The sequence below is a fragment of the Pteronotus mesoamericanus genome, unplaced genomic scaffold, assembly GCF_021234165.1.
Source record: "Pteronotus mesoamericanus isolate MK-2021 breed Mesoamerican mustached bat unplaced genomic scaffold, CSHL_Meso_final scaffold_83, whole genome shotgun sequence".
In the NCBI taxonomy this organism is placed as follows: Eukaryota; Metazoa; Chordata; class Mammalia; order Chiroptera; family Mormoopidae; genus Pteronotus; species Pteronotus mesoamericanus.
The window spans coordinates 3,067,149-3,174,918 of record NW_026555328.1 but is presented as its reverse complement, the minus strand read 5'-3'; the positions used below and the strand labels follow the sequence as shown (position 1 = coordinate 3,174,918).

The 107,770-nt window shown below is 38.8% G+C and overlaps 2 protein-coding genes and 1 pseudogene across 2 annotated transcripts; all 3 read left to right on the top strand.

Moving 5' to 3' along the window:
- Positions 1 to 23,241: 23,241 nt before the first annotated feature.
- Positions 23,242 to 54,052, top strand: LOC129062774 (fatty acid desaturase 2-like protein FADS2B). The gene is made up of 12 exons (XM_054563816.1): positions 23,242 to 23,568; positions 32,049 to 32,159; positions 35,246 to 35,443; positions 36,752 to 36,853; positions 41,770 to 41,895; positions 44,623 to 44,683; positions 47,447 to 47,523; positions 47,719 to 47,816; positions 48,847 to 48,943; positions 50,767 to 50,846; positions 52,433 to 52,558; positions 54,001 to 54,052. Exons 1-12 carry the CDS (start codon positions 23,248 to 23,250, stop codon positions 54,050 to 54,052), a joined length of 1,449 nt encoding a protein of 482 aa, XP_054419791.1. The 5' UTR covers positions 23,242 to 23,247.
- An 11,270-nt stretch (positions 54,053 to 65,322) lies between these two features.
- Positions 65,323 to 66,264, top strand: LOC129062645 (putative olfactory receptor 5AK3). The gene has a single exon (XM_054563658.1). The coding sequence runs from the start codon at positions 65,338 to 65,340 to the stop codon at positions 66,262 to 66,264; it is 927 nt and encodes a 308-aa protein (XP_054419633.1). The 5' UTR covers positions 65,323 to 65,337.
- Positions 66,265 to 75,411: 9,147 nt separating this feature from the next.
- LOC129062647 (olfactory receptor 5AK2-like) lies at positions 75,412 to 76,370 on the top strand (annotated as a pseudogene).
- Positions 76,371 to 107,770: the final 31,400 nt, after the last annotated feature.

The following is a 107,770-nucleotide window of genomic DNA, read 5'->3' as shown; positions in this document are numbered from 1 at the left end:
TCGGTGATAACAATAAAATAACATTTACTACATACCAGACACTCACTGTTCTAAGCTCGTTTTCTGTAGGAACATATTTAACCTTCACAACACCAGGAGGTAGATACTGTCATTACTCCCATTTTATACCTGAGGAAACTGATGCACAAAGTTTTAAAAGTCGTCCAACACAGGAAAAAGTGTATCAGAGGGAAAGTGAGAGCAGAAAGAGATAGTGGTCACAAAAAAATCCATTGCAATTAAAACGTCTCACCTTTGTAATTGTTTTTGGAAATGTGATCACATGAGTATGTTGCTGGGGTCCCCCCAGGGGCTTGAAAGGGACCTAAATGAAGGGCTTCCAGACAAATTTGCCTCTAAAGGAAGGACTCTTTGGAACACATTCATTTAGAGATTCAAATGAAGGGAAAGAAGGGAATCATGCAAAGATATGAAGAAAGGGACTCTTTAGAAGAGTTAGCTTGAAGCAAGAGCAAATTTGAGATGTCTGAGTCATTGAATGAAAACTCCCACGTACAAAATGTAGTAGCTTCCCTAGCTGCTCCACTTTCTAACAACTCAGGAGCACAAAGGTGGTGAGGAGCTCAGTGTGTAACTTCTGCCTAGAAACTCCTGCATCACCATGACGAGGGAAAAGAATCTCCAAGAATATCTCATAATGTGCCATCCCCATTGGATTGCTGCCCATGACTCAGGGAGCCCCTGAGATTGGAAGTTTATACAGAAGCCAAGCAAGCAAGAATCCAGCTCCTTCCCTCCAGCCCCAGCCTCACTGCAACAGGTTTCATGTATGTTTTACACCTAAAATCCTCATAAGGATTCATTAGAATCAATGGCTTTATCTCTGAGAATTGAAAACCCAGTGAACACTTGCACTGTCATTCAATCTTGGAGGACATGTAAAATCAAAAAAAGGACATGACTAGCCCAAAGCCATGTGTAGATAGAACCATGGCAGCAAACCCAGCACCCTGGTTCCCCATTCCTGGGCTCTTCCAGCATGCCACGTCATGCGCCCTCCTGACCTCCAATAAGTTTTTGTTTCCAGATAGTTGATATTTTTTCAAGTTGTAATGTAGTTAGAAGATGATTGTCAATTATTCTTATTCTCTACCCATCTTATGTGGCAATGATAGATATCTATGGAACTTGCTCAGGGTAATGAGTTCTCTATTTGCCAAAGCAGAAGCTGGGAAAAGAAAAAGCAAATCATTTGCAGCTGTGATTCTCCTCCTGGAAGCTCGCACGGGACTACGACTTCTGGCATCTCCATAAGAAAGTTAAGGATGATGTCTGTGAAGAGGCTGGGAGATGGCAACCACTTCTTCCTCCCATTCCTACCACCCACACGTGTGTCCAGCCCTCATTACCTCTCACTTTAAACCATTGCACAAACCTTCTGATTTTCTTTCTGCCCCTAGTCTGGCCTCCACAATCATGCCCAATTCACCATCTTCTAAGTAAAGCTCCTATGAAAAGCAGACTCCCTCACACACCCTGAGGTTCTCCCAACAAAGAAAGTGGTAGAAATCCCAGGCTTGCCAAGAATGTTAAGACCCAGTCACCTAAACTTTGCAATCAAACCTTTCACAATCCAACACTACAATGGCAATTCCCATTTGATCTCTGAATCCCTGCTTATATTCCTGTGGGAACCCAGAAACTTTCAGTGTTCTCATGTCCCCCTGGGCTCTATTTTTCAGCAAATGTGAATTTTTGCACATCTTATGATCTCTGCCTACGTGTTCTCCCCGGCACTGCCATTGCATAGCTTCTTTATGTCTCATAGTCTAATTTCCTCTCACCTCCTTTATGAAGCCCCCTCGATCATGTCAAGCAAACAAGAATTCTTCCAACTTTAACTGTGCAGTGCACACTGGGTCATTTGTACCACTTTTGTGGCAGTTTTTGGATGCTGCTCTGTGTTATCATTCCCTATGGAAGTATTTTGTTCACATTATAGTGAGCTCTCTGAGAGCACAACTAACCTATTGAGCTTTATTTCTCCTCGAGAGCCTCACTTATGCCTGGGGCAAGGCGAGTGTCAGTCCTATACTTGGTGAAAGCACAGGAGTGAGCAGTCCTCTGTACAAACTCCTCTGGATTAGTATCAAGGCATGAGAACTGCTCAGAAATTGATGAGAGATCCCTGTGTGAAGTAACCAAAGGCTCTGTCCAACAGCCGGGGAAAGTTGGAGGGTCATTAAGATGCAGCTTGACAATAAATAGACATTCTATAAAATCCGTCACATCGGAGTGGCACTAAAGCCATGTCCAAATGCCAGTCTGGCCACTTCCCACCCAAAGTGAATTGGAGCCGGCTCCTATTTATTCTGAATCTCACCAGTGAAATGAGGCTAAGAGTTAGGTGTTAAGTGTGAAGACTGCTTGAGGAATTGCAATTCACGTTTTGGAACCAAGTAGTTATGCAGGAAAAAGCAAAAACAGCAACTACAAGAATCAGAAAATTAAACACAGAGCTGAGTGTTTGTTACTGAGCATCAACCTCCAGAGGCATGAAACTGCCACTTGCAGTAACGAACACCTCCAGAAAACAGAGGTTTAGGTCTTTATCTAGTCACCTGAAGAGTTCGTTAGCCCTTCAGAAAGCATATTTCCCCTCTATGAGAATTCATTATGCAGGCTTGCAATGACCATCACATATAAAGAGGATGCCAATGACATGAGTGTAAATAACACATCCAAGAAAGAAAAAAGTGAGTGCACCTGGAATAAAAGACCTACGGACACTTCTAAGTAGGGTGGAAGGGGGTAATCGGAATGACACCAAAATAAGTCAGAACACTATCACTGCTAATATAAGAAGGGAATTGGGGATTTAAGTGAAATGTGCACCCATCTACCATGTCACCTCCATCACAGAGAATAAATTACAGGGTAGAATGTGAACATCTCTTAGTTATAAACCACTGACCCCGTCCATTCACTCTGTAATCAAGTAATGACCAAAAGCTAGTGATCAGTTTGAGAAATATAGGAGTCAAAAGGAATAATCCCTGTCCTCAAACAATTCATAGTCTAGTGGAAAAAAGAAACAACAACAATGACAATGCAAACCAGGTATGACGAGAGCTAGAACCACACATGCCTGAGGGAGAGCGAGAACACAGAGGAAGAGTTTGGCCTATAACAAGGTTGATCATGAAAAAGTAAACGTGCTCCTTATACTGAGTTTTGAAGAAAGAACTCGAGTCCCCCGCCAAGGCAGGATAGGGACTCATGCAAAGGCACAGTGTCCTCATTGTGACTCTACAGGTAGTCAGTGAAAGAAGCAAAGAAAATGCAAAAGAGTAGAAGATGGTAAACCTCAGGTGCCTGGATATTGCACACTCTCCCTTTCTTGTGTACTTGCTAAGAATGCCTAATGTGATGTTTGACACACATGTTCTCAGGAGATGAGTGGTGTTTATTAAACCTTATCTTATCTGTAGACTTAATTTCCATATGTGACAGAGCAGAATCCCAAATATACTTTCTCTATGGTGTTCAGTCACCATGGGACTGAACAACTCTCAGAAATGGCTTCTTTTTATCTTCAAGCTGCACATTATCTAATGTAGTGTTCCTTAACTTGACATCCTCAACCACTCTATGAAAAGTGTTGTTTCATTCAAATTGTAAAAGTAATGCATGCATCAGGGTGAGAAGCCCACTACCAAGTTATGCCATGCCTTTTCATAATCAAGCTTTGTATTTGTGGTTTTGAACATCTTGATACCACATGATCAGCCACAGTGATGACTTTTTTAATTTCTAATTCAATACTCTTTGGGACTCCCAGGTCCTCAATTTGAGAACAACTTGCTCTGGTGCGATCCCTTAGTGAGAGATAAAGATATAGAAGCCCGGAAAGGAGAAATGGATTTGTAGTGCCTTCAGGCAATCAGTAATGGGGGCTGGAACCACAGATGTTTAAATCAATGCTTACCCTGACACAGTTCAGCCCCCAACCTGCTGAAGCGGCACCCATGACTCCGATGACTTTCAGGATCTCTAAGGACACACAAAAGCTCATAATTCACAGTGGTGCTAATTACTTTCATTGTCAGAGTTTCAGCTTCCTATTTAGCTTGGATGAGGTCTGCGCCTCCTCTTTCTCAGAACCCAGCAGAAACAGTCAGGATAAATGACTCTAGCTTAACATAATGAATATAGCTTTTTAAATAAACCATATTCTCTGATGCTCTTCTACTACACAATTTGTGACTTTACACATATGAGAGGGATTTTTCTTATATTCTAATAAGATGATACCATGAAACATCTGATTCTAAAAAGTATTGCTTTAAAAAACATTTTTTTTCAATGATAGTTTATTCAATGGTATTTTATACTAGTTTCAAGTGTAAGTACTCCCTTTTTATTCATTTAAAGGAGGTAGTAATTGCTATCCTGCTAGGAAATATTAATAGCAGAACAATCAATCAATTTGTGCTGTGCTTTATTTACATTTGATACTTAAGTATCATTTATTACTTATTAAGTAATACTACTTATTACTGAATGAATGATAAATTGATGTTACTTAAAACACCCATCCAATGCAGTAAATACTCTAACCTGGAGCTGGGAGGTGAGTGAACCACAGGGTGTGGGGATTCATGGAACACTAAGAACCTGGCTCTTCAACAGAATCACCTGGGCAGCTTTTAGAACACCTGGGCAGCCTCTGGAACCCACCCCAGAATAACTGGATCAGTATCCCTTGAGGCTGACACCCAGAACTCAACACATATAAGCTTTTCCCACATGAACCCTTACCATATTTCTTAAAGCAAAAGGCTTCTAAGTTGAAATGATGGGATCAGCTACAGTAGTCAATTGTAACCCTACGTGAGATGCATGAGCTTCCAGCATCAAGGTAACTGGGACCAGTTGTCTCCTTCTTCGAGGTAATTCCTCTGCTTCGGATCCTACTTATTTATTTTTTTTATTGAAAAACATAATCATTAAATGCTTACCATGTTAGACCTGGAAATATAGTAGTGAACGCAGTTTAAATAGCCATTTTCTCATGGAGCCTGTAAATCTCAGTCAGTTGAGTACTACAAGGGTTCTATCCAGGGTATTTTCTTGATTTATACACTTGGCTTTCGTTCCTTGAATATCTCCTTACGTCTCACCCTTGTTACAGATGAGCATTTTTGGCTTTCTGTGTCCCAGTGGTGGAAAGTAAACACTGTCAGCAGCTCTAAAATTGACATCTCCTCCATTCAAGTAGCAGTCAATTCCAAAAGACGGCTCACTAGCTCAATGTGGGCTGTGTAGGCGCAGAACTCCTGGACCAGCCACTGTGGACTGGGGGGCGGGGAGGAATCCCATTACAAGGACACCATTGCTCCAGAGGAACTATTTCATCAGAGAGAGGTTGGGTGCATTCCGTTAGAAAGAGAAAATGGACAGGCAATTTGATACATTTCCACCACAGTTCTCTGAGATCAATCCATGCACTTTAGTGCTTGAATGCTGTGCCATTCATTGGGTTCCTTAGCGTTTTGTTCTGCTTACTGTCTGAATTTTGGCTCTGGTCAGATAATTAGGTTACTATAGTCATTCTTTCATCATTCACTCAGAAAACAGTTGTTAGCCATTGACCTGGCTCTGTTCCTGAGGACATGAAGAGGGAAAAAGGGCAGAGTTGTTTGTCTTGGCACTTAGAGTTTAGTGAGACTGGCAAACATATAGATATATAGAGATAATTTACTATGGCAGGGTCATGTGCCAAGCCCCACACAAACAAAAGGGAGTTAGAGAAATCTTCAATGATTTCCTTAAATGGATCTTAATGGATACGAAGGAGTTTTCCAGCTTAGACCGAGTAGGGAGGCTCCCAAACAAAACATAGTATGAAAACAAAGTTAAGGTTTGTGTAGCAGAGGCAGTTCATGGGTGAGAGGTGAAGTACTAGCTGTGGCTAGAAGATTAGTCACTTCATAAGTGACCTCCCAGCCCTACCACTAATGAGCTGGGTACACTTGGGCACATTGCTAAAACTTTCTCTACTTATCTTATAGGAATGTTGTGAGAATTAACTCTTTTTTTGTATATGGAGTGTTTAGAATAGTACTGATGTATCATGAGTGCTTAATAAATGTTTCATTATTGTCATCAGCATCATTATTTCAAACAAATGTGCTACTCCTGGGTGTGTTTATATTACTTGTGGGAGAGAAGAGCCCATTTGTTTATAATCATACCACAGTGATCATGATTTGGATTTGGCCTAAATTACAAAGCAGTAAGTTGAAAGACTGCATGCATTACGTTGCTGACAAGGTCATGGTGCATCTCAGAGGATTAGCAGAATAAATTCCAGTGTAACCTCTCTTCCCACAAAACTACCTACTCCTTTTGAATAGTTAGATACTCTGACCTTGAGGTGTCAATTCTACTTTGTTTGGTTAAAGACTCTCTGGCTACACCTGTCATTCAGTCCACCATGGAGGAGACAAATCAGAACCCAACCACATTCTTCCAGAGAAATATAACAAAGCATGCGCCAGGTTTGAAAACACAGCACCACATCACATGGGCAGTGAAATTTCAACTTTAGAACTATTTTGTACGTATTTTTAGGACTCGGCTCAAAGGAGGTGTTCAATGCCCTACTCCCTTAGGTTTTGGTAGGAATTAAAGAATTCTTTCTATTTCTTCCTCTCCTTTCCCTATATCGTCAAACAAATAACTACAATGAGGAGAGTAACTTTTTGAACCCAAAATCCATCCCAGAAGCACATTCTTGGCTAATTCTATTTACATTTTCTACTGGCTTGGCCAAGGATTCTAATCTTTTCAGGCTTACCTCTTCAATACAAATAACATTCTCCCTGCTCTATCTGCCACTCAGTGTACAAGTGGTTGGAAATGCACATCTGAAAGTCATGGTCTTTGTGTGATTACAAAGGCAGATGCCTAAAGATAGATACACAGAGTGGAGTAGGAACCAACTCAAGGTTGGCTCAAAATAGGTGCTCAACGGTGCCCATTCAACTTAATACAAGTTTATTTCTTACACTCAACCACATGAAACTAGTGATATTCAACTGGTTTGACATGCAAAAAATGGCAATTATCTATGATTCAACCTAAGGCAGGTTCTGATAAGATTACACGTTGCGTTTTGTGGGAGCACAGTGAAATACTTACATGGACCAAGGAGCTGCCTTTTGAAAATACAACCTGCAATTTTTTTTTACTCTTTTTTTTTACTCTAAAGAGCAACTTAGCAGAGGAAAATCTAGAATAATAAATTCAGCCGCACAATCTCTCTGTTTCCACTGTCACTTCTCTTAACCGATCCACCATCACCTTTTACCTGGCTGACTCCAAGAGCTTCCTACCTGCTCCCTCCTCTTTTATATTCCCCTCCAGTCCCTTTCTACACACTATCCTCAGGAATGATCTTTGAGAACCCCATATCAGATTATGTTCCTCAGCTACTTAAAATGTCTTAGTGGTGACCCCCTGTACTTTAAACAATACCCAAACCCCATCGTGCTACTGATACGATCTTGCATTTGTTGCCGCTTTCACTCTTCCTAAGCCCCTGTCCCACTCTCACTCAAAGACTCCAGGACACAGGCCTTCATTTTCAGTTCCTACAACAAGTTTTTCATCCATATATTTAAATCTGGGTCTCAGGCCTCAAAGGACATTTTTTCCATTTGAAGAAAAGAAAAAGTTATAAAAATTTCAACTTCATGTCAAAACCTTAGTAACTAGGAGTTATTATCATTATTTATTTTGTACCAACAAAAAAGCAAAGAAACATGCCATTTCATTAATCTTATAGTCAATGTGCATTTTCTTTCAGATATTTTTACTTTTTTAGTTTTTACTGACCTTTGGTTTCGATTCAGTTTGATTTTTGCCAAGATTCAAAGTGACAAGGGCATATACTGAGTCCTGAGCTGGTGTTCTTTTCCTGCCCTATGTCCCCTGTTTGAACTATGCCCTCATTTGGGCTGCTCCTGACCTTTGCATAGAGATAATAGGCTGCCTAGATATCAGAGTTTTCATTGCATCTCCCTTGACCACTACAACATCATCTGAATCAGTGAGCATTTATGGAAAACAAGTACAGGTTCAGCTCCAAACTATGTGTATGTGGCAATTAAGATATCTCAGGTAAGATCCTCCCCGCCAAGAATATTTAATTGTGTTGGAGAGAGGTGGATGAACATGCAAGAAGCAATATAATAAGTGGTCCAGCAAATATTCAGCACCTACAATACACATATGCAAAGCCCCAGGAAAGCCAGCAAGGACTAAAACCTAACTGGGAGCTCAGCAACTATAGAGTAAAAGCATGAGTCTTGGTGTCAGAAGACCTATGCCTGTTTTTCATGACAACAGGAAGTGTGGATTTAATCAAATGTCTTTCTGAACCTGTTTCCTCATCTAAAAGATGTCACTAACACCCACCTCCAAAAGCCACATGCTGGCTGGGAAGATTAAATGTATGTGAAAGAGTTTTCAAAACACCAGAACACTCACTGTGATGATGCTGATGCAGATGAGAATGAAGATGACGGACTGCCTGCTATAGGGGAAGCATTGTGCTAAATATTTTAAGTATATTATTTCAATACATCTTCATCAGTGTATCTATGAATTAGACTCTGTCATGATATCCATTTTACAGGTGAGGTTGAGAGAGGTGACAAATGTTGCCCAAGATCACATCGCCTGTCTTATAGTAGAATTATAGGAAACTTGACATCTATTCGTTTCCATAGTTAATAGTCAACTACCATGTTATATGATCAATAAAACACTATAATCCTCTGGAAGTACTCTTATTAAAAGTCACTGACCCAGGGTACAGTGACTTTTGTACTGAGGTGACAAAATTATAAGTGGGTCTCTCACTTATTCCATGTATTGGACACTGAGTAAGTCCCAATCTCTCTGCATTTTACCTGGTAAGTGAGGAGCTTGAACTCTAGGCTCTCTCAGGATCATCCCCTTTAGGTCACTTGACTTTCTATGGTCTATGTTCTTGGTGACAGGCTAGGCAGAGTTCACTAGGTGATTAGTGATCCAAGTTGCCTTGGCATGTAGCCAAGATACCATAGATACTACAGATACCACAGGGAAGTGAAAGAGGAAAATCTATAGCAGGTGGAGAAGCCTTTCTGAAGAGGATGGGCCTTGAGCCATGTATTGTTTTTCTCCATAGTCACCGTATGTACAAAGATTTTATTTCTACTTACCTAATGTCATGGCATGGCCTGAAAAAAGTAATGTCATGGCATGGCCTGAAAAAATTACAGCCCCTTCAGTAGAGAAGAGGAATCCCATAAACCTCAGAAAGAGTCAGGCAGGAAGACAACATTGATGGCTGCATGCTTGCTGCATACCTCCAGGGCACACGGGCAGCATTTTGTCATCAGCTATGAGCCCAGGACTTGTTTGGAGTGGAGTCTTTTTTCTTCATTGAGGTCTGCAGGAGGCTCATTCATCCATACCATCCTTGCCATTGTGAAAATGATCACAAAGACCAGAGGTTCTCCATGGGAGTGACTTTGTCCCCAATAACAGTTGACCATACCTGGAAAGACAGCTTGAAGTTGTTAAAATAACATGATTTTGTTGGGGAGGTGGACGTGACTTTGCTACTGACATCTAGCTATAGAGTCCAGAAATGCTACTAAATACCCTACAACAGTTCAGACAGCTCTACTCCCCACCCCTCAACAATAATAAATTACCTGGCACAAAAAGTCAATCATGTTAAAGCTGAGAATCTGATATAAGGGAACAGAAATTACAACAAAGAAAAAGGCAGCTAACTCATTAAGTGCACCTTTAAATAGAAGCATCTTACTTTCCCCCCTTCAACATCAGAGAGAATAGAAAGAAAATACTTTAAGTCACTAGGCCAACTTACACATTATTTTTGGGTAGCATGGAAAAAACTCTAAACTGAGTATCAGGCTGATTTTTTAACAACTTTTATTTTAAATTAAGACTCATAAGAGTTGCAAAAATTATAGTATGAAGTTCCTGTGTACTCTTCACCTAGCTTCTCTCAATAATACACTACATAACCATAGTGCATAGTCAAAACTAGAAAATTTACCATGATAGAATATTTACAATACTATTAACTCAAGGACAAACATTATTAGGATTTTATCAGTATTTATATGTAATGTATTCTTTTTGTTTGTTTGTTTGTTTTGGTATATAGCTCTATGAAATTTTATCACAGATGTAGTCTCAAATACCATTACCATCATCAAGTTATAAACTATGTCATTGCCAAATGAAACTCCCTCATGTTACCCCTTAAGTTACACCTTCCCCACCATGCTAACTTCTGATGACCACTGATCTGTTATTCAGTGTTATAATTTTGTCACCTCAGTAAGTTAAGTAGAATCATACAGTATCTAGCTCTTTGAGAGTTTCTTTTTTTTCATTTAACATAATGCCCCTGAGAGTTATCCAAATCAGTATATACATCAACAATTTATTCTTTCTTATCAAAAGAAAGAATTCACTGTGATCCATTGGAGTTAAAGTAGTCCATTGTAGAAATGGACTACAGTCTAACCATTTACTTGTTGAAGGACATCTAGATTGTTTTCAGTTTGGGTCTATTTTAATCAAAGCTGCTATAAACTTTTGTGTTCAGGTTTTTGTGTGAACATAAGTTTTAATTTTCCAAGCCAAATATGCAGGAGTGTAATTGCTGCATCATTCATCTGATGAGTGTATATTTACCTCTACAAGAAACAACCAAACTGTGTTCCAGTGAATCTGTACCATTTTACATCCTCATCAGAAATGCCTGTGAAATCCATATATGAGAATGGTATTTTAAAATGGAAAGTGCCATGTTTTAATAATCCAAATAAGACTGTTTTAATAACTAAAGTAACTGGACAGCGTCTGTCTGCAATCATCCTCATGGAGCACAATGCCTAGCTGAAAGGAAGGTTTCAAAGAGCACTGAAGGCAGTAGTTATGAAAGAAAATAAAACAATCTTTGTGCCTCAGCAAGTAGAAAACCATCAATCAAACATTATATCACCAAGTATGATTTTCTTTGAAAGGGAAATTTCTATTCCCAGTTTTTATTTCTTTCTGATCACCATGTGGTAACTCATGGCATCATTGAGATAAACAAATCCAGCCATGTGCAAACAATGTGACTTCTTAGTAAGTCTAGTTGACCTTGTATGAAAAAATAGTACTTTTAATTAACCTGGAAATGGCAATTAGTGATATGGGTATGACCCATATTATTACCAGCTCTACTCCCCACCCCCCAACAATAATAAATTACCTGGCACAAAAGGTCAATCATGTTAAAGCTGAGAATCTGATATAAGGGAACAGAAATTACAACAAAGAAGGTAAATGACTTAACCTCTTCAATCTACTGCAAACTGTAGCAAACAACACTTCATACATCATACTGTTTATGCAATTTGATAACATATGTAAACCACTTAACACAATTCCTGAGATATAATGAATATTTAATAAATGTGCAATATTACTAGGAGAAAGTTTCATATAAGAGGGTGGAATAAAAGATGATAGAAGTTTTGATTCCTGGTGACTCAGTGGATAGATCATCCAAACAGAAAATCGATATGAAGACATTGTCCTTTAGCCATGCAGAAGCTTCTTATTTTGATGAGGTCCCACTTGTTTATTCTTTCCTTTACAAGAGCATTATGCTAAGCGAAATAAGCCAGGGGGGGAAGACAAATACCATATGATCTCACCTATAAGTGAAACCTAACCAACCATACAAAGATGCAAGGAAAATAAGACCAGCAACACTGAAAGGAAAAGAAACCAACAGAGACAAGAGGGAAGGAGGGGGAGGGCGGGGGAAAGAGAAGGGAAGGGGAAAGTCAAGGAACATATAGTAAGGACTCATGAACAAAACCAAAGGGGAAGAGTTGAGGGAGGGAGGGAGGGAGTGAGGGAGGGAGGGAAGCGGCAAGGGAAAGTGGTGGGGGGTAGGCAAAGACAAATGTATTTAAAAAAATAAATTAATTAATTAAAAAAAGACATTGTCCTTAAAAAATATATCAGATCATATGAGCTTAATATATAGAGAGAATATTCCTTCTAAAAACAACAGAATACACCTTCTTTACAAGTGCACAGGGAAAATTCTCCAGGATAGATCACATTAGGCCAGAGAACAAGTCTCAACAAATTTAAGATCAAAATCATTTTGAGCATTTTTACCAACCAGAATGGTGCAAAACTAAAAATCAATTACAAGAAGAAAACAGAAAAATAACACCTGAAGGCTAAACAATGTGCTACTGAACAACCTATGGATCAATGAAGAAATGAAAGAGGAAATCAAAAACACAACATTCTCAAATCTATGGGATACAGCAAATACAGTGCTAAGAGGGAAGTTCATAGCAATACTGGCCTTGCTCAAGAAACAAGAAAAATCTCAAATAATCTAACTTTACATATAACTTAAACTAGAAAAAGAACAAACAAAGCTCAAAGTTAGTAGAAGAAAAGAAGTAAAAAAGATCAGAGCAGAAATAGAGACTAAAAAAGAGAAAGAAAAGATCAATGAAACTAAGAGCAGATTTTTTTTAATAAAAAGATACAAAAACTGACAAACCTTCAGTCAGATCATCAAGAAAAATGATAGAGGCCCCAAATGATTAAAATCAGAAATAAAAGAGAAGTTACAACTGGTAACACAGAATACAAAAAATTATAATAGCTACTATGGAGACTTATATGCCCCAAAATTGGACAACATAGATGAAATGGACAAATTCCTAGGAATACAGCAACTCTCAAAAGTAAATCATGAAGAAAGAAAAAATCTGAATGAGTAATTACTAATTATGAGATTGACTCAGTAATCAAAAACATCCAATTAACAAAAGTGCAGGACCAGGCAACGTCACAGGTGACTCCTACAGAACACTAAAGCTTTAACACTTATCCTTCTCAAACTACTATTACAAAAATGTTAAGAGAGGAAATGATCCCAAACTCAATTTACAAGGCCCTGATAGTTAAGTCAAAGACAATACATACAAAACACATACAAAAAAATTTAAATGTCGATATCCCTGGTGAACATAGATGTAAAACATCTTTGATAGCATATTAGCAAACTGAATTAAACAATACTTTAAAAGGATCATACACCATAGCCACGGGGGATTTATTCCAGGGATGCAAGGATGGCTCAATATCCACTAAATCAACCAGCATGATATACCACATTAACAAAATGAAGGAAAACAAAAAAATCATATCATCTCAATAAATGTAGAAACATAATTGTCAAAATTTAGCATCTGTTTATGATAAAAACTCCCAAGAAAGTAGGTTTAAAGAAAATTTACCTCAACTCAATGAAAGACATATATGGCAAACCACAGCTAGGTCATACTCAAGTGTAAAAAGCTGAAAGCTTTCCCTCTGAGATCAGGAACAAGGCAAGGATGTCCGCTCTCACTGCTTTTATTCCACATAGTCTTGAAAGTCCTAACAACAGCAATTAAGCAAGAAAATTAAATGAAAGACATCCAAATTGGAAAAGAAGAAATAAAACTGTCATTATTTGCACATGACATGAATATGTGTATATACATAAAATGTATATAATATATACACTTAAAGAGTGCACCAAAAAGCAGGACTAATAAATGAATACAGTAAAGTTTCAGAATACAAAGTTAAAATACAAAAAATCTGTTGCATTTCTATACTGTAATAATGAATTACAAGAAAGAATAAAATACTTAGGAATAAATAGGAATAAATTATATAGTCATTTAAAGCTCTGCTTTCCAAGGAATATTTTACAGAGAGGGAAGGTTAAGAAAAAATATGTTAAGCCAATAAAAGCAGAATCTGAAACAGCATTGTGATTTAATTCAAGTTCTTTACTTGGGTTTCTTGAACTCTATGAAATAACTCCAAAATACCCCTATTCTCTCTTGACCCCACGTCTTCTGGATCCCACAGCTGATTCCACATTTCTTTAATTCTAAATTCCCTGAAAACTTCACCCTCTGTATAAGTGAATGCATTCTTTATTTTTCTAATTCACATTAAATCTGTTTCCAGACCCCAATTGGTGGCACCTTTATTAGTTTAAGAACCTCAGGGTTTACATGATACTGAGGGAAATGACAGAAGATTCCCCAACCTCATTTTGTGGCAATCATCCTCATTACCGTGGATCATTCTGCTACACAAAACTATTTTTAGCAGTTAACATTTACTGATTCTTCCACTTTTTCATGCATTAAGCTAAATGCATTTTCTTACTCCTCAAGACAACCCCATAAGAAAGGTGCACAATACCTCCATTTCCCATTCATTTGCTTTGCAAATTAGGGTAGTCACTTGTCTTCCCTGATTATCAGTTTTCTCTTATAAAGCAAGACAAAATTAGGTGGCTTTTCAAACTGTGACATTCAATTATTCTCTTTCTTTACTACATATAAAAATGCCATACAAGAGACAGTAATAAAGAAGATGAGAGGCTTCCATCATATAAATTGATCCTGCTTTTCTGGACTGACCGTATATAAATTGGCCTAAAGATATTCTAGCCCTTGTTCAACATACTGTGACCTCTGAACAAATGGAGACCACAAGTAATTCTCTGGAGACATATGCACATTCAAGTTCTAGAAGACTTTCCAATCACTTTGAGATTCTAATTTCCAAATAAAATTTCTTACTAACATGAATTAAGTGTCTGATTCCCAGACTAGGACAGGAAAGGTGAATCTGGGACATCTTTTTGTGCCCAGAAGTAAGAATGTACTCATAAGTCGATGGCTATGTACCAACTGAACAGGAAGTCAGCTTAAAAGGGCTTTCGTTAGTTGTGGGAGTGTGTCTATTTCAATAAATCAGAATGTTACAATATTTGTCCACACCTGACCCTATGCAACCACAGGGCATGTAGTAGGCATGTGTGAACACCTCTAAATGTGGCCTCCATGTCCTAGAGGCCAAATGACATTCCACGAGGTCCACCAAACCTGGGGATCATGGGTCAATGGTCTCATGAAACCACATGGTAAATCTACAGTATTTTCCAAAATTGAGATGACACTATACTGGATATGACTGAGCAGGAAGCAAAATTTCCATGAAGTTTTAAAACAAAACTGCTGTAGTGAGTCACTTGAAGCCACTTGAAGCATGACCACCAGGGCATGTATTTATTTTCCTGGAATATTAGAGAGTCTACAGGAGAAAAGTTTTGAGAGGCCATCTCCATCTACACCATTTTTTAGTTATCTAATCCCTGGTACAATATTTAATCTCTCTGAATCTGATTTCCCCTGCCTGAGAAATGGCACTAATAACAAGCCAATCATAACAATAAAGAAATAACATTATTATTATTATTACTACAGTAGTAATAATAGCAACAATAACCGCAAATTCGCTGACAAACCTGAAATTCAGTCTCATTCCCATACTCATTCATTCATGCACTTATTCACTTGTTTATAACAAATATTTAGTGAGGACCTAGGTCAGATTCTACAAATAGAGTGATGCACAGAACAGTCAAAAATCCTGCCCTCCTGGACCTTTAAATTTAATTCCCTACTCTGTCATCTAGATCTCCAGCCTTCCTAATCTCTTCTTTGACTAGTTGAACACAAAGTTCTGGGTATCCATGTTTCTTTTTCAGGAATATTGCTCCATTTCTCTTTTCTCACCATGAAACAAGGAAGTAGCTGAGACCACAAGAATATGTGATTTTGTTGAGTCTGTGAGAATATAAGGCCATGCTGCCCCACCTCAATCCTGCCCAAGGCAGGACCAGGGCTAGCCAATCGCCAGCTGGCATGGGACTCGCTGAGTGCTGGGAGCGTCTGTGACTAAAGCAGTCCTGCCTGAATGTCTGCGTTCAGATAATGAGACTTCTCAAAGCCAAAGCACCAGGAGATAATTGGGGTGTTTTTCAAACAAACTTTGTTGAAATTATAAAGCAGCACTTCAGAACAGTTGCCCTGGGGAAAATGGGTGTGTAGTTCATACAGTCACTCCACTCACACAGAGCCAGCCAGGGCGTGTCCCAAACAAAATGAACCCTTCTGGAAACCTGATCAGCCAGTGATAAGAACAGCTACAATCACAGGAATTTAAGTAAACAATGTCAGTGCTCAAGGAGCTCAAGGCACTTTATGTAGGTAGGTAGATAGCGACTAATCACACCAAGTTAAGAGAAAAAGCAAATCTCCTTACACCCAGTTTAACGTTCTGCGTGATTCTGTCATTATTGAGAATGGTTATGTTTTTCTCTCTGCAGCACAGTGGGAGAAGAATCAAATCTCCTTACATTCAGTCCAACGTTCTGCGTGATTCTGTTATTAATGAGAATGGTTATGTTCTTCTCTCTGCGGCACAATGGATCCAGTTGGAATAATTCCCATGGAGAACTTGACAAATCTTGCACTCCCTATAAAATCGCAATTATCATAGCAGATGTCTGCTTTAAAAACATATTTCCACCTCCATTATCTCTTTCGAGACTCACAACACAAAAATACAGGCAGTATGGATAGCATTATATCCAATTTAATAGAAAAGGAAACAGAAGTTCAGAGAGGATAAGTGACTTCAATAAAAAAGAAATCAACAGAGACAAGAGGAAAGGAGGGAGGGAGGGCAGGGAAAAGGAAGGGAAGGGGAAAGTCAAGGAACATATAGCAAGGACTCATGGACAAAACCAAAGGGGAAGAGCTGAGTGAGGGAAGGAGGGAGGGGGCAAGGGAAAGTGGTGGGGGGTAGGCGGAGACAAATGTATTTGAAAAAATAAATTAAAAAAAAGATGTTTGTAAGAATAAAAATAATTCAGGAAAATAGTGATGACTAAAAGACAATAGAGACATTGAGAAAACCACTATGCTCAGAATAATGTTAAGTGATCTATTTTTTAAAAGAAATACAGCCTTAAGCATGTGTACAACTTAAGCTCACTGAATTTAATTAAAAATCTTATGGAAAAATAAAAAAATGCTCAGCTTTTAGAGAAAGAAAAGCATAAAAGAGGCTTGATCAGTTCTGCTGATGCCAGCATCAGAACTTTCTCACTCTGTGCTATTTTCTAAATGCGTCTTTCTTTATTAGCAGAGTTTTAATCCCCAGGAACAAAAACTGGCATAGGCTGTCATGGAATTTCTCTTTAAATGCTTTTCATTGTTACCTAGAAGAGCAATGCTCTGGTTTTAAGGACATGACTATAGGATTGTGCATAACATGGACCTTTGTGATGGTTTATGACTTTGCAGAGCTAGAGAATGTTCACTTCTTGATTTAAAAGCAGACAAGGAGCCCCCAAGGGGTAGAAGATGGTTCAGAGAACCAAGACCTTGAAAAGTGTGAGGAGGAAAGTTCAACCTGCTTCTTCAGTCTGTGGTTTGTACTTTGATCCTTTTTTTCACTGCATCAGTTACTGAGTGGATATATTCTTGTCTCTTTCTCTTCCTTGTTTGACTGTCTTCCTATTTCTTTTAAGAAAACAGAGGGTATCATGCTAAGTGAAATAAACCAGTCAGAGAAAAACAAATACCATATGATTTCATTTCTGTGTAGAATCTAATGAGCAAAAACAAAATGGAAACAAGCTCATAAACACGGAGAGCAGACTGGCAGTTGCCAGAGAGGAGAGAGGTTGGGGGGCTGGGTGAAAAAATAAAGGAATTGAGTAGTACAAAGTGGTAGTTACAGAATAGCCACAGAGATGTAGATTGCAATGTAGGGAATATAGCCAATGATATGCAGATAACCACCTATGGGGCCAGGTGGGCGCTAGAAGCAGCAGGGGAATCACTCGGTAAAGTACGTGATTGTCTAACCACTTTGCTGTCTATCTGAAACTAATACAAAATAATATTGAATATAAACTAATAGAAAAAATAGTAAAAAGAAAACAGAATTATGGTAAAGATGTCATATCTGGCCATAGCAAGTATTGATCAGATATTTGCTATAGTTGAATAATATGCTGACTCAGAGATAAAAGAATAATATTAGTAGCTAGCGTTTACAGAGAGCTTAATACATGCTAGGCATTGTCTTAAGCTCTTTACATGAATCAGTGCATTTAGTCTTCACAAAAGAAAATCCATGTGGTATTCAACATAATAAGCATCATTGCTATTTTAGAAAAAACTGAAGTTAAGATACTTAACCTCACAAAGCTAGAAGCAAGAGTCCTGGATTTTGAACTCTGGAAGTCTGACTCTCTAAAAGAAACTAAATGCTTGGGGCAGGGTAAGGGGGTACACTTTGTATATTTGGTGGGGGTTTTTTTTAAGCATCTCTCCAGAGAAAAGGAAGCTTTATTCATATCTCATCTCCAGATTATTTAGTATGACAACTAGAAAATAATAAATTCATTACAAACCTTCAATAAATTATGTAAAGGGAAGAAGGTCCTTAATGTCAAGAGAAACTATTATGATATCTAACAAGCTTCAGGCTGAAAGGTGGAGGTGCTGGGATTCTGAAGACCCTGCCTTTGGTCTAAACTGTCTGGCCCAGGGATGCTGCCTTGAATCTCCTGAGAACTGAATACATATATTCAAGTCACAGTAACCCCTACTCTGTCTTCCTATGGAGAAATGAGGTTAAAACATTCACTTTGTTTTTGAAAAGCCAATAAATTCCTGGAGAACAATGCCAGCCCTCTGGAAGTTACTCAACACAGGCTTGGATTGATTTGCAAATAAATGAATGACTCACTTCCACTGGTAAATGATGCCAGCTTTTCAAAAAGCCCCATGTAGGACTGATATTCCAGAACCGTATCCTCAGGAAATCATTTTTGTAATCAGAATGCTCTTCAGCATTACCTCTGAGATGAGGCATCTCATCTCATTTACCTCATTTCCCCAAGGAAGAGTTAGAACATGATCAGGAAGATGAGTTTCTGAGAAGGGATCAGCTCTCCATGAAGCTGGGATGTGTCCTTCCAAATGTGGGGACCATCTCCACACAGCCAACACATACTCAGATTCTGATGGACTTGCATCCATTTCAAAAAGGAATGCGTATTGAGAGACAAGTGTGCTAAGGACTTTTGCTAGGAGACCTTCCAGTACCAAAACTTTCTAAGCTGTGCATAAGAAAGGGGAGACAAAGTCATGCCCAGTCACCTAATTTCTTGAGATTCTGGCCCTCAACAAACAAGAGCTTGTGTGCTCTCCATCTGTGTCAAGGCCAGTATAGGAACTAGTTCTAAGCTGTCCCCAAAACCACTGGAGGTCCCTCTGGGGAGGGCATGCTCATGCCTATTGACCACTGACACTCTAGAGCTATTTACACACAACCTACACAAAAGCCAGTTGTCACACTCCCCTATAAAATGAGGTCAGGAATGTTTCTCTCATCTTTTCATAGACTATTAAACTTAAAGCATTGTTGGAGCCCTGTCAATTTCAACTTCCCATGTTACATATGAGGAAACTGCATCCCAGCAAAGGGGCAAGGCAAGCAGTTAGTTGTGGACCAAGCTGGGGTGAGCTTCATGGTCACCTGGTCTCTTTTTACCACTATAAGAGGGATTTCCTTTCTCTACTCCATACCACTTTCTTTTTTATCTGCTCCCTCTTTTCTGTTGCATTTTTTTGCCAACTGGAATGGAGCCCAGCCACTTGGTCAGTGTCAGCCAAAAGAATATTCTGAGGAACTTTATTGCTAACCAGCAAGTAAAGGATACATGGGGGGTCATTCCCTGAGCAGTGTCTCCCTAAGGACAAAAGACCACCTGGTATTATAAGGCTGTTGCTTACATCTTAGCATGTTAGGTATGTCTAGGGTGAGCATGCGCAGTAAGTGGGCATTACTAGACATACATCACATGTATAGAAAATGGCAAGTATACCCTGCCTTGGGTGGAGATTTTCATATTATAATGAGGATAATGAAGAAAATTTACACCAAAACCATCAAAGTGGTCTCTGGTCCATTTCAGCTGGTCTCCAGAGGTTTCTAGCAGCTTTTCTTAACCTTACCTTCTGGCCTTGAAGAAAAACATCTCAGACAAGCATCTTTGGGAAACAACCAAAGAAGCTTAGCAAATATTTAGGTAATTACATAAACTTTCTTCTACGTCCTAACCCTCTGCACCAGGCTACAGTTTCATTCACATTTTTCCACTTCTACCATTTTCTCTCTCCCCCTGCCCTGTCTCTTTCTTTCTTCCATAGAACCGAGTAAAACGAGAAAATTATGGGAAGTCAGTTTCTCTTGAAAAAGAACAGAGCTCCTAGCCTTAAAAGTCCCAGATGTGTCTTCTTTGTTTTGTGGGTAGACAAAAGTTGAAATCAAGAGCTTCACCTTCCATAGTCAAATACCTCTGGTCTCTCCACCTGGGTTTTAATAATGAAGGTTGTTTTAATAACAACATTTCTTTTACTACCAATAAAACAAAGTGAGCCCAGGGACCTGAGAAAATAACTAACAGACACAGGTGACTATATACCAAAACAAAACTAGAAATATGTGCAATAACAATAGTAACAGCTGTCATATCTGTTGCACACCTCCAGGTATTACATACTATGCTAACCTCTACCCACATATAATAGAATTTAATATCCTTTGGAAATTTATGAGTGTAGTTTCTGTTCGCCCCATTTTATAGAATAAGAAAACTGAGGCACAATAAGAATCTTGTGCAATAATATTCAGCTTAGATATTTCTGGCTCCAAAATTTATGTTATTTCCAGGATTGTAAAGAGCCCCCTGGCCTCCAAAACAAAACAAGTACAAATGTTTTAAAGAAGTGAGTAGCTATCTTTATAAGTCTATTTGATATCCAAGCAGGCACAACTCCCCTGGGCAACCCCCTTACCTGCCCCCCACAAACTTCCAACTAGATTGTTGTCTTCTAACCTCACTTATACTAAAACTCCAGAGCTATCCTGAATTTACATATATAACTTTCAAATGCCAAAGGTATATATGTTGGATTTGTAAAACTCCCACACAGAAATGATCAACACTACTGAGGGTTTCTGTAAATACCATAACATTTATGTTAATTTAATGTAATTTTGAGAATTGTGTTTATTTTTTTCATTCCACAGATGACAAATTAAAAGCCCAAAGAACAAAGGTAATTTGCGTGATGTATAGCTAATAAACGGTAGAACTCAAATATGGCCCGAGACCCATCTAGCTCCAACATGCATTTTCTTTGTTGATTCATTATTTTAAAAACCAAAACCTGCTATATTATAAAAGTAACATGTATTTATTTGTAGGTAATTTGAGAAAGACCATACAGACTTAAGAAGAAAAAAATCTTTAATAACAGTGAGAATTAATGCCAATATTTTAGCATTTTCCCTTCCAAACAGAATATTATTGACTAATTTTTTACTTGTTATATTGCAAATATCAGTCCATGCCCTTAAAATGTGTATGGAAAACTTATTTTTAATATTGATATAATATTCAATATATCCATAAAAAATCAGTAGATGATTGGATCAAAAATTATGGTATATTTACACAATGGAATACTATGCAGCAGAAAGAAAAAAAGAACTACTACCCTTCATGACAGTATGGATGGAACTAGAGAGCATTATGCTAAGTGATATAAGCCAGGGAGTGAAAGACAAATACCATATGATCTCACCTATAAGCGGAACCTAACCAACAAAACAAAGGTGCAAGGAAAATAAGACCAGCAACACTGAAAGAAAAAGAAACCATCAGAGACAAGAGGGAAGAAGGGAGGGGTGGGCAAGGGAAAAGGAAGGGAAGGGGCAAGTTGAGGAACTTAAAGCAAGGACTCATGGACAAAGCCAAAGTGGGGAAGGATTGAGGGAGGGAAAGGGGGAAGGGGGGCAGGGGAAAGTGGTGGGGGGAAGGCGGAGACAAATGTATTTGGAAAAATAAATTAATTAATTTTAAAAAAGGGGAAAAAAGAAAAAATATGGAAATCATAATACAGTGATGGCAGACATAGGACCAGCTTTATCTGTTATAACAAAAAATAGAAATAAAATCAATTTTATTATTTAAAAAATCAGTGTTCTTTATTGTTGGACATTTAGGTCATTTCTAATTTTTAACATTTATAAATCATACTGGAATAAAACCCTGACGACATAAATCTTGGACATTCTGATGATCCACTTAGGACTTATTTCTAAATGTGAGAATGGGCATTTTCCTACTATTTCATGCCCCTTTTTTTAACATTAATATCCCCACCACCACTACTGTAATCTCTTTTCCTGTCTCATTTCCAAACCGCTGGGTCAAGTTATTATTACATATGTCTAGACCTCAGGTTCAGAGAACCAAGTGAAAAGAGTTGAGAACTTGGAATCAAAAAATCTGGCTTTACTTCTCACTCTGCGGCTCACCTTACCTGAGGTCTTCAGCCAATGTTTTCTCACCCGGAAAATGGGACACTAACAGTACGTCCCTTAAGATTAACATGAGGATTAAACCTGGGCTTTGAAAATCATCATGTGTCCTGGCAAACGTCAGTCGCTGTTACATTCAGGTGTGTTGACAGATTTAGCCAGCTTAAGAGAAAGACTAGTTTACTACTGAACACTTTTTTTGGTAATTATAAACCTTTTTTTAAAAAAAAGAAAAGAGAGAGAGAGAGAAAGTCTTTTTTTAAAAGTTTCAAAGCCCTAGGGAGAAATAACCGCTGTCAAAAAGAATATTTCCCAAGTCTACCAAGCATTCGTGTCATCCTGGAGATTTTGAAAGCTCCTGCTCACATGTTCAATTAACAAATCTGAATGTCTCCATTCACAGGCACGTCAGATAGGTAGGAACCCAACCCACCTTGATGCAGAGCAGGAAAGTTACCTGGCAGAGCCTAGTCCATCCTCCCTGGAGGCGGGCCATGACATTGTGCAGGACTGAGATTGGCCACAGCTCTTTATTTAGGGACTCAGTGATGAAGGATGCTGCTAAGAGTCCAGCTGCAGAGAGAGGAGAAGTGAAGAGATAAAAGTGGTCCAGCCCCCATCAGTGCAGAAAAGATTCAAGACAGACAGCAGTGAGGGGCTGGGGATGTGCTCACCATCAGGTTTGTGAAGAGAGAGATAATTTGGCTAAAAAGAAGTATCCTGTGCAGGCATCCTATTACAATGGAATAAAAGGGGGAGAAGGGTTAGTTTATGGTCCAGTCAGAGGTGAGGATTAGAAGTTTCAGGAGTCAACCCAGAAATCTCAGGGGTTCAGTGACGATGAAGATTGACGAAAAACATGCGGGCAATGGGAGCCTCGTAGGAAAGAGCCAGCTCTACCTAGGGGAGCAGCATCAGGCAAACCACAAACCAGCAGCAAATGGGAAAGCAGAAGGCTTCATAAAGCCAGTGACAGATGGGAAGGATGACATGTCCAGAAGGAGTCTCAACTTGTACAGCTGGCAGGAGATCCAGAGACACAATCAGGAGGCCGACCAGTGGCTAGTGATCAACCGCAAGGTCTACAATGTCACTGGCTGGGCGGACCGTCATCCAGGTGGGCGCCGGGTCCTCAACCACTATGCTGGGGAAGACGCCACGGTAAGGAGCAGAAAGCTCTGCCCTCCCTCTGTTGCGGCTGCTGGGTGGCTGGGACCTTGGCTCTCTTTCAAAAAGCTTGTCAAGTACGTGCTCAAGCCCATGAGTCATCTGTTAGGCATTCAAATGTTAATAGCAGTGATGAAAACCTTGGATGGCAAAGGCTTTCCAGCTTTGCAGGGCCCTTTTCTTTGCTTGCAGCTCTTTCAGAGTCGCACAGGTAAGACAACCCACTTTTACCGAAGAAGAAATTAGAATCAGAGAGCATAACTGATGGCCAAAGTCCCCCGACAGCAGAGCGCAGATTCAAAACCTTTATATTTTTTAACTTCCAGGTTTTCTCTTTTTCTTCACTGCTTCTCCTCATCACCCTTCCCCACCAAAACAACAAAGGAAAAAAATACTGTGACATTTAATGGATGTCTACAATACCTTAGACACATTCAAATGCATCACTTCACTTAAACCTCTCCATGAAGAAGGCGGATATGTCTTCATATTACAGATGAGAAAGTGTTCAAAAAGGAAAATAATACACACAGCCAGCAAGTAATAGTGTCAAATTTTGAAATCAGGTAGGATTTTGACCATAAAGCCCTTTGTAACTGAGCTCTTACAAATAAAGGTTCCATTTAATATCTAATAGGGAGGTCTCTCAAACCATTAAATCATTTAAGAAGACCTTTTTTAATATTCTAAAAGGAAGTTTGTTTTATGCCAATTATGAATGTTGTTTTCCATATTATAGAGATGAAGAAATGATAGTAAAAATGTCTAAATAACCCAAATCAAAAAATTAATATATGGAGCAGAAAATGCAACCCAGGCTTTTTTGTCTTCTTACTTTGTTGTCTTGTTGTTCCACAAGTTAGTGTACAAATTCTCCAACTGGTTTCAAAGTATAGAATTGAACACATTGTTTAAGAATCACTCTATAAATGGTGCTAATAATAAGATAATATGCAAGTGCATGGTAAATTTGAAGAGGAACAAAGATTTTATTTTTGACACTATCAGCATCTTTTTTCCCTCAATTCTGATTTTTCCCCAGTTTCTCATCTCTCTTCTCCAACCAGGTTCTTCTTATAATATCGTCTTACTGTGATTCTGCAGTGAGGGGAATACCTTTCTGAACATACCTTGCTACTTTCCTACCACTTCCATCAGACCTGATTTTTTTAAAACAAAGGTCAACCTTTTCCTGAGAAAATGAGCATGTGCTTTTAGAAATGGGTGGAAGTGTCCTGGCGTTGAGAAGATGGATGCTGGGTAAGAACACAGAGAGATGAGGGTAGAAGAAATGACGTAGAAAGCATGTGTGCAAGAATAACAGAAGAATGGGTAACTGAAAATAAAATAAAATAAATATGACAGATCCTTATCTAGCCCATTCCCTCATTGCCACAATTCAGAATGTGGACAATGCTTTTCTAACACAAGTTGTAGAATTTAGCTCAAAAGATGTGTTGGAAAAGATGTAGGTCTCAGCCACCCTGAAAATCACAGATAGACTCTAAGCTTGAGGCAGCTTGGGTGATAAATCTGTAATTTGCTGATGACTTTTTTACCTCCCACAAATCAGGAAAAGACCATTATTCTGCATCCAATTCTAACCAGTGAGGGGGAATTGATTAATAAAATAGAAATCATCAGAGCACTTGGGGAAAATATTCATGCCACCTTGGGATTCATATCCTGAGAATGAAAATCCTGAGCATGGTCAGTCAGTCATGTACCTTAGATATTAGAAAAGTAAATCCAGAAGTTTCCAGAGAAAAGATTTCCAAAGAAAGATGGCTCAAGAAGACTAGGAGGGTGCCAGGAAAATTCTGACAACTATAATCCTCCGTGCCTACTCAGAATACAGAAAGCCTAGACTTTGGGATCATTATATGAACCTGGAAAAGCTATTGGAGTGCTCTGACCCTCCGCTTTACCATCTGCAAAATAAGAATGACATTACCCTTCTAACTTGTTTATGGTGCTCATAAAGTGCTTAGGGTAATGCCAGACACTTTAATAAATTTTCATTCAGTTGTAGCTATTCCTATCCATGTCTCTGATAAAACCTCAAAGATGTGATTACTACCTCCTGTTTACTATCAGCTTAGAAATCCTGATTATATTTGGTGCCATCTGATTTAGAACAGAGGGTACAAAGTGGAGGGCACCATGCTCTCTAGGGAAGGAGGGAAGAACATAAAGTCTGATGACTTGATATCCAATACTCTACAGCTTAAGAGGTCTTTGTAAATTATGCTCTGAAAGGAAAATATGAACCCATATATGGTCTCCTTGTGAGGTCCCTGTCCAATGGCTACACCTGTCCAGAAAGGGCACTTTTTTATTATTTACACAGTGACTCATTTCCAAGCCTCCATCTTCCTCATAAAAGGTGAATAAGGATACCTAAGTAGTCTTTCCCACAGGCTCATTCATTCATTCATTCACTCATTCATTCATTCTTTTAGTCAGTCTTTCCAAAACCCTTCTTAGTGGCTCAACCTAGTGATTCAGAGTACAGGTTTTAGGACAAACCAAGTCTGGTTCGCTTTTGGATTCCATCACTTACTTGGAATGTCCTGAGGAGGTTGCTGAAGCTCTTGGAGCCTAGCTCCCTTATCTAGAAAGTGGGGATAACAATACTTTCACATTAGCATTGTTGCAAAAGTCAGTTGAGATGAAGTAAAATGTTCCCTGTGGTACATGGCACAGATTCAATACTCAAATGGCAGCTCTTGGGTTTTTTCACTTAGTTCTTCTGAGATGGGTTATAAACATCTCAAAACATTTTTACTAAGAAAAATAAGTCCATAGTACAAAATTGGCACATCAGCTTCTATTACTGCACATTTCAGCTACCTGATTGTTTTCAAACTATGATTTAAAACTAATGGCACAGTGCTGGTAAGTAGAATCCACACACATGTCTTCTCACCTGGAAATGCTCTTCTGGGAAAAGCCAAACATAACCTGTAAGTCCAAGAAGAATTAATTATATAGATCACAATTTATCCATCTGTTGGGTTATTTTGCAACCATGAAGATGAGGATTACAAAGCATATGATAACAGGAAATACATATGAATAAGTAGCCACAAGTTTTAAGACAACAGTGAGTTTCAGGCTCCACAAAAGAAATCTGTGCAATCTTGTGATGCATGCACATGTATGATGTGCCCAGAACAAAGAAAGCAGGTGCATCATCCTGTGTGCTTGTCATCCCACTCCTCCTCTCTGGACACCTCATTCTCAGAGGGACATTGAGGAGCTCAAGTTCTTTCTCATGAGAGTCAAAGGATCGATGACAGGGAAGAGATGACAAAAACTTCAAGGAAATACAGCTACATCCATTTCAACTCTTTGAGGACCGCAGTCTGGAAGAGGAAAGTGCTTCCAGTGGCTTGGGGAGAGCAGGACCAACTGAGGTGAGACCAGGGCATGGGAAAGAGGATGTGCACCAGGGAGGAGTACAGACATGACTCAGGTCATGATTAAGGGCCCAGCCAACATGGCATCCCACCCATCCTTTGTCTTAGCACAATAATGTCAGTGACTGTCATGGAATGTCAATGAGAAGAGGAGAAGCAGGAAGAAAAGATCATGAAGGGAAGAGGCAGAGGAAGAGATAAGAGAAGGAGTCAGAGAAATGGTCTTGATGCTGAGCTAGGGACTCTGAATTTAGCCCTCACTGTATGTCTTCCTCTCCTTCCACTACACATAATGACACTTCTCTAGCACAGAATCCCTGCCAACCTGCAACCGTGACAACAAAATCAAGAACGGTCTTAAGGCTGTTGGTGAAAGGAGAGTAATAATCAGTAATAATTGCATCCTCTATGGTTGTCAAAATGTCTTAAATAATCCAGTTCATGTTTAAACAGTGGGTAAAGGAGTGGAGAGAGAAGTGGCGAAGTGATAATTAGTGAAATGGGTGAAAACTACCAGCCCAGCAGTTATGTGAAGGAGGAAATTGAGAAAACTTGATCAAAAAGAAGGAAGAAGTCCAGGTAACATCTTGGAGATTTGAACAATGCATTGACAATAGGAATAAAAAAGAGGGAATGAGTGCTATGGATATCTAGAATTGATGAGTGGTTAGATAAGTACACAGCATGAAGGAGCGTAAACTTATGTATGGAATCTGTTTTAAATAAGTAGGTGGTGATATCCATTATGGGACAGGGGAACCAGAAGGATGAGTAGATTTAGTAGGAAGAGGAGCGAGAGAGAGAGAGAGAGAGAGAGAGAGAGTTTGGGCTGGATGTCAGCAGAAAGTATCATAGAACAAATCTCAATATAAGAAAGAGCTTTCAAATAATGGAAGTTCTCAAATAATAGAGTTGCAGTGAAAAAATAACCCTCTGCTTATCCCTGAGGGTGAAGAGGAACCTGTATGACTTCATGTAATGTTCTCTGCTCCAAAGTGGCTCTCTCCCAGGAAAGGGAAAAAAAACTTCATTCTCCCTGTAAGTTGGCCTATTCAAAATATGAGTTGACATGTTCCTGCCATTGCTTTGGAGCAGATGAGATCTGAGTGAGAAGTGTAAGCAGCGGAGAAATCACCCAAAAAAGATGGGAATGGGTGTTGGTGGATGGGTGTTGAATATTCTGGTGAGCTTTTCTTAGCTTCTATTATTTTGTTTTGTGACACATACATATATTTGCCATTGGTTTTTTTTCTTTTCTGAATTTTGGAAATTTTCAACCCACCTCAGATGAACTAAATATTGTGAAAATGCAGTCATTTATTGATGTCTGATTCCAAAGACTAAGCTATTAACCACTAGGCTAGATCCTCAATAGGTTTTGGAATGACTGAATAAATGAATAAAGGAATATATGAGCCCATGGGGCAGACAAGGTAGTATTATTATACACATTTAGAAAGAAAAAAAAGCTTGATAAATTAAGTAATTTGACCAATATAAAACAGCCTGCTCCCCTGCTACCTTACACTGTGCCTTAGTGTGAATGAGGAAGGCCCAGTCTCTGGGTATTGCAGCAGAAGCATTGGCAAGCAGAATATCTGCTGGATTTCAGCCTATACATTCCCTCCTCGCTGGGTGCCTTTGTGCAGAGTACAACCTGGATCTAGCACTTAAGCTGGAAAGGCAGGATTTTGTCTCAGGCCTTACTTTTCACTTCCACTAAAAGTCATACTGCTTTTACAGTAAAATGCATCTCTTTATCTCCCATTAAAAAGCAGCAAAAGAATTATCAGGATTTCCAAGGTAGTTATGAAAATCATATTTTTCCTGTGTTGATATTGTTTTGGAAACAATCAATTTTAAGCTAAGCTAAGCTATAAATTTATAAATAGGTTAAGGAGTAGAGATGATGATGGCTGAGAAGAAAATCAATAGGGTAACATGAAAATGAGAGAAGCTAAAGAAGCAGAAAGGTCAGACAATAAGATGCTGAGGGTAGGGAGGAGACAATGGTGCTTCAGACCTGTGTCCTCTGAGCTCAACATTCTGATGGAAAACCCTATATTCATTTACTCATGCACCCTCTCCCTTGTCCACTAGGCATCCATGATCACATGCCATACTCCAGGCATACTGATAGATGATATGTGTAATATAATCAACAGTGCATGGTCCCAGTCTTCAAAAAACTCAAAGACCATCCCATAGAGAAGGGGTGAAAATGCAGATTCCTTACAAGATAATTTGAAAAATTCTAGGAACAAAGTGTCATGGAATCCCAGAGGTGGTCATGAATAACTTTCTTGGATGGATTAGGGCAGGCAGTATTTCATCTGGATCTTGAAGGGTGAAGAAGAACTTTTGTATAGAGAAAATGGAGGAAAGCAATCAAGGCAAAGGCAACAGTATGTGCAAAACTTCAGCACCGTAAAGCAGCATGGAAAGTTTATTGAATGTGGAGGGATCCAGTGAATATTGTGGTGTGTGAAGGGTATGATGAAAGCCAAGCCTTGGGAGGTAGGTTGAAACCAGAGGCTAAGTGATTCACATGATTACAACCTTAGGTGGAAAGATACCACTACTATCTTCTCAGCAGATACATACTGATATTAGCACCATCCCCGAACAACCTGGTGGTGTTCCTCTCTTGAGAGACCTTTTAAAAAATTGTGCATGTTAAGGCTGGATTAGACCTTTAGAGCTTCATGACTTTAAAGTATACAACCCTGAGTTCAAATCCTGACTCTACTATTTACTGCGGCAGTCAGGACAATACATTTCTCCCCTCTGAGAAACAGAACCAATGGAACCTCACAGAAGTAAAGTGAAGATTACAAATTCGCCCATAAGTCACCTTGTACGTAGGATACACTCAGTGAATGTTGGCAGTATCCCTTCTCCCCTTCATGTTATCCCCTTTTCTTCCTTCAGCAGGAACATACTAGCCCAAGAATGTTGATAACAGAACTCATTTCTGCAAGAGGGGATTTCACAAAGAATTCACTATTCAGCCTCTTATAGGAAATTCTTCTAAATCAAATATTTTAAGATTATCTAAACTTTTTTACTGTACTGCCCACCAATACAATGAAAAGATACCCATAAAACAGGGCAATGCCGACTACTCTGGAGCACTGCGTAGGTCTTCAGTACCTGTTATCACAGTACTGACCTGTGAACTTTGCTGAGGATCAGAAGAAACAATGAGCCCAGAGGAATGTCATTGTCAGCACACTGTTCCAAGACTCTGGATGGCTGTTCAGGCTGACAAAATTGTAACAGCTTATCTTCCCTTTACCCTTGATCTTGATCAATCAGAACACTTTCCATCCTAATTTACTCCCAAACAAGCAGAACATGATTTTTCAGTATGGATGAAGTACTTTAATCACCTTCTTAATCACTGAATGACTCTCTTCCTGACTAGGGAAACTAAGTTTCAGAATCGTCAAATGTGATGATTAAAAAACACCTTTGAAATTATATAGTTTGGCATTTTCCAAGGGGGTCCAAGGAGGTGTGTGGAAGTAAAATGAACAGTAGAGCATGGGCTGATGCTAGTAGATGCAAATCTGTTTTCACATCATTGAATCTAGGTGAAGTAAGTCCGAAGGGTTGATACTGCACCTTTCCAATTAACCTCATTCATTATATAAGCACTTTCTTTTAAGTAGGCTCATACATAGTTCTTGGCTATATCTTAAGTTGCTTTACTACTTAAAGGTAGAGAATTTATCATATTCATTAAAATAATTCAGAGCTGATACAACATTGGGCATTAGGGTATAGGAATAAAATCTCTGAATTTTTGCTTTGCAGAGACGGTAGGTAGTAAGTCCTTTTCACTAGAAGTATACATATAAGAAAGATAGCTAAAATATATTGAGACTCAGATTCTAATTTATTCACTTAATCCTTATAATAACGTTATGAACTGAATAGCTATTATCATCACCTTCATCTTAGAGAAGAAAAGAAAAGGAGGACCACCAGGTCAAGAGACTTGTGTACAATTACACAGCTAGTTAAGTGGCAAAGCCAGGACTGAGATATAGGAAGGCTGCTCTGGAATCAACTTAATCATTACTATGCAACACCAGAACTCAGAGTAATGTTCATGATGTCCATGTATCCGAGTTACAACCTTGGTTGTATTTCTTCATTTTGTAATCACTCCCATCCCCAAAGCCATAATAGCAGGAAGTCCAGCATCTTCTTCTTGGAAAATCTCCCTTCTGCCAAAACTGTTTAAATCCCCAAGGGAAGAGAGTATCTTTCCTTTCCAAATAAAAGCAAGATGTAGGAATCACTGCCGCTCCTCATAAGCACTTGGAATTTCTATTTAGCATGGGACCTGAGATGGAAAAGTAAACTTGGTCAACTCTATTCTGTGCCTGGCTGTCATCAGCCCCTACAGACACTGCCTTAGTGTTTTTTCAGAAGTGAAAAATAGTCAAAAGTGTGATACTCCAGGTAACACAGCATTCAAGGTCTGTGCTCCCATACTCTCTTCTACATTTCTCTTAAGCAACCATCATCAACTTTATCCTGGCTTGTTTTGGAAATAACTTAATTCAAGGGTCTCATTCCCCTGGTCCTTGGCTAAGAACCCAGAGGCAGACTTTGATGGGAAACGTTGATCTGCACAGCCAGCCATGGTTGCTGCATGACTCAGGTAGTGTAAGCAACTTCCACACCAAGCATGACGTTGGACTTTAAAGATTTGCCGTGGTCCATAAACTTAAGGCACTATTCCTTCTGGTTCTCTGTAAAATAAATAGAGATCTCTTCAGTGCTCAGGGATAATCTGGCTGCATTGGATTTACCTAGTGAATCAAGGCACTCAGTGAGTGCATCTCCAGCTTTCATTGAGGATTTCCAGTGGTAATTTTGCTCAATCAACTTGAAGCATCAATTAGGATTTTGAAGCAAATTCTCTTATCAGAGTCTATGCTGGTTCCCAAGATGGACACAGAACGAGGTCAACAAGGGGAATAATCTGTGGATAAGAATATCTCATCTAAGCTTCTAATGATTCTCTCTGGTTTACAGGATGTCTTCAGAGCCATGCACCCTGAGCTTGACCTTGTGCAATTGTACCTTAAGCCACTGCTCATCGGAGAGCTTGCCCCAGGAGAGCCCAGCCAGGAGAGAAACAAAAATGTGAGTGAGGTCTCAGGACTCAAGAATATGTGGAGGTGAAGGGATTAAGCAAAAAAACATATATATATGACACATAGATACAGACAACAGTTTGGTGATAGAGGGAAAGGAGGGTGGGGGTAACTAGATGTGGGCAAAGTGGGGATAAATGGGGACGGAAAGAGACTTTGCTTTGGGCGATGAGCGCACAATGCAGTGTGCACATGATGATTTGTTGAGCTGTATGCTTGAAACCTGTATAGTTTTATGAATCAATTTCATCCCCAATAAATTTAATAAAAAAAGAAGTAAATGAAAACGTAAAAAAGAAAAATACGTGGAGCACGGATGCCAAGGTATATTTCAGGTCCAATTTCTCATTTTTTGTGAGACACTAGCATCATGCCTGGGTGAGACTGCAGCAGCAGGAATGAGTGGATTCCACAAATCTCCAAACAATGTTGTCTTCTGCTCAGAACTCTGAAACTTCTGTGAAACAGATGAGTGGAATTTTTGGCCCTGCACCAAACAGTAATTCTTTGTCTCTAAACGCTTATTTCATGCCAGGCAACTTAGAATTTTTTTACATAGAATTTTTTTCAGTGACTGCTTCTAATTATTTGTTGAACGTCTATGTCTATGCTCCCTGATAAACCAAGTTCCATGAGAGCAGAGATTGTCTCTACTGGGCTTGTCCCCATGTCCTCAGGACTCACCTGCACAGTAGAAACTCCAAAAAGCAAATGAATGAAAGATGTGACTGTATTCTAACTACAGCCTTTTTGACATTTGGGAAAATTAGAGCCCAGGGAGATAAATTACACTCTGAAAGTCCCACATCTGGTATGTTGAAGAACTGGGATTCCAAGTCACTTCTCTGGCCCCAATCCTTTAGGTATTTCCAAAGAAGGACATCAGTCTTTCTTTCTCGAAGACTTTGGCTACCTGAACGCTCTTCCAGAAGACGGGGTCTCTATAAGACTGAACTTTCACCATGATGATTTTACATAAAAAAGGATTTTAGCTAATATTAAGCATTTCATTTTTTTGCAATTTATTTTTTTAAACAACTTACATTAGTATATTTTTTTGGAAATAATTTGTACAAAGTGCTGATTCATCTATCACTGTTAGACAAATAAAATGAGGATTATATTTCTTCTTTAAGAAATGAGGAAGCAAACTCACAGAGGAAGAGGGAATCTGAAGGTACAGAGCTGGTTATGCGCAGACTAGAGACAAACACAGAAACTCTCTCTGTAGGTCCGTGTGCATTCCACATGGCTGTGTGTCAGAAGCATGGCTCTGTGTTCAGAAGGGTGAACTCTGAGGGTGGAGAGCTTGAACTCACAAACCAGTCCTGCCACAAGTTGTGTGGGCTTAGGCCAGTTACCAAACCTTTCTGCAGTTCAGCTTCTCCATCTGTAAAATAGTAACAACAATAGCACCAACGTCACAACGTTATTGGGAGATTATTGGAAGAGTTAAAGGCATTTGAACACTCAGACCAGTATCTGAAACACAATAAATGCTCAATAACTTCTAGATGCTATTGTTATCATGAACTCTATGGTGGTACAAGTAATTGACAAGCCTCCAGATAAGTCTATATCATGTAGGGCAGGAAGCCTTAGGTTAAAGAAGGAAAATCATGCAAAGCTTAATTGTTTCTCTTAAAAATATTCTTTAAGGAAAAGAAAATCTCACTAATGGCTACTAAAAGCTTTAAGATAATCATTCATTGTCTAAAAAAGTGTTGGTCTCTGGGGGTAACGATCTACCATAAATTTTCTTTAGTGCATCTATGTGCAGATGTATGTGTAGATACCTATGTATATAAAACTAGAGAAAATTTATGGTTACCCCCAGAGATCAACACTCTTTTAGATAATGAATAGCTATCTTATATTTACCCAGATATATATGTAGACAATTAGTGTTTGAGAACAAAACTGGGTGTCAGGAAGCATCAGTTTAAGTCTGGCATCTGCCACTGACTTGCTGAAGATTTCAGACCAGTCACCCCTCTGGACTTTGGTAACCCCGTCTCTGTACAATAAGTGGCTTGGAAAACATGACCAGGCCATGAGACTCTCTAGAGATGACCTACTAAAAGTATCTATGGCCTCCAGAATTCCAGGGTTGATGGGGGCTTGAGAGATGAGCCGATCTAGATTTTCCCAGGCAGGGGGTTCTTTAAAAGTTGCATCAGTGAATTTTTAAATAAAATGTTTGACTTCTAGAGTTATGTTCATAGCTCTTATTTTATTTCAAATTTGTCTCCTTTCTTACATGTAAACAATCCTGTTCTCTTTCTTGTACTCTGGCCACTTTCTCACGGTCCTGGTTTCAACCACTTTATAGTCATTAAGCTAAGAGAGATTTCCTCCCAGCTCTTGCACTGACTCTCCAGTATGATGTGACGAGCTGATGCTAGCTTTGCACGTACACACATATGCACATAAGCTCAGTACACGTACACAGAACCCAGACCCCTCCAACCAGCAGACACTCGAATGCCACCAGAGACCCTATCTTATTTCTGGGGATCCTCTGAGAGCAGCTTACAGGAATTAATGCATTGAGCTAATCTAAGTGGTCTATATTTACTTATGTTCATCATCTTCTATGAACCAGCCCTTTGATTTATAGAGACAACTGACACTGCAGCAATCCCTTTGTAAACTGCACCAGTATTTACGGTAACACAGATCCATACAGATAACAAAGTTCCCCAAAGTATAACCAGGAATCAATACCTGAAATAATAATGATGGTTTAGAAGGCAACTGTTAGACTCCTATATATTTTTACTGACCACAACCACCCCTCAAATAAAAATGACATATAGTTTTATAACAGTTTGAGCACAGCCTACAAATCACTACTCATCTTTCTCTTTTCTAATGAAGAAATATTGTAGTATTTTTCAAATATTTTGTTTTTTGTTTGTTGTTTTTAAGTGCTGCTATTAAATTTCTTAACACTAATAAATTTCTATTCATAACATTAAGATATTAATAAGTTAATTAAACAGATTATTAATTATGATCATTTGTGTCCCCTTTCCACTGAAAGAACTGATTTCTTCCTTGAATATTTCACAGTCCCAGTTGGTAGAAGACTTTCAGGAATTACGGAGGACATTAGAAGCTACAAACATGTTCAGTGCCAACCTGGGGTTCTTTTTCCTTCACCTCATCCAGATCTTGACTTTGGAAGCCCTGGCTTGGCTAATGCTGTGGTATTTTGGCAATGGCTGGCCAATTACAATATGTATTTCCTTTCTTCTTACAATTTCTCAGGTAAGCAGACATCCTAAGCTCAGGCAATGGCTTTAGGGGAAGGCTCAGAATTTCTTCTCTCTTTAGATGAGTGTCAGCTGCTGCCTGATACTTCTTGGCAAGGTACTCATCTGTGTCCGATACCAGCAGATTTTCAAACCTTGCTGGGCCTAAGATTTTGTCTATAAAAGGGAGATAACATTTCTTTATGGAAATATTTTGAGGAGAATTAAACAAGTTAATGTGCAAAACACTTAGCACAGTGACTGGCAAAATGTAAATAATTAATTTATGACAGTTGCTACTCTTTGCCCAATTTTGCCCACAAAAGGTCAATTACTGAAAGTTCTGTTTTCAGCCATGTAACACTCATTTTTTCTTTCATTCATCAACCAACCGACATTTATCAATGCATTAGACCATGAATTCTTCAAGAGCAGAGAATACATCTGATATGAGAATAAGAACATCTGGTTTCCTCTGCAATGACAACTAGCACCTGATGTATAGTTTTGATAAATCTTTGCTCAATAAAGTATGAATCTTTGAACACAGGCTTCTATGAGCACAACATTGCTGTGGACACAAAGGGAAATTCACCTGACCCCTGCTCTCGGGAAATGAGTCATCCAGTGACAGAGATTGTCATTCAAATATCTGAACATATGACATGACAGAATGACATTGATGCCAAGGAGAGGATCAAGCCCATGCTGTTGTCGTGGAAATAGGCAATTAATTTTGATTGGGACAATTGGGGAAGAGATTATGGAGAGTTAACATCAATGTTAATTCCAGAAATTTTTATTTTAACTATTTTCTTAAAAACCAACTTGCACTTTTGCTTGAAAAGTGACTTTGGAAACAAAAGAGGAAGCCACCATTTGTTTGATACTTAGCATAAGCCTTGCACTTTACATGTATTTACATTGCACAATAGCCTGATGAGTAAAGTGTTATTATACCTGCTTATCAGATGAAGAACTAAGGTTCAGGGCTACTGACAACTCACCGAGAGTCATACAGCTCAAAAGTGGCGAAGAACAGTTTAGAACCCAAATCTTCCTGACTCCAAAGGCCATGCTCTTCCTATTCTGCAATACTTTGACAATGGCAAAGAGAGCATGGTAGGCTGAGAGAGCCACCTAACTAAAAGGCACAGAGCTGGGAAAGAATGCCACATGTGTGGGACTTAGAAAGTGCACTTAGCTTGAGGTCAGATGAAATCTCCCACCATAATTCTATAACAGGCTCCTGAATCAACCAGTGGTCTCATTTTTCATTTTTTTCTTGCCTTCCCAGCTCCTCTAACAACTTCATCTCTTTTAGGCCCAGAGTTCATTTTTGCAGCATGACACAGGCCATCTTTCCATATTTAAGAAGTCCAAATGGAACCACCTGATGCACAGATTTGTGATGTGTCATCTCAAGGTACAGGATATCTAGGAAGTATATTGCGATTCTTGAAGGTCATTTTCTAAGGCAGTGGTTTCCAGGTTTGCTTGTGCACTCATATCAGTAAAAAATCTTTGTGCATACCCCACAGAGAAATGTAAATATACTAATAATGTAAATGATATTTATATATGCTCATATGTAATATTATATTATAATAGATATAAAAATTAGAATTTTAAATTTTTATGAGGAAAGGGTTTATTTGTATTTAAGAAGTTCTAACATTTTTTCTTACCCCAGTAAACTATTTGGCCTAATCCCTGGCACCTTGTTAAGAAACTACCTCGCAGAAGAATTGTGCCTTTAAAAATGAAGATATGACCTGTAAAATCATGAGGTCAAAAATCATGACCTGTAAAAAAATGTTCAGAAGGCTCTGAACATTTACTGTGGGGAACCTAGGGGAATTCAGGAAGACTGAAAAGTCCTGGAAGGATGGGGCTGTGAAGAAATAAAGGAAAAGGTGCAGGAGAAGATAAAAGTGAAGAGAAAGGGGAAGAGTGTAAAAGGAAGCTCAAATGAATCCATTCAAGAGCTGAGGGTTGCAAAACCCAGACTTCTAGAAAAAGCAAGTGGGTATGAAGACAGTTGGTCTTATCCCCACTAACATAAGCTCCAGAAGGATAGGCAAGAGTGTTCTATGCACCGCTGCAATGCAACACACAATAGAGTGCCCAACACATAGTAAGACTTCAATAAGCATTTGTTAAGTGAATGAATGAGCCAACCAAGGACTGCTAAGAATGGCTTCTAGTCCTGAGTCTGATAATGGTCAATGTGTGACCTTGAGGGAGTCACATTCTATCTCTGGCCTTCAAGTGTTGTCATCTGTTATAGAAGTTAAGCTGGATCTCTACTTTTCCATAACATTCTAGGATTTGGTGACTATGTACTCTGGTCCAATAGAATATAAGATGCTTCTGAGCCTTCCACTAAGCCATATCCTTGCAGTCAAGCCAGGATGTCTTAGGAAAAACTTACAAGCACTGGCTCAGAATCTAACTGGTTTTTCTTACTGAAGTGATTGTACATTGACTTAGAAGATACTGGGTTATAATCACCATCTAAATCTAATTCTACTCTGCTTTCAGTTGAGCAAACTGAGGCTTATATATATTAAAATAACAGAGAGTTGGATCAGGATTCATATTAGAAATATGTACCACAAATGGTTAAAATGAATAATGTCATCTTATATGACAGGTTTAACAAGAAAATTCATGTAAGCACACTTCTGCCCTTTATCCACCAGTGTTAGATGAAGAGTTTTTAAATGCACTCAGAAATCTTTAACAGAGAAATAAAACAAAGATGGTTTCTTATGTCAATGTGAAAGTCAGGGAATGGACCCTCTCACAATTCCCTCCCCTACTCTGAAGAAGTCAGAGGAAAAGTGAGAGTCATCTGCTCTGGAGATAATTGGCAATTGACTTGGTGCCAGTATGTGAAATATTCCAAATCAACCCCAACTTTGCTGGTACTTAAAAAAAAACACTGCTTTCCTATTGGTCCAAAGTTGTACACTGCTCTCTTGCTATAAATTTAGTCTCCAGAAATGATTTTTTAAATTTTATCTAGATAGATTTTAGAGGAAGAGGAAGGAGATGAGAGAGAGAGAGAGTGAGAGACAGAGACACACATCAATGTGAGAGAGAAGCATCAATGTGTTGCCTCCCATACACACCCCAGCCAGGGATGAACCTGCAACCTAGGGATGTGCCCTGACTGGGAATTGAACCCATGACCTTTCAGTGTGTAGGAAGATGCTCCAAACAACCGAGCCATACTGGCAAGGGCCAGAAATAATTTGAATATAATCTTGATGTCTCGTAACCAGAGTAAATAAATGAGAAATGCCTCTAAAGGCAAAACAAGAGCACTCTGCCCCTTTGCAAGAAAAACTAGTGATTCATGAGCAAAATTAATATTGGCTTCAACTATGTGCAAGAGACAGTTACCTGAGGGGAGGAAATGTGGGTGGGAGGGTGGTAACAAAGAAATTTATGCTATAAAGAGCATACATCTCCACCTTGTACGTGCATGACAGTTTTAAATTTCAAAAACTGATTTTACATTAATTTGCCCTTCCCCCACCAAGAAAAGGCATAGACATTGACAGATATTGAGATTCTTTGGAATTTTCATCCACTAGCTGTGCAAAAATATATATATATATATGTTCTAGTTTTTGAAATGTTTGCATAAGAAAAGAACCCATCTGGAAACAAACCACGAAATGTCTGCATACATTTTGAACTTCTCTGCAATGTGATCATCAAAAATGGACTCCCTGTTACCCTCCTCCTCCAGTGTGCATATTTTGTAAACTATAAGCATCTAGTGTTATTACAAGGATAAAGAAGCAGAATTGTTGAAATTAAGACCCTCCTTGAAAATCTGACCTGTATTGTTTCCATGACTACATCCTAAAATTTTTCAGAGGAAGAGTGTCAAGCATGTTATTTCCTGTAATCCTTCTAGTAACCCCATGCATTTTACAGAAAAGGAAATTGCTCCAGGCCACACTCAAGTAGCAGGGCTTTAGATTCAGGATGGTTTCTTCCCAAAGCCTGGATACTGCCAAAGAAAGGACCTAATGTGGAAATGAGGGTGACTTAGGGTGGATCCTATGTGGACTTGGTGCGAGGTAGCCTGTTTTTGCAGGTACTTGATAATCCTCACTTCCCCATGGATCACTCTCTCCTTTGTCTCCAATAATTGTGGCTTCCAGAGGAGCCACGGAGGAGCCAATTGCTTTAGATCACACCCTGACCACTGTTGTAAGATCCACAACTTTGAGCAGATGCTCTCTGACCTTCATGAATCAAAATGGGTCTCTCCTATTATCAATTTCCATAGATAGTCATTGGCTTAAGGGTATAGTCAGATAGTAGACATGGCCAAGATATTGGTTCCCAGAGGATTAATTGAAAAAGAGAACCATTGCTTATCACAATGTCCCTGTTTAGTTGTCTACTGCTCCCAATAGATTGTTTCATGAGTGTGGGAATCCCATTTTATCGTGTCTATCATTATATTCCAAATCCTGCCTAGCTCAGTATCTGACACACAGGACATACTTCAAAGTAAATAATGAATGGGTAAATAAGTGAGTGAATTCAAAAATGTGAGTGAGTGGGTGGTGTTTGATAGGAGAAATGCAGTCTGTTGGAGCCCCAGAAGGAAGAATAGAAATTGATGAGTCCATGTTGAGTTTGTGATATCATGAGACATGCAAAAGGAAATGTTGGACAGTGATATCACCTATTTAAGCATGACATTCAAGAAAGAGGGCTGGACTGGAGAGAGAGAAACCCCACAGCGAGGACACTGAGGAATGCTGGGAGTGAGAAGAGGGTGCTGCTTCTGATGGACTGAGGGCTCAGGGAAGATCACTAAGAGAAAACTGCAGTGAAGACTATGGAAAGACGATGTTAACACAGATTTTTCACACAAACCCATCTCCTGTACCATAGATGTATAGTGTGTAGACGAACATAGTGCAACAAAAATATAATGAAAGTCACATTAAAATGTCATAAGTCATTTTAAATTTTCTAATAGCCACATTTTAAAAGGTAACTTTATTATTATATATATTCAAATATCATTTTAACAAGAAATCAGTCTAAAATTATTAATCTGTTCTGGAGATAAAAATTTTATTCATTTTCTAATCCTGAATCTTCAAAATTCAGCCCACCTTAATTTGGTCATATTTCAAATGCTCCATAGCCACATGTGGCTATGGTTACTATATTGCACAATAAAGATCTAAAACACACATAGACCAGTTACTGAGAGATGTCAAATACACAATAAAAACCTACTGCTGCTAATTATTCTGTAAATGATTAACACCACAGGGGAAAGGAGAGGAAATTGACTATTTCAAAGTGCCAACATTTTGCATACAACATCTCATACCCCCCCCCAAATGCTTCATGGAGGTAAATATCATTATCCTATATATACTAGAGATGAAATTGAGCCTTAAAGAGGATGGGTAATCTGCCCAAACCACACAGCAATATTTATGAGTCTAATACATAGAAGGAAACTAGGTTGATGTACTTCCAAATTCTTTGCTCTCTTAAGCCCTTCAGACTTCAATTAAGAGAGATAAAATCACAAACAACCTAATCAGGGATGATTCGAGCATAGCAGCAGCTAAAATATTTTTTATATTGATTTTAAATACAGAAAGGGTGTAAGAGAGAGAGAGAAGGAAACATTGATTTGTTGTTCCACTTATTTATGTATACATTTATTGGTTGATTCTTGTATGTGCCCTGACCAGGGATCAAACTCGCAACCTTGATGTATCTCACACCAACTATGTGGCCAGGGCTAAAATATTTTTATTCTCATTTATTTTTATATGAGAGCATTAAAGCCTGGACATGCAATGAGCTGAGCCAAGCTCCCCTAGGAGATCACTTCAGATCCATAATTCCTTGAAATATTCATTGCAGTAGGATTCCTTGGGCCATTTTCCCCCAGAACTAATTAAAGTCTTAGAGGTAAGGTTTCCTAAAAAAAAAAAAAAAAAAAAAAAAAGGAAAAATAATCTCTGCCCTACCTACATCCAGAATTTTTTTTAAATGAGAAACAAAAAAGAAAGATGGAAAAATATTTCATTTCAACAGGTTCTTACTACCAGGAGTTTTTGAAGCCTGAATTTATGTTCCTGAATCAGATAATTATTTTTTCTTAGGCAATGAGAGCCCTTGTCCAATGAATCATTCATTGACCCAGCAGTGGGGGCAAGTTTGAGAAATTTGAATGTCTTATTTTTACTTGGGAGAGGAATGCAGAAAACTCTGATCATGAAGGATATTTCAAGAGAGAAATCTCACCACCACGAATGAACCCCCTTTTCTCCTCAGGGCCTGTCAGCAAACTGGTGGAATTATCGACACTTCCAACATCATGTAAAACCAAACATTTACCCCAAAGATCCAGATATTGATATAGGCCCACTTTTCCTCATCGGAGATTTGCAACCTGTCAAGGTACGTTTAGAAATCCTGACCACCAGAGGTTCCTAGGTGTGGTTCCGATGTGTTCCCAGAAGTGGTTCTTAGGAAGACCTCTTGCCTTGTCTTGGAAAGATCAAGCTCGAACTCCCAGCTTTCACATACATCCTGAGAACATCTCTTTTTTAAGTCCAGAATATAGATTTGAAATAACTGAATCTGGGGTTCTCAAATTAGAAGATGTGGAGCGCCTGACTCTATGTCCTTAAAAGTTATTCAGTATAACCTTTTAGCATAAGAAATACAGGGTCCGGCAGAAGTAACACCATTGAGTGTGGTTGATAGGTTACGTGAATGTCTCGTGCAAGGTGGACAGCAATTTGAACATTTCACCTAAAATGTCATATGGTGTGCTCGAATGTGATATTGTTATTTTACAGAATTACATGCTTATGATTTTGTAATAGAAGATTTTTATGTAATAAAAAATGGGCGTTATTTTTGCTGGACCCTGTACAACACATATCACTCTGCTTGAGCAACCCTGGTGACAAGCAGATCCCTGCGTAATTCTTATCGATAACTCTGAAGCAACACATGCTAATGTTAGATAGTCAAACTAGGCGACTGAGGTTGGCAATGACTCTGCAAGGACATGGAAACGTTCACTCCCAGAAGACAGGTCAGTACATTCAATAAGCACTAAGGCACAAACATCTAAATCTAGTTAGTTCAACTAATTCTAGTTCAGTTAAAAGAGATTTTGCTCCTCTTCTTAGTTCATGTTCATCTGGATTCATTTATACATGAACCACGGCCAAAGTGCTTCTTAAAACACTTACAGATTCCACCTCTAATTTGTACATCTTAAATGATAGGAAAAGAAAGGGAAAAGTCAACTTCAGAATTTTTCACTGGTTGTACAAGACGATCACCAAGTTTCCTAAGAGGAAGTCTTTTTTCAACAGAGGAGGTCTAAAGTCAGGTACTTAGGAAGAAGCTGCTACCCTCTTCTGGAAGTGTTTAGGAGGTTTATAAAAATAAGAATGTAGTTTGGTCAGTTGCTGCCTGGGTCCTGTGGTACATAAACGAAACATTGTGCAACTTTTTGAAAGTAAGTTTCCCCAGCTTTGGGAGACTCACCCTCTTCTCTGACTGAATTAGGAAACAAATTCTCTTGCCCAGATTTTGAAAAACAAAATCTTTGGCTTTAGTCGTGAATCAGTTGCTTTTCACCACGGCTCCACACCTGAACTGGACTTCTCTGATGTTTGCAAACTTCATGCTCATCACTAAAATTGTAACACTTGATTTCTCTATCCCCCAACAAAGGGAGATTTGTCTCAATGAAGTTCCTGAAGCAGCTTGAGCTTCTCCAGAAGTGCCTTCTCCAGAGCCTCACAAATGATGGAGGACCCCTCTCCAAGTTCCACAGCTGCTCTTGGGACACATTCTTAGGAATCTATAGACATAGTTTCAAAGCTACTGCACAAAAAAAATTACTTAAAATTATTTAACTCTAAAATTCAGTTATTTCACATCAAAAGTAGTTCTGATGAGTCCTGAATAATGCTCTCTCTCATTTTATTGCCAATATTTCTAACACTTTCTTCAAACATTCATTCTTTCAACAAGCATTAATTAAGTATTCTACATGCCAGGTTCTGTGTACCCAGAAGATTTAGAGTCCTCTTTTGGAGTGATACTCAAAACTAGCCTTTCCCTAGGTTTGCTAACTCCCAAGCATTTCCCACGTACTCCCTGTTCCATTTTTCCATCACTTAAATATTTGGAAGTTGGAGAGCAACTGAAATAGCTATTATTACCTTATCATCATGATGTTTCTTTTTATTTATGGTAATATGAGAAGGGAAGATCAATCCTACTCTCCAAGTAGGAGAATAAGTCTATATTTATGTAGGTAGAAAAGTGTTAAAAGATTGAGGAAAGCAAGAGTCAAGCACTGCTTATAGTGTAACAGAATGAATACACATCAAAAATATGGAGTGGGATGTGAATTAAAACTAATATATTTATTCCTCCGGTTAAACATTTATTGATTGCCTGCTAAGTTACTAGAGATATAACCATTATATCTATGCCTGTTCTCAAGGTATTTGCTGTCTTCATGCTCTGAGAAAAAATTAAATTAATGAAGGAGACCCCTAGAAAAGGAATCAAATGCCCAGTACTGAGATCATATAAATATCATTGCACTTTACAAATAGTAAATTACAGCATGAGATCCATAATCAGAACACAAATGAGGAAAGATGGGACAGATAGGAGGAGCCATGCTTACATCTATAATCACATGACCACTCAATAAATATCTGTTGAATGAATGAATGAATACAGATAAAGACTGAGTTTCAAGCAGAATTGTAAACATCATAGTGAAAGAAGAGTTAGAAAAACTCATTAGAAATGTGCCTTTTCAATCACCACTCCACTCTACATATGGACCAAAAAACCTTAAAATGGCTTCCATGGGAATAAAATTTAAAAAAAAACATTATTACAATCCCCATACTCAAACCATCCATGCAAGAATTGTCCACATTTAATTAAAGCAAAAAGATGCCACAATATTTTCTCCCATTCCAGTTCTGCTTCTTCTAGTGTCTCAAGTTCAACAGCCAATGAACTTTAGTCAGAAGGCTCTTTCCATAGAGATTTGAGGCACACACAAACACACATATCTTTGACTATAATGGCCAGAAGTGTTGTATCTTATTTAAGTTTCCTTCTCTCTCCATTCAGTATGGCAAGAGGAAAATCAAATACATTGACTATGAAAAGCAGCACCTGTACTTCTACATGGGTGAGTCTCCTGGAGCCACATTCCTTATCATTCCACTTTCTTGAAGCAAGTAGTCGTCAGGCCAGAAGGCATGACTGGAATCCTCTCACAGAGAGGATTCCCATGTTGTCTTGTAACTCAGAAAAGTAGCATGTCTTATTTCAGACTTACTGGGGTAGAAACCTGAAAAGGAAATAGAGGCAAATCTCATCCCTCTGGGTATCGGGCTGGGAAGAAGATGCTCCAAGAGGATAGATGACAAGATGCCAGTCAAGAGGTCTTGAATCTGAGACTCTAAATGTGAAAAAACTAAACACCTATGAACAAGAAAAGAATAGTGGCCTTTGGGTAGGGAGGAAAGAGAGATAGGAAAAGAATTCCAAGGTATTGACAGTGTGATGTCAGAAAAAGTGGGAGCCCAGGAATAAAAGACACCTTTAGAGCTTCTGTATGGAATAAAACTGTCTGTTTCCATGGCTTACATATAGTTGTAGGAGATATTTTAGTAAATAGAGACAGGCAGATGTTGGGTGAAGATGATAGATAGATGATAGATTAGATTAGACAGATAGATAATAGGTCTAAATGTGGGATGTGGATCCAGACATAAAGAAAAACAGGCTAACTAAACAATTCTGATACTAATAAAAACACCAGAAGCAAAATTCTTTGCTTTTAACCAAAATCAAACCCATGGCTGATTACAAAAATGTAATAAGCCATTTGGTTTATTTTGGGAAGTAAACCAAAATCAGGGAAGGCTCCAAACATTTCCTGTAGATTGGTGGTTCTCAACCAGAAGCAATGTTGCTCCCAATGGAACATTTGACAATCTCTAGAGATGTGGTTGGTTACCACCACAGAGGGAAAGAGCTGGTGCTGGATTCAGGAGGTATAAGCCTGGGGTGCCATTAAACATCCTACACTACACAAGGCAACCCCTAACAACAAAGAATTATCTGGCCCAAAATGCCAACAGCACCAAAGCTGAGAAACTCTGTTTCAGTTTATCAGATTTGCCCAAATGCTGGCTGCCAGTAGTTCCTTGTAACATACCTAACCAGATAGCCTGTGAGCCAATTTTTAGAGACATGGGGATCCATTCCACTGCTCCCCCTTCCGCTGCTGGAATTCTGCAGCTCACCCTATGATGGTCACCTGTTCCTTCTCTTGCACAAGCAACAAGAGAAATGAAGACATTGCTGTCCCATTTTGAAAGGTAGCCGATCCCCAGCCTCGCTAGGTATATGTTTACTTAAGAAAAAGCTTTCGAAGTTTCTTTTCTGAACTTTCTTCCCATCTTGCATGCAGCAATATGCCCTTAGTTTATGGAAAATGAATGAATGGTGTGGACTCACTGCCGAATCCATCCCCCTGCTAGACACACACACACACACACACACACACACACACACACACACACACACACACACACTACACAGCCCTCGGGAGCTGGTTCATTGCATCTTTTCTCTTCAAATGCCAACTTAGCAACTCAGGTACAAACAAGTCAAACTCAAACTGTCAAAGAAAAACAGAGCTGGACATTTGTTAAAGATGGTAAGACATTATTCAGGCCGTTGCAGTAAGGGGACAGACTTCAGTATAAACTGGGCTCAACTCTGCTAGAACAAAATGTAGGAGACTTTTTAAACATGGGGGCAGGCTAAAGGAAATTGCTGACAGATGTTGAGGGGAGGGGAAATCGGTCACTGTGATTGAGTCATCTGTGCCTGTTAGCTGGTGCATGTGGAAGTTGGGCTCCTACCCTCCCACAGAGTCTGGGAAACAGGGCCCTAACCTTCATGATTATATTTCAAGGGGGTAATTCCCAGGTCCTTGAGGAAGATATTTCTGAATGATAGAAGAAGCATTTCAAAAGGACAGAGAAAGAATTTACAATAGTAAGATTTCTGACATAAACATTCTAAGAAAAGTCATCCAGGGATGAGGCCCTGAGCTATTAGAAACTATGCTGGTGTTTGTTCAAGTCTCTTAGTATGTGGGACAGATGAAATCATTTGTGCTGAGAGTTTGCAGAGTTTGAGAGCTTTCAGGCCAACACAGAGCCTAGTCTAGAAGAGAACTCAGAGTACCTGACTGAAGTGTAGTCAAAGAGAGAGTCTGTCAGAACACAAAGGGTCTCCCCAAGACTCATTTGTGCTTTAGCCTCACTGATCCTCAGGGGAGAGGAGGTAAATAATTCTTTGGCCAAGAAAGGAGTACAGCTTCTTTATTTCTCCCATCCTCACCTATTATGGCAGGGTCCAATCCTAAAGATTGTGACGGATGGAAGAATTCCATAGACTTTGAGATAACTTGAAAGCTCATGGCGGAAGCTCTCCCAGGATGCCTCCATCAAGAATGACTCAAATCTTGAAAGCTTCCCTAGTCTCCATGAGGACTACTCAGTGGGAAGTCATTTGGATTGTGGGAAAAAATCTCTAGTCATAAAATAACTAGAAAATTTCTTCCCTTCCATTATCTTTGGCAAGGATAATGATGTCTAACTGGATTACAGTTTTAAAAGATTTGAGGATCAGGTGAAATACTGCAATTAGGAATTAAACAAGTGGGGAAAAAAAAGAGTAGATTGACCACCAAATTCCTGGTTCAGCCTCAGAGACTCAAAACTCCTGGTTTGGGATCTCAACCTTGCTGCCCTGCTCAGAGGCAACCTTGTAGGTGGCATATTAAGAAGAGGGGCTCCTACTGAGTTGCACTGAGGTCATATTCTACTCATTTATTCACCATCTTTTTTGTTGTTTGGGTTTTTTTTTTCAGTTGGGCTTCCCCTCCTCATGCCTGTATATTTCAACCTGCAATCCATGCAAGTGATGTACCTCCGAAGGTATTGGGGGGTGAGTAACTTCATTCACTCTCTGAAGTCAAATCAGGTAGAACACAGGAAGTGAAAATGCTTGCTCCCTTCTAGATAGAGTTTCCTCGAATAACAGAACATAAGGTTTAGCCACTACATGGAGGGACCCTAGGCCAATGGAAGGGAAATGAAATTGTGTTCTGAGCATCTAACTTTCAAGCACTTCTCTCTGCAGGATATTGCCTGGGTCAGCAGTTTTTACCTCCGCTATTTCATCACCTTTGGCCCTTTCTATGGAATCTTCGGAACCATGTTGCTCATATATTTGGTCAAGTAAGAAAGCAAGAATATCCTCTTACTCCTATAACCTAGACAGTCCTCTTACCCTCCTTAATCTAATCTATTTGTGATTTGCAGAAGATTATGACACCACGCCCCATTCTCTGTAACTGCAAGTTATAGAATGTCACTTCCAAAAAAAAAAAAGTAAAAAATAAACAAATAAGTTGCAATAGTTAAATAAGAAGAGCTCCCTAGAAAAAATTTTTTGCCCAATCTACTTTTTTCCCACTTGCTCAATTCCTAATTGCAGTATTTCACCTGATCCTCAAATCTTTTAAAATTGTAATCCAGTTACACATCGTTATCTTTGCCAAGGATAATGGAAGGGAAGAAATTTTTTAAAGTTATTTTATGACTAGAGATTTTCCCACAACCAAAATGACTTCCCACTGCATAGTCCTCAACTTCCCAATTTATTCCCCACTCACGATTTTACTTTATTATTCTAAATCCTACATGATAATAAGGATAATGCTAGTTAATATGCATTAGGCACTTTGCTGAAGGCTTAACATGCATTATCTTATTTCATGTAATCCTCCCATAATCTTGTAATATAGATAAGTATCATCTTTATTTTCTTCTAAGGAAGATGAGCTCAGAGAGATTAAATCTCTTGCCCAAGGCTATAGAGCTAGTAAGGTCCTGTGGTAGTGCAGCAACTGAACTTGAACCCAGCTCTCTCTGATGAGAAAGCCCTGGCAGTTAATCACTTTGCATATGCCCTTAAGTCACCTAGGTATCTTTTGATCCTTGCACTTATGCTACAACTTCTGCATATTAGGCAGCTGCTTCTGCACATTAGGCAGCAAGGCAGGTCACGTGACCAAATGCCTGGTGTGTCATTGCTAGGTATAAAGGGCTTCCAAAGAGGAAAATAAATGACCACTATTTTATTAAAACCTTGAACTCCCTTGCACCTCCTCCAATGCTCAGCCAGCAATTATGCAAGCCCAGTAATTGGAACTGTAACACCCCAAAGAGTCATCACTTTATCACTTCCTGTTTTATTTTGCAAAAGGTTTCTTGAAAGTCCCTGGATTACATATGTTACGCAGATGAGCCATTTAGCAATGAAAATGAGCCGAGAGGAGAACAGAGACTGGTTCAGTACGCAGGTAATAATGAAGTTCCTGGGAGAGCATCCTCTGAAACATCTGATTGCCTCTGATAATAAGAATTCATACTTATACAGTGCTTGCCAGAGACCAGGCATTGTCAACTGCTTTGCATGTAACTGCATGAGATAGGTGCTATGACTGTTCCTTCACAAATGATAAAGTTGAGGCATGTAGAAGTTGGGTAACTTGCATATAAGATCACATAGCTCATAGGCGGTGCAAGCACGTTTTAAACCCAGGCAGTTCGATTTCAGAACCTTTACTCTAAACCAAATGTCAGTAAACTACAGTCCAAGGGCCAAATCCGGCCCATCGCTTATTTCTAAAAATTAAGTTTTCTTGGAACAAAACCATGTTCAGACATTTTTATGTTATTTATGAATGCTTTTATGCTACAACAGCAGAATTAAGTAATTGTGACAGAGAATTAAAATATTGGCTGTGTGTCACTTTATAGAAAAAATTTGCTGACCCCTGTTCCCACATGACACAGCCTTTTAAGTAAATTTGGGATGCCTAGAATTACAGCATGAATTTGACACCCAGAAGGCCACTGGAATGCACCTCATTTCCTTGTCCAGGTAGAGAGGCTCAGTGAGGAAGCATGACATGCTCTCCAAGCATGATGTGAATGATTCAGCGTTATGACAGGTGCAGAACACCCCTGCCTCCTCAGCCTCCCGCCAGCTGAGCCATGATTGACTGGAGAACCCAGTCATCATTCCTCTCCCTTCTCCAAGCTCATTTCCAAATTCAGTGGACCTTCCACAGGGCAGAGGGTAATGGTTCTCCGTAGTTTTGTGGTCCCATACCCACTTTACACAATTAACAGCGACTGAGAGCCTCAAAAACCTTGTGTTTGTACAAGTCATTTGAATTAATGGATATTTACTATATTTGAAATTAAAACTGACATGTTAAAATATTGTGGATTAATTATTAATTTATTAGTAACTAAAATAAGGATAAAACCAATACATGTTAGCATCAGAGTGATGGTGCCATCCCATGTTAGTAGCTTCTGGGAAAATCCACTGTACAAACATGAGAAAATAAGAATTAAAAAAGGCAAAAAATGTCTTAGAAGTATTACCAGACTAGTGTTGACCTTGCAGATCTCCCGAAGAATGTCCTAGGGGACCCCAAGTTTCTCTGAAGAACACCTTGAGAAACACTGACTTAGAACACCCCAAAAATAACACTCAAAAAGGCAACAAACCCAAGTAGAATTATATGTTAGAAAAGCATTGAATAAAATAACATTCATAAGGGATCTTAATCTTGGCAGTCTGGAGAAGCCTGCAAACTCCTCAGGATAATACTTTGTCAATGCATAAAGCATTAGATTACAAAGTAAAATACTTACATTTAATGTACTTCTGTGCACGGACCCCTTGGTTAAAACCTTTGAATGTCTTATCCTCCATTTAGAAGCCCTTCAAGTCTACTCTATGGAAATGGCGTTCTAACCCCTACAGTCTCTGCCAAAATCCTATATTCTCACTTCTGTCTGCCAAGGTCTTCATTTGTGACACCTTAGTCTTCTGTAGCCAAAGACTGATGGTGACTTAGCCCCCTCAAGTCCTATACTCTTTTTCATATCTACTGCCTTATATATACTTAGAAAATGTCTTATTGCTGTTTTAAATTGTAAGTTATTTACCTAGGACCATCTATCTTCTTTATTCCTCATAATTTCTTACACAAAATAAGCACTTGACAAGCACTTGTTGAATGATTGACTGAAAAAAAAATAATAAAATTTTTTTCTATTTGACACTTGAGCTTATTTATATCTAACATAAGCTTTTTTTTTGCAGGTCTTGGCCACCTGTAATGTTGAACAGTCCTTTTTCAATGACTGGTTCACTGGGCACCTGAACTTCCAAATCGAGCACCAGTGAGTGATAGAAACAGTCCATGACAGGTGGTAAAGGTTCTGATATATAACAGGCCCTATACAGTCCAGAGCAGAGCATAGGCCTGGGATCTCAGAGAGGAAAAAAAGTGAACCAGAGTTCTCTAAAGGCTTCTATCTTTCTATTAACATCAATGGTAAGGAAGGAAAGAAAGAAAAGAAGGAGGTATGACAACCATAAGTAAATAGAGCGAAATCTTGTAAAAACACCAGTGACTCAGTTTCCAGATTCCCGTGGCTTTAGAAAGTATTGATTGTTTTCTTTGCATTTGGCTTGTTGACAAACCCAAGAAAAATTATGCCACTTGGGTAACAAAGTTGTGTTGAAATTAATTGTTATTTATTTGTTTACTTATTGAATTTATTGGGGTGACATTGGTTAATAAAGCCATACAGGTTTCAAGTATACAACTCAACAAAACATCACCTACACACTGCATCAGATACTCATCACCCCGAGTCTCTTTCTGTCACCATTTCCTCTGCTTTGTCCTCCTCAACCAACCCCCTACCCTCCTTTCCCTCTAGTTAACACCACACTATTGTCTGTCTTGGGTTATGTATATGTTTGGTGTTATTTTTTGCTCAATCCCTTTATCTTCTTTCATCCAGCTCCCCAACCCCCCTCCCCTCTGACAGCTGACAGCGTGTTCCATTATCCATGCCTCTGTTTCTATTCTGTTTGTCAGTTTATTTTTTTCATTCCATTCCTAAATGCCTATCTGTCTATAGGTTACAAAATAATCAATAATGAAAATCAGTCTCTGCTGCCATTTCCAAATGGTATTTCCAGGTATTTCCATTACCGATGGGTTGGTGAGGCAGACATGCCCTAAAGAAAGAGTAAATTATAATCCTTTGAGAATTAATCTCTCCAGAATATTCAGGGGATAAACTCTACATCCTTTTGTCTAGGCCATTTCTGCGATGGTTAGAGAAGGAAAGAACTGTTATACCTATTCATAAGATTTTCTTATCCTTTCTCTCATGTTAGTCTTTTAAATCCCAGCAAAACAAGACAGAATTATTACTTATATTTTATCAAAGAGGGGGTAAAAACCAAGAAAGTCATCTGGCTAATTAGTAAAAACCTTGGAAAGAACCCCATCTTTTCTCACTGTTCATTCCTGTCCTTGAACTTTTCCCCATATGCCATGACTAGGATTTACTGAATACTCACCTATTCATGATGCAGAAGTTAGATGTATAGAGAGACAGACACACAAGAGAGACAGAGATGCAGGATGGATATCTCCAGCTCTCTAGGTAATTCAGAATGGTAGGAAACTCCACACTTGCCTTTGAGCTGGCCAAATGTAAACATTTTTGATAGAGCTTATATTTATTTTCTTAGCTTTTCCAAAACATTGCCGCCCACAGGGCTCACAGAAAGTTAAGAGATAAGAATGTTTGGCAAGAGCTTTTTAACTTCCCAGAGCAGAAGTATTGTGCAAAGTCAAGGTTGGGTCTGAATTGCTGATATAATTTTACTTAGTAATGGGGAAAGAAAACTCTCTCATGTTTCTCTGTAGGTCTAAGTTTTGTATGTTTCATTTCTGTTTCCCTAGTCTGTTCCCCACTATGCCTCGTCATAATTATCACAAGGCGGCACCTCTGGTGAGGTCCCTGTGTGCCAAGCACGGATTGCAGTACGTGAATAAGCCCATGTTGAAGGCATTTGGAGATATTGTCAGGTAATAATAGAGTCTCCTCAACTCACAGCTCTCATTTTCCTTCACTGTCAGTCCCCAGACTATTCACTGGCTCATTCGCCCAATAACCATTTATTAAAGGGCATCTGGATAGCCAGCATGGACATGAATAGCATCAGCAACAGCAATGATAATAATAATTCTTAACATTTACCTTCTGCCTTCTAGGTACTTCTTAGTGAAAATACCTTTCTGTCCTACTAAACTTCAAACATCTTAAAGGCAAGGCCATGCATTATTTGCCTTTGTATCCCCTACAGAGCCTTTACACATTCAAGAACTTAAGTGGGAGGGATTCTCAAATCATCTGGTCCAAGGTTGCAAACTAAGATGCTTGCAAAGTCCAGCAGGACATAAATGTGTGAATCAGGCAGGGGTGACTCATCCCCTGTAGAATGACTCCAGGGGTAACTGACCAAGATTGGCAAGGCCTGATGGGACTGAAAATCCATACTTATCCTAAAGCATTCACAATTCCCTAGAAACCATTGTGTTGGTCAAACTAACTGCCAGTGGTCTGAGTTTAATAATTTCTTTTCCTTTTAGAATTGGAAAAAAAACAAACAATCAAAAACACAGTATCTTGAATGAAGAAAACAAGGCCAGGCCCATTCTGATCTGATCTCTGACTAGTGTTCTAGTTTTGGACTCTACCACTCTCCTCCCCTGCCCTCCAGATACCTGGCTTCCCTTCATTTGTTACATAAAACCCTGCTCCTTGCCATTTAATTTCCTTTGTCACCTGTTCTTCTGCCTTGACTGTTCTTCCAACTGGCCACCTTCCTTGTTACCTTGTCAATTTCCATTTACTCTCCACAGCTCCTCTCAAATGCCTTTTCCTCCTCAGTCTTCCTTGAACCCATGACTAACTCCCATGCTCTTGCAACACCTGGTTCTCTTCATTCATGACCTTTGTCACAATCATGACTAAATAATATATTGAGTAATAAATTATAGCATTTCCTGCTAGTCCAGGAACTCCATGTGGAGAGGACTCACCTCTCCCTGGTTCATGGCTGTATCCCCAGAGCCCAGAAAAGTATCTCTCACATTATAAAATAGGATGGGTAGGTGGATATTGGATGGGTTGGCATATAGTTGTATGCTTTATCTTGTAGAATCTCAGTGAAGCTTTTTTTTAATACTAGAAAAAAAGAGTAGGTGATGGTTTGTGGTACAGAAAAGAATAAATGAAAGAAAAATTCAATCTCCTCAATAAAGGAAATGTGGCCTAACTTTCTAAAAAAAAAAAAAAAATTTAGTGTACTTGACTTCTTCCACTGGGCAACAAAGAAAGACATTTTCACATACAGCTGAAAATGACAACATGGCCTTGTACCAAGTAAAAGAGCAAATGTTTCACAGAGTAGCAACCTTTGCCTTAGAGTCTCACCTCCTGAAGATCTTGTTCACTCCTTCTACAGGGCATTGAAGAAATCTGCAGCCCTCTGGGTGGATGCATACTATGAAACATGATACCATCCTTGACGTACATGAAATTTTGTCTCTCAAGGTGGCTGGTGAATGTGCAAGAACTCTTCCCACTTACCTGTTAGTGCCATTGGCATATCCTTGGATTGTGAACTCTGAGGACACATGATAACTCCTTCCCTGAAGCTTTCCTCTGCAAACAGGAAGCAGAGGGAACACAAGATGGCTTTGGCCAGGCAAACAAATGGGAGATGGGAGCCCAATGTTTTTATTTTTTCATAAGGATCATGAACTTAGTCGTACCAACAGACGTAGTCAAATCATCTCAGTCACGGGGCATTAGTGTAGGAGCCAGAGTGAAGTTTCCCTGATGATGTGGACATAGAAAGAAGTGGGCCAAGCAGGCACCCTGGATGAAGCACTTTTTTGAAAAACAAGACAGTTGTTCTTAAAAGAAAATTGTGTATTTAAGAAGTTCCTGTTGAAGCATAAATGTTTCGTTTATTCCTTTTTTAAGTGTTTGAATTTCTTTTTCTTTAAATGTTGAGTGTAATTAACATTAAAATCTCTTCAAACATTCCAATATTCATTTCAGACTTTCATTATTGTACAACATATGTATAATTGGTATGTATATACATTTATTACCAAGTTATAAAACTTCTGAAGGGTGCTTCCTGCATTCAGTCCCAACAGCACCTGATCAAGCAAGCTAAGGTCTATATTAAAGGTGACTTGTGCTCTGCCCAAGAATAGACTGTCCCTGAGTCTAAGATTCATTTGGCTAATCACTACCCACCAAAACAGAACTGCCAAACCTCACTAATAAGTGACTCTACTGCAAGAAAGGGATTTGTTTTCTGTAAGGTAGACTCTGGGCTGTGACAAGAAATTTGTCAGGCTTGGAACTAAATTAAGCATGTCTTACTTAGGACAAGAGAGTTTCAATGTTAGAACGGTAAGTTTACAGTCTCAGTAACTAGCATACTGATGTTCAGTGTGTCTGTGCTTTTGCTCATTTACGCATGGTCAGGGAGGCAGCTAAAAGATGACCTTGGCTGCAGGGAGTTCCAACCTGACCTCCACCCCTAGCTCCAAACAAGTCAGTGTTAAGGATTTATTTGTCTGAAATTCCATGAGGAAGTATTTTGTTCCCTTCTCCAAAACTCTGTGAGATATCGGGGTGGGGGCGCAGCCAGAGGGGCCAGATGTGGGGTGTCTTATTTTAATCCCTGGGTTCTGGAGACTCTGTGGCAGAAAAAAACTTTGGTGACTGGAAAGAAGCCCCTGGGGCTGAAGCTAAGGGAGCAGGGGCCAGAGTGGGACAAGGTGGGGCAACGAAGGACTAACCTAGGGGTTAGTCATGCAGCCAAAACCGAGGAAACAAGTACCGGTTGCCTGGGAGGACTGGGCATTGAAATGGCCGTAATATGGGTAGGTGGATATGGGTAAGGAAGTTGGACAGGGAATGAAAAGGAAGAAAAGTTTTGTTGAATTCATGATTCTTCATAATGCAAGCCCTGGATGGATCTGACAAGAGCCAAGATTCCTTCTGTGGGTGGATCTATAGATGATTTCTCCTGCCTGAAATCAGGGTTACAAGTGGGAGTGGAGCACAGTGATTGGTTTTCCCTGTCCACTCTGGTTCAACTTCCAGTGATGCTCAAGTATCATTTTTCTCCTGGTCACTAGAAATAGCAACAAGACCTCTCCCTAAACACAGTACCTCAAAGGATTTCTCCCTCAAGGTCAAAAATAGTCCACTTTGCACTTCCCCAAATGGAGTTGGTTACTGTGAAACTGAACAAATCTGGGAGATTTAGACAGATTACATAAAAGAAACATGTAAAATCAGTTCAGAAAATGTGCTAGGTAAGAACAAAAGTTTATAATGGAGTAAATTTTAACTTGCTTAATGCTAGTCAATAAAATAGTCCTTTTCCAGAATTCAATCTCTCAATTGATTTCTCTCACCCTGTAGTGACTGGTATTTGCACTTGTGAGACATGTGACTCTATTTCTATTACTTGTTCAATAAGCTTCCCAGAGAAGGAGTACCAAGGCCTGTTACTTTGACAATTTCCCAGATCTCTGAGCACTAAATTAGAATTTAGATGATCCAGTCTGCAGGTCATTCCATTTCTGCTCTCTGTACTGTAGGGCTCTAATGACTCCTGACTGGTATATTACAGCCCTACCTAGAACACTTCAATGGACACCCATGGCTCTTAGAATCAAAAGCAACCTGGAAGACTGCCAATAGACTTTGCCTGCATTGGCCCTTCCCCATGAACCTTGTCCATCTCTGTACCACTCTGGCCCTTGCACCCTCTGCTACAGCCCCAATGACTTCTTTTGAGTCGTCACAGTCCCTTCTGCCACAGGGTCTTTCCTACTAAACCCAGTATCTGACCTCTGTGTCACTCTCCCTGCTCTCACTCCTTCTCGCTTAGTTAGCTATCACTCACTTGCAGATCCCAGGGAAATTCTCTACTAAGTCACAGCCTCCTATGATATGCTCTATAGCAATTACTACAAGTATAATTTTACATTCATTTGTGTAGTTCCTCAATTAATTTGTCTCCCCCGCTAGCCTGCAATATCCACAAAAGTAAGGACTGCCTGACATGTTAAAATCACTCATGAAAGATGTATGGAAGGAAGGAGGAAAGGAAGAAAAGAAGGGGGAGAGGATGGGAAGGAGGGAGGGAGGAAGGGAGGAAGGGAGGGAGAAATATATGTAAATGTAATTCTCTAACTAGATAGAGAGGTAAATTGTATCTAACATGGGAAAGTCACTTCTGTATTCTAACTTTGAATTATTAAAATTCTTACCAGTACTTAAGAGTATCTACCAAGCAATTAGTACTGAACTATGCCCTTCATGGGCATTATTTTATTTAATCCTCCTAACAGTCCCATGACACAAGCCCTATAATTAATCTCATTTTATAAATAAAAACTTGGGGCTTAAGGAGGCCAAGCAACTTGCCTGATGTCCCAGGTAGGAAGTAGTAGAGTACAGCTTTAGATCCATGGATATCAGACTTCATAGTTGATGCTCTTTAATTTCCATGCCAGAAAATTCAAAGTAAAGGAGAATTAAGTGGCCTTTGAAGACATGGCAGTTGACATTTCTGGGATATCTCTAATAGCTTCCAAGAAGCTGATGAAATAAGAATTTCTACCTGAGCAAGAACAAGTGCCCTGAAGTGGTGACAGGCACGGTGGCATCTTGGAAAATGTTCTTATTGACTATCTTCTACTGACCAATCCTAAAATAGTATCCAGCTCAGAGAAATTTCATTTGGGAGTAGTTAAGCTGAGATTGAACTTCTAACCACATTAAATATCGAAGAACAAGACAAAGACATGGATTTGAGATGTTATGGTGACTTAGCATGATTTCAACCCAAGGAAAATCGCCTTCTCTATCCTTATGTGGCCTTACCTCAACCCTATTCCCTTTAAAGCTGTACGCCACCTGGCAAAATTTGTCTGTGAGAAATTGCATGTGTTTTTAGTTAGGCATTAAGTAAGGGTGACTGGATTAGAAGTCAGGGACTTGGATTCTAATTTTGGCTCCCTAATTTAATATTCTACAATGAAACTGGCCAGATCACTTATACACTTCATATCTGAATGTGTAAAAGAGGTGTGGGACATAATATTACCTGGCCTACATGCATCATAGCACGGTCAGGACAATCAGATGAAGTAGGGCAAATGGAAGAGTTTCACAAGGCTGAAACACCCATCTGATGCTGGTTATTATTATTATAATGAGGGTTCCTCCCATCCTAGAGCCACCAAAAAAAAAAAAGCAAGAGAGGCCAGAGAGTCACACAGACCCACAGACTGAAAAGGCAGTGAATCATTTTAACAATGACAATATGAGTGGCTTTCCCCAGATGAGAGGCTTATGAATCACAAGCAAGAAAATGACTTCTCCTGTTCCAACAAGTAACACCCAGGAGTCACCCTCCATTTCTGACTGTATTAAATCCTCTGGGACCGGCACTCAGAGCTCATGCTGAAGAAATAATGGAGAGGCAAGCGTTCTAATTATCCAAACTTCTGGTTAACGATGAGAGTGCACAATACTCATGGTTGAAAATTATGACAAATATGAGTATACAAATTAAGCAATAAGTATTGTGTAAATCAGTATATTATAGAGGATTTTCTTAACTATTTCCCTGCTAATTATCTAATCATCAGCCCTAAAGATGCAGAAAGTAGAGGAGAATGAACTTAAATTCTGTTGAGGGCAGGAATATATTCAGGTACTTTTTCTTTCTCAACATTATTTATGAAAGTTTGCAAACAGACAGCAATATTGAAAGAATTTTACAGTGAACATCAGTATACCCATCACCTAAATTTCATCTTGAACATCTTAGTAAACTTTTTTTCATTTACTATCTATTCATCTACCTATCTCTATCCATTAATCCCCTCTTATATTTTATGCATTTTAAAATAAATTTCTAGGGGCCTATTTTTAAAAATAAACCTCAGATTATGCAAACAACAAAGTATATTTCTTCTCTTCAGTAAGGAATTGCTGAAAATTGTGTAGCAGCTTCATCTTTTGGGAATTTTGCTATTTTTAAGAGACTATAACATAGTAAAATTCCTGCTAAATCGATTATTGAGCCCTGGCTGGTGTGGCTCAGTGGACTGAGTGCTGGCCTGCGAACCAGAAGGTTGCTGGTTCGATTCCCAGTCAGGTCATATGCCCACACTGCAGGCCAGGTCTTCAGTGGAGGGCGCAAGAGAGATAACCACAGATTAACCCAAAACAGAATAAACCTTCTCACACATACATTTACCTTTCATTATCTTTTATTTATGAATATATGTTTATCTTGATTTCTCTCTTTCATTTAGCACTTACCATGTGTCAGACACTCATTATGTGAATAGAGAGGCAGGAGCCAGGCCTCTTGGAGCTTACAATCTACTGGGGAAGATGGTCAGTAAACAAGTAAATAGAAGAAGAAAACAGATGATCACATGTAATGATAATAAAAGGGTGTCATGAGAGAGAATAATAAGCAGGGCAGTATTGTGGATAAGGGGGTCAGGGGAAGGGGAATGTGAGAAGAATGTGAAGGAGCCTGCCCTGAGATCCGGATGAGCAGGCAACAGAAGCGAGGCCCTGAGGCAGGAACCAGGTTCTGTTCAAAGAGCAGAGCAGGGAGGGTGTGTGGCTGGAAACCTGCAAGCAGCAGGTTGTTTCCTCACTGCCACTTAACTTCATTTCTTCATGAGTGCGTTTGCCTTGGCTTTTGTTTGAGCATAGTTTTCTCTGAGAAGTCTCCCCAGTCTTAACTGACCAGGTTAATTCTCCCTTTATAAGCTCTTGTGGCCTGGGCACCTCACCGATTCAATTTACTTTTGCCTGCACACACACTAGACTGAAAACTTGGGGGAGCGGCTGCTGGGCCTGAAGCCAGCACAGCCCCCGGGGCTGGAGATAAAGATATCAGTCACAACAGTATGGTGGGTGGTTACAAGAGGGAAAGGAGGGGTCAGGGAGGTAGAAGGAGGGTAAAGGAGGTCCAACGGATGGTGACGGAAGGAGATTTGACTTTGGGTGTTGAACACGCAATGCAAAATACAAATGATGTATTGTGCATTTCAAACCTATACAATCTTGCTAACCGGTGCCACCCGAATAAATTTAATAAAATTAAATTAAAATATCAGTCACATCCACAGCACTGGGAGCCTTTCTGCCCCTGGAGTGCTGCAGGTATTCTGGGCAGCAGGGTGAGCCCTTCTGGGCTGAGGCTCGGCAGGGTAGAAACCTGGTGCTGCATTTCCTCACCTCTGCTCTTACCCAACGTGCACTGGGCCACAGGTTGAATGAGCGCATCAACAACACCTTTTGTAACAAAATCCCTTGGTGTATAAAAATCATGAGGCATCAATCATTTTGGACAACAGAAAAATTCAGTCAAATTGTATCAGTAAATCTCACCTTTCACTGGTTATAGAACTACTTAAATGATCGTGGTGATATCATTAGCTTAGGAACTGACAGTTATCAAAAGATATTTTAGGAATTGAGGGTTAAAGTATAGTATTAGTTGACACAAAGGTGGTGACAAGAAAGAATCAGAGCCATGTGTCTGGGTAAGCATCACCTTCTTGTGTAGCAGGTTGGAGTGGTAATAAACAGATAGGTGTTTCAGGGGAAAAGGATCAATGTACCTTAGTTGTGCTGCCTCCATAACAGAATATAGACTATCAGAAAGGAAGAGATTTGGAGACTAGCTACTCCTGCTCTCTCAAAGCTGTTGGACTCCTTGTGGGCTATGTGCTCAAGTCTGCAGGAGGCTGTCAAGGATTCAGCTGACCTCAACCTGCTGGACTCCAGCTGGTCTCCCCCTCAGGTAGCTTAAGCAGCTAAGGGGCCAGCTAGAATTGGAGCTCAGGTTGTATGGCTTCTGTTTGCCCTTGCAGCAAGCTCCCCGCATCACTGCCTGCCCCATGCTGCTGAGGGGGCTCCATGGGACTGTTTTCTGTGCGACCCAGCTATTGAGTTCTCTAAGGAGGCTCAGGGGCTCCAGTGTTTGTCTCCTTAGACCCCTCTGCACTCCTGTTAGCAGCTTTTCACCATTTTCAGTTTTCACAAAGTTCTTCACAAAAGCTGTTGAAACCCCTTTTATGTTTCAATTATGCCTAGGATTGTTTCTGTGGGGTTTTGGGGGGTTTTTTTGGTTATGTCTTATCTGATTCATCGGCACTTTAATATAACCTATTCAGTCTTCTCGATCACAGTTAAATGGAACCACCATTCACACAATTGATCGGAACAAAAATCTAGGAGACATGCTTCATTTCTCTCTTTCTTTCACTTCCTAAATTCAAACCAAAAGCAATCCCTTAAAAGCCTACCTTCTCAAAATAGTACACTCAAGTACCATTATCTCCATTTCCCTTATATTACCCTAGTCAAGCCACTATGACCTCTCAATCAAAAAACCACGAAGTCTCATATATGGTCTCTCAATTTCCATTCCTGCTCTTATGGCCTATACCCCAATCAGCAGCAAGAGCAATGGTCTCATGTCACTTCCCCCACTAACCACAGTGACTCCCTCTCACACCCCAAGACCTTATATGATAAGATCCTTGCTGGGCCTCTGACCCAATGTGTGACATGGTCCCCTTCAGTCCTTCCAGGCTGGTCTCTTGTCCTTGGAACACACAAGCCAAGCTCCTTCCAGATGCCATCCTTTCCCTCAGCTGCGTTTACTCTCCCCATTGTGCCATCTCTATAAGGAAGCATATCCTGACTGAGGTGGCCTCCTCTCAGGCACTTTGACTTCACAGCATTTTATTTTCCTTAGAGCAGAAATGGTCTCACTTATTAGGGAGTTTCTTTGTGTGTATTCTGTTCTCCACACTAGGATGCAAATTCCACAGGCCATATCCATATGTCCCTGTTTCCTATGTGTCCCAAGTGCCTACAACAGTGCCTTGCACATAGTAGGTGCTAATAATATCTATTGCCATAACATAGGACATTTAACATAGACTCACTAAATGTATGTGTTTCCTTGGGAACAAAGAAGATTTCAGTTCTTTTCAAACTTTGGGTCTGGTTTAACCTGATGACTAAGATCTTAAATTCTGGATTCAAACTGACTTATTTAAATTCCATGTTCATCTTATACTATTCACGTAGTCATGGCTGACTCCCTTCGTATCTCTGAGCCTCAGCTCCTTTTTCTATAAAATGCAGATAATAGCAGTACTTATGCCATAGGATCATGTGCAGATTAAACAAGGCAATACCTGTGAAACCTATCAGCTCAATGCTTTGAAATGGCAAACTCTCAGTAAATATTTTTTACCATTACTGGTGTTGGTTTTGTGTTTCAAGTAGTCACCATTATAGAGTAGAAAGGGTAATTTCTCTATAAGAGATCTTGCCTTTCATTCACTTACATTCATTTACTTATTCCATGAAGATTTGGATACAAACTAGTTCCAGACACTGTGCTAGGCATGACCTACACGAATACAAAAAGAAAGTATGCTTTCCTATAAGGAGCTCACCATTCAAAGCAAACAGATGATTCAAATTAGTAGTTAGCACATAAATGCCCATAGGCTATGGGAAGAAAGGGAAGAAGATCTAAGTCACAGGGGCCAGGGAGGAAGAGATGCCCATTCCCCTGAACCAAGAGTCAAAGAATGAGTACATGCATGCGCACATACTCTTCCAACACCACTGAGGCAGCCAAGTCTGGTTCATTAGCCTTACTTGACAAATGGAGAAACTGAGGTTTGGAGTAAGTAGAAGATCCAGTAGGTAAATCCAGGTTTTGTAAAATCCAAGATCAGCCCCAGGTTAGCACAGATGGTCCCTAAACTCATGCAAGTAAACAAGACAAAAATTCTCTAAAGGGCAGAAAGTTGAAAAAAAAGTTTCTTAATGGTCTCAGCTGGGATGCTTTACACCATACACTCAACACAGCCTCCAGTATCTGAAATTCTCATGAGAATAGATCTTAATCCCATAACTCTCAAGAATAAATCACTCCATTTGTAGCCCAAGAGAAATATCATCTTGCAGCAAAGGTGAAAAGGGATTCCTAACATAAATGTGACTTTGAAAAAAAGTAACCCTTGGTATGTTTTTCTAAGCAGACATTTGCTGTAGTGTCTGGAAGGACAATCCAAGCTTGGAAGTCAGAAAAAGACACCAAGCATTTTATCTTCGGTTTTTTGCAAGCTCTAGAAAATCCTCCTCCAGAAACTCAAAAGTGGAACCAGTAGCAGACACTGCTAAAGTGTGAGTGGGGAGCATTTGAGACTTTCAGTACCTAAAACAATGCCTCAGATATTGTCAAGGCTCTGTAAAAGTTTTGCAATTATTTATCTGTTACCAACTGAAACTCTGGGATGGGGAAAAGTCAGGTCTAGCCCCAAGTTTTACTTTGTTTGAGGCTATCTTTGAGTAGAACAGAGGCAGCCAGGGGCCAGAGGGTAGGGGAAATGAGATCTTTGTCAGAGAGTACAAACTTCCAGTTATAAGATGGGTAAATTCTGGGGATCTAATGCATAGCATCATGACAGTAGTTAACATACTGTATTATACACTTGAAGGTTACTGTGAGAGTAGATTTTAAATGTTCTCACCATAACAACATGGTAACTGCATTAGGTGAAAGATGTGATAACTAACCTTAATATAGTAAATGGTTTGCAATATATCTGTGTATCAAATTATCACAATGTGCACTTTATACTTATACAATGTTAAATGTTAATGGTACCTCAATAAAGCTGTATGGAAATAGAATATCTCTGAAAGAAACAGGACAATTCTGTTGTGATTTAATATAGAAAACACTACTAATTAAAGCGACACTGCTTCATTGTATATAATGTGAGTCCCTACTGCCTCTTGCCCTTAGCTTATTTAAAGTACTTTCTCCACTTGGAGTTGCCTTCCCCAGCCATAGAGATCACAACCTTACAATCCCAATTTTAAAGTTACTTGTTTTGAGGAAGGTTTCTCTAACAACATTCTTCTAACAATATGAGATTATTCTCTAAACTAAAGTCAAGCAGCGTTTGGTTTGTGGGGATCATTTTGGACACTATTAACTCTGACTTTTGTCTCAGAGAATCACCAAAACAATTGAACTTGAGGACTATGGGTATAGCTACAATAATTCACTATACTTTACCCTAAGGATTGTTTTTAACAACTGAGATGCTCAAATTTTTTCCTTCAAACTTAATTGACCTCTTTTAACCCTAAAATGGTAATACTCTTGTTTCTTTAACTTATCTTATAAAGGAGGTGTGGCTTTGATTTAATAAACTGGCAACATTTTGACTTGCTGAGAGATGGTATGTCTGTAACCAGTGCAAAACAGCAATCTAAGGGGTAAAACAATACATAAAAATTAGTCAATAATTACAAAAAGGCATAAAAAATATACAATGAGCATGTGTAACCAACAAATAGATATGAACATAAAATATCACCAATACCATTGAAGTCCTGGTATTAATTTGTGATATAATCAATCAATCAATAAGCTCTTTTCCTCAACATTATGTTTCTAAGCTTTGGATTAAGAAATGTAGCTCTTGTGATTTATTTTCACCAATGCATAATATTCTATTCTTATATATATCATTATTTATTTAATCATTAGTTGTTTGACCTCCTTTCAATTTTTGTTTATTATATAATTTTATGGCTTGATTCACATTTTTAAAATAGAATTGGACAGTCTTTTAATTTTATTTATTTATTTTCCTTGCTAATTTATTTAGTTTATTTATGCCTTCTCAAGTAATTTCTATTTGTCTTTTTCTATTATTCTTTTCATCAGATTGTGTTTTTTTAGATTGAATAACTTTAAAATTTTATTTATTCCCCTAAAATTAAGAAAATTCATTTTTGTCTCTTGTAATTATTGAAACATATGTATAACTAAAAGTCTAAAGTACAAGAATTTTAGAGCACTCTCAACCTAATGAACCCTCCAATCTAATATATTAACATCAGCTGATTTTTTTCTGTTTATCCCTTGCCCATGAACAATGTTATTATTTTATACTACCTCTATTTATTCCAGTTTTCCCACATGTTTACCAGTTCCTAAGCTCATCATTTATTCTGACTGTCTTCAGAGCTTTTATTCCTCTTTTCTGAATAACAATCTTAGTGCACAACTCTTGATGGTCAATTCTCTTTACTGTTTTTGTATTAAAATGTTTTTATAATTCATGTTTTTTATTAAATTCTTAGTTTTTAAATATAAAACCTTCATAACAATTAAAATTATAGTACAAGGAACACTGGCATGTACTTCACCTGGATTTACCAATTATTTTTCTTTTCATTTTTCTTTATCTCCCTATGGACAAATTTCAGGAGTTTGAATCAGGATTAAACTGGTAAATGAGAAAAACTACAGGTTGTTGAAAGAGTTCAAAGTCATATTTTAATATTGCTTTACAAATATGAACACGTGTTTAATATGGTGAAAGCATGTTTTAATCTATGTTTCTTAGACTCACACATATTAGAAGTCAGACTTCAATGAGATCTTCTTCATTTAAAAAATGAACCCATAGTTCACATATCACTTTTGATGTGGTGGTTTCTTAACAAGAAAATAGAAGAACTATTTGCAAAGCAATAAAAGCTGTTATGAACGTTTGCCTGAAAATCTAATATTAAAAAAAGGAATGAAATGCAAGAAGCTTTTTTCTTTCAAGAAATCACAAAGATTTCACTTCTTTTTTATCTTCTTCTTGGTCCTTTCTAGATTTTTTTGGTAGCCATGATACAAAGAAATAGCACTGAAGTGACTGAATTCTTTCTTCTGGGATTTGGTGCCCAGCACAGGTTTCACTATGCCCTCTTCATTGTATTTCTAGTCATCTATGTGACCTCCATGGTGGCTAATATCGGAATGATTCTGCTCATCAAGACAGATTCCAGACTTCGAAAACCCATGTACTTCTTCCTACAACATTTGGCTTTTGTTGATATCTGCTATACCTCTGCTATCACTCCCAAGATGCTGCAGAACTTTATAGTAGAAAATATATCAATATCATTCAAGGGCTGTGTTACACAATTACTGGTTTATGGAACATTCACAACCAGTGACTGTTACCTCCTGGCGTCTATGGCAGTGGACCGTTACGTGGCCATCTGTAACCCACTTCACTATCCCATTGTCATGTCCCGAAGAGTCTGCATCCACTTGGTAGCTGGTTCCTACATCATAGGCTCCATAAATGCTTCTGTGAACACAGGTTTTACATTTTCACTGTCCTTCTGCAAGTCCCATATCATCAATCACTTCTTTTGTGATGCTCCTCCAATTCTTGCCCTTTCATGCTCCAACACTGATATCAACGTTATGCTGCTTTCTGTCTTCGTGGGATTTAACTTGATGTTTACTGTGTTGGTCATCATCCTTTCCTACACCTGTATCATAGCCACCATCCTAAAGATGTCTTCCACCACAGGGAGGAAAAAAGCCTTCTCCACGTGTGCCTCCCACCTGACGGCAGTCACCATTTTCTATGGAACCCTGTCATATATGTACCTACAACCTCATGCTAGTAAATTCCAAGAGAATATGAAAGTGGCTTCCATATGTTATGGTATTGTGATTCCCATGTTGAACCCCCTGATCTATAGTTTGAGGAATAAGGAAGTAAAGGAAGCTCTAAAAGAGATGGGGAAAAAGTTATAGATTGGACCCAAATGGTTCAAATTCAGCACATCAAGGTATCCAGGAGAGATGTTTAATCACTGAATAATGTCTCTGAAATTGAAAACACATTCACATCTTAAAGCAAGGCTACCTCTTTTAATAGACAAGTGCTTAGAATGTGAGAAATATAGAAACATCTCATGGGACTAATTTTCCCTGGGGTAGAGTTTGAGAAACATATCTCATACTACCCATGAAGAAGGGCTTTATTGGAACTACTTAAAATATTAAGATGTATATGTGGACTTTACAAAGCATTGAAATGTTTTAAATATTTTAGATATGTTCTTAAAGACAAGAAAACTCCAATTTTGTAAATAATGTTAAAACTGAAGTTCATTTTTTTCCATTCCTTTTAACAAGTTCCCTAAATTGTTTACAAACAGGCTCTTCACAGATTCTGTTCCAATCATTGCATAAACCCAAATATAAAATAACTTTATTTGAAAAGCACCTTATGACTAGGCTATTATGCTTTCTACTTAATATTCCCCTATTCATTACATTCTCTAGCACTTAAAAACACATTCCTTATCTGATGTTATCACTATTTTGACATTAGTTACCCTCTTTATTTTGAATTCATCTCTTTCTTGCATAAAATAAGGAAATTCTGGAAACATTTCCTAGCTCTATTTCCACTAGAGATAGAAAATCTAGAATGTAGATATATTTAAAAGCCTAAACAATGGTCATTCATTTATGAAAGGCATACCAGTCATTTTGGTCCAAGCAATTAATTTTAAACTACAGGAATTCAATGAGAAGTTGAAGGGAGGCAAAGAGCTCATTGAATCAGGAAGACAGACTGTTGACAAAGGAGCTTTAGTAGATAGACTGAAGGTAAGTGATGGAAACCCTCACACAAACCTGGAGATGCCATGCTAACTAGATGAAAGAACAAATTTCACAACCAATAACACCAACCAATCTAATGAACTGACCAGAAAAATGTACAATTAAGTAACAGCACAGGAGAACCAGATGAAAGAAGAAAGTATGTTTTTCAAATACTATCCTACTTAAATTCTAAGAGAAGAGAAAAAATTAACCTAAAGTCAGTGTAAGGTGACCAGAACCTCCTCAATAAAGACACTGTCTTTTGTATGTACTACCTCTGGACATGAACTAAGGGGGGGATGCAGGTGGGGGGGGGGGGTGCAGGGCGGAGGGGAATATAGGGGAGAGAAAAATGGGACAACTGTAATAGCATAATCAATAAAATATACTTAAAAAATAAAAAAAAAAAAGACACTGTCTTTATAAAGGAAGAGATCTTCCATCCAGGGCAGGTCCACATATCCAGGCCCTGGGGACAATAGCTAAACAGTTATCAGAAAGTAGACAGAGGATGTTCTGAGGCCCTGGAAGGGAAAGTTGGAGGCCAATGTATAGCATCATGACTATAGTTAAAATAATATGCCATGTTCCCTCACACTGTACAGTTTGTTAAGCTTTTTGAAGGGGATTATCCCAAGCAGCAGAGAAAAAGCAGAAAGAGATAGAGAAGAACAAAAGCAAAGAAAAGATGGATAACTTAGCTGGCTTATCCCCTGGGACCCGCAACTCAAGCTCACAGGGGACTTTGATAAACTATGTAGAATGTCCCATGGAATTGTCCCTCTGAAGGACAAGAGGGTATGACATTTTTTCAGTCCCCCTCCCCCATTGCTTGAGGGTTGCCAAGATCTTCCAAAGCTTCTGAGCTATTCCTGAGGCACAGAAACAGAGAGGTAGCATCAGACACCTGCCACTCATAGCCCAGATGATGCTGCCTACTGCAGATGTATAGAAATCAAATAGCTGAGGAGTTTGGGGCAACGCCCAGGCATTTCTGCTGCTCCACATAACACAGTTCTAGCCAGTGAGATGTGAGCAGAAGTTCACTAGGTTGAGGGAGAGCATTTGTTTTCCTGATCAAGAGTATGTGTGTGGTTGCCACCTTACCCTTCTGGATCCCTTTTCCTGCCTTGACAGGGAACATGATACCTAGCAGCACAGTAGACATGTCAGACTGTGAGACAACCAGCATATGGGAAAGACGAAGCAAATCACAAAAGTGTGAGTCTTAACTTCCAAAGATGATTGTGAAGAAAAAACTAAGTCTTTGTTTTTAAGCCAAATTTGGGTTTTCTTCCACTAGCAGTGGAACCCATTCCTAACTGAGACTTGGGTCAGGCAGCAAGGAACACTAACTGTCAGTTCACCAGCATTTTGACAATATCTCCTTCGTGAATATGCTGGTCAATCAAAAAGCTACAGACGCAACCTAACTTTCTCCCTTTGCTGATGAAATTAAAGCTTTAACCTTAGCAGCTTTATAGACAAATAACTCAAAGACTCTTATGCCACAGATTGTTATCCAAAAATATGAGGGCTGTCCAGAAAGTATCCAGCCATGCCCTATGGAAAATAGAGACACTGATTGAAAAAGATATACGATACATGAAACATTGTGCATAAGACAATGAAGCCTCAGTCCCCTTCAAAGAAGGCACTCTGGGACCTCACGCAGTTCTCCCAATCCCCATCAGCTGTCCCATTGTATTTTCCTGAATCTCATCAATGGTCTGAAATCTCTTCCCTTTCAAAGGTGATTTTAGATTTGGGGGAAAAGCCAGAAGTCGCAGGGCACCAAATCTGGACTGTAGCAGGGCTGAGTCACCTGGGTGATTTGATGTTTTGCCAAAAAAACTCTGCATGAGATGTGATGCATGAGAGGTGCGTTGTCGTGATGAAGCTGCCAGTCACTCTTGCATCCTCCCCAAAAGCCTTCTGAATCATCTTAGTAGTTTCCACGGAGGAGTGTTCAAGCTTAACAGAAAATTCGATGCAGATTTATTGCTCTACTCACTCAGTCATTTTGAATGTGGCAACCACACAGTATGCATGCTCACTCAAAGGTGTCTATCATCCCCATCAAATACTAAAGTCATCATCTTTCACACAAGCACATTCCAGTCCACACTCCTTGGCTGCCAGGTTACAACAACTTCACACAAACCATTCCCTTCATGTGAACAATGGCTGGACTTTTTCCAGACAGACCTTGGTATTCTCACTGTGTCAGGTACAACTGAAAGAAAGCTATCTTATCCAGGGCTGATTTTATAAATATATGTATTTTCAGAAAAAAAATCAAAAGGAATTTTTTCTTTAAATAAATAAACAATGATTAAAGTGATCATGTAAAATACGCTCAAATAATAGTAACTCTCTGTCACACTAGGAACCATATGCCCTTAAGTTTAGATTAGCTTTGAATGTAGGTATGTATGTATTTAGTTTGAAAGAGCCATGCTTTTTGCTGATTGTGGTGCTTAGGTCAATTTCCTAGACCTAACACAGGTTCTTGGATCTATAAAAAGATGTTCAATCTGATTCAAAAACAAGAAAACATTTTAAAAAGAGTTGATCTTTAAGAAAGCAACACACACAGAGTCCCTAATGACTAACACAAATTAAATGTATCCTCTATAGAAAGCTTAAATGTTCTTCAGCAGAAAATAACTACTGAACAGTGTTTATTCCAATTCCACCTCAGCCTCAGGAACCTCAGGTTCTCAAGGGAACAAGTACTGATTCCTTAGGCCCCAGCTATAAACTGCCCAATTAGGAAGGCACCACACAGAGAAACCTCGGAGGGCAGTCAGCCTGCGCCAGTTGCAGAAAGAGACTCTGGAGGCAACATTGGTGTAAGTAGAAGAAAGCCAATCCCACTTTTCAAACACAGCCATATATCATCCCAGGGTGTGCAGAAAATCGGGGAGCAACAGGATCAGAGCCAAAGGTCTAGCAAGTTCCACCCCAAGACCACTTCATCCCTGGAGACAAAATGGAAATGGAGGGAGGGAACTAAATTGGCTAAGTGTAGGTATCATGAATAAACACATGACTGAAAGATTGGATGGATAGATATTATATGTCTTTAGGTATATTATTTACATGTGTTATTATGACTAATTTTGAGTGTTCATTCAATGCCTGGTCCTGTGCCATGAAGTTTATATAAATCACCTCACTTTGTCATGTCATTACAAAGCAGGTTTTATTTTTTCCTCTTCCTTTTTAAAACAATTAAGCTATTTAAAAAGAAAAGATGAAGAAGTTTATAAGTTAAGGCATTCTCTCCTCACTCCCCCGCCCAAGGATGACCATGAAAAGTTTAGTATGAATCCTTCCTGAGCTTTTACATAGACAAATAAAGAAAATGAGATAAGAGAGTAGAGGAGTGAAAGTTTTATTTTTAAAGGGGCCCACATTTTACGTATCATTCTCCAACTTGCTTTGCTCATTTAACAATATGATATGAGCACCTTTACATAACAGCATATATTTATCTCATTCTTTTTGGAGCATGTATTGATCCACAATAAGAATCTACACTCATTTGTTTAACTCTATTTTCAAGGTTTTGGTATCGAAGACAGTGTTACAATGACAATCATTACCTCCTATGTAATTCTGCGATCCCATTTTATGGCGTCTGGAACTGAGGCCAAAAGGAAGTACGTCCTTTGTCTCCATGAAGTGTCGGGACTGTAATTCAAACCCAGACCAGCCTGTTTCCTTTCCACTTCACCGTGCTTGATATAAATAAAGCTTCAGAAGCACCAGGGTTCAGTCAGAGTTAAGAATGTTCAAACTACTTGGACACTGACGCACATGCTTCTGTGTGTGTGTGATGACTCTTGTACCGGTTTTCCATAGCTCTTGAAAAAGGTCCCCCAGTGGGGATGAATAGTGATGGATGGAGACTTGACCTGGAGTGGTAAACACACAATTCGGTGCACAGATGATATGTTGGGGAACTGTGTACCTGAAACCTGTGTAAATTTGTTAACTAGTGTCACCCCAATAAACTGAATAAAAAGAAAAAAATTAATTGAAAAGAAAATCTTCCCCAATGTGTCATACATTTTATTTTAACTCATAATTATTAAGTTGATGTGGTAAATGTTATCACGCTATCAAGAGTCTATATTAAGCGACCCATGACCAACTCAAGCTTCGTATGACAAGTACTTTTACCCACTGAACAAAAGTCTCCTTGAAAAGGCTGAATTTACCCTATTTTAATTTGCAAATCTACCCGAGGAGGAAACTTACACAAATTCGTTGGCTCTCAGACTTCACAAAAATGTTGAGTTAAAGAAAACATTTCTTGTTTTATCACTACAGAGTTATCACATGATACTTTCTGTTTATTTTTCAAGATATTTGAAAGAATCAGATTGTCCACATCACCCACAGGTTAATTTGCTATATTTCCCACCACTGAGGCACATTCTTATCTAAAACAGACCATCTCATCCACGGAGTTACTGCTCTGCCTGGCATTACTGACGTCAGAGTAAAGGAGCTTCCTACTGGTGTGCTGAGGACGTGGCTTTTCCTTTGTGAGGAGTTTCTGTTATTGCACATTATCTTAGGTGCATAAAGACACACTTAAAATAAAATAACCACAATTCATGTAGCCACCTTCTAACTTGTGCAACTTGTTTTTTATTAGTTAGCATTCCATTTCAGATATTTATCCACATACATCGTGTAACAACAATTTACTGAATTTTCAGGGGTTTGTTTATATTTTTCTATGATGAACAATGCTATTATGAACATTCTTGTATATGTATATTTATAGGTATACATATTCATGCATATAGTTACATGTCTCTGCGGGTATCCTTGTTTTTTATGATAAAAATTTTTTCTAGTATTTGTAACTATAATGAAAGTTCTAGACCATAGGGAGGCATATATTTAATTTTACTAGTTATTCCAAATTTTACTCCAACATGACTGTGTTAATTTACCTTCCTACCAGAAATATGTGACCATATAGTATCACCAAAACTTTAACTTTTAGACTGAGTATAAAATTATATTTCAATACAGCATTAATATACAATTATCTGATTCTTAGTCAGTTGTGGGTATTTTCATATTTTTTAATGACTATTTGGGTTTTCCTTTCTATAATTATCCTGATCATATCTTTTATAAATTTTTCTCTTGGGGTAATTATAGAAATTATTTACATAGTAGTACTGGATTCTAATTCTTTTGACATCTATATATGTTGCAAAAAAATTTACCCAAGTAAATTTCCAGCCAATATCCAGTCTCCTTTTTTATAATGTTTGTGTTTTAAATTTAGATATAGTTGAATTTTCAATGTTTTCTGTTTTGTGCATTCATGTCTTGTTTAAATATTTTTTGCATATTTAAGTCATAGATATTCTGCTGTTTTACTCTCAGAGTTTTACAGTTTAAAGCTTTAATTCATTTGGAATTGATTTTTATAAAATGTAAAATAGGAATACAATGTTATTACTTCATATGTGTAGGCATTTGGAGCACCACAGTTTAATGGGGCATGATTTATTGATGTTCATTTATTATTTTCATGCATCAAGCCTCCATAGACTTGTGGGTTGTTTATTTCTTTTTCTCAGTTCCATTCATCTATTTTCTGCCCTCATACTAGTACCACGCTGTCATCAGTAACTCTTTAGGATAGGTCCTGAAATCTGGTAGGACAGGTTCTCACCCTGCTTTCCTTCAAAATTCTCTCAGTTATTTTTAGCCTTCATCTCCCCTACATAAATTTTGTAAATTTGTGAAGGTGCCCATAAAATTCTCTCAAGAATTTGATTGAAATGACATTGAATTTATAAATTAATATTGGGAGGAAAATACAAGCCTTATACAACTTAGTCTTGACTGCAGATGGAAAACATATCTTCTCTTCTTCTAAAATTTTCTTTCTTGCAAAGGGGCCTCCATTTGTGTAACCTGGGCTCCCTCTTCCCACTTTGTCCCCTCAGTTCCCAGAAAGATGCAGTAAGGTAGCTGACTGGCATATCTGACAACAACCTGTCATGCTCTGCTTTGCCCTTACCCTCTTGGGATTCACCAGCCTGCTGAAGCCCATGTTCCCCTGAATTCCAGAGACACTTCCCCCAACATGTGCAAGAGGACTCCCCCATTCACAGCCACCAAAGCTGCATAAATAGGCTGTCTACATATGGTGTTCACTGGCAGCAAGTAACTTGACTAATAAAGTCTTTCCCGAAGTATCTAAATATAATATTATTGTCTCCACAAAGATATTATCTTTATTCCTCGAGTCACTCAAATCCTGGGAAAGGAAGTGAACAGTTATTTACTGGAAACTCCTCTGAGGCCCCAGCAATCATTTCTTTCATACATGGATGGGTTTGATTGTCAATGTGTATTTTTAAGCTGTTTGTATCTATATTCACAAGTGACATTGGTTTCAACTTTCTTTCCTCAAATTTCACTTAGTTTGTTGTCAAGTTTACATTAGCTTCATGAAATGAGTTGGAATGTCTTTTTGTCAGTTATGGGGAAAGGTTGCATATTAGAACTAGTTGTGTCCATAAAATATTTGGTAAAACTTTCCCATAACATAGTTGGGCCAAGTATTTGTGTAAGTAAATTTTAAAATAACAAGTCAAATCACCTAATGGTTTGAAAATATTTAAGTATTTTACACACATACAGACACACTGACTACTCTATGCTGTTAATCTGTTTTCTTTCTCAAAAAAATAAATATTGGAAAACACAGTAACATTTTTCAAATTATGTGCATAATATAAAGTGTTTATGGTACAACAAATACCAGTGCCAGCAATCCAGTATAATAAAGAAAAGAATTTTATTAGTGTTTATTCTCCTGGGGTAATGAACTAAGGAAAGGAATGTACTTTGTTCAATTATGTTTTCAAAATAACAAACAATAAGACAAAAATGATGAATTATTATTTCAAATTTAAGGATTTCAGCTGTATAAAACATATTATAGACAAAATTAATAGATGGTAGAATGTGAGAAAGTCTCAAATCAACAGCTAATGGGAAATTCAAATCTGGAATAAAGATTCAAATCTGAGACAAAGAACATCTAAAAAGCAACTTAATAGAAACATTGACAAAAATGTGGACAGGCAATTAACAGAAAAATAGAATCCCAAGATTCTTTAGAAGAATATTAGGTGATGTTCAAGTTCACTTGTAATTAAAGGAGAAAACATATAAAAATGAAGTATCACTGTACAACACTTTTCCTAGCCAAAAATAATTAGAAATATGCTCAGTGGAATTTAGGAGATGGGAATCCTCCCACCCCACAATGTACAATTAGTAGGAATTTATACTGGTGAATATATTATGGAAAGCAGCCTAGGAAACCTTGGTTAAGTTAAATGTGTGCCTACCCTCAGAATCAAAAATTTTGTCCCTTGGAACATACTGTAGAAAAAAATTTGAACTGAATTATTTGCCATGGAGACAAGTTGTAGGCAATCTGCTAGCCATCACTAGGAAAGTACATAGATAAATTAGGATGGATGGACATCACAGATCATGATACTCAGTGTGTGGTCCATGGACCAGCACCAGCCCTTGGACTCTGTTTCTGCTCTATGATGAGTAATTATAGACAATGCGGTTGAACATTTAAAACTACTATAGAATTTAGACAATGCTGAGACCTTTATATAGCTTTTTACAAAATATTGGTCCACAACAAATAGGAAATGTTAAAAAGAAAATGATCCTTTACCATAAATACTTTGGTAAACACTTCCACAAAGGACTCCACATGTCCATGAATACTTGATTGCAGAAAAGAGTTACTAAGAAGGGGAAAGAAACAAAAGGAGAATATAGAAATAAGTTGGAACAAGGTCATATAGAATTTAATAGGTGTGTCAAGGTTTCAGATACAATAATTAGTATTTAGGTACATTGAGGTTTCTAATTAACATATTGAGCATAAAAGAAAGCATAATTAAATAAAAGTGTGCTTTAAATTCTTTAATTGCTATATTTATGAAATTCCAATCAATTTGCACCCTGAGAATACAGCTACTGGTCCATAGCAATTTTTCCCAACTGCAGATGCAATTATCTAAGTCAGGTGTCAAGGCTCAGCCTTTGAAATAGAAGTCAATTGTATCATAGAAAATATTATCTGACCCCCACTATGAAACCAAATATTATACCATTTCCAACTCCAGGACTGGTTAAAGGGTCACAATGATCTTAGCTTTCTCTGTTTCTCTTTCTGTGTCTCTTTTCAGCTGATACTTTGTCATGGAACAAAACAATGGCACTCAAGCAACTGTATTCATTCTCCTGGAATTTGCTGTTCAAATGAGTCCTGGCATATCCTCTTCATAGTATCTCTCGTGATCTATATGACCACCCTTGTGGGGAATATTGGGATGATCGTACTCATCAAGATTGATTCTTGCCTTCACACCCCTAGGTACTTTTTCCTCCAACACTTGACATTTGCTGATCTTTCCTGTGCCTCTGCTATCACTCCCAAGATGTTGCAAAACTTTGTAGGAACAGAAAAATCCATCTCATTCATAGGATGCATGGTACAATTACTAGTTTACTCTGCTTTTGCAACAAGCGACAGCTATATCCTTGCTACAATGGCAGTGGACCGTTCCGTGGCCATCTGTAACCTACTCCACTATCCAATAGTCATGACCCAGAGTCTGCATTCAACTCTTAGTTGGTTCATACCTCATGGGTTTCCTAAATGCCTCTGTAAATACAAGTCTAACTTTCTCACTGAACTTTTGCAAATCCAATAGAATTAACCACTTTTTCTGTAATGAACCCCCAATTCTTGCCCTCTCATGTTCCAACATTGATTTGAATATCATGTTTCTAACAGTCTGCGTAGGGTTTAACGATGTTTGCGGTGTTGATCATATCTTTTCCTGCCTATGTATTCCGGCTGCCATCCTGAAGATGTCTTCTGCTGCAGAAAGAAGAAAAGCCCTCTCCCCATGTACCTTCCACATGACAGCAATCACCATTTTCTATGGGACTCTCTCTTACGTGTAGCTGTGCGATGGAACCGAAGAGTCTCAAGAGCAAGAAAAAATGGCTTCTGGGTTTTATGGCATCATAATCCCCATGTTAAACCCCCTCATCTACAGCCTGAGAAACCAAGGTGTGAAAAAAGCCTTGAAAGGGATTGTGAAGAAATGCTTCTAGTTTGACTCTCAATTTCTAATTTGCTATGCTTATAAACCACCAGACCGACAGCGCTGATTTTTAAAAAATCAAAACAAAAAAAAGTCAAACAATATGGAAAAGTTGCTCATTGTTACTAGTATCAAAGTGCAAATTAAAGTCACAATGAGCTATCTACCCATATGTCTGGCAAAAACTGCTAAAGAATGATAATGCCTATTAACTGCTGTGATGCAAGGAAAATAATGCTATCATATATCATTAATGGAAAACTGAAGTGTTATTTCACTTTAGAAGGAATCTGAAAAACACTAAACTATCTTTTTAAAACAAAAATAGTCTTCAACCCAGGATTTCAGCCTTGCAAATTGATCTACTAATAAAAGTTCCAGTCCATAAAGAAAGATATTTCAGGATGCTTATTATAATGTTGTTAAGGAATACAAGACCAAAAACAGTGAGTATTCCTCAATAGGAAAATAAATCTGTATTGTTTTCAGTCTAAAAACTGTATTTATTGCTGCATAACAAGTTTCCACAAATTCAGGGGCTTAAAAATACACACAATTATTATCTTACAGTTTTATGGGTCAGGAATCTATACGCTGCTAAAATGCATTCTCTGAGATGCTACAATCAAGGTGTCAGCCAGGACAGGAATTCATCTGGAGGCTCACCTGGGGATGGCCCTGTTTCCAAGCTCCCTCATGTTATTGGGAGAGTTCATCTCCTTGCAGTTGTAGGACTGAGATTCCTGCCTTCTTTCTGGCTGTCAGCCAGAGGCTACTCCCAGCTTTTAGAAACAACCCACAATTCTTTGCCACATGGTCCTCTCCACAATGCCCTTCATAACATGCATGGTAGCTTATGTCTTCAAAGCCAGAAAGCTATATATAGCTACTCATACATACATCTCATGAATAACACCCTTCATATGCCTAAATCTTACTATAACTTCAAATGTCACTCTCTCCCTAAATTGTTTCCAGCTTAATACTTGTTTACCACCAACTTTCTACCCTTGGAAATATTTTCTTCTTCCACTGAAGACCCATAGCACTTCATTTGCATCAATAAATATTATTTATGATTTATAATTTCCTATCTAAATTATTTATTTACATAAAAGACCTTCACTTTTATCCATAAAGCTCTTGAGATACATTGTTTTCTATGACCTTTTAACATCTGATGTAGAGCCTTAGACACAGTAGGTATCTAATAAATATTTAATGAATAAATGAATAATGACCAAAAAACAATAATATAGACAGTTTCCCAACTACAAGTTAAGTGATTATGTAGCCTATACTAGTGGTCTCTAAATACCAATCTATGGACAGCAGCATTTGAATGACCAGGAAAAGGTTTTCATTTTTAAGTGAAAATAACTATAGCTCAGTCCTGGAGATGTTGGTTCAGTGATATTAGATGGAGCCTAATATTTATAAGTATCTGTATATGGAGAATGTTGCTTTAATTGCGTGTGCCATGGGAAAATAGTATTTAAGAGCACAAGATTTAGAACCTTTTAGAATTTGGTTTATGTCCCAACCAACCCTGCCACTCAACAGCAGTGTCCCTTTGTAAGTAATGAAGCTTTCAAAACTTGTTTCTCATGATAATACAGATCTTAAGAGGTTTTTTAATTTGTTTTTAATTAGTAAATAGATCAACAAGATAATGCAGAAATGATAATAAATCAACAAGATAATGAATAGAAATCATAGTACCTAGCATTAATAAACTCTCAATAAATGTTAATGGTAACAGTCACTCACAAGGAGTATATCAACATGAGTGTGATAGACATTTTAAGAGTGCCCTCACCACACATGTGCATGCACACACACACTCTCGGTAAGTCTCCCAAGATTTGTAACGTGAAAACTTGCCCCTCTGAGAAGCTCTTCTCTTCTTTAGCAGAAAATTAACTAATAAGTCTTGTTTTCTTTGATCCTATCTCTGCTCATAGGGCCACAAGTATTCGAGGGAACAGATTCTGATCCCATAGACCTCAGCTATATACTCTTTTTGTGGAGAAATCATTGGGTGACCAATCAGTCTTTGCTAGGTTGGGAAGGAAATCTAAGGACAAAATTGCTATACATAAAGCAAATTACATTTTTCCTATTCAGCTTACCATTATTCCAGCATATGAGGACTACTGTAAAGTCTACAGAATTAGAAACAATATTCCAGCATAATTAACTCCAGGGCTTGGTAGAGTCATCTTATCTTAAGCAAAATGAAAATATAAATGGAGAAAGGAAATTATCAATAGTATAGAGAAGCGATAAAATGGCCCTGGAGATAAGGTCTGACATATCAACCATAATGTCCTCAACTGAACATAAACAACCTTCACAGAATGTAAGTAATAATGAGACAAGGCCACCCCATGACAGATGGAGCAAGACAGAACCAAGGCCACTCTGTGAGGATGTCTTGGACAAAACAGAGACAAAGATTCTTGGCCACCAAAAAAATAGCTAAAATTAGTAAATACTCCTTTATCCACTTCATTTTTCTCCCCTCTTAGGTACAAATTACAAAAATATTCAATCACTGAATTCCTGATAACACTCAACACAGAACTCACCTTCACTTCCTAAGTCATTCTTAGAATCACCCATCGCAAGCCTAAGTCCTAGAAGAAGCCTTTGCAAGTCCCTCTTATCCAACACTCTGGTTCCCTCCGGGGTGCACTCTCTCTTACTGCAGCACAAGGACTAGCCTAACTTTGTCTGAGTACATAGGTGCTCCTGGTTTATGGGCTGTTGAGCACGGGTGGTATAAATTGTGCCAAAGACATCTATTATCACTCAGGAACCTTATTTGTTTTTGTTATTCACTTCTTATTGCAAAAAAAAATAATATGGGTCCATTGTTTTTTCAATACAGCTATTTTTAAAATTAAGAAGAAGATTCTCTATGTTCTTTCGTCCTACTCCTCAACTTACTTAAATTTGTCATATATCCTTCCCTGTGGTGTTTTCTTCACATAAACATGCACAAAAAGTTTTTAAAATTAAAAATCAGTTCACACCCCACATTTTTGGTGAAAATGCTTTACTCACTTATTAGTATGTTATTAACATTTTCCCTAAGAATTCTAGAAATCTATCTCATTACTTTTAGGTGTTTCACTGAAATACAAACTATAGATTAACTCTGACTTATTTTACATCACCCAATCTATATGCAAAATTTTTGCAATAAAAATACAACATTGCATAGAATTCTCTGTGTTTTCGATAAAGTGTTCTCAATCTCATTTTATCAAAGGTAACACTGAGGTTGAAGGAAGTTACATTTCTTGTCCAAGATCACATACCTATTAAATGGTAGTTCCAAGATTCAAATCTAGATCTAACTTCAAAGCCTACCTATCTTTCTTTGCTGGCAGTATAAAATAAAGATTTAAAATGCCTTGAATACAATATAATTTGGACAACTTCAAAACTCTTGCACTATTTATCCAATTAAAAAATCTCTTCCAGAACTTCTAGTTCTTGCCAAGATAGAGGAATCAGAATTGCATTTACCTTCCTGCATGAAACAAGAAAAAATAGACAAAATATATGAAATACTAGTTTGCAAAACACTGTACATCAGACAGTAAAGGACAATGATTCCTGAGAGGAAAGAAATAGACTTTCTCTAACTTTCTGACTTAAGAACATTTCAAACTACCATGCAGAGAGAGGCAGAGTACTCAAGAAAAATTTAGTAGAATTTCTAAAAGAATTGGAGATGAAAATCTGGAGAGGCCAAAGCAACTAGAGTTTGCACAAGAGAATCCTGGAGAAAGAGAATCGTACTGAGAGGAAACCCCAAGATCTGCAGAGGATCCCCCCTCAATTACTTACCTGAGTACTGATCTGTACACATACATGAAGAAGCTAGGGAAGAAAATACTGAAAAAAATATAAATAACAATGTTTAATGTTCACATAAGACTGAAAATAGTGCCTGTTCTCACCAGCCTGACTGAAAAACCTCAAGATTCATAATGCATTGGGTAGCATACACAGAAAAGATTTGCCTCAGTAGTGGAAAATAAATTAACCCTGGGCTGAACTCTGCTCAGGTTACAATTAAAAAATCTACATAGCAAGACTCAAGGATAAGTTTCTAAACAACTTAACTGTGGTCCAGAACAAAGCTCAAGGGTATTAATAAGAATACAAAAATATCTAGCACCAAACACAGTAACATCCACAATATCTGGCCTCCTACGATAATTAACACACTTGCAAAAAGCAGGAAAACATGACTGGAATGAGAAGAAAATTCAATGGTCAAAACCAGTTAAGAACTGCCAAAGATGTCATAATTAACCTCCAAAAAAATTAACCAATTATTATAACTATGTTCCATATGTTCAAAAAAGATAAGTAAAGATGTGAATACTAAGACAAATAGAGTGTCTGATGGCAAAAAAAAAAAGAAAAGAAAAATTACACTGGGTGAGATTAACCACAGATTTGACATTCCAAAAGAAGTGATTAGTGATCTTGAAGACACAGCCATAGAAACTGTTAAAAACAAGAGAAAGGTGAGTCAAAAAGATAAATGAACAACCCATCAGTGAGCTGTGGTGCAACTTCAAGAAGGCTTGTATATGAGTAACTGGAACCCCTGAAACACAGGAGAAACAGGGTTGATGTAAATTTTTTTGAAAGATAATGTTGAAAATTTTGTAAAGTTGATGAAACTATAAATCCACAGATTCAAGAATTGCAAGAAATTCCAAGCAAAAAAAAAAAAAAATCATGTGAAAACTACACCAAGACACATCATAATCAAATTGCTCAAGACAGGAATAAAGGGAAAATCTTAAGTGTATCCAGAGTAAAAAGACACATTGTGAATAGCAGAATAAAAGTAAGACTATAAACATAGGTTTTATCAGAAGCAATGGGAGTGAAAAGACAATGGACCACCACCTTAAAATGTTTAAGGAAATAATGCTTTCACAATAGGCCAAATAATTTTGTACTCATCCTTAATACACACACAGAGCATACACACATGCAATGAACTCTTCTGACTTTGTAATGCACTTGAAAAGTACCCATATAATCTTAAATCTCTCCTCACCTTTAATTTAAGGTGTTGTCCAGGTGACTTATTTCAGAATTGTTAAAGATAAATTAAGGTGATTTACAGTGTCCTCATTTTCTCATCATGCCTAAAACAAATCTAGTGATCCTTGTGTATACCATCATACTCTCTTCTTCACTAGATTCAAAACTGCTGGGAGAAAGAGACCAAATTTTATTCACTTATATTACAAACTGTCCTCAAGGAAGCATCTTGCATGAAGGTTGACTTAAAGTAGTCATTTATTTTATTGCTAAAGGGTTACTTGGCTGTGGATATCTGCATGTCAAGGAATTTGAAAGAATCAGGGGTGCCAGCAGTAAGAGGTGACTTAAGTTTGTATTCTGCCCCCATATACCAAGGTCATACTCTGACTTCATCTTCATACAGAATCTGTCCTAAGATTATTGATGTTTAAAAAGATAAGACGTCTAATGACTTACTAAATGAACATATTGTTTTCTTGTTTATAAGCAATTTCTTAAGCTACCCACAAACATTCTAAAGCTACTTGTCAGGGCCAGATAGGAAGGGGGTTATGAGTGTGGTCACATTCAGGAGCTTAGCATTTTCTAGCACATGAAGATTTAAATTATTATAAAAATAATAAATATTTCTAAATAGACCCAGGTTTGGACTTCATTGGCTCCTAAAATTATTAAAACTGTTTCTGATGTGACTACAACTGCTTTTCCTACAGTCTTCTTATTATCCCTTTTGATGATTTTATTACCTGTTACAGAATGAACTTTTTTTTATTTAGACTCTTTTTTCCTTCACTAAAAGTAATTAATATCTGTACCTAAAACTGTAGGAATCTATGACAGCTTTTTAAAATATTTTTCTTTTTTCTGGTAGGAGACATAGAAATCAAAATAATTTTAAGAACACTTTGTGAAGTGCATTTCTTCATTCATATATTTCCTACATTGTTTCCCAGCACCATTATCCAGTGACTTAGAAGAGAATGAAAAATAAGAGATACCTCCTTGATCCTAATGAGTTTTCACATTTTCTACTAGATAGTGAACAGAAAAAGAAGCAGTGAAATTGGTAGAAAAATGGCACCTTTACCCTAAGAATTGTAAAGGTAAAAAGGGAAACTGGAAAAAATTAAGCACTGGGAATAAGTCTCTGGCAAAATCATTTGACAGAAGAATCCTTGGATCATAATAGCATCATTCCACAAACAAATGCAATCGGTGTTCTTTTTTCATGCAAGAAAGTTGATTATAAGCCTGGGGAGAGAATCAGAATTATTATTCGCTATGCATTAATATAAGATAGGCTTTCTGTGTGCCAGCATATAGAAAACACATTAGCTCATTGAACCTGGATGAAATAATCCCCATTTTCAGATTATGAAAAACTGATAATCCCTATTTTCACGTTTTGCAACTCAGAGTAGTAAAACAACCTGCTCACGCCACAGAATGAAGCCATGGAAACAGGGTTTTAATTTTGTTTCAGAGCCTGCATGCTCGACCAAAACAGTACACCTTTTCTTTATTTTTTTACTTAAGGAAATGTAACTGGAAATTTTTTTTTCTAAACTGCATATCATTTTCCCCCCACAATTTCTATTGAGGTATAATTTACCCAGAGAAAAATAAGCCATTCTTAGGCACATTTCTCAGTCATATCTCCAAGAGTTTGCATCCCATGAATACCAGGCTCAGAATTCACAGGATTTAACAGAGCCATTGTAAATATGTGGCCTACCTTTTCACTATCCTTCTGCAAGTTTAATGCCATCAATCACTTTTCGTGTGTGGTGAGCCCCCAGTGCTTGATGTCAGCATGACAGTTATAGCCTTCATGAAGTTTAACTTCAATGCTGCATTGGTTATCAGGCTGGATCATCATATCCTTTTACGTGCATATCCTGGCTGCTATCCTGAGGATGTCCTCAAGGAGGAGAAAAGACTTCCTGCTGTGGCACCGCGGCTTCCACAGGGCCCTCTCCATGTGTCCTTTCAGCATGATCCTAACAAGCCCAGGAGAATATGAAAGTGGCCTCTGTGTTTTAAAGATTTGTGATTCTCGTGTTGAAAATTTGATCTAAGCCCCAAAAATGAGGGAGTGATAGATGCACTAATCGTGATAGCAGAGTGTTTGTGAACTAGATCTCATTTCCTATGAGGCACAAAGAAATATCCAAGCAAAAGTTTTTTACAACATGCTACTTCCTCAAAATAATTTTTTTCTAATAGCTTCAAAAATGTATTGAGCTTCTTAAATCCCTAAATTACATGAAAGGTTATGAAATTTTCACAGAAATGGATTTAGCTGGAGACGCAACAAGGCCCTTCTGCCTGATGAACAGGCCTCTCTTGCTAATGAATGCTCTTTATAAAAAGTAGGAAAAATCAGCAATCACTATGCTACAGCAACATCATTCAAAGAGTATTGGAAAACCAACTACTTCAATATTAATCTCAGAGAAGTAACATCAACTTGCAAGAAAAGTTAGGATAGAAAAGGGAACTTCTTTTGCCCTGAGAAAATAGGCAAGAGTCCATACAGGCATTTAGGGTAGATTTGGGGTGGCGAGGGGTGCGGGGGTGGGCACAAAAATAAGATAAAATATTAAGCAAATTCTTATAACAGTCCATTACTGAGCAAAACTTCTAGGGGTAGTCAACAATAGGAAACTCCCCAGATCCTGTAAGTATAAAGCATTCATACTATCCCACCACCCAACAGTGCCCAGATGCCCTCCGCCAAGGTCTGAAGCCCTTAGAGACCCGGAGGCAGAGGAGACAGCAGCCTGGCTGAGATGCTGGCAGCCATGGCCGGCAGTGACCTGCCACACTGAGGGCTTCCACCTGGTTCTGCCTTCTGACATCAAGTTCAGCAGCATCCTGGCCATTCCTGGGCTAACAAAACAAGGAAAGCTTCTCTTGCTTCAACATCACAATATTAGACAGATATGTCAACACAGAGAAGGGTCAGCAAAATTTGTCTTCCCAACATTTTCCAAAATGAAGTCCCACGAACTTATTCTTACAAGGATGGTCAACATGAAAAGGATTCCAAGGCCAAGTAGTGGTGAAATCCTAGATTAATCAATATCAGATTTGTTTGCCAATGGGCTTCTCAGAAGAATATTACCTAGCTGTATGCCATGTGATTCTCTAAGAGGGAAGGAGTGCAGAGCATTTCCCAAACCTTTTGGGCCACAGGGCACTTTCTAACCTATGTACTTTTTGCTCTATTGTCTTAACTCTAAAATGCACATTTCTATAGTGTGCTACAATTTCTGATGTTTGGATTACCTTAAAATCCACATGTACATTTAACAAAGCAATTAAGTTATATAATTGATGGTGAATCTTTTAATCGATATATACATATATCCAATATAATACAATAAATATATTTTTAACAGCTTAAAACTCATTTTCCCTGTAGTCCAGTTTTTAAAAATACTTGTTTATTTAAAAAAAAAAAGTTGGCTAAAAGAAGATGAAGGGATTTAGCCTAAGAATATGTATGCATAACTCATAGACACAAACAATAGTGTGGGGACAGCCCCAGAGAAGGGGGAGGAGGTGTGAGATGGTTGAAGGCAGGTAAAGGAGGGGGAAATGGGGACATCTGTAATAATGTCAACTATAAATTAATTTTTTAAAAGTCGGCTAAATGCTTTTATAAACGTAACTAGAGAGAGTAGGCTATTGAAGTACTTACTAGAAAGCATCATTTGAAGAATATCTTCTGCTCTAAATATAATATCAGGTTTGTATATAAAATATCAACATTATATTCAATCATCAACTCAAGTGCCTTCAGGATTCCTAATAGAAAGCATGTTATTTGCCATGGTTTAGAAATTGTGGATGTTAAATGTTTTTATCTCTTTAAAAAGTATCCAATTGATTCAGGCTGGCTATTTCACACAATGTACCTATTTTGGTAAATTCCTAGTCCTTAAAAACATTTATTATTGTCATTATTTACTCACTTTAATATGAGTCACCTTTCTCGTTCACCTAAGGGAAATGAATCTTGTAACCGCTTTCTGGAATCCAGTTTATATTTACCCCAGGAGTAGAAGTGAACACCAGATGTGGTTCTACTTCAGCTCCTAAAATGGCTGGTCATTGCTACCCATCACCGCCCCCTGACCCTACCGCCCCTGGCAGGATACCACCAATGGCTTTAAAATAGCTAAAATGTTAGTATCTGTGTTAGTTTTCTAGGGCTTCTGTAACAAAATACCACAACTGGGCAGTTTAAACAGCAGAGATGTATTTTCTCACAACTCTGGAGAAACCCAGAGTGAGCATGTTCCTGGAGTTTTCAAAGTTAGCTTGTTCAGGCTTCCTCCAGGTTAAGAGAGCTAAGTCAGCAGGTCTTCTTCAGTCAAGAAGATTAGAATACAGTGTAGCCTTGCCTCCCTGCCACCTTTGTCCCCTACTCCTCTCATCAGCAATATCAGAGACACTGTGGCTCAGCCGAACGAGACATGGGAAAGTCTTCAAAGGTGTGTGTACTCTTTAACTTGACATTAACTGGTGAATATACCAGATAAGACCTCAAGATCTCCCAATAAATTAGAGCTGACTAACCGAGGAAAGGCCCTCTACTTGGCTGATTTTCATATCAAATGCTCCCCTTTAACTCACATTAGAATCACCATTTCCTTTCTTCAATTTCTGCACCAAAGATTTGTAGAGAGTCCAAAATATACAAAGTACTTTTACATATGCCATCTTATCTGACCCTCACAGCGACTCTATGAGTCTCTCTGTGTCACTGACCCCTTTTACAGATAAAGAAATTGATATTCAGGTTAGTGAAGTGGCTTTCCAAATCCCTCAGCTAGAAAATCCCAGGCCAAGATGGGCATTTAGGTTTTTTGGATTCTTCTGTTTTCTTTCCATTAAAATCCATTGTGTCTCTGATTTTCAACACTCCCTTTCAACTCTAATATCTAGGATTATATTTCATAAATATTACTTAATTATCTCAATTCATTTTTCAATCTTACTAGATATTCCCTAATCAATTTTCAGAAATTTATTTCTTCAATGAATGTTTTTGGAGTGGATACTCAGTGTCAGAATCAGGGTTAAGTAGGGTGCACAAAAATGAACGAGACAGACATGACTTCTTCCTTCATGAAGCTTACAGTCTACCATTAGTGGCACAACTAGTCCAGAACTTAGCTGAAGATGCCAAAAGCATGGACCAGAGAGGTTATGGTTCAACAGTACTCAAAAATACACAGTAAGGGTCCTATGATAAGGAAAATTAAAGGAAGTCAGAGTTTAGTTCCTAAAATTCATTAGGAAGACTCTTGGGTGTTTGGAGAGATGAGTCAAGAGGCTAGAGTGAACCGTCTTTAAAGAGGACAATCTATCGTTTTGTTTGCAGCCATTGAGTAAGCGTGTGCTGATTAGCTCATTTTGTCTTCCCTTTTTAACATGTGAAATTATCTGACTGAATCAGACATAGGAGCTTCTGGAGTCTCTGTTTTCATAACAACTTATTCAGAACAACAGCGAGAGCCAGAGTCAGTCTGACTAGTTGCTTAACCACTGTCTACAGCAGAGAGCAGGCCCCAGGCAATCAGTGTCTGGAGGTCTCATCCAGTCCCTATCTCTCAATCTCACAGGGTCCTCCTGTTCTCATTTGGAACAGGGGAACTGGAATAACCTAGCAAAAATAGTTGTGAGGAGAATTCTTTGAGGAAATGCAATCAAATGCATTATGAAGAATTTTTATATACCAGTAAGACTTCCTAGAGACCCTATCTTAACATTTTCTTAAGCTCAGAGAGCTACCACCTTTAGAGTAATAAGGAATTTTTGTTATCTGGTTTGAAGATTAAAATTTGCCTAAGAGCCCATCGTGTTTGGAGGGAGCTCTTTAAATAGAACATTTAGTTTTGCAGACGTTAGGTAAGCATTCATTCATTCATTTGTTTGTTTGTTTGTTGTTTGTTTTTGAGAGGAAGATCTGAATAGGATCGTTCTAGGTTATTGGCTCAAATAAGCAGACACTCTAAGGATTGAAGAGAATACTGAAAACAGCAATGATGTGACACTTCCTAGATTAGCAAGATTAAAATTACAAAAAGTGTCAGTCTCTCTCCCTCTCTCTCCCCCTCTCTCTCTCTCTCTCTCTCTCTCACACACACACACACACACACGCACGCACGCACGCACGCACATATTTCTCTCCTCTCCCCGACTCCCGAGGGAAGCCCCAGCTGCCATGTTGTGAGTTGCCCTGTAGAAAGGTCCATGTAAAAGAACTAATGCCTCTGGTAAATAATCCTCAAGGAATCCTGTCAACAGCCATGTGAGTGAGCTTAGAAGAGGTTCTTCCCCCGGTAGAGCTTTGAAATAAAACCACTAACCTGGCTAACACCTAGATGACAGCCTGTCATCTAGGACAGAGCCAGGAGCACTCACCTAAGCAACACCTGGATTCTTGGCCCACAGAAACTGTGAGATAATAGAGGTTCCTTATTTTAAGATACTTTTTGTGGTGATTTGTTGTACAGTAATAGATAACTCATGCACTAACTAATAAAATGCCTTTCAGAATCCTACATTTTTGGGAAAAATCTTTTCCTTCTTGCTCCATATTTGTTCTTCACTCTACAAATCACTTTTTGTCCTTATTATTTTTTTAAAAGTCTACTATTTTTCAGACAATGTTCTGGTCTCAAGAATTAAGTTCAAAATTCAATAATACCAATGAATTAAACCCTTTTCCAAGAAATTGTATAGGTATCAAAATCTCAGGAAAGTTTTTCCCATGAACAATGTACTCTCAAGGAAGTTGTAATAAAATATTTTTAGATTTTTTCAATATTTTATGTATATATTTACCATTAATATTTATGACATATGGTTTATATGCTATATATAGTTCCCACATCAGCTGTCACAGTAATTCAGATAAATATATATTTCATATTAATAAGTCTGGACTATGGAAAGAGACACAAAGTCTATTCAAAATCCTAAAACAGATGATGAGTGAAAACTTCATGTGATCCCAGCAGACTCCCAAGAGAATCACTTGGGGTCTCTAGCTGACATTTTTAACATCCTTTTTACCTATTCATCATATTCTTCCTCAAGCCCCAGCATGACCATAACTGAAAAGCAGGGGGCCTGGCCTTATAGGAAGGGTCCCCATGGTGACTCTTAACTCTTAAAGGTCACAGCTGCTCCTGGAAAAAGAGATACTACTATCAGTGACAGGGGCTCTATTAATGATTCATCAGACTCCTGTAAGGCTTCCTTCTGTGTCTGAACCCCTCACTGGTTTGGTAATAGGCATTAGATCTGTTCACTTCAGCCTCCACATTCCTAAAAATTAACCAATGGATTTTTAGTCTAATCAACACTAAAAACATTTTGTGTGTCTGTTAGTGAGGTACAATAGGAGTCGGGGAGAAAGGAAAAACATAAAGATAACTAAAACACAGAGGCTGGTCCCGCAAGTTCAGAGTCTGTACAGACCTGAAAATGATTCAGCCATAGTTGTACAATCAATGACCTCAAAGAACGCCAGAGTCTTAACTCCAGCTGTGCCAGTGGACATCACCTGTGGATAGACAGTGGCTTTCCTTCTCTCAGCCTCCATTTTCTCATGTGTACAACAATGAACTTGAACTAGACCAGGGCTGTGGTAGGCTGAATCCTAGGGTGGCCTTTTAAGATCCCATCCTTTGGTGTACCTGCCCATCAGTGCAGGTGGGGTGTGTGCATGTGAAGCAGTCTCACTCCCATGAGTAAGTTATGTTCTAAGGAAAAACAAAGGGCCTTTTTAAAGATGTAATGAAGGCCCTAAATTAGTAGACTTTTCAATTAATCAAAAGATTATCTGACTGGATCAGATGAAAGTCCTTGAAAATGGGTCCTTCTTAAGAAAAGAAATTCCCCTGCAAGCCTGGAAGCAGTGGGGGAAATCTGTGAGACAGCCAAATGACAAGGAGAGTGACTTTGACTGACAGCCAGCAAAAAAAACAGAGGACCTCAGTCCTACTGCAAAGATATGAATTTGGCCAACAATTACATGAGTTTGAAAAAGGACCTCAGCTCAAAAAAGAAATACAGCCCAGCTAACACCTTGATTGCCCAGACTCCTGACTCATGAAAAGTGAGATGATAAATATATGTTGTTATAAGCCAACGAATTTTTTTAATTTATTACACAGTAATGGAAAACTAATATAGATTGTAAATGAGTTCCATCTTGCCTTCTAATTCTAATGATTGATGATGCCTGTCCAAAGCACCATTTTAGAAAGGATTCAAAATCTGCACCTAGGTTGAGCTACATACAAAAAGTGTCAAAATTGATTAATAATATCTACCATAAGTATTTATCCATTAAGATGTCTCTAATTGCAAGCAACAAAAAACACCACACACACTGGCTTAAGGAGGGAAAAAGAATTATTAGATCTAGTGTCTCTTTGGCAAATATATCCTAAACCCTGCTGTGTGATAAACATTGCTCTAAGCACTGAGGTTACAACAGAAATGAAGCCCCCACCCTCACAGGGCTTGTATTTTAGTGGCCTATGGAAATAAAGAGTCCAGGAATAGAGTTGGCTTCAGGCAATGGCTGGATCCCGGAGTTGAAAATACAATCTCAATATTCTAGCCAGTTTAGGCTTCAAGATTATGTCCTTTCTGCTACCCATCCAATGGAAAAAGATTATTCCTTATCTAGTTACTCAAGCAGATACCCCAGGGTACCCTCTTTACTGGTCCTGATTGGATAGGTTTGGGTAAGCCAATCACTGTGCCTTAGAAACAGTGATGTCTTAATGGGTCAAGCTGGACATTATAAGCTTAGTGTGTTACTGACAAAATTTATTATGTTGAAGCCCAAAGCCCAATGTGAGAGTATTTGAGGTGGGCTTTTGGCAGGCAGTTCGGTTTAGATGAGGTGATGAGAGTGTGGCTCCCATGATGGAATTAGTGTCCTTATAGGAAGAGGGAGAGAGAACAGAATTAGCTCACTCTCTCTCCCTTTCCCTCCTCTTCTCCCTCACCCTCTCCCTGTCCCTTTCTTGCCCTCCTTCCCTTCCCTTCTCTCTCTCACATCAGGCAGTCTTCTTCAGCAAGAAGACAACCACCTACAACACAAAAAGAGGACTCTCACCATATCACCAGTGACAAAATCTGCCAGTATCTTAATCTTGGACTTCTCAGCCTCCAGAACTGTGAGAGAGAAAAAAAAAAATGTTATTGTTGTTTAATCCACCTGGTCTATGCTGTTTTATTATAGCTGCCCAAGCTAACCAGATGCTGAGTCAACCACCCACCCCTGAGGGGAGAGACTTCTCCACCCCATGCACCTGGACTGAGACTGGGAGAGCTGGTTCCTGAGCATAAAACAAAAAAAAACTAACATCCAACATAGTAAAGGAGTGCGGAATGGCTCCTAGCTTACCACCTATTTGACCTCTCAGGTAAAAGGCAGTCTCTGAGGTTATTTTTAAATTCTAAAATTGGATGATATTTATTCTTCTATTTTATTAAAATGTATGAATGTGTAATGTTAAATTAAATATGTGTTCATTGGATGTAATTGAAGAAAATCATGATACAACAAGCTGTGGAGCAGAAGGCATGTTCCCCAAGAAACTCCTAAGCCACTTCACCCCACATCCTAAAAACCATGCTGAGAACCTGCCATCATTCCCCATGCTGTACTTCTCTGTGCTGTGTTTATTTGGTTTAACATACACACATGCACTTCTTGGCAGGGGAGAGGGAAAGAAGGAGAGTCTCAGGATCTCGAAAAGAGACTTCAGGTTATCAGTGGCAAGATCATAGAAGAAATAACAGATCTTGGGAGAACATTCCTAAGACCACATCAATGCCAGAAGAACCCTACCTTTCTCCAGAATACCCATCAGCTCCCCCACAAATTTAAGGACTCAGACTGTCAAGGATCTCAGATCCAGGATGCCCTCTTTGGGAGCCATGTGATATGATAGAAAGGGCATGGAAGTTAAAATCAGTCAGACCTGGGTTCAAACCCTGACTCTGGTACTAATTAATTGTGAGGTCAAAGGAAATTTACTATATTTTTTGGAGCCCCAGTTGCCTCCAATAAAAACTGTGATAATCATGCCCACCTACAAGTCCTTGGGTGATTTAGTGAGATAATAACATTCACAGCAATGCTTAACAGACACCTAGTAATGAAAAGAAATACTAGAGATTGAGCCTGTACTGTGGTATGAGAAGCACCCTGAACTGGAAGTCAGGGGTCTGAGGCAGTCCACAGGCTGCTGCAGAGAACACTTACAGCCTTGGACTCTGCCTTGGTAAGAACCTCAGCTCCACATTTACTAATTGCATAAGGTGCTTGCATTTTACAAATGACATGAACTTTGAAGTTACTTGAACATTCCATGTCTTGGTTTTCTTCTCTGTAAAATGACAATGATAATAATACCCTCTAATTCAGTAACATCAATAGATATGAAATACTTAGGACAATGTCTGACATATACCTTGCACTCAAGAAATGTTAGTTATTATCATTAGTATTCATTTATCCAACATACATTTGTTGAGAATATATGTTCCAAGAGCTATGTTAGGTGCTAGAATTGCATGAATGTATATATGTTGGTCTTTTCAATGGAGGAAATCAACACAAACAGATGAGTAGGTTTTTAACTGCAAAATGAGATCATAATTAAAATAATAGAAGAATGAACAAATGCCATAGGAGCCCAGAAGAGGGAGCTTAACATTGGACGGACGAGGTAAGACTTCACCAAGAAGGAAACACTTCTCCTGCACCTGACATTGATAAGCTATGTAAACAAAATTCCAATAGCATCAGAGAGGTGGGTAAAGCAATAGAAAAAATTTAAGAAACCATATCTTAGAAACATTGTTCTGAGTGATAAAAATAAGTATAGAGTTATAATGCTATACAATTTTTATAACATAAACATTTGCACACAAAATGACAACCTACATTTTGCAAAAACACATACCGCCCCCTTTAAAAAAAGATGTTCATGCTGCATGGGAATGAAGAATCTATTTAAAAGCATAAAGAAAATGTAAAAGGATAAAGAAAGCAAGGTCATGGACACTTGATGATGATAATGTAGCATGAACTAAAAGCCAGAGAGCAGGGGAGGCCAAGGAAAGGACAGAAGAAAAGAGGTGGGAGAAGCAAAGAGACCAAATACAGAATACATGAGGATTTGCCAGGGCTGTGTTACATCTAACATTCTGGAAGAGTCAGATCGTTGCTGGTAGAATAAGACATCAGATTATTTGATCTGAATTCTCAAACGTAAAGGCAGCATACGCGCATGCATGCACATGCACACACAGACAAACAGGTAAATGCGGAGAGGATCACAGGCCCACTGGGGCCATCGAGAAAGGGGGTGATTCAGGCCTGCTCCAGCCTACCTGGCACTCTCAAGCAATTAGAAATAAGTGCCTCTTTCCCTGGACAGACACAAACCGCAGACATGCACCTCAGCAATAGAGTGCGAGCTAGGTTTTAGCACCACATCAGGGCGCTGTTGTGCAGACTGCAACTGCACAACCATTAAAGGGGCCTGGAAGAGGTCATTCCCTTTCATCAAGCCTCCAGAAAAAACTGAAAAGCCCAAAAACTATGCACAAAGTGAGGAAGCAAACACCCAGAAGGTGCAGATGGCGAGAGCATCCCTTACTGGCAAATCCAAGAGCACGGAGCACAAAGAAGGCAAGGTGCCAGCCTCAGTCAGCCTCAGGCATCAGAGGATTCCATGGGCTTGAGAGAGGCCATCTCTCACAAAGTGAGATGACATCATGTCATCTTCAAATGGGAGTCCACAGTGCCGCTCTACACATGTCCAGGTCACCCCATGACTCTTCAGCCTTAAACTGTTTCCCCTCTGGCCACAGCAATTGGCCCCAAGGGCTGCTTTTATTTCTCTGGCCTAAGATCTTCATGAAGAAGTTTTACTCTGAGTTCAAAATTTTGAAGAATGGGTTGATAGGAACATGTGGCAAAAGGACAAAAGGATAATGGAACAGGCTATGGAGGGATTAATGGAAGCAAGCAACTTGAAGTGCTAAAGAACAAATCATAATCAAAGTGATTTATTCATTTAAAAGAAAGAATTGAACACTTGATTAAGATGCAAAGCCTTACTCACCAAGAAGGAGACACAATGCTGAGTTCGCCTTAGGGGTTATTACTCAAACCCATCTCCACTCCAACTGCTAAGTCCCAAGAAAAGACTGGACATCAAGTTCTAAAGAACCATTTTATCCTTTTTTCCTCCTTACAACCTTCTGAGCTTCTTTCTCAATTCCCGCCATAGGACCATTAAGATAATCTTATTATAGTCTTTGTTTCTGTTCAAGTCAGTCACCCTATGAAGCCCAGAGCTCCCAACTCATCCCCTAATTCTAATGCCTTCTTGGCTCTCTCACGTTTGCTCACCTCATCTTCCACTCTGCACCTCCTGCCATCATTTCGCTATGACTCTGGAACTCAAGGTCTCTCATCAGTTAATGTCTCTGTGTCCTCAAGTTCTTCTCATAATATTCCCTTCACCTTCTTGCTCTAACTGAAAAACAGGGTCTTGTTTGAGGACAATGTAGTTCCCTCAATGACAGCCATCTTCTCTTACTTCACGTACCATCAGAGCCGAGTCAAGGTAGATACTCTCCTTACTGCTTCACTGATGCTTCAAAACCATTCTCCCTCCTTCCTTGCCAAAAAAATCGAAACTTTGACTCTCTCATCGTGAAACAATACCTATACCATCACCTTTATATTGCAGTCACTTGCATCTTTCCTTAAAGCCCAGCCACTACTCCTCGATTCCTGAAGATGTTAGTTCTTCTGTAACTGTCATTGTCCCCAACAAAACTCCTGCTAGCAGCCTTATAGGTCAACATCCCTACAGAAAGTCCTTCTCAAATTCTGGCCCCTCGGTATTTGACCTCCTGTTCACCAGCAGTCTTGTCTTTTTTTAGTCCTGCTCCAGGCCTGTTATTATCAATAACTGTAACGCTTGCATAACCATAAATTCACACATTTCACTCTCCAAACATTACTTTCTGAGTCCCAACCTTAACAATTCTTTGACCACACCCAAACCTTCAATCTATTCATGCTACCATTTCTTCACTGTCCCTCATGTCTCATTTCCTCCTTATCTTCCATGGTCAAGCATCATTGTCATCTTCTTGTATACACCTTCAATTCCATTGTCACTCTGTTGCTTTGTCATATTTACTTGACTAAATCATAGTTCTAATTCAACCAGCTCCCCAGCTTTTCTATAGTGGTTTCCATTTGGCTAGTAGGAAAACAGACTACCATGCTTCTTGGTCTCAATTTACCCTCTCATCATCCCCAAAGCTCCAACTGTTGTCTGTCCACCGTGCCATATTTCCTTAGCCCAGACGCCTTCTTGGACAATGGCTGCATCTTGTCTCTTCTCTCCCTAAACCTCTAACATTGTTGCTTCATTCTTATACACAGCTAACAAATTTGGTTATTTCACATAGAAAACTAAAAAGAACTTCCACACCTTTTCTTCACCACCTTGTCTACCCACCTGCCTGACTTTGTACCCCATACCCCTACCATCCCACCCATACCTATGCTCCCATGTAAGATCAACCCCCCTACTTATACACCAAATGTTCTCTTTTGTCTAATCAAGGACAGTGTTCTTCCAAATTTCCCCCTCTTTCATCTTCATCTTCCTCCTTTCTGCTGAATTGTTCCCATTAGCACACAAATGTATTTTTTTCTCCTGATATTAATATAACAACCTAGAAAATCCTCTCCATTTTATTTTTTTCTCTTCTCTTGACAGTAAAGTGTATTGAAAGAGTTGTCTAAACACACTGTGTGTAAATTTTCCACTCCTATTCTCTCTTAAATCCATGCCAATGAGACTTCGATCAAAATTGCTTTTCTCAAGGTCATCAATAACCCCCACATGGCTAATTCCATTGGCTCCCTCTCTTCCTGATCTTGCATTACCTTTCATTAACACTTAACACAGTTAATGATTTTCTTGTCCCTCAAAGACTCTCTTCATTTGGCCTTTAGAGCTCTACATGTACCTGATTTTCCTCTGATTTCTCTAACTGCTCTTTCTCAACTTCCGTTACTAGTTCCTCACTTTCTATTTTCCTCCTTCACAGAAGGAAAGTTGTTATTACTTGTTATATATCTCTGTTGCATTAAACTGTGAATTTGATGACGGCAAACATTCTTTTCTGTTTCCTTTATTATTATCTCTCTGGATCCTAAAATGGTGTCCATTATACAATAAGAACTTAAATGAAAGAGTGAATGACTGAGTCTCTAGGAAGTTTAGTAATTTCTTCCAAATTACAAATTTAGCAACTAAAAAGTTCCAAAGCCAGAGCTCAAACTTCATTTCAGGAGCCCCCTGTTTTCATGATGGTGACCTACCCAAGCCTGGAGAGAAAAATCTCCATCCTTCTTTGGAGGAGTCCACCCAAAGCTCCCATTCTTCCTGACTTTTCATAAAATACTCATAATCTCATGAAATAAGCTTTCCCAGCACCCCTCCTGGAACTCCCCACTCATCTCTAATTTAGTGATTCAAACAAACAGGCCAGAAAAAGAGCTGCTTCCCTATAAATAAAGAAGCAAGCAAACAGCTCCCTAAATTTTAAGTTGCAGTTATCAATTCCGGAAAGCAAAGGGATGTTAGATGAACCACAATCGCCATTATCAGCCCTGCTGCTAGGAGTGAGTCCACTGAGAAGACTATGCCTTAACTCAAGGGGCCACTGGGAAATAAAGGTCTGTTCATGAGTATTGAACTTGATATAACTCTCTCCTTCAGAGCACAGTTACCTAGAAATTCATTGTTCTGATTGGCCTGGAAATGTTGTGTTCTAACTAATAAAATGTATAGACTTGCAAGCACTAAACTGCATGCAAGGTACTCTCTTCTGTTGAGAGATAATTGTAAAAATAAAAATAAGAAAATCATACCCTCTGCTGAACCTTACGAAGTGTTGAACTTGAATTAAGAGCTTTACAATCAGTATACCATTTAATCCTTACTACATCTCTGCAACATTGGATAAAGTCCACATTATGACTGAGAATGCTGGGTAGTTCATCTTCCTAATGCCCTAGAAGGAATAACTATCCTAGTGGAAATTCCAATCCAAGTCCTTCTGACTCTGAAGCTGGGCCCCTTAATTAAAGTGTCAGACCACCCTCAGTTAAGAAGTTAAGAAGGCCTGAGGTTGAGATTCACCCCCTATCTCTAGGAGCTAAGATTTTTAAAAGAAAAATAGAAAAACATCTAACTCTGGTTTTTAAAATAAAATGCTGTTCACTGTAATGATAGATGCTAGTTATGGAGAAATTTATTCTGAAAGGAGTTAGCTAACATCTTCTATGTATAAGGTATTTGAATCATGTTTGAATTATAGGTAAGGTTTAAAAGTTTGACAGGAAGCAAAGGAAATTTCAAGGGAAAGAGATTTTTCTTGAAAAAAAAAAATCTTGAATCAACTGAAGCAGCAATCTTTATAAGTACAAGACTGTTACACTATGTTAGAATCCCCACTCTCCAGAGGATACTACAATTTACCCCAACAGGAGGACTCACACACTAAACCCCCACACATCATCTGTTTGGAATTGTTGAAGGAATGAAGAAGCTGCCTACCCTTAAAATCCTCCTCCATTTGGCCTGAAGACCTCCATCTCTTTGTCTAACTACCCGAACTTCTTCCAGATAGATAGTAAATGGGTTAACAACCTACTTCTAAAAGCTAAAACTCCTCAGGAAATTACTATCTGTACATCACACCTCACTTTATATTGATTTATTCCCTGTGGCTTCCTCCTTGCCCAGCTAAGAGCTAGCCTCTGATGCACAAAGAGTATTGATGGGAAGGAAGGAGGAGGAAGGTAGAGGAAGCAGTAATTCTAGAACCTGGTATAGACCCCAAGGGGAAGATCTGAGTGAAGTCCTGTGGCTCAGCTGTCAGTCAGATACAGGAAAGGAGAAGGCAGATGGTAGGGGGAAGGAATCATTACAAGGGACAGAAACCCAACTCACCATGGCCTAAGCAAATTAGGGAACTGATTGAACTGTGTCTCTAAGCTAGGTTCAGGGATGTCTGTGCCGCGGCTCAGCCTGCAGGCTTTGTCACCGTATTGCCTGATCCGGGCTCAAATCCTTACTCACTGTAGGCATGTTACTTAACTCCTATGGGCTTTACTTCCTCTGAGTAAGGAAGAGTGTGATGATAATAATCATGGGTTTGAGTGAGTTGATGCAGCATTATGGGTTAAATTGTGCCCTCCCAAAAAAAGATATGTTCAAGTTCTTAACCCCTAATACCTCCAATTTCCTTTATTTGGAAATCAGATCTTTGCAAATGAAATTTGTTAAAATGAGATCATACTGGAGTAGAGTTGCCCTTAATTGAATATAACTGCTATCCTTACAATAAGGGAGGAAGAGGCACAGACACAAAAATGCCATGTGATGACAGAGGCAGAGATTGAAATGCTGCAGCTCCAAACCAAGGAATAGCCAGGGTGACCTAAATCTGTAAGAGGCAAAGAAGGATTCTTCCCTACAATTGCAGAGAGAGTGCACTAGTCTGCCTGAGATACTATAACAAAATGCCATAGACTGGGTGGTTAAGACAACAGAAATTAGTTTTCTCACAGTTCTGGAGGCCAGAAATTCCAACTCAAAGTCTAAAAGGGCTGGTTTCTGGTGGATGCCCCCTTCCTGGCAGATGGTCACCTTCTCATTGTTTCCTCATGGCGGAGAGAAAGGAAGAGATCTCTTATGTCTCTTCTTATAAGGTTATTAATTCTATCAAATCAGGGCCCAACCCTATGACCTTATTCAATTTAATTACTTCTCATAGGACCAATCTCCAAATATGGTCACATTGGCCGGTTGAGGCTTTAAAAAACATGCATTTGAAGAAGGGGTGGAAGGGACACAATTCAGTTCATAATAGGAACCATGGCCCTGCCAACATCTTGAATTTGAACCTTTAGTCTCCAGAACTATGAGGCAACACATTCCTTATATTTCTGTTGTTTTAAACACTTTGTAGAACTTTATTAGGGCAGCTCCAGGACACTAATACAACATGTGAAATGCTTACACTCACACTTAGAACATAGTATTTAATACATGTCGGGTGTCATTATTATAATCAGGCACAATTCAATCCAGGACCTCAAGCAATATCATCAGAAATTTGTTTCTCTGTGTCTCTCCATTTTCTTTTCTTCTGTCTTGGCTCACCCTCACAAGCTCCCAGGTTGATTCACCTTCATGGTGGCCCCTGGGAACTCCAGGCTTACCTGCTAGGAGCTTATTAGCCCCAGGAGGTAAAAATCACATCTCTTTTCCAATAGTTTCAGCAATGGGACTGAAGCTCATTGGCCTGGATGACGTCACATGCCCCACTCTTGAGACAGACACAGCAGCCTGAGGGATGTGGTACTTCAGCCAGACATGCCCACTCTGCAGCCAGTACTGGAGTCAACTCTGTTTAAAGCACATGGACCAAGCAGGGAAAAGGAAAATCAGACTGCTGGTATCGAAAGGGGGACCAAAATGCTGAGGAGACATAAACAACAGACAATCATTACATGGGATTTTAGCAAACTCAAGTTTATAAATATCTCTGAAGTTCCCAGTATGTTTATTCTATACTAGTAAGAATTATTGGTTGCAACCAACAGAAATCAGGATTAATTAACTTAAACAGAAAAGGAATTTTTCCAGGGAGTCTCTTGTAGTTTACAAAGCTGGGAGGGGAAAAGGCTGGAGAATCAGGCTTAGGCTGAAATGAGCAATGGGAATGCCGGCCAACATCTTGTCTGTGTTCCATCAGTCAGAGCACAAGGAACGTGGATTTCTTCATCCTCATCTGGTTTCTGGGTGAGAGGTAGAACCCTTCCACCTACCTGTTTAGGAATCCCACCCCTAAACAAGTAAGGTTTTTGGCTGTTCAGTTGACAAAAAGAAAGGTTCACTATAGGTTTCTACTTAATGACATTGAGGAAATGGTCGTGAATTGGAAAAGCCGCAGAATCTTCCAGAACCTGGAATCCCCATGGAGAGAGACCTCTTTAGAACTAGCCAACACTCAAGTCAGAGTGCAATACCAAGCCCAGAGAATGAAACAGACTTTGACGGAGGGGACCAGAGAAAGCTCCAAGAGAGAGCTAACAGCAAGGCAATAAGGATGATTTTAAAAGGAGCAGAGAGGGCAACTGTAGGGGTACTAAAGAGAATTCTAGAAGTGACAGCAGAAGTAAAGGCATGGAGAAAAATAGAATCAGGTGAGTATAATAGAGAAGACATATTTGACTTCCAGAAATTTGCTTTTCAGCAGCATCTCAGTGCCACAAAGATTATCTATAAAAACAGCTGTTACCCAACAACTACTTAAGGCTTGAACTAAAGGAAAACATTCCCACGCCTACTCTGCTCTCGAAATAGACGCTAAAGAGACACAGAAATACCAAAGCCCCTATGGCAGCCTGAGTCCAGGCTTTTTAGAGAACGAAGAACTTCGTGGGCTCCTGAAGGCCTCGCTTCTCCTCCTCCTCCACTGTCCTGTCTTTCCTGAGTGCTCACAGTCAGGGTGACGGGAAGAGAAAAGGGCAAGCAGCCATCTGCAGCCAGAGCCAGCCTCCAGCTCCTCCGCACCCATGAGGCATGCCCTTCCCGGGAACGGTGGCAATAATAAAAGCTTCTCTAGCATTTACTGAGCATTTAACGGGGCTAGAGCTATTCTGAGAGCTTCACATGGGTTATATCCTCTACCACAACCTTATGAAGCACATGTTGCTTTTTTCTTTTTTTACTGTTACTCTTTTACAGTTGTCCCAGTTTTTCCCTGTTACTCTCCACTGCCCTGCCCAACCCCCCACCCCGCTCCCACAGTCAATCCTCACCCTGTTGTCCATGTCCATGGGTCACCCATGCAGTTGCTCTAATCCTTATTTTACAGGTGTGGAAACTGAGGCAGAGAAGGTGAGGCCATGTGTCCAAGGTCCCTAGAGTATCCCATCATTCTGCCTCGCAAGCTGCACAAAAGAATAGTAACCCAAATCTCTGCAGGGCTTTAGAGTTTCTGAAGGCTGGACAAGGGGGAAAGGGGTATGCGTGAGGGGAGGGGAAAAACTGTAAGTTCCTAGATACGTGCAGTGTGCCAGAAAGGTTTTGTGCTGAGCACTCTACATAGTCTAGAAAATACACACAAACTTAAAATCTATTCAGCAAATGTACAACGATGTGAATGTAAGCAATGCCACTAAAATGAACATTTTGAAAGGGTCGAAATGATCAATTGTATGTTATATGTATTTTACCACAAGACATATTTAAAAATGTATAAAAGTATTTTTTTTAATCTATTAGGCACAGGCTAATACAAGCATTAGTTCACTTTAATCCTCTCAGCAGCTCTATGGGTCTGATGCTGCTTTTATCCCATTGACAAGTGAAGAAGGAATGGAGTTATTTTTTTGGTTAAAACCACATAGCTAATACATGCTTTCAATTCCATTATCTGTGCTACAAGTAGTACTATTAGTAATAATATTATTAGTGCTGTTAGTAATAATTAGTATTATTAATTATTGATGGTTTTTTATTAGAAATAATGTTATTTCTAAACATACTGAGTATGTTAGCATAGGCTTTTGAGGCAGCCAACATGGTTTTGATTGTAACTGTGCCATCTACTAGCTGTGTGATCTTGGACAACCTACTTGACTTCTCTGTGCCCGTTAACTCACTCATATAACAGAGATAATAATAGTGCCTCTTTCATAGGGTTGTCAAGTAGATTGAAATGAGATCATCCGTTAAAATTGCTTAGAGCAGAGCCTGGCAAATAGTGGGTGTAGGATAAAATATTAATGCTTCTACATTAAGCTTTTTTCAGGAAGGAAATTAAGCTAAAGGGGCTGTACAACTTGTTTGAGGCCACAGAATTAATGAAAAAGTAGAAAGAAAGTCTCCTATCTTTGCTGACCAGGAGAAGGTGGATGTTCATTCATAGGGGACATCATGATACTTCTCACAGACATCAGGTGACCATTACAAAGGGATTTCTGGAAGGGATCTTAGATCAGTGAAGACTCAGGAGTCTTACTGGATAAGGAGCTCTTTGCTAAATCTGTAACATGTTCAAGCTGTAGGCATTCCACAAAAATTCATTCCTGTGAAATGACACAAACTTACACACAAGTTTTCAGGATTCTCAGATCCCCGAATTTCTCTTCCCCATCTGGGGGAATCTCTGGTAGGAACACCTGCCCTAAATATTGTAGCTCTGCCCAAATCCCAGTCCCACTTATACTGCTATAAGAAGAAGACTCCCAAGGAGGTTCAAATGGCAATTCTCATTCCTCTTTCTTATTAAGTCTGGTGTGCAATGCAGAAATGTAAATTTATAACAACCTTCCCAAAAAGCCACCACATTTTGAGAATTGTGGGTTCATAGGATTTACCCAAAGTCACCCATGTAAAATGAGGTTAAGACAAGATCGACCCTAAGAAATTATTCTGCCTGAAAAGTTTGAAATGCAACCAGTATTTTTTTTTTACCATTCACACAACCTAAAAATATTCTCAAGTGAATTAAACATTTAATACTTTTCAACATAACTGTAAAAAGAGAAATGCTGCATAGAAGAAAACTAGAAAGAAATATACCAAATTGCTAATAGTGGGCTCTCTGAGAAAATGGAATTATGACCTTTTTCCCTTCTACCTACCTCTTTATGTTTTCCAGATTTCCTATAATAAATATGTATTCTATAGAACAAGATAACTTCAACAGTAAACCTTACATTTAATATAGTACTTTTATATTTCAGTTTCCTGGACATTTAATTTAGAACATTAAACTACTTTGTTTATATTTTTCCTGGCTTCTTACTTTAAAAAAAAAATGATGGATGGGTTGGCAGAACTGAAATGAATTCACTTGAAAGTAAAACAAAGCAAAAAATAGAAAGGAAAAACATGGTATTTGATTAACAACTCTGTGAAGAATTACAAATGCAGGCCTAGAATTTTGGGGCTTCTCCATCACCCTTGAAAAGAAAAAAATTAATAGCACAGCCTTGGATGATTTAATAAGGCATATGTTTTCAGATCATAGGTGCTTCGATAAGAATGCCATTAGGAAAAAGAAGGTCAGGAAGACATAACACGTCTGCATCCTGGGGGTGTGATAACAAAAGAGCAACGATGGAGCCTTACAGCCGTCTAACACTTACCAGTTTGCAAAGCCCATTTATAATAATTAGCAACTGGAAGGAACCCAAATGGCCAACAATAGGGGAATGGCTAAACAAACAGCGGTCGATGAACTCAGATGGAATACTTCACAAAGGGAGACAATAGTGAAGTGCAGACTGAGCTGGTTCTGGAAACTCATGTATGACCTCATATTAACTAAGAAAAAAGTGCAGTGCAAAGTGGTGCCTTGGGACTTCAACAAGGCATTTTAAAAGGCCTATCACATTAGCATCCTAGGCCAGAAGGAGATGTGAGGGCTTTATTGTTAGAGAGGAGAGCTGATGTCAAATTCTGGCTCCATCAGAAACTGGCTGAGTAGCATTAGTGAGGTTAAAGGCAATCTCCTATTTATATAGATAATGCATTTCTGTTTTCAAAGGTTTTTTAAAACCTGCTTTGGGAAATTAGCTTACATATAAGCAGGATTCTCTTCTTGGAGATAAAAATATTTATGCACGTAAAATCTCTAACACATCTTGCCCTCCTTTTGGATTTACTTCTAACAATTCATGTAATCTTTAATTTTACTACTTTCTTTCTGATTCAACCCAAAGTCTGAAGGCTTAAGTCCAAAAAGATTCACTCTTCTTAATATCCAATCAATTACATTTTAGTCTCAAGTTGCATTAAATATTAAATATTAACTTCATTATCACCAATATTAGAACTTAATTTTTTCCCAGTTTTCACATGTTAAATAAAAACTTTCATGGCTGAATGCTTTTCCAAAAGAAAGAGTTTCTTGAGCCAAATGCTCACCAGGAAAGGACCAGGTCCTGGGCCCAGGGGTCCGAACCTCTGGGATCAGAACTAGACAAAGAAGGAAATGTGTTCACTGTCCTGGGGTTCCGGGCATTTTAATATACCTGATTGAGATGGGGGGATGCGCGGGGAGAATGTAAATTGTTTGAAAGAATTCACATGGGCTACAGATAAAAGGGGTGGAAGAATAAGAAGTGGGACTAGCTCTGAGGTAGACACAGAATCTAAGGAAGAAGTATTGCTCCTTTGGGTTGGTGGTGGGCAACAGTTTGGAAAGCCCAAACTGAACAAGCAGCAGAGATACCTGGTAGTTGGTGTGTCTGGCTAGTCTCTAGATAATCACGGAAACAGCCACCTAGAAGTTGGTTCAAAATTTCAACACACATGAAATAAATATAAGCAGCCATTGTTGGTTTTGCCCTGCAGCTGTAAACTGATTTACTTCTCTTGGTCCTTCCGTCCATCCTCTGGCCCACTGTAAATTAATGTAGGACACCTCAGAATTGTCTCCTTGTCATACACAAATCTAGCAAACCATGCGCCGGGTGTGAGAGCCTTGGCCTTCTTCCATGTAACACATCTGTCGCAGAGACTTCAGTGAAGGATAAATTCAAACGTAGATAAAAGCTGTTAATATAATTCGTGACACTCTTTGTTCTCGATAGACGTTTACTGAATTTTATTTTGAATGCTAATATGAAGATTAATAACACTGAGTAGTGGTGCAGACTGAATACTATTTTGAAAGTAGAGCAGCACTTAGCTAAAAGAGGCCTTTGTTAACAAGCACTGGGGTCCTGGCTTTGTTCTCTATAAGATTTCTATCCCTGCACCAGGTGGTGATGGAGAAGCTCAGACCATCACACCTGTGACTGGCATTAAGCCAAGAAGGGAGCTACTATCTTGGATCATGGAACAAAAATCTAGAATAATTTCTAAGGTATGGTTTACACTTACCAAGATGACCGTGAATGAGAGGAATGTAAGACCTCCCACTATTTTTTTTGGTTTTTATTAAATTAATTAAGGAGACATTGGTTGATAAAATTATATAGGTTTCAAGGGTACAATTCTATGATATATCATCTTTATATTACATTCGAATTTTAAAAGCTAATTGACCAAAAAAAAGGTTCAAGAAGAAATTTACTCTAGAAGGTATGGAAAGGATTTAAGGAGTGTAGCTAGCATGTTTGTTATAGCCGAGGTAAACCTATAAATTAATATCTAAAGTAAATTTTTTTAAGTAAATTCCTAAATTGAGTGAATGGCATAACCTTCAGGCAATCCTTTATAAATATTACCTCTCTAAACCAATCAGGGAGTTTGAGCTTATACTCCATGATGAGCGCCGATCCTCTTTTAAGTTGATGAGCATTGCCTTTTGCTTTCACTCACTTCCTTTAATGCCCAGCACATTCTGCAGGGCCCCTCTCCCCTGCGGGGTGTGCTTGCCTTCCCCAGACTCTCACCTACAGTCTCTATATACAGCTCACTCTTCCTTTTGTGGTACTAGGCAGCTTGTGTGACATGTAACCTCCCACTGGGAACTAAATTAAGACATCAAAATCTTGTCACATCAGGCACCTAATAATCACTAGTTGTTTGCTAGCACTGTTCATCTGGGAGGAATTCAAAATTCTGATCCTGAAAGAAAGCTGCCAGTTTCCATTAGCAGTCATCGTCAATCCAAATACTTTGACTAGTAGCTATGGGCAGAAAACCGATAGGACAAAGGTTAATGGGATTCCCCTGTACCTTGAACTAGCTTATATTGCTTTAAGGAGCAGTGATCCTTCCCATCAACATCCTTATGACCATCATGTATGAATGCAGCTAAACAGACAACGTGGAGTGGGAGAAGAGGCTTGTGCTTGCAATAATGACCTTGACGTCATTATTAAAACCTATACCATCAGTGTCAGCCACACCTGGTCCTGCATCTCCCACTCTCTCAGCAACCTTCTTTCTAATCTTAAAGTTATTTTTCCTCTTTTTACTTATTTATTGTCTTCCTCCTCCATCTAGAATGTAAAATCTTAAGTGCCAGAACCGTCCTTGTCTTTCTTGGTGTCTCCAGGGCCTAGAACAATGCCTGGCATTTAGTAGATACTCAATAAATATGGGCTGGGCTGGCTGGATAAATAGCCGAATGACTTTGAATGACATTGAAATCTCCCAGCTGGCTTGGTGATGGAGGTAACTCATTTTCCCTTTATGGGCTTTTGTTTCTTCCCCTTCGGAAGGAGGCATTTTGGGCCAGTGTGGCTGAGACTGACGACTGTCCATCAAAATGTGCTGTCCCCTTTGCGCCGCAGTTGGGTGACCCTGCGGCTAAACTCCTTCCAATGGAATGTGAGTGGGAGCGGTGTGTGCGCTGCGTGCCCAAGCCCTTAAGACAACAAAGTGCCACCTCCATATTTTCTTTTCTCCTTTTCTGCCACCTGGGAACAGCATGACAGCCACCCAGGCTCTCACATGCATATAAAGAGGATGCCCGTGGAGATGGCAGAGCTGCCCGACCAGGCTGGACAACCGCCGGCTGGGGCAGAGCCCAACCTCTCACCCCAAACAGAAAAGCCATTGCATTTGGGGGTCTCTTTGCTATAGCAGTTTAGTATCACTCCTAAGGACTACAACTAGGTAATTTCTGAGGACCCACTCTAACTCAGAAGGGCTTGTCTGGAGGCTGACTTCATCACATATAATCACTTACTTCATTTAAGAAATCTGTATCCTTAGGGACTGCCATCATTTAAAAAGGATACATTTAACCCTTTTTTCTTTATTTAACCCTTAATCTTTTCTCAAGATTTTTCTTTGTTTATATGAATGTGGATTTTCAGAGACAAAATTTAGTTTGCATCTCTGAAACAACCACCTCTACCATCTTGATGGAATACAGTTGAATGCTTGGCCTCTTTATTAACCAAAAAAGCACAGTAGCAATAATCATATAAGTTACTATCATTTCACCTGAAACACACTACATATTCTATCACAGTGTAGAGAGAGTTCTAGCAACTTTGTACTTCCCAAATTGTGACATATACACCCAAAATGGAGATGAGATGTTTTAGGCAGGACACAAACTTCTTTTAATTTAATAGCTACATTTTATTTTAATATTTATTTAATGTATTTTGTAGTTATGGTAAATGACTTCACTTCTAAACTACTGGGGTGGTATAGTTTTCCTCAAAAACAAATTTGAGTAAGTGAAAAAATGAGTCCACTTAGAGAGAAACATGAGTACTCTAGGAAATGACAAAATTTGTGAACGTGGTACACAAATGACTAAAACTGGGAAACTCAATTGTTAGTCATGCCTTACCCCTCTCACATATGTAGCACATAGTAGATGTTGAATTAATGTTTGCTGAATGAATTAATTTGGCTCTAATACACTAGTCCTTGAAAAATAACTTATTTTTAAGAAAAAAATGATAATGGTAGAATAACTAACCTCAAAGAAAGCTCTTTAGAGACATAGTAGTCAGAAGAGTTTTATGATCTCTCCAGGCATATCGTGTAGGCAATTTATCCAGCCACGCCCTGTCTGTGCCTCTTGACCATTTATAGTTCATCTGAATGGTCCAGATCTCAGGGGAAGAGAAATAAATAGTCAGAAAAGTGAGATGGTTGCTCTTTTCATTCCAGCATCTCTGCCAGCATATAGATAATCCTTTTAAAGAGGAATTTTTAGACTATGTGGGAAGACCTGCTGCATACTCTGCTCCAATTTAAAACAAGCGCTGGAATTGGAATGGAGCCCAGAACTCTGCCATGGAAGGGGAAGAAGTGAGCATGCCCATCTTGCCCATAGATATGGACACAGGAAACAGTGGGATTTCTTTACATTGATAAATGCCCAAGAGGAGAACCGAGAGAGGAGAGTGTGCTCAGTCACAAAATAACAAAACCAGAGAGATTTTCCTATTCCCACCTCACTTGACAATTCCAATGACGAGATTGGTTCTGATTCTTCACTCCTAAAGGATACAAAGAATTGAACTATGTATTTGGATTAAGAGATTTTTTTTTTACACAATTACCTGGAAGTGTCAAATAAAAGTTGGTGTTATTTAAATAACTCTTATATTATCCCTTAAGAAGGCCCAGATTTTCTGAAACTTAGAGAGATCAAATTCTAAAAGAGCCCAGAGTGACGATTTTTCCCTGCTACTATCTTTAAGTTTAAATGTCACCCAGGCAACCACTCTGCAGCTACCACTGCAAGTGTGATAAATACAGGTT

Excerpts from the sequence above, each read along its gene's own strand:
- LOC129062774 (XM_054563816.1), top strand. The coding sequence starts at position 23,248 with ATGAAGATTGACGAAAAACATGCGGGCAATGGGAGCCTCGTAGGAAAG. Across the intron at positions 35,444-36,751 it reads TTCTTCTTACAATTTCTCAG|GCCCAGAGTTCATTTTTGCA; the intron begins GTAAGCAGACAT and ends CATCTCTTTTAG. Across the intron at positions 52,559-54,000 it reads GCATTTGGAGATATTGTCAG|GGCATTGAAGAAATCTGCAG; the intron begins GTAATAATAGAG and ends CTCCTTCTACAG.
- LOC129062645 (XM_054563658.1), top strand. The coding sequence starts at position 65,338 with ATGATACAAAGAAATAGCACTGAAGTGACTGAATTCTTTCTTCTGGGA.